This window comes from Apodemus sylvaticus, chromosome 22 (genome assembly GCF_947179515.1).
Source record: "Apodemus sylvaticus chromosome 22, mApoSyl1.1, whole genome shotgun sequence".
NCBI classification, from domain to species: Eukaryota; Metazoa; Chordata; class Mammalia; order Rodentia; family Muridae; genus Apodemus; species Apodemus sylvaticus.
In genome coordinates this window covers 58681133-58820831 of record NC_067493.1, presented here as the reverse complement: position 1 = coordinate 58820831, position 139699 = coordinate 58681133, and the positions used below count along the sequence as shown (strand labels likewise).

The following is a 139699-nucleotide window of genomic DNA, read 5'->3' as shown; positions in this document are numbered from 1 at the left end:
CCTTGCAAACTGAAATTGTTTCCTGATTAGGTATCTCCTGCGCCCAGATTATTTGAAGCAAATACCAAACATCTTTTTCCCCCCTTTGGTTTTTTCCTAGACAGGGTTTCTCTGTTTAGCCCTGGCTGTCCTGGAACTCAGTCTGTAGACCAGACTGGCCTCGAACTCACAAATCCGCCTGCCTCTGCCTCCCAGAGTACTGGGATCACGGTGTGCACCACCACCGCCCAGCTACCAAACATCTTAATATATCTCAGATGATTTTAAACTGTCTCTTATAGAAATAAGATGGATTTAGCGTATGAACAATCCAATGAGTGTTGTGCATGCTGTACATGGTGGAGTTCTTTTCACTGGACAACACAAAACATGTTCTCCCACCATAAAATAAACCCCTATCCCTGAAGCCACTATTCCTGTACCCCTCCTTATCTCAAAGTAGTCTTCATGTCTCAAAGGGTTTCTCTTTGAAATACGATATCTACGTCTGGCTTAATCATGTTTTCAAGATCCACCCACATGTGGTGATCTCTGCTAATATTTCAAAGTAAGGTCAGAGTAAGTCCATCCTTGCTAAACCCGGACATCTCTTCACTGTTGCTAATAGTACAGATAAATTGCATATTTGAACTGTTTTATTAAATCTGACCGGTGCCTAGGGAGCAAACGCAATCTAATTTAGAACAACCAAATGCATAATTTTAGGGAATATTTCCTCACAAAGGGCTGGGTCTTAGCCCATCTCAGACGCCAATTGCCCAGATCCTGTCCAGACAGGAACTTCCCACCCGAAATCACCAAGCTGATTACATCCTTCCTGTTTTCTACCAAGAACCTCCATAGATCTTGGTGCCATTATTTGTGAGTCCTCCTTTCTTAGAAAAATCCTGGTTTAATTTGCCTGAGACTAAGCATGCTTTATACAAAACCAGTAATCCCACCACTTGGGAGGTGGAGACAGGAGGATTGTAAGTAGCCAATCCTAGTCAATCATAAAGAGTTAACAAGGAGTGCTGGAGCCATGCCTCAGGGTAGCTCGGTGGTGGAGCACTTGCCTAGTACTTGTGAACCCCTGGTCAAGTCTCCACGCCCCAACCCAAAGCAAAATCTCAAGCGAACGAACAGCCCACACACCGCGGAACAGACAGAAGGGTTGATAAATGAGAACAAACTGAGACTATTCTGAGGAGGTGGATTCAGCACCAGACATGAGCACCTGTCGGTGGAGACCTGGGAGTGGAGAAGGACTCTAGGTGCCTAAGGAGTTGTGATCCTGCAGAGGGGTGGCCCACAAGGAGCTGCATTGCTGGGCAGGGGTATGTTTGGCTATTAGTAGCTAGTCCTGATTTGGAACAGAAGCAAAAAGCATGGAAAGTGTGGTGGGAGGCCATGCCCATGCATCTTTATATTCTGTGCATAGGGCGGGACAGGAAGTGGAGTGGAGTAGAGTTACTGCTCAGAGACTAGAGGCCAAATTTCTTGGCTAACCTGTAACCCTCTACTTCAAGGCTGACGTCTTCTTGGAAACTGCAGCTTGACTGCTCTCACTGCACAGAGGAGCAAGTGGACCTGAGGCAAGGAGGTAGGGCCACTGGGTTCTCAGCAGCAGTACCAAAAACTACCCTTTTACTCCCAGAAATGTCAGATTAGTCTGTCCTGGGTGGGTGGGTGGTACCTGACAGGAAACAGTAGAGAGATAGTATACTCTGGGTCTACCCAGCAGTTATAATCATCCTTTTTTCCTCAAAACAGAATGAAAAGTTAATTGTAAAACAGCTTCTTCTGAGACGGTGCACAGCCTGGAAAATCCCTGCTTTGTACAATATGAAATAACTTAGAGTAGGGTGTAGCCTGATCTCAACAGTCACCTCAAAGCCCTCCATGCCCAACAGAGCACATCTTCCCATTAAAAGGTGCCTTTCTAGGCCCCGACACCACTCTTCCATCTGTCTCCGTGGACCTGACGACTCCAGGCCCTTACGTAAGTGGAATCCAACAGTATTTGACCGTTTAAGACTAGCTGATTCATTTAAAATGGTGTGCTCAGAGCTTTCCTGTGCAGTAGTCCTTTATGAACAGTGGCGAGGCCACTTTTATACTGGGCTTCTCATGGGCAATAGCAGAGTGTACTTGGGCTGTGTGAGGTGTATCCTGCCCAACTTAGAAACTGGGACTGTCTGTGACCTTGTCAAGGACTTAAAGGAACAGTTGAGGCTCAAAAACAAAAATCTCTTCCTGGTTTCAAGCACAAAAAGAACATGGCAAGCTTGAAATTCAAAAGTGTTCAGGTTGTAGCTCAATTTATGACATATGAAGCCTATTAAGCTATATGGAAAGAACACTTGCTGGGTTTGTATAATAACTGTGGATCTGTTCCCTTGACTGGGACAGTGCTGTGTGCCCTCAAGTTTCTGGTGACAAGGGGCATCTGGGACCCTTGACTTGCTAAGAGTAGATTCTTTTCACCCTTATCAGTTGGTTCCATTCCTGTGGCTGGCACAGTCATCCACAGGCAGTGACTGGGAAGAGGAGGCCAGTGGTCAGCATGGGGGTGGGGCAGGGGTGTCTCACTAACAAGAAGTACAATTGGTCTTGAATTGGAAGAGTAAATAAAAGCCATGAGAGCTGAGGCAGTAGACTTGGCTTAGCAGATAGGAGCACTTGTTGCTTTTCTTTTTTGTTGTTGTTGTTGGCTTTTTTTTGGTTTTGGTTTTTTTTGTTTTGTTGGATTTGTTTTTTTTCGAGACAGGGTTTCTCTGTGTAGCCCTGGCTGTCCTGGAACTCACTCTGTAGACCAGGCTGGCCTCAAACTCAGAAATCTGCCTGCCTCTGCCTCCCAAGTGCTGGGATTACAGGCGTGCACCACCACCGCCCGGCTCCACTTATTGCTTTTCTAGAGAACCCAGTTTAGTTCCCAGCATGCACATGGTGGCTCACAGCCATTTATAACTCCAGTTCTAGGAATGTAGGTGGTACACACACACACATAATTATGTGCAGGCAAAACAAACATATCTATAAAAATAAAAATAAATAAAAATTTAAAAACAAAGACGTGGAGGCAGAGATCTGGTGGAAGATCTGCCTTCTGGAGCAGACAGTGGAAAGCTGTGGTTGGCACCCCCAGGGTACCTCAGACTGGGGCTCTATGTTTTGTGTTCATTGCTTATTTGTATGTATGTGTATTCTCATGTGCATGCATGGCTGTGGGAGACAGAGGACAACCTTGTCTCTATGTTCTGCTAGCTTCCATCAGTTAGGCCTGACTGGCTGGCCACAAGGATCCTCGCCAGTGCTGGTATACCTACCATTATACCTGGATTTATTTTTATTTATATTTTTTATTTTAAATATATACAAACATTTATGTGTGTGGGTGTTTTAAATTGCATGTATGTATGTGTAAGGTGTGTATGACTATTGCCTGCAGAGGCCAGAGTGAACACAGAGTCCCCTGGAACTGCAATTACAGATGGTTGTGAGCCATCATGTGGGTGCTGGGAACTGAATTCATGTCTTCTGAAAGAGCAGCAAGTGCTCTTAACTGCTGAGCCATATCTCCAGCTTCCCCTTTTTATATATTTATTTTGTGTGCATAAATATGAAGGAGAAGCTTATATGAAGATCTGAGGACAACCTGTGGGAAATGGTTCTCTCCTCCCACCACATGGGTCCTGGGGATCAAACTCAGGCCATCAGGCTCATAGGCAAGAGCCTTTACCTGCTGAGCTCTCTCACCATCCTCACATCTGGCCTTTTTTTGCTGACAGAGCTATCTTCCCAGACTCACAATACTGCTGTTTTTTCAAAATGTTTTATTTTTGATTGTGTATGTGTGACTGTACCTGTGGATATGTTTATATGTGTAAAGACATCCAAGAGGCCCAGAAGAATTGCCTAATGTGGGTGCTAGGAACTTGGGTCCTCTGCAAAAGAAGCAAGCACTCTTTACTGCTGAACTATCTCTCCAGCCCCACAAGTCTGATTTTACAGAATAGGCTGGGTATGTATATTTTGTTTTTCGGATGAAGATGGTTTCTGGCAGAGACATGAAACATTGTGGAAACATTGTAGACAGTGGTTACTCTGCGAACCCTAACAAGATAAAGATGACAGCCCGGCATGGTGGCATGCGATTGTAATCCCAGCACTTGGGAGGCTAAGACAGGTGGATTTCTGAGTTTGAGGCCAGCCTGGTCTACAGAGTGAGTTCCAGAACAGCCAGGGCTACACAGAGAAACCCTGTCTCGAAAAACCAAAAAAAAAAAAAAAAAAAAAAGATAAAGATGACAGGTTATGAAGAAAGGGATCTCCTTCACACTGCCTGTTGGCAGCCAACTCCAAAGCCTCTGCTAGGACCATCAGCTTGCCTAGAGTATCCTACAAACTCATACACACAGTGCTGAAACATGGAGGAAGGTTGTTAATCATGTAGTCAAAGATGTAGTTCCAGAGCTGGGAATAGTGGTGCAAATCATTAATCCGCAGGAGGCAGAGACAGTATCTCTGTGAGTTCAAGGCTAGCTGCATAGTAAATTCTAGGCCAGCCAGGGCTGCACAGTGAGAGCCCGTCACAAATAAATGAATAAACAAACAAGTAAATAGTTGTTTCAAGAAGGGAGAGTAAGAAAATCATTGTTTCAACATGTTGGATATAATACTCAGTTTTGTCTTTAAAAACTTCTTCACATTGCTGGAAAAATGGCTCAATAGGTAAAGCATTTTGAGGGCACTTGGGAGCACAAATCTGAGTTGATCCCTGTGACCCAGATGGTGGAAGAAGAGAGCTGACTTCACAAAAACTATCTTTTGACCTCCACATACACACTAAATTAAAAAATAAATGAAATAAATTTTCATGCCCTTGAACCTCCAGGAGCATACCCGTAGTTTACTAGAACACATATATTCTTAATGCAGTACTGTCCACTCCAAACACATGTCAATGTTTTTTGGAGGTTTTTGTTTGTTTGTTTGTTTGTTTGTTTGTTTTTGAGATGGAGTAGCACTGTGCAGCCATGGCTGTTCTGGAACTCCCTATGTAGACTATGTAGACCAGGCTAGCCTGGAAGAGATCTGCCTCTGCCTCTTTTTGTTTGTTTGTTTGTTTGTTTGAGACAGGGTTTCTCTGTATAGCCCTGGCTGTCCTGGAACTCTGTAGACCAGGCTAGCCTCGAACTCAGAAATCTGTCTGCCTCTGCCTCCCAGAGTGCTGGGATTACAGGCGTACGCCACCACTGCCCGGCCTGCCTCTGCCTCTTGAGGGCTAGGATTAAAGGTGTCTCCTTGTCCAGACCAGTACTTCTGATGGCATCTATAATAAAAATGATAAAACCACAGGATGTAAGAGCCACAGCTGTAAGACTCAACAATAGAAGCCATTCTCCTCCAGAGTTTCTGGAAGAAACCAGCCCCTGTCGATGTCTTGATTGCTTGTGGGCTTTTGGCTCCAGACAACAAATTCCTATTGTTCTAAGCCAAAAAAAAAAAAAAGTGTTTCTTGGAGTTCAATGTAAACATCCTTGGCCACCTCATATCAAAAGAGAAACTTGAAGCTTGCCAGGGTGATACATGCCTTTCATCCCAGCACTCAGGAGGCAGAGACTGAACTTGAGGCCAGCCTGGTCTACATACAGAGTTCCATGACAGCCAGGACTACATAGAGTGACTCTGTCTCAATGGCCACCCTGCAAAGAGAGAACCCTGAAATAAATAAACATGGTAGAGTGACTTGGGGTTGGGTAGCACGCAGAACCATGAAGGCTGCTGGTTCACAAACAATGCAAGGCTCACAGATAACAAAAACAGGGCACTTAACCTGCTGGGCTTTGAGTGGAGCATTTCAAATTTCTGTTGCACACAAAACAAAGTAATGTGCTCTTTTAGACGTAGATTTTAGAAGAGGATGTTCATGTAATAAGCTTCCCGCCCCCCACTGGCTCTTTATTCTTTTTCTTCCTCCTTCATCTCCTCCCCTTTTTTCTCTTCCTCTTTCTTTCTTTCTTTCTTTCTTTCTTTCTTTCTTTCTTTCTTTCTTTCTTCTTTTTTTTTTAAGTGCAGATCAAAATAGGACTAGGCTTTCAGGTTGAAATGCTCTCTTCCAAAACCAATGAACTGGACTCTCGAATGAGATGTCCCAGTGCAGTGAGCTGTGTCTTATTACATACCTATAACTCTGACGTTATGGGACCCAAAACTCAAAGAAATCATGTGTTGAGGAAACTCTTTTCTGAGATTCGCCGACTGGTTGGTTGACTTCATTCTCAGGGAAGCACTTGGTGGGCAGAGATATCTTAGGATATCATTTGGGCAACAAGTCACACAGCAGGTGCTCAGTAAAAATGCCAAGCTTGGTGGGGGCATGGAACAGAGCTCTGGAGGAAAACAGAATCCCTATGCCTCCCCAGTCCTCTTTTCCTGCTCCTGCCTCCCAGTGTCTCCAGTCTTTCTTCCTGTTCTCAGTTTAGGAATCAAAGAGGGAGGACAGAATGCCCCTGATGCCCCTGGGCCAGTCTAACAGGTGCTGGGGAAATTCCCTTCTCTGTCTTGAGCTTTGGGGTATAGGTTCCCTCCTCCTGATGCTCCTGTGTCTGTTCCTAGGCTTGGGTCTGCCATCCTGTAGTCCCAACACCCATCAGGGCCAATCCAGAACTAAAAGCAAGATGGGGGATGCTAGCTAGAGACCATATCTGAGCTGCCTAGCTTAAACTTCTCTTCTAGCAGGATTTCTGGCTTGTGCTGCCAAGAAGTCTGGGAAGTAACACACACACATACACCCAAAGACATTCTCTCTCTCTCTCTCTCTCTCTCTCTCTCTCTCTCTCTCTCTTACACACACACACACACACACACACATTCTCTTTCCCTCTCTCTCTCTCCCTCCCTCTTCCTGCCCCACTCCACTCTACTTTGCAACACAGATTTCCCAGGAAAAACAGATGAAACCAAACAAGACGTCACTGGAAATCCTCTGAAAACCAGAGGCTCAGGTGGAGCACGAAACAGGAACTTGTATTCTAGTTTTGCCCTTGGCTACTGTGACAAAATACCAACCGAAAGCAACCTGGAAAGAAAAGGTTTATTTGGCTTACACTTTTCGCATTACAGTCCATCACGGAGGAAAGCTAGGGTAGGATCTCAAGCAGGACCCTGGAGGCAAGAACTGAAGCAGAGATAGCAAAAGATGGATTGGCTTGCTCTTCTTCTTCTTTTTTAAAGGTTTATTTATTTATTTTATGTATGTGAGTACACTGTAGCTGTCTTCAGACACACCAGAAAAGGGCATCAGATCCCATTACAGATGGTTGTGAGCCACCATGTGGTTGCTGGGAATTGAGCTCAGGACCTCTGGAAGAGCAGTCAGTGCTCTTAACTACTGAGCCATCTCTCCAGCCCTTGGCTTGCTCTTCTTTCCCCCAACTCATATTCAATCCAGGACCACCAGGCATGGCACTGCCCACAGTGGGCTTCTCCTTCCCACAGCAATTGTCAATCAAGACAATAGCCCATAGACATGCCCGAATGTCAATCTTTTTTTTGTTTTTGTTTTTTTTTTTTGGATTTGGTTTTTTTGAGACAGGGTTTCTGTCCTTTCCTGGCTGTCCTGGAACTCACTCTGTAGATCAGGCTGGCCTCGAACTCAGAAATCCGCCTGCCTCTGTCTCCCAAGTGCTGGGATTACAGGTGTGTGCCACCACCGCCCTGCTCTGAATGCCAATCTAAGGAAGGCAATTCCTCAGTTGGGGGGGGGGGGTTCCTTCTTGCCAGGTGTCTCTAGTTTGTATCAAATTGACAAAACCTAACCAGTATACCTGACTTTACAGGAAAAATGGCCAAATCCACAAAAGACTCTTTGATTTCCTCAGTGTCCCTGGAAGTTAAGACTGTAGATTGAAGCCCAGTGTTGTGTCCTATCCTGGGTCCCAAGGTTGGCTAAGTGTAGTCACCTTAGCTCCAAAGGTTGGCATTCCTTGAGAGAATGAAATACACACTGATGTCCATAAGATTTTAGAATGTGTGTAAATTAGGGGCGGGGGTGGGGGGTGGGCACCCAAGTGAGATGGGGATTGGGCTGGAGGTCAGTTTAGGGGTGACAGCATGAAGAACAATTTTAAGAACTCACCTGATCGATTTCTGTGCTTGGTCACATCAGGGCTTTGGGGGTTTTGTAGTGTTTGGAGAGCCTAGTTTGTGTTGGAGTGAGAGGCCCAAGGACCTTTCCAACACGCCTCTGAGCCATAGAAGCCCCTTCCATAGCAGTTTCTTGAGCAGCAAACACTCAAGAGGGCGGGGACTGACAGCACCTTGGCATGGCACACGGGAGCAGAACCTGGCTGCCTCTGGCCTGAGCAGAAGGCGAGACCCTGAGGGAAGCTCTTCCTGAAAGTTCACAGTGTGACATTAAAAGCAGTCATGTTGGGTGTATTAGCATATTTTCTGTTAGATTGTAACGAGGGGAGAATTATTCCATTCTGCTCACATCTTTGGGAAGATAGGAAAGATGTTTTCTGGCTTTTCCCGCAAGCACAACACACTTTGCAAACTCACAATAGGCTGTGGCACAGGAACAACCAACTCTCACAGATGCCAGTGATAACTCAGCTTGGAATACTTTTAAAGTGACTCTGAAGATTCAGAGGTGAAGAGGACATAGCTACTCATAGACACGGGGGGGGGGGGGGGGGGCCCGGAGGGCACTATGTTTTGTTGCATGGGGGCAGAGCTGCTGCCACATGTTACAGCAGCTGCATGTGAGAGAGGCAGGGAAAGGGAAGAGACATATCCCAACGTCCCAGCGTCCTGCGCTCAGACTCTGCCAGATTGTCTGGTGACCTTTCCCCTTAGCACTTCACTGCCAGACACACTGAGTCAGACTTGGACCAGGCCACACCCATTAACCACTTCTTGAGATGAAGAGACACTGTTCTTAGAAACAAAGGAAATCTAGGCCACCCACGGCATGCCATTCAGTGTTTAGGGCACGCCAAAATAAAATCACAAAGAAACGGGGACTGTGACCCAGGACAAGAACAGGCTGAGCAGAAACAGCTGAGGAGAGAGTCCTGTAACAGCTGCTGCATGCAAGGAAGATACTGTGACCCTCTTGGCACCTGTGTAAAGGCAAAAACTGAGAGACAATGGTACTCTTCTGATGTTACACTCCTTAGTGTTTGGCCTCTTTCCTGGCTTTGCCCTTCACAGAGTCTAATCCATTTGGAATTAGCTTCAATGGGAGGAAGGGATGTTGAAAGTCCAGGGTCAAGCCAGAGATACAGCCTAGTCAGTAAAGTGTTTGCTGTAGAAGCCTGAAGTCTGCGTTCCAGCCCTAGAACCCACATAATGTGGGCCTGGAGGTAGTGGCACATGCCTTTAATCCCAGCACTGGGGAGGCAGAGGCAGGTAGATCTCTGAGTCCGAGGCCAGGCTGGGCTACAGAGTGAGTTCCAGGACAGCCAGGGCTACACAGAGAAACCCTCCTGTCTCAAAAAAAAAAAAAAAAAGAATAGAAAAACAAAAAATATTACAGAAAATAATTGTTTTTAAAAGTTATTTTATAAGAGAAAGTGTTGCGGAGGGAAGGGAATACGGGGATATTTTGCTGTATGCCAAGGGCAGGGCTTACTCCATAAAACCCTGACAGGCTCAACGTGAGATGTCTGTCACGGTGTGGATGCTGCTGCTGTTGATGCTGCTGCTCTGGGCTGTACCCACGTTCCAGGATAAGAACACGAAGTTGGTTTCAGCCTACAAGGTGAGCTCAGGCCGTGCCTTCCCCTGCAAGTCTATTATCTAGAAGGCTGGAGGCAGGATGGGGAATCCAGGACCTCGATGGAGAAGAGGTGACAGGGGCCTGGAGCATCTGGGCAGACCCAGTGGGGAAGAACATGAGAACAAAGATGGTGAGTGGTACAATCATAAAGGTACCTGAGGGTCTATACCCCACTGCTGCACCCAACCTTCATGCAACCCATCTCAGTGAAGTCCTAAAGACACAGCAGATTGGAAGGGTACAGGGACTCTCCTAGGGTCTTCCCTGACTCCTTCTGTGCAATGTGTATCCCTGGTTGTCTTTGCACACACCTCAAATAACCCAATGCTGTGTCCTGTTGGTCTGAGATTCCCTTCTCCTCTGCTTTCTCTCCTGTGTGCTTTGTGTGCCCTGCTGTGCAGGATTTGTCTGCAGTTCTTCTTGCCCATGTGACAGACTCTTTCCTCCTGAGTGTTGGGATTAAAAGGGTGCACTGCCGTGATCAGGCTCACATGCTTCCCCTCTCCCCACTCCTGTCTTCTCCTTTTCCCAGGTCAGACAACTTGAGTTGAAGGGAGGTTAATACAAGGAAGTCGGAGTGGGCGGAGCCAGTGTCTAAACAGAGAAGTCCCCTGGGAACTGGGTCTGCTGCCTTGAAGCAGGTGAACAAAACCTGGATGTTTCAGGGAATCGGAGAGATGTGTCGATACAATTCTGAGTGTCAGAGCGACTGCTGTGTCACCAACAGCGCGAATCCACAGAAATTCTGCACCCCTCAGACTGTGTTTTTGGAATGTGTGCCCTGGAGGAAGGTGACTGGGGCAACCCACGGGGGACACCTTCCCCCCACTTTCAGTTGAGCTAGAGGAAATGGGCCCCTGTGAAGGAAGAGAGAAGGGAGTTCCCAGGGTGGTAGAGGGAAAGGGAGTCCCTGGCAGCAGAGAATGCTGGTCCCCTGCTCCCTCACAGCCAAATGGGTACCTCTGTGAAGAAAACACACAATGCCACAGCAACTGTTGCATCAGGACTAGCAGCAGCCCAGACACGTTCTGCTCAGCAAAGACCATCTTCATGCAGTGTATATCTTGGCGCAAGGTGAGCATGGGGCAAAGGAACCATGGACCCATGGGGCAGGGTCCCTGGTGAGAGGAGGGGAAGAAGGGCTTCACTGGAGCTAGATGACCGACCATCTCTCTCCAGCCTGAAGGAGACATATGCCAAAACCACCTTGAATGCTGGAGCCTGTGCTGCCTCCCACTGAGCGAGAACAGCCCTTCCTACTGTACAAAGCGCACCGGGCTCCTGGCCCTCTGCCTGCCAGTGGTGAGTAACCCACCCCAACCCCTACCTACCTAAGCTGCCATAGGGGTGGGGTGAGGGTTGTGTGTGAAACCAAATCCCACCAACAGAGAGAGCAGTGGCTCCCTGTAATTAGTGCCCATTTGTCTCTGTGGAGCAGACTTGGGGGAGGGGGGTTTCTGGGTATGAAAGTATAGGACAGCCGGGTAGTGGTGGCACACGCATTTAATCCCAGCACTTGGGAGGCAGAGGCAGGCAGATTTCTGAGTTCGAGGCCAGCCTGGTCTACAGAGTGAGTTCCAGGACAACCAGGGCTACACAGAGAAACCCTATATCAAAACAAAAAGTATGAGACACATTGGTAAAGGCCTGTTGATCTCACCTGGAGGAACCAGAAACTTGCAAGTCAGGAAGCTGGTGTTGAAACTACCAGGAGCTGGAGCAGAACTAGTCTTCAGGCTTCTAAGAGTGTGTGTCAATATGTGTACATGTATATTATATGTACACGTCTGTTCTGTCTTTCTCAGTCTCTGCTTCTCTCTCATAGCTCTGTCTCTGTTTCTCTGACTCTGTGTGTGGTGTCTACCAAGTAAAGGTACCATTACAACTACCAGGCAGAAAGGGTCTCCTAGCCTCTCCCCCCACCTCCTTTACTGCCTGCTGGCCTTAGTGGATCCAGAGAACCAAAGCTCACAGAACAAGGGCTATGGAGAACAGGGGCTTGTGGGAGTGAGCAGCCTAATTGTGTGCACCGGCTACCTATGCCATGGGGCTGTGTGCGATTAAGTACATAGTCTGTTGTTAGGCTTCGTAAGAGCATCTGACGCACAGGGGTCTATAGCTCCTAAGGTTAAGAATACAGCCCTTGTCAAGAGAGCCCAACCTATTGGTTGTGCTTTAGCTGATTGCCACTTCAGACATCCTAACACATGCCTATCTCAGGGAACCGTTTGGAAGAGGGAAGTAGTCCCATCCATCCACAGTGTCTGGGCCTGGACAACGGTGCTGTGGTTAGTGCTTAGAATGAAGCTCATGTGATTTTTCCCCCTCTCCTGATCTTTGCTGTCTTGTAGTGAATGAACACGGTCTTGTGCGATGCAGAACTGAAACTGGACTTCAGAGAGCAGAGAGTGCTTTGCTCACATCCAGACTGTTCCCTTATTTGGGGTTCTGAAAACCTGTAGGAATTAGAAATGTCTGTTGCTTGTTGCTAATGTGAATTCCTTGAGTCCCACATATGAAACATCTGGGGGGGAAAATCACAGGATTGCTGCTCAGTTACTACACATAAATAAAAACTACTGATCAACAAGGACTTACCCAGTCCATGTTTTTCAATAACAAAAGTATGGAAATCTTTGGAAACCCTGAAGACACATTTGAATCTGCTCAGCTCCACTGGGCTAACCCAAGGGTTTGAGATGTTGGTGTCCCTCTTTAAGAAAAAGATTCAAGGACGGCATGCGGCCCAGCCTGGCCTGCACAGGGCCATAAGGTCAAACTTCAGTATCACAGAAGACAACTTTTGGTTAGTGTCTTAGAGTTTCTATTCCTGCACAAACATCACGACCAAGAAGCAAGTTGGGGAGGAAAGGGTTTATTGAGCTTACACTTCCACGTTGCAGTTCATCACTAAAGGAAGTCAGGACTGGAACTCAAGCAGGTCAGGAAGCAGGAGCTGATGCAGAGGCCAAGGAGGGATGTTTCTTACTGGCTTGCTTCCCCTGGCTTGCTCAGCCTGCTGTCTTATAGAACCCAAGAGCACCAGCCCAAAGGTGGAACCACCCACAAGGGGCCCTCCCCACTTGACCACTAATTGAGAAAATGCCCCACAGCTGGATCTCATGGAGGCACTTCCCCAACTGAAGCTCCTTTCTCTGTGATAACACCAGCCTGTGTCAAGTTGACACACAAAACCAGCCAGTACAGTTAGCTAGCTTAATATTAAAGTATTTATTACATCAACTCTATACAACTTATAAATGTATAAGTTCAAAATGATAACATGCAACTTTTAGTAATTTCTAACATTCCTAGGACATTTTATTTCCAAATATTTGGCTTCGTCATTATCTTTAACTATACTTACAAATTACCATTTTGGGGCCAACAAAGATGGCTCGGTGAGTAAAGGCGTTTTCTGCCAAGGCTGATAACCTGAATTCTGTCCCTAGGATCCGGAGGTTGTGTAGTGGGTTGGCCTGATGCTGTTTGTGTTCTGACGTTAATATGTTCCTCAAGAAGGGTTGCCCCTGAAGAGCAGTACAATAGGGACTCAGGTGATGCCATGTGAACCTCCTCTCCATTTTAACTGGTCAATAAAGCCTGTGATTGGGCAGTGGAGGGGAAAGGTGGGACTGGAGGCTCCAGAGGGGGTGGCAAGTAGAGAGGGAAAGAGAAAGGACTGAGGAGGAGGAGGAGAAGAAGGAGGAGGAGAAGGAGGAGGAAGAAGTTGAAATGGACAGAACCACATGGCCAGGAGAAGCTGCAAGCAGCAAGGGGTCTTGTAGCTGGGGAACAAGTTAGTACTGGTACTAGACTGTCCAATCTAGGCATACGGCTTATAATTAAAATATCTGGATTGCATGTCTTTTTTTTTTTAGAAACAATTTTTTTAAAGATTTATTTATTTATTAATATGTAAGTACACTGTAGCTGTCTTCAGACACTCCAGAAGAGGAGGTCAGATCTTGTTACGGATGGTTGTGAGCCACCATGTGGTTGCTGGGATTTGAATTCAGGACCATTCGGAAGAGTAGTTGGTGCTCTTAACCTCTGAGCCATGCCTCCAGCCCAATTGTGTGTCTTTCATAAGGGCTTATTAGAGTTGGAAATTCCAGCAACAAGGTTGCTAGCTCATCCATCTGTCCTATACCTGCATATCCAAAGGTACACATACATACACCTGCAAACATACATACACAAACACACACATATATATTAACAAAAACACATATACAAACACATACCACATGCACATATACACACTCACACACTTGTTCACACACACATACACATGCATATACAAACACATATAACACACACACACACACACACAGATGAGATGGAACAGCATACCTTCCTCCCAACTGAATAAATGCAAAACTAACTAAATAAAATAGCATTCTGTGATGTTTTCTAACAAGAGAAAAGAAAAGCAGTTGAATTCCCACTGAAGACACTGCCCGATTGCTTGTACAACCACGAGGACTTGTGATGGCTATTCTTGACTACATGAGAAATCCATTAAAACTCAAATGACTGTGCATGACTGTGAGATATTTGCTTGCTTGCTTTGGTTTTTCAAGACAGGGTTTCTCTGTGTAGCAGCCCTGGCTCTGGCTGTCCTGGAACAAACTCTGTAGACCAGGCTGTCCTTGAACTCATAGAAAGTTGCCTGTCTCTGCCTCTCACCATTCCCAGATGAGAGATTTTTTTTCATATTAAATCATTTGACGTGGGAAGGCCTATTTCTGACCCCAATTGTTTCAGGTCCTTATGGATTTTCGTATGAGGATCAGTCAGAGCTAATATGTAGAAGAATCTGTCAGCAGGGGAGGGTTCTGGTGCTGACTGAGGGTGGTAATGATCCTCTTAAGGGAAGGATAGCCAAACTGTGGTCAGTTTTATGGTTAGTGCCTGGTTTGGGAAATTCGTCTTAATTTTTAAAGATCACAGGGATGCACAATGAAAACCGTGAGCCGAGACTGAAAAAGACCCGTGTTTTCTTTAGTTTTACCTCTAGTGAATGGGAGGCAGCTCAAGACCCCCATGCTGTTCCAAAGATGGCCACCAGATGGTGGTATGGCCTTGGCATGGAAGAGCCTGGGCAGGAGTTGGTACCTGATTCAGAGAAAATAAAACAGGCAAAGGTGGAGTAGACGCCTCTTTGTGTCCAGACTTCTCTGTGAAGATCTGCTCTGTAACATTTGTTTTTCTTGATGAATAGTGGGTTACAAAAAGAAACACGAGGGCGAAAGGGATCACTGCTCTGCAGAACTCCAGACTGGAAGCCTCTGAAAACACAGTCTGGAACTTTTAAAGTCTGAGATCAGGATGAAGGTTGGCTTGGGAAGTGATTCCCGGGACTGTTGAGGCATAAGCTTGGTCTATAGAAAGTAAAAAGCAGTGGAATTTTTTCTTTAAAAAAAGATTTATTTATTTATTTATTTATTATTTATTATTTACTGTAGCTGTCTTCAGACACCCAAGAAGGGGAGTGTCAGATCTCATTATAGATGGTTGTGAGCCACCATGTGGTTGCTGGGATTTGAACTCAGGACCTTTGGAAGAGCAGTCAGTGCTCTTAACTGCCAAACCATCTCACCAGCCCAAGTGGAATGTTTCAAGATGCAACAGACTGGGTAATGATGTTCTTTGGAGAGCCTGTCCAGGGCAGTTATACCTCGGATTGTGCTTTACGGCTTTAATAACATGGTGGTGTGGAACATGGGGGTGGCTGCCGCTCTGTGAATGCTTCCTTCATGTCAGCAAAGAGTGAAGTGTCGACAATTAGCATCAGAGACCGCAGCTTAGCAGGGCTACTGGCTTGTCCTGCAGGGTTACCATAGGAGCCCAAGCTGCCAGGCAGGTCACAAGAAGGCAAGGCTGGTGATGAGGCTGCTGCACAGGGATGGCTCGGTCTTGGAGGCAACCAGGGGTTCCTCTTGCTAGAAGTCTAGAGCATCACAATGTGACGGTGGAAGGGAGAGCTGAGGATGAGAATCTACTTATTAACTCGTGAATGAGGACAGACCCTGGGTAGCAATGAATTACAGAGACAGTGAAGAAGAATGTGTGAGTTTATCAGGTACAATGAGGTAAGAGCTGCTGAAAGGCAGACCTCCTCAGAATTGCTCTCCTCTTATGTGTGTGTGGAGCCTAGTAGGTAGCTGCAGTCCACTTGAGAGGCACAATAGGGACACAGATAGGGTTTTCCAAACTTGACTCACATCATCTAGGAGTGAAGATGAGTGCTGTTTGGGGGCAGGGGTGGGGTGGGGTGGGGTAGGGTGGGGGACAACCAGCATGCAGTGGCAGCAGCTGGAGGTGTATTGACAAAGCTCATGTCTGAACCTCTCAGAGAGTAGGCTTTCTGCTGCAGCAGCTGCTGCTTCATACAGACTGCAGTTTCTTGCAGAGCTCTCTTAGCTCTTCTACTACCTACAGGAGTCAAGATAAGGTCGGTCCCCTCCCAGTGACATCTTGAGTCCTTTGTCTTCCCAGAAGCTGATACCTAGTAGCTGGCTGTAGGTTGGAGGCCAGTGCAGGGGGCAAGCAGGTCAGTGAGAGCTGAGACACATATGGCATGGGCAGCTATGGAATCTGACAGGCCAGTTGTTTCCATGTTTCTCCTGACACACCTTTTGCCCTGACGTACCTTTTACCCTGGGTCTTCCCAGTCTGTGCTGTGTCCTTATTCAAAGACCCTCACTGGATCCAGATTCTCACAGAGATGCCCAAATAGCAAGAAGTATCACAGATCCTGCACATCCAAGACCATCATCCTCAAAGGTAACATTCCACTCCAGAAAGGAATATCCGGTCCGAAGGCCAGAACCGCACTGATGAGGTGCCAGCACCAGGAAAGCACCCTTTTGCACAAGCTTGGAGCCACTCCCTCCCTTGCTCAGGGCTTGAGGTCTTGTGTTCTTTAGCTGTCAATTCAGTACTCATGTCCATGAACCCCCTTAGATACACGTGCGATCTTAGCCAGAGGACACCCTTGACCTGCTGTCCACCCCTCACGGTGAGTTCTGTGGCCCTGGCAGTCCTATGGCATTTGAACAGAGCCCTGTGAGAGCCTCCAATTCCACCCCAGTCAGGGCTCTGGCAGGAGATGTAAAAGCAAAGTCAAATAAAACAAAACAAAACAGCAAACAAGTCAGGTATAGCCCTCGCTGGCCTTGAACATGCTATGCTCTCATAGAAATCCACCTTCTTCTGCCTTTGCTGGTGTTAAAGGTGTATGTGATTACACCTGGGCAACAAAGTATATTCTTTAAAAAATAAAAAGAGATTTACTTATTATTACATACACTGTACACTGTAGCTGTCTTCAGACTTACCAGAAGAGGGTATCAGATCTCTTTACAGATGGTTGTGAAACACCATGTGGTTGCTGGGATTTGAACTCAGGACTTCTGGAAGAGCAGTCAGTGCTCTTAACCGCTGAGTCATCTCTCCAGCCCAACAAAGTATATTCTTGATGCCTCGGTTTTGGATGATTCTGATGATGCAGATGAGGAAGGCAGATACATTTCTGTGAGTCTGAAACCAGCCCGGTCTATATATCAGGTTCCAGGACAGCCTGGTCACATAGAGAGGCCCAGTCTAGTCCTGGCTACCCTGGGAGGAGCCAGGTGTCGGAAAGACCAATCTGCCGCATGACTTCCTGAGATGCAGGGGAACGTTCCCCTCTGCTACCCACTCACTCCAAAGCATCATTATGCTCACAATACTCTTCATTCTGAGGCGTGGGTAGCCACTTGGCGGAAGTGCACTGACAGTCATCAACAGAGCTGCTGTGACTATTTTCAAAAGACCTCCAATATCTGGTATGTTGTCTAAGGACATTTCCTCACAGGAGGGGGCAGAGAGGGTTCACTTTTTTTTTATGTGGCTTCTCTTGCACCTCCTAGTCAGTTGTATGTAATTCTGCCCTAGCTGAACACAGCCTTGTGTTAGGAAGGCTCGAGGTACCAGAGCTGGGGAGAGACAAGGAAAGCTTATCTATGTGGCTCTAAGTTGTCTTTTGGGTTTTCATTCGAGTTGGCTTGAGATTTCTTCGTGATGCAGCTGCCTTTAAGGCTACCCATGTTCTGTAAGTTAGCCCAACAGACTCATTGTTTTCCCCACGTTGGACTCCTGTGGACTACTGCTGTGGTTTGTCACTGGTGTCCTGTCACCCAGGCCTGTCACTCAGCAAGGTGACCTGATGAAGACTCCACTTCAAAACTCAAACAAGACTCAGTGACCAATCAGTTGATGTACAGCTGGGTCCTGAGCTTCATCCGTATGAGCAAAGGTGGAAGGAGATCACAGGTCACCTCCTACCTCAGGTGTTCTAAGTTTTCATTTACTGGACAATGGTTTAACCTGATTTTGTGCATTGCTAAAGACAGTGTGTGTGGGGGTCAAATCCAACCCCATGTGGTAACATGTTCCTATGAGCCACAAGCCCCATGCATAAAAAGTGGATACTCAAAGGGTGGGTTCCATGCAGAAAACTTGACCTATTCTGGTAATGTGGGCTGCTGCATTCACAATGGTTAGGGTCATGTGACGGGGTGGTGGTGGAGGGGGATTTCGTGGAAGGGGTGAGTGGGAGGGTGGTGTTTGGGGTGTTGTAGCAGAAGTGCCACAAAAGCACAGCTTCTAGGGAGGCAAAGGAAACCTGAGCAGCAAGGTCCGATGCCAGCCACACATGGTCTCAGGATGTCCCTGAGTTACTCTGAAAGTCCAGAGCTCCACACCCCGGGGAGAGATGCAGGCAGTGAGGTGCTTGCCTTGGAGCCAAACAAACCCTGGACCACATTTCATCCAAACCAAGGCTGTATTTATCTCTCTGTGTCGACTGACATGAAGACAGGCTGTTTAAAATAACCAGAGTCCACTGCACAGAAACCAGACGGGAAGGAACTGAACGGAGTAGCAGACAGGGTGCCGAGTGTTGATTCAGCATAAATGTGCTGGTCAAGAACCAAAAAGGACAAGCTGACAACACACACAACACATGGGAATGCTGGAGAGGGAAGGGATGGGAGGTTTAGTGATGGGAAGGGCGATTCCCAGATGCTGGGCGTGGAGAGGGGAAAAAAACCTCATCTTCTAGTAACCAACCTTTAGACTCTTCAATGGCTAAGAATCTGCCTGGCCTACACAAATGCAGAGAACGCTGCAGTAAGACTAGCACATGGGTGCAGGTTGGCCCTTGTGACTAGAGCCAGCCAGTCCTGAAGTCCACAGACACCCAGAAGGGCCTCTCTAAGAGTCCAGCCACCTTGGAAGGAAGCTCAGAAACCATCTCCCCCTCAACACCCCGCTCTGCCTCCCAGGCTTGCATAGTTGAAGGATAGTTATTGCAGTTAAACTGTGAGTGTGCTCACAGCTGACAGCCGAGTGGGTTTTGTGACCACGTTACACAAATAACCAGAGGGGTTTCTAGAAACTTGTTATAGACTGTCCAGGTTAAGAATTTAATAAGTTTTATAATTATATCAACAGAGTATTTACATTTTTCCTAAAAAAACAAACCAAGGAAATCCTCTTACACCTATGCATAATAGAATAAGGCAGAAAACTCAAAGTTTTGTACATTATTATTAATTACTATTTTAATATATATCTGTAACATCGGTTCCAAGTACCAAGGGAAGGCCAGAGCCGGGCCTGAGTTCGGAGCCTCACAGTGCGTTGGACAGAAAGACCGTTTCTTTTCATAAATAAGACAAACCCTAGGGCTCAAATGGGATCTCAGAAGTTAAACTGTAAATCCCAACTAAAAATTCTTTTTTTTTCTTTTTTTGGTTCTTTAAAATGTTGTTAGAGCACAAAATTAAGAAAAATACAAAACCATTAAAAATGCTTGTCACTTGTGAGGGAGGAAAGATACAAAGCTAAATTTTTCCCAGTGACCTATTCGCAAGCTTGGAAAATGAAGTCACCCCCAGAAAAGCGAAAAGTCCTCGACTATGTAGGCTGCAGCATGGAGCGGGTGGCGCTGCTCCGGACTCAGGGAACTGTGTTCAGGTCCCAAGAATTTAAGTGAGCTAGCTCGATAGGCTAGGCCAGGACTACCGCGCCTCCACCTCGGGCGGGTTGCACACGGGCGAGTAGTCCCGAGCCTCGCCAGGCCCTAACGCCAGAGGCGTCGTCCTGGGACGCGTGGGCGGTGTGGGGACCCCGCCCGCAGTCACCAGTGGAGGAGGCGCGCCGAGAGCAGCGGTGGCCGGCGGGGTGCGGGCTAGGAGCGCACCGTGCAGCGCGCCAGGAGCCAGGCGTGGGTAGTGCATTGCCGGCAGCAGTGCGGCGTCTGAGTCGGGCGCTCGGGCGCGCTCTAGCTCCTCCCGGCGCACTTCCCGCAAGCGCTCCGGGCTGTAGTCTTGAGGCTCGCGGTCCCGGTAGGCGCGCTCAGAGAGCTCGAAGGGAGAGGGTCCCGCAGTGTGCGGCGGGGCTGGGAAGGAGCGGCGCGGCAGTTCCAGGCCCCGGTAGGTGTCGCGCGGCGGATCCCACACGAAGCCTGATGTGCCCAGGCCCAGATGTGTAGCTGTTGAGTGCACGCTGACGCCTGGGATGTCTGGTGTCTCGTCTTCCCTGCGCTCCTCCTTGACCTTCACGTCGCCTTGGGGCCGATCAGGCGTCTGCTTCCCGGACTCCCGACCCAGTAAGCCTGCCAGGCGTAGACAGTCGCCTAGGGCTGCCTTGCAGTAGGGCGATGGAGGTCGCGCAGCTAGTTTGGCGCCATCCTCTTTGCTGGGCGAGTGGCTCTCCTTAACCCGAGTCTCAGCCTCACGCTCTGTGAGGACCCCAGGGCGGCTCAGCTCACCAGAGCCCCGCGGTAGGAGGCTGCTGATGGGGTGGCCCACTGGTGCTACAGGTGAGCTGTGGCTCAGCAGGTGTGTCTTCTCTAGGAGGTCCCTAGGGACAACAGGATAGAGATGTTACCTACAGCAGCTATAGCTGCCAGACAAGTTTCTAAGACCTCAAGTTTCCTGCTGTGTGGAGCCTCTTTGTATCCTGGGCTTGTCTAGTGTTAGAAGTACCCCAGCTGAGAGCACACAGTAGACAACAGGAAGCTCTTATCCTTCCTAAGTTATTGGTTCTGCTCTTCTTTTTCCTTCCCCTTTGTGGCTGCAGTAGGGCAAACTTAGAGGAGCTCTCCCACATGGTGTGTGGGTGGGGGAAAAGCAAGGCAGCATTATTGCCCTAACCTGGAATTCTCTGCTCAAAACGTAAGCATTCTCAGGTAATAAGTGTGTGCAGCTGCTTTGTGTTCATTTAACCACAGAGGGATAGATATCTGCTTTAAATTCCCTTGGCAGCCGGCGGTGGTGATGCACACCTGTAATCCCAGCACTCTGGGAGGCAGAGGCAGGCAGATTTCTGAGTTCAAGGCCAGCCTGGTCTACAGAGTGAGTTCCAGGACAGCCAGGGCTACACAGAGAAACCCTGTCTTGAAAAAAACAAATCCACCTCCCCCCCCCCCCCAAATTATTCCCTTAGCAATAGCCTAAAATTGCAGGCCTGCAATCCAGCCTATGAGAGGCTGAGACAGGATTCAGGTTCAAGATCCACTATAAAGTTAAAGGTTAGCCTGGGCAACTTGCCCTAGGGCCCTTGAGGGTCCTGTGGTGGTGATCTACTGACACCCCTGGGCCAGGAGAGACAAGAGTCCTTCACACCCACCCTTTTTTTGGTAGGGCCTCCAGCTGTGCTCACATCAGCTCACAGCACGAGGAAGTCTGTCACAGCGTTGGGGTGGGCAACTCTACTCCTTAGGTGGGGTGGGGGTGGGGGAGCCAGGACAAGGCCCTCAGAGACTGACCAGGGATGTCAGAGAGCACCCTGGGGAGGGTTGTGCCTGCTGCAGGAACTGCATGGAGCAGACTAGCTTTTGTCTCCTGTGGACCTTCTACCACACTTTCGGTATGTCCTCAGTGCTTACAGGGCTGTAGCACATGTGTTGACCTGAGGCTACCCTAACTGGATACTGGTGACCTCCCCTCATACACTGACCACACATCAGCTTTAGACCCAGCAAGCTCCTTCCGGTATCTGCTATTGGGAGAAGCAGTCTATGGGGTGGCCTTACCCAAGTAGGGCTCCCAGATCAGACCAGTCACCTCGCGAGACAGGCACTCTGAAGAGTCCACCTGCCACTGGGTGTGGTGGCAAATACCTTTAGTCCCAGCAGTATGGCAGCTGAGGCAGAAGGATCTCTGTGAGTCCAAGGCTCACCTGGGCTCTATGTTGAGTTCCAGGATAGCCAGGGCTATAGTCTCCCTCTCTCAGAAAGAACTCACTGTCATTCCCATAAACAAGCCCATCCTCAGTTCAGGAGAGGAGATTTGTGACACCTACAGGGGGGCACTGCCTAGGGTTTACTGGACTTGAGGGCATCGCCATCTAGGGCAACTCCTAGGAATGTCAACCAAGCAGGCTGGTTGCTGGACTGCCTGCTAAAAACACATATTGATTTTAGTAGCCTACACCTTGCTCAAATATGACTGAAGTGTACACCCAAGTCTTGTATTTGGGACATCTGTGGAGAAAGAAGGAACCCTCATGCTCTATGTCTATGTCTACCCTTCCACCTGGAACCCCCACACCTCACCCCTGTCTACTAATATTTAGTCCAGGGAACTCTTTACGTTTGTGGTCCTAGGAACTGATCCAGAGCCAAGCAAGTACATTCACTGGGCTACACCCCCAATCCAAGGAGGATTTGGGGTTCTGCACCGTCTTCTTCTCACCACTTACCCATCTCCCTACCTTTTCTGACACCTATCACCCAGAGTGTGGCTGCTCACCTAGCTTACTACCTGAAACCTCCAGGTCTAAGCAGGCTTTGTCCTCAGCAAAGCAAACCCCATTCTGAGGTTTTATTAGTGTGCCTCATGAACTCTGTTAGAAGTCTTCCTGGTGTACCCTCCATCCCCCCCTCACTAACTACAGAATTCTAGAGTAGAGGCCTTTGCCATTTCCCACACCAATGTATCCAACATACACAAACACAAACACACACACACACACACACACACACACACACACACACACACTAAGGTAAGATCCAGGTTCAGTTTACAAGCATCCTCAACTGACGATTCAGAGGTCCTCCAGTTCCCTGCCTTTGGCTTTGCCTGCCAGATCACTGTAACTAGGGATCCCCGTTCCAGCCCCCTACACCACTTTCTGAATGTAGCTGACCATTCTGGTAATGTAGCTCATGACCAGAAATGAGCTTCATACTTACCTTGCCTAAAATGGATGCAAGACTTCCATTCCTATACACTTTTGGCTTGCCTTAAAACAAATCTGCAGATATTAGTAAGCCTGTTGACTGACTGGACCCAACACAAATTGGATAATACTTTTGGCTTTCAGAGTCTCACAGACTCAGAAAAGTTTGGAAGACAGAAGGGAAACAGTTCCATACGTCTCTTTATGCCTACTCCTGCCCTGACCTTTGTTTCTCCATTTCAGAGTATTAGGTGTTACCATTACCAGCTCAACCCCCTCCACTCCCATCCTCCCCCCCAATACACACCCTGAAATGGTTTCTCTCCATGCAGCCCTGGCTGTTCTGAAATTCACTATAGACCAGACTGCCCTCCCTCAAACTCAGAGATCCATCTGCCTCTGCTCCTGAGTGCTGAGATTAAGGGTTTTTTTGTTCTTATTGCTTTGTTTTGAGACAAGTTTTCTCTGTGTTTAGCCCTGGATGTTCTGGAACAGGCTTTGAAGACCAGGCTAGCCTAGGACTCAAAGACATCTGTATCTCCAAATCTGGGATTAAAGGTGTGTTCCACCACGCCTAGCCCATCAGATTCCCTAGACCCTCTCAGATGCTAATCTGACTGACCTAAGTCTCAGGGATGAACTGAAACAGATCTCCTTTTTGAGTTTCCTTTGACACAAAAGATCCAATTAAGATCTCTTCCCTTCAGAGGGGCCCCATAAATCCTGGCCAGGACAAAAATACAGTTTTGCTCCATAGGGTTGTTGGTTTCTGGTGTGCCACAATAGCATTTTATCTGCTTTGGTGGTAAACAGGAACTGCTGGTTCCCTTCTCCCAACCAGAAACTGGGTTGGTAACATTCCTTCTGGTGACTAAGGTCACTCTCCACCAGGAGAAAAATATTGGCTTTTTTTAAAGTACCTTTACTCTCTTTCCTTTTCTTGTCTATTCTGCAACCCAGCAGAGAGAACTCATGCTATGATCCTATCTATAGACCCTGCTTCCTCAAGCTGGCCCTGTGACACTCTTACCTCTGATTGCTATTTCTGCCTGTGTAGGCCAAAGGTTCCATCCCTTACTGTATCCATCCATACTAACTAAAGTATCTTTCTAAGGTAAAGGGTGTAATGAGCCCTGCTTGAACCTGGGAGATGGTGGATCCCACAGGGTTTTGTGCCCCGGCTAGGGTTTGGATTGAGCTCACCTTGCACAGAAATGTGGTTTGTTGCCATCTTAGCTGGTGAGCTCATTAAAATGGAAGCAACCATGTGACCTTGCCACCATCTTTGTGAATGTAACCACGCGGTACCAACAAAAAAACAGCAGCATCCATAAAACTCCTTGGTACAGCCTAGTCCTCTGGAGATCACTAAACTCCTTTTATGATAAACTAACTACAGAGGTGAGCCAACCTGCCTCCATCTTAGGCTTGAAAGCCATCTTATAATAAAGACAAACTAGATTTACTACTGTTTATGATTAAATTTCTGTTTCTCAAAGAGTGGCCTATGTCCCACCTGTAACCTTAACTACAAACAGTTCTGTACAGCCATTCCAAGAAACAGAAACAGAGCTGAGCCTTGGTAAAGCACAGGGAAAGTTGCTCCTAGTGAGGAGCTGCTCCAGGGAAGGCACTGCTGGTCTCAACGCCTACTATTCTGCAGCTATCTCCAGGCCTGGTTTCTTCTGTGATAAAATGTTCATTCTCCCCTCTAATACTCTTTTGTTCTACATGTATCTGCTTTTGTTTCTGTTTGACCTAAAAATATGTTTTCTAAAGATCTTTATGTTAAGTTTCCCCTTCACAAAGTGGATTACAGAAAACAATCCCAACAAACAGATTTGAAATTTGGATTCATTACAATATATCTTGCTTGGGGCTGGAAAGATGGCTCAGTAGTTAAGTGCACTGACTGCTCTACCAGGGGGATCAGGTTCCGTTCCCAGCACCCACACGGCAGCTCACAGCACCCACACGGCAGCTCACAGCACCCACACGGCAGCTCACGACTATCTATGTGTAACTCCTGTTCTAGGGAATCTGACACCTCACACAGATATACATGCAGTCAAAACACCAACGTACATAAAATAAAAATAAATGAAAAAATATATCCTCTGTGTGAGCATGAATACATACTCTGTCTACACAGCTATGGCTTTTTTTTTTTTTAAAATATCATGTACTTAGTACCAAACTGATGGATACTTACTGATGTAAGTAGTGCTCATGTAAACTAAAGTTGTTAAATCTGACCCAACTTCATTTTGTTCATAGTAAAACCAAAATTTTAAGAAATAAAATGATAAAAGACAAAAATACATTTAATCAATGTGACCACATAGATAAAACAAACAGATATGGCTACTGGCACTGAACCTTTCTTTAGAAGAATAACATGAGTTTCTAAATCTAAAATCTCCTTTTAAGGAACACACATAGTCAAGATATCATCTCCTTAATCCTTGTCTCAATTCTGGTTCTATGGCATGGTCACATTGCTTAAAGATATAATTTTTAAGAGGTAATTAAGCCTTGCCGGAGAGGTAGCTCAGTGATCATATTATTTAAGAAGTCTAGAGTTCATTTCCCAGCACCCACATCTTACGGCTTATGACCACACGTAACTCCAGCTACAGGGGGATCTGACACCTCTCACCTCTAAGGGTATCTACACTCACATGCGTATGTCTGCACACACACCCCCATATACATAATTGAAAATAATTTAAAAATTAGAAATTCCTACTATGATTATTCCTACTCCAGGGTATATCCTCCTACCGGACAACTGCCCTCCCTTTGGATAAGAGAAACCGTGTCTATGCTTTTCAAATATTCTGTATGGGCTGGAGAGATGGCTCAGCAGTTAAGAGCACTGACTGCTCTTTGGAAGGTCCTGAGTTCAAATCCCAGCAACCACATGGTGGCTCAAATGTTCTGTATATGATGATGTATATAAAACACAAACATTTAAAGGTTATTTTGACCACTACTACTTCTTTAAAAACATATGGCCATGTATGGTGGCACAAGCTTTTACTCCCTATGCTCAGGAGGCAGGTAAATAGCTGAGTTTGAGGCCAGCCTGGTCTCAATGTCTACATTGAGAGTTCCAGGACAGCCAGAACAAGGAGAAACTCTGTTTTGAAAAACAAATAACACCTAGTATCACTTATAATACAGGGTTTCTGTCCTATTTCTAAGTTAAACCATGGGCATCTTCATGCTTTTAACTGTGCCGGCCTAAAACAATCACAGTGTGACTTGTTAAATGTCAATACTTTTCACAGAAAGAGAGGACAGACAGGCCATCTGTGGCCCCCACAGACTCATATTTGATTGTTTGGTCTCCACTTGGTGGAACTATTTGAGGATTAAGGTGTGGTCTTATTGGAGGAGGTGTGTCACTGGAGGTGGGCTTTGGGGTTTCAAAGCCCACACAAGCCCCAGTCTTGGGCTCTCTCTGTCTGCTATAAGCAAATCAGATATAGCTCTCAGCCACTGCTTCAGCACCACGCCTACCTGCTGCCGTGCTCCCTGCCATGATGAAAATGGACTAACCCTCTGAAACTGTAAGCAAGCCCTGAACTAAAAGGTCTCTTTTGTACATTGTCTTGGTCACCCGGTCTCATCACAGCACAAGAACAGTATCTAAGGCACCAGTCCGACCAAGTTCATGAAAACAAAGGGGGAAGGATTCATCTGTGTGTCTGTTAAAAAGGCCTCATACATACTAACTGAGTAAAGACTTCTCAGGGTGACTTGCTTCTGGGTCACGCACACCCCCATTGGCAAGCCTTACCAATTCAATTCTCTCAAGTCCAACAAACTAATTGGTTTCCCCAGGTGAACTCTGATGAATCTGAACTTTAATTTGTCATTAGGAACTTATAAGGAGGGTACAGACATTGCTTAGTTTCCCTCCCTCCCCCAGGGGAAAAATTCTCTTAGTAGATAGGAAATTTATTTGTTAATATTATTATGTTTCATGGTAAGATGAAATTGTTTTATTGTTATGTAGAAAGGCCAAGATGGTTGGATGCTTCCAGAATGAAAAACTGGAAGGCTTTTGCAGGTTATGAAGGTCTGAGAAGGTACACAGAGGATGAAATTTACATATAAAATATGTTTCCAAAGTTAAAGATCAACAATTACTAATTAAATAACTAATTAAGATGTATGTCTAATATTGAAAATGTTTGACTTTTCTTTTTTTTTTTTTTTTTTTTTTTTGGTTTTTTGGATTTGGTTTTTTGGAGACAGAGTTTCTCTGTATAGCCCTGGCAATCCTGGAACTCACTCTGTAGACCAGGCTGGCCTCGAACTCAGATATCGGCCTGCCTCTGCCTCCCAGAGTGCTGGGATTACAGGCATGTGCCATCACCGCCCTGCTGAAAATGTCTGACTTCTATCTGGTATATTCTAACCAGTATCCAGTCTGCAGAGAAGATTCAACAAGAGGGAAAATTTCCCCACACTTCAAAGTTAAACAGTGGTAGTCAGGCCTTTGATGTCTCATGTCCATGGAAGCGGACTGACCGGTAAAAGACAGAGCAGAGGAGCCAGAGGCTCCTCCCACACCCAATGACCCCTGAGGACTGGACCCTTAATTGGCCCTGACAATACATAAACAAAAATTAATTTTGGCTCCCTATGTGGTCTTAGACACTCAGCAGGAAAGCATATCCAGAATTAAAGCGATCAGTATGTTTCTTCAGTTTAATCCTCAGATTACACTTAACCACATGAAATGTTACTTGGATAACTATATCTCACTAGCGACTCTTTTCCTGATATAGATACTACCCAGATATAGGATGTGACCTTTGGATTACTTCAGTACAACAGTGTCTCCCAACAGCTGAGAAAAGTGAGCCTATATTAAGTACTGAAGTCAAATCTAAAATTTGTATTTGCCAACTATGCAACATTATCTCATCTCACAGTGTGATATGTCCTTCTGCTTCCTCACCACCTTGAGGTGCTGCCAGATGCTCTGTCATCAGACTTATGGGTCTGGGAAATTATTCAGGATATCCAGTAGTATCCTTGGAACACTGCTAGACAATCCTATGATAGGGACCCAATGCATTGTCAATTAGATAGACTTTAACGTTTCTTACAACTTTTCCAAGTGCTTGTTCCTACGTGGCTCTGGTACATGGTTTAAACAGTTGTACAATTACTCTCTACCTTACTAAACAAAACTTATGTTAAAAAAATTTCCTCATTAGCAGCTGGGCGGTGGTGGCGCACACCTTTAATCCCAGCACTTGGGAGGCAGAGACAGGCGGATTTCTGAGTTTGAGGCCAGCCTGGTCTACAGAGTGAGTTCCAGGACAGCCAGGGCTACACAGAGAAACCCTGTCTCGAAAAACCAAAAAAAAAAAAAAAAAAATTCCTCATCAACTTTAGTCTTTTTTTTTTTGATTTTGGTTTTTGAGACAGGGAGCTCACTCAGTAGACCAGGCTGGCCTCAAACTCATAAATCTGCCTGCCTCTGCCTCCTAGAGTGCTGGGATTACAGGTGTGCGCCACCACCGCCTACCTAACTTTAGTCTCTTAATGTTCTCCACAAGGTTGTATTAAAGAAGCTCTGATGGCTAATTCTGAACTTTTGCTGGTCAGTGACAAATGTTTGAAGCTCTTCCATAAAACCAGTGGCCTCACATCTCACAACAAACTACAATGACAAAAGCCCCCAGTCTTGGTGATACCTTTGACAAAGCCACCAAGAGTTCTTCTGAACATGGCTGGCTGGCCTGTTCTCTTCCTCTAGTAATAGCAAAACTCGACCCACAGAGGTACTCTAACAGCTGCCCTTTTACGCCCTCGTAGTCAGTTATGAGACAGTTAGGTGGTCTGTGTCCCCAAACCCCTAGCAGCAGTCAGATGACTAAAAGGGGGGAATGGGCATGCAACTCATTCTCACTACTCTAGGCATTTTTTCTTTTGGAACTGAAAGCTAAAACAGTTGGATTAAAGGCTTCTTTATGTGAGCTAACCTCTCTGGTCAGCTTTCATAAAACCTTAAAGAAATTTCAGATCAGCTTAGTATCCTCCAGGACCAATTAGATTTATTTGGCTGCAAAGATTAAAGAGGATATGCTATCTATCCCCCAAACTCCCTGTATACGTTCTTAGGGTCTGGAAGCAAGGGCTAATGACCTACAAGGCTCAGGTAAGCTGACATACTGAAGTTAAGACATACTGAGAACATCTGCAGGCATTTAGAAGCCAGGAAGCTCCTGACGAGGTTAACATACCAACCTTTGCAGGTGTTTCCTACAACTGTGAGACTGAGAGGGAGCAGAGCAGCAGATTGAATCTTCCACCCTAAAAGTTCCCTTTTCTGCCTCATGAGACCTCCAAGCACCAGCCTCCACTCCCATGGACACTTAAGGAGTCTTCTCTTTTCTTTCTTTTCTTTCTTTCTTTCTTTCTTTTTTTTTTTTTTTGGTTTTTTTTGGATTTGGTTTTTTCGAGACAGGGTTTCTCTGTGTAGCCTTGGCTGTCCCGGAACTCACTCTGTAGACCAGGCTGGCCTTGAACTCAAGAAATTCGCCTGCCTCTGCCTCCCAGAGTGCTGGGATTACAGGTGTGTGCCACCGCTGCCCTGCCCTCTTTTATTTTCATGTTATTGCTTTGATTAGTCCTGATCTAACAGACTTGCCCGGTGAGAAACCAAACTAAGTAGGGAGGTCTCAGGGCCAGATGAACTCACCTCTCATGTTCTTCCTGGCCCTTGTCAGGCTCTCGGTCGTGGTTGGTCAGGGCTGAGAGGCGCTCCGTGTCCATTGGCTTGGGCCATGGGGGCGGGGTAGGAAAGGAAGGTGGCACCCGGTGCAGCCGGTTCCACGCATCATGGGGGCTGGACAGGCCGAGCAAAGCTGTGCCCTCCTTGGGGGCAAAGATGCTGCTCCCTGGGGCTAAAGTGGGAGATGAAGACGGGGCCAGGTGTGTGAGCTGGGCAGGCTGCCTCACTCAGCACTGTGCAGGGTGAAGGGCTATGGGGCGGATGTGACCTTCACTTACTCAGTGCATGGCTGCCCAGACCTCCAAATGCGTGGTTGCTCAGGCTGCCCAGGCTTCCAAAAGTGCTGGATCTGCTGAAAGGGTCTGCAGGGGATGAGGAGAGGGTAAGCGGGGGTCAGAAATCTCCCACCCTGCCCCCAAACTCAGAGTGGCCCAGAAGCTTCTAGTCTGTGTGGGTGCCACCGACACTGGCCTTTAAAGATCGTGGACCCCTCATACCCCTCTAGCCCATGGGAGATGCCACCCGGGCTTCCACGTCACCTACCTGTCAGATGACCAGTGGGCAGGAAGCTGCCGTGATGAGCTGAGGGTCCAAATGGGTTGGTGGTTGGATGGGTGGCACCTGGGTGGATAGTAACCAGGTTGATAGAGCCACCAGACATCCTCCCTCTAAAGGTGAGTCACAGGTGGGATACCCCAGTTTACTTTGGAAGCCTCTGTCTCCCATTCTTTCACATCTACATCACTGTGCAGGTATATAGTTAGATCGTGAGGTTGGAATTCAGACCTGGAGGCCCCTGGGGGCCCCAGAGTGGGCAGGGGCAATGGTCCTGACTGTAGCAGAGCTCACACAGAGGAAGAAGCCAAGATGTGGGCAATAATAGAGGAGGCCCAAGTAAGTGAACCATAATGGTACGGATGCCCAAGGTGGGTTTAAAACTGGAGCTAAAAATGATCCTGATGACACAGGGAGGCAGGTGGTCTTGGGTCCATGGCCTTCTGTGGAGTCCCTGAACACAGGACTCTGTCTGCAAGGGGGTCATCTTGGTACCTGACTTGGCATCTCCAACAACCAAACCCTGGGTCTCTCAGAACCAAGTGTGAAGAGCAGTGTAGGGACTGCTGAAGGGGATGACTAGGGAGATCAGCACTGGAACCTGTCAAGAGCCCATTCTGCATGGGGCAGCAGGTGGGAGAGCAGCAGATGGGTGGGCGGCAGGTGGTGAGGGCAGCGGGTGGGGGAAGGAGGTGGGGGAAGCAAGTGGGAGAGCAGCAGGTGGGGGGAGCAGGTAGGAAAACAGCAGGTGGGGGCAGTAGGTGGTGAGGGCAGCAGGTGGGAGAGCAGCAGGGGGTGCAGCAGGTGGGAGAGCAGCAGGTGTGGGGAGCAGGTTGGGGTGGCAGGTGGGGCACATATTTATTCTAAGAGGACAGATGTGGGTGAACTTCCCACTCCAGTCATCAGAGCTTTTGGTCTGCACTGAGGATCTAACAAACCCATCTTCTCAACTGGGCACAGAAATCAGTCCTCTCAAAGCAATGCAAATCCACAGGTACAGTTTGGGAGAGGAGCAGAACTGTACACATTGGGAGAAAGGCTGAACTCTAAGCTCCCAACTTAGAAAAAGGACAGCAAAGAAATAAAGGTCGAGGAAATACAGATGCCAGGAAGTCTCATTTTAACATTCTGATGAAGCTGGAAGATTAGCAAAGGGAGAGAGATGCAGGACTAGGCAATTTGAGCTACCTTAGTCTCTGAAAGGAGCCGGGGCTAAGCAGGCTAACCATTAGCCATCCCTTAAAGAGAGGGTTTCTACACTGTTTCTCAGGGCATCAGGGACTAAGTGCTTAGCAAGAGTATGGGCTTCAAACCAGATAGCATATACTTCTTCAGAGTCTATACACTCTATACACTCTTTTTTTTTCCCTTTTTTCCTTTTTTAAGCTAAATGTAATTTTTTGTTTGTTTTTTTGATTTTTGGGTTTTTTTGAGGCAGGGTTTCTCTGTATAGCCCTGGCTGTTCTAGAACTCACTCTGTAGACCAGGCTGGCCTGGAACTCAGAAATCCACCTGCCTCTGCCTCCCAGGTGCTGGGCTTACAGGCGTGTGCCACCACCACCCGGCTAAATGTAATTTTTAAATGAGTAATGAGTGAGACATAGAACTTGCAGGAATGTGTCTATATTCCTACACAAAAGGGCTGCACCTTGCTGATGGATTAGTAAATGACACTGGAAAGGAATGGATTTTCTTTTCCGTATAGTTTCAACTCAATCCCAGTAAAAATACCAAATGTCTGGTGGACACTAGGCAGGTTTAAGAATTAGGAAGACAGAGAACTTTGGGAAGTGGGGAGAAGGCAGTGGTCATCCAAGACAGGGACTGAGTGATAGAGGAGGGGTCAGCAGCAAGACCATGCAGAGCACTAAGAGTTATGTCCTGGGGGTTGAGCCGGGCTGTAAGCCATCAGGAACACCTCTGCTTTGATAGTCTAGATCTGAGGGCCAGTCCAGGGGAAAAGCCACTGTGAGGCCAGCTCTGGGCGGCTAGCCAGCTCTGCCATCCTAACTTGTTAGCAAAGGTGAAAATATACTTGCTCTCTCTCCTCCACCACACATGGGCATTGAGGGAAGAGGATGGAAAGGATGAGGATATCTGGGGCTCTGAGGTAACAGACCTGAGACCTCATGGAAGAGGGATCCTACAGAGGGAAGACAGCCTTCACATGTGCTGTGGACACGTGTGCATGCACACAGGCTGGAAGAACATTCTCACAGAGGCCCTCAACTTGTCTCTACCAATATCTGGGTTCAGGTTTTGAGTTTAAAGAAGTTCCTACCATGCTCATAACTGATCTGCAGCACATACTGTGTCTAGACTTCACTCATGTAGCCTCAAGCTGAGTCTCTTTTGTTCCTCCTGGAGACGTAGGATTTGGATACAAGTCAGACAGGTGTCCCCAATAAACCCTGGGCATCAAGTCTTGTGGCAAAGGGCTTCCAAGGCTAAGAGCAAATAACTCTGCATGTACTTAGGTGAGGCTGGGACACAGGTTGTTGGAAACAGTTTGCTACATGTGGTGACAACACAGATATTGTCCTGGGGGTGTTGAGCTTAAAGAAGATAGAGCTCCAGTGATGAGGGATGCTAGGATGAGGAGGGAACAGGTCACCAAGCATCAAGTAAGGTGGGACAGAGGCCCAGGTGACACAGTGGTCAGGGTCTTGAGTAAGTAGCACTAGGGTCTCAGTGTACATGGGCTGGCTTTAGGAAACAGAGGGCCTTTGGGCTGGAACTGGCAGTAGATATAAAGAACACTGTGCAAGGGCCCTGGGGAGTCTCTCATCCCCACACCGGACAAGACAGATATTCTGGCCCCACTCAGACCCCTGATCCCAGCTACCTGTGGTCTCACCTGTGCTGGAGAAGAGGGGCCGGGCCAGGTCCTGTGGGTAGTGGAACCCAGAGAACATGCTTGGGGCAGGGGGCCGGCTGAACAGGTCCAGCTTTGTGCCAACCTCTAGCTTGTGGGGGTCCAGCTGCATCTGCAGGGGGACAGAGTGTGTGCCAGGGCTGTGTGCAGAGGCTTGGCCATTGCCCCAGGCAGAACCTGAACTGGTGGCCTGGACTATACAGGGACCTCACTGGAGGTGCCTCCTTAGGAACTGCCCATGGTATGGGGAAGAAAAGTCAGTTTTAGTGGGTTTCCTCTGGGACAGGTGAACCAAAACCCTACTGCAGTGTGCGATGCATGGAGTCACAATGGCACACGCCACCTTTGTATCATGGTTCTCAATCAGTGTATTCTTTATAAAATAGCATATCTGTGTATTTCATTTCGCAGAAAATATCTTCATTTAGATTTCACAAAATTCAGCTGAAACAGCATATCCACAGGCCTAAGTTGTTCCAAATTTGCTTGTTTTCCAATCATGAAATTCATGTTTAAAAACATGAATCTACAGCAGTGAAACGGCTCAGCAGGTAAAGGCTGTGCCGCTGAGCCTGAGGACCTGCGTTCAAGTCTTAGGACCCATATGGTAAAGAGAGAAATCCAACTCCTTCAAGTTGTCTCTGACCTCAAATGCATGCCATGGCACACATGTATTGCATATACAGGTGCACACACATGTAAGCACACACACAGTCAAATGAAACCCTTAAACTACTTTATTAAACTTGTGCTTGCCCTTTGTGCTGGCCATCCCTGGAGGGCTCTGTGGCCAGAGGCTCCACTGAGTGTGGCTCTGAGGACAAGGAAAGGGTACTGCCCTGCCCTTCCACTTCCACCCTTGTCTGTGTGACCTGCCCTGCCACACCTTGCTATAGCCAGCATTTGGGAGCTCATGTTCCTCTTAGTTCCCAAAGTATGTCTCTCATTCTCATTCTCTCTCTCTCTCTCTCTCTCTCTCTCTCTCTCTCTCTCTCTCTCTCTCTCTCTCTGAGTTGGGGGGTTATACATCACCTTGTAGGAGTGTTCCATGTTGGGTGGGGGCAAGTGGGAGGCAGGTAAACCTTGTATGTCTACATATGTTGTTAACAGCTGAGTGAGAACCAAACCCTTCTTTCCTAAAATATCACCAAGGATCACTCAGGAATCACTGTGGTCACCCCGAGTTTTACCACTCCAGTCCTGGAAACTGCAAGCACCTTTGTTCTTCCAGCAAGGCATGTGTGCTCTCTCACGAGTCCCTCTCTGCTGACTTGACTAAGGTCTTTTGGGAGACTTTTACAACTATACACAAAGGTGCAGTGCATCATGGAGAGCGTCTGTACTGCAGACTGTCCTGACTTCCAGTGAAGACACTGTCCCTCTCCCAGTTCCTGCCAATCAAGACACTTGTGCACATGCACTGTGTTCCCAACCCAGGCTCTTCCCGGGCAGTTCCGTGAATGTTCCTCACTGCAGCCTTGGAGCTGGCCAGAGCCTCTCATCACACACCCTAGAGTCCTCCCAAATGGCCCCACCAGGGAGGCCCTGGCGGTGCACCCGCCTGGCCCGGCCTCACCTTCATCTTCTGCTGCTGGTGGTAGATCTGCCAGGCGATCTGCACGTGTACCGCACACCACTTCCCTGGTTTCTGTGGCAGGACCGGGATGTGCTCAGAGAGCCCAGCGCCTCTTCCCAGGCCTCATCTTCCCCAGATTCCTACCATCGGGACCACCCCAAGGCCACCCAGGAGAGAACCGGAGTCCTTCCCAGCCACAGCCCCGGGTGTGCTTCCAACTCCTTCCCAGCATGCACTCACTCACCCTGACTGCTGTCCGGTACGGATCAGACACCTGTGGTAAACAGGAGGGAGAAGGGTCAGGTCCTGGCTCTATGGGAGCGGAAGCCCAGGGCTGGGAGAGACAGCACCTGAGCATATGCTGCCCACTTACATGGGAGACTGCTGACACCTACCCCAGGGGCTTTCTGCAGGAAAGTGTGAACCACACTGGGTCGGCCTGTTATCTCGATGGAGTTTGAAGTCTGAAGGTTCAGGGAGAGAGGGAGAGAGCACGTGAGGGAGCTATACACTGAGGAGGGAGGAAGCAAGCAGGAGGCCTCTGGGAGCCCCAAATTCTGGGATGGACTATGCTTTGGCATGCGGTGGGACCCTGCACAGTTAGCTCAGTCCCATCATAAGACCACCTCCCCTTCAGTCAAGAGGACTTGCCAAGGCAGGAAGACTGGCTTATGACAGCTCTGGGGAAAACAGATTGCCTCACTTTGAGGGGAACCTACATACAAAGGGTAAGACAGTACTTCGGGAAAGGAACAAGCACAGCCTCTAGCCCTGGAGACTTAGAGAGCTGCTGCGTGAGCAAAGGGGGCTGAAGTGAAATGGAGCCTCCATTCTGTTTGGAGGGAGAGGCCATGGAACCTCTCCTACTCAGCTCCTGGCTCTTCCTGCTCCTTCCCTCCTGGGCAAGGTGATGGGTTTCACTGCCACATCAGTTGGCCAACTTCTACACAGCCCAGTAGCAGGCTTTCCAACTGCAAACAGGTTCTCAGCCAGCAGGGGTCGCACAGAGTAAGGCCAGTTGGCAACTAGAATTGGAGGTAGTCAGTAGCCCCGCCCCATGCCCTAAGTCCACCCACCTGCCAGCCTCCCCCCTGCCAGAAGCAGCTAGCTCTACCTTGGGCAGAAAAGCGCCCTGAAGGGACCCAAAGGGACCAGGGTGCAAAAGCAGGGTGGGCTACCCAGGGCCTGTGGGAGGGAAGAGCAGGAAGAGCTGCAGAGAGACAGAGTTATGGGCTGTGGACCCCACATGGTGGAGGGCCTTGAGCTCTGCTTCACCGCCCCCCCACCCCCAGCATCCAGAAGGAAGTAGGACAAGTTTGTAGCTTCCTCGAACCCCGAGCAGGCTGCAATCTGGGCCCGAGTACAGGGACTCACGTTGGAATGTCGGAAGTAGGGGCTGTCCAGCTTGGGTGAGAACTTGTCAAACTGCAAGGGAAGAATGCAAAGGTAAGACTTCCTGTACAGGCCTAATGCCCTCTATAGGCCCAGAACCCACCCACGGCTGGGCTGGACAGTGACCAGGATGGCTACTGCTTTCTGAAGCAGATGGCCTGGTGTGATCACCTGGCTCCTGGTTCGAACAGGTAGGTGTTTACTCAGCTGAGGCTCTAGACAGGGGCACAGGCATAAAGCCCTGGCTGGAGACAAGATAGGAGAGCCATGACCCCCCCAGGCTGTGACAGAGAGGAAATAGCTGCACGCAACAAGGTAGAAATGGACCAAAGGCACACGAGGACACTGCAGTGGCCTGGTTTTGTCCAGGCTCTGAGACCTGATGTCAGGCCTAAGACAGAGCACTGTTGCAGTCAGCCCAGGCTCAGGCCCTGGCAGGGGAGACCAGAGGGTGGGCTGGGGTTCAGGCCCACAGTCCAGCATCCAGTATGACAGCCAAGTGGGGTCTACACACATCGGCAGAAGATACCAGGACCATCAGCTCGTGGCCTATGTGCATGAGAGTGTGCATCTGTGTGTGCAGCTGCCTGCCCCACCCAGCCCGCCCCGCCAGCAGCCAGCACTCGGGCCTACGCACCGGCGAGGGTGCGGTGGGCGGCATAAGCGGCGTCGGGGGCAGCCCCGCAAAGGGGGCAAATGTGTGTTGGTGCTGGTGTGTGTGCTGGTGTGTGTGCTGGTGCGTGTGCTGATGCGTGTGCTGGTGGAACTCGGCCCGCAGCAGAGCCCCCGGGCCCAGGGAGGCGCCAGGCCGCTCCGCGTTCTGCACCAGAAACCGCGTGTTCAGCTCTTGCCTGAGCAGTTCGTGATCTACAAGAGAAAAAGAGAGAGAGACAGAGAGGCACGTCGGCCGCGGGCTCCCAGCGGGGCGAGGCGGATAGTCACCTGGCACTCCCGGGGTCGGCAGGCCAAGCCGTGGTGGCCACTCGCTACTTGCGGGCCCAGGGGTGGAGGTAAGAGAGGAGCCTGTGACCAAGTACCAATCAGAATCCCCGAATGAGGCTGGCAATACATGATTGGCTGGTTGAATGAGATCAACAGACTGGCATCTAGAGGCAAGGAGAGAAGTCTATGAGCCCTGTCCAGCCTGTGCGGCCCGGGGCCTCAGGCTGGGATACTGGCCCTGCAGGATGAACAGCTGACTCCACTCAGAAATCCTTCAGAGATTAAAAATTGGTGAAGGTTCCAGCCAAAAGTAAAAGGAAGGACTTGGGCCCCACTCGGAATCTTCTGGAAGTTGGGAGCAGCAAAGGTGGAAGAGTCCAATGCAAAGTAGGGACTGCCTGACTGAGTAGGGGTGTTATGCACATGGCCCTGAGTCCTCTAAGATCCCCTCCACCACTACCCTCGAAGGGCTAGCTCACAAACCTCCCAGGATCTTCGCCTCTTCCATCCTGGCCCAGGGCCCCAATGAGGTTGAGCATGCACCCCTGGGTGTAATACCTACCGGCGGGGTGTCCTGGGATGACCAGGCTGCTGGCGGGCAACGCTGGGGGCGGGGGCAATGTTGAGGGGGCAGCGAACATTGCCGCGGCGTGGTGCTGGTGCTGCGCCTGGGACCTGAGTGCCAGGTGTGAGGTAGACAGGTGGGGGCTGGGGCCGTGTGGAGACAGTGTCACGTGCTTTGCCAGGCCCAGAGGGGTGCCGCTGACCGTGCTGCTGCTCCTGCTGCAAGACACAGGGCTCAGCGTGGCATCCTTGCCCTCAGAACCTGGATATCCCATAGCCACAGTCCCTTTCCAAGGCCAGCGGCACCGCCCTCAGCTCTGGGACGGGCAGGAAGCCACAGCCCTTCCCCAAGCCACGTCCTCACCCATTCCCCACCTGAGGCTGTGCAGGTGCAGGCTACTGGATGCCACCTGGCCAGGGCCAGGGCCCACCAAGGCGCCCAAGGACAGAGGCACGTGTGTTGGGAGTGAGCCCCGATGCTGCGGGGTAAGCTGTGGCTGTGGAACGTGGTGAGGTACAATGGACGCTTCTCTCTTCACCAGGGGGCTGGCCAGAGCTCCTGGTGGAGGTCCTGAGGGCGCAGGTGCTGTGGCAGGCAGGAAAGACTCGGTGCTGAGCTCACTGCTGCGCTCCAGGCCTGACACCTTGGGCACTGTCCCTGCCTTGGCCTCTGACTTCTCACCTCTCCCAGAACCTGCAGAGAAAGAGCAGGTGTGTTGTTGGACCTGGCCCTAAGTACCTGAGCACCACTTGCCAGTAACCAGATGTGACATTGCTCTTGGCAGAATGCTAAGGGTCCTGTGATGATCCCTACATCCAATGGGGAAACATGAACAGAAATAAGTCCTGTTCATTACCCGAGGTCGCACAGATAAGCTCAGGTATGCCAGCCTCCTCCCTGGTACCCAGCCCCAGGTCCTTTTCTTAACTCCAGAATTCTAGGTCCCAAAGTAAGGTTAGGGTATAAGGCGGTTATAAGCCCAATTTTTAAAGTTTTATTTTTAAAGTTTCTGTGAGGGTCTCCCCAGCCCCCACATTTATTTTTTTGTGTGTGAGTGTTTTGGCTGCACATATCCTGTGCACCTCCAGCTTGCTTGGTGCCTGTGGAGACCACAAGAGGGCATCCGATCACCTGGAACTAGTGTGGCAGGATGGCAGAGAACCACCATGTAGGTATTAAGAATCTAACCCTGGTACTCTGGAAGAGCTGATAATCAGTGCTCTTAACCATCTCTCCAGCCCCCCTTTCCCGTTTTCTTTTCCTTTTCCTTCCTTCCTTCCTTTTGGTTTTTTGGGGCAAGGTTTCCCTGTGTAGCTTGGCTGTCCCAGAACTCACTCTGAGAGAGTGGCCTTGAACTCAGAAATCCGCCTGTCTCTGCCTCCCAAGTGCTGGGATTACAGGCGTGCGCCACCACACCCTCTGCCCCTTTTTTCTCTTAAACATTTATTTTAGTCTTATTTGGGTTTTTTTTTTGTGTGTGTGTGTGTGTGTGTTTTTCAAGACAGGGTTTCTCTGTGTAGTCCAGGCTGTCCTGGAACTCACTATGTAGACCAGGCTGGCCTCGAACTCAGAAATCCACCTGCCTCTGCCTCCCAAGTGCTGGGATTAAAGGCATGCGCCACCAGTGCCCAGTTTATTTTAGTTTTAAAATTATGTGTTTTCAAGGTGTGTGTCTCTATGAGTACAAGTACGAGCTGCCTGATATGGGTGTTGGAATCCAAATTCTAGTGGTCCTCTTATAGAGCAGTATGGTTTCTGAATCACTTAGCCGTTTCTCCAGCCACCCCTCCTTCCTCTTAACAGGGTCTCTCTATGTAGTCCTGGCTGTCCTGGAGTTTGCTCTGTAGATCAGGCTGGCCTCAACAATCAAGAGATCCTCCTGCATCTGCCTCCCAAGTGCTGAGGTCAAAGGCTGGTGATACTGTGTCCTTATTTCTCTTTATTTTTTTTCTTTACACTGTGTGCATGAGCTTGTGTGTGTACATGCCCTGGTACACGTGCGGAGCTTGGAGAACTGGTAGGAATCAGCTCTCTCCCCACAAGATGTGGGCTCTGGGTACTGAATTCAAGTTCACTGAAGATGGCCTTGGCTGGCAGTGTGCCCACGTGGTACTGCCTTAACCACTGAGCCACCTCAGTGTAGGGAGATGAGTCTTGAACATGCCAGTCAAGTGCTCTGCTACTGAGCTATCTCTCTAGCCTTCTTTGACTGTTTTATTTTCAGACAGGGTTGCTTTAAGCTGTCCAGGATAGTCACAAACTCACTCCATAGCCCACAATGGCCTCTAATTTTAATCCTCCTACCTCAGCCTTCAAAATAGCTGGGAAGAGAGGCCTGGGCCACTAGGTCCAGCTCCCATGACCTCATTTTGTAGAGAAGATCAGGGTTCTACAAGAACTTGCCCCATGGCTGACACTTGTCCAACCTCTACTTATTCTCTTGGCTGTAGCATATATTACCATATATTCACACAGCCACACATGCATAAGCTGATGCCCGTCTCTTTCTGATGCCTGCAGTGATCAGCAGAAGTGGCTTCCCACACTAGGACTGCTTCCCTTTGCTCTACTGTTTCTAGACCACCATCCCTGCCCAATGAGATAAACAGACCCTCCCAAGGCTCCTACTGCCCCTGAGTCTCTATGACCTGAGACCCAAGATCTGGGCTGGGGATACACTCACCTTTGTCAGGTGCCGGGGCAAAGAGCTTCTCAGAGCCCACAGATGCCTGAGGAGAGAGAAGAGGCTAACAGGCTGGAGCTGAGAGTGACTATTATCCACCACCCCAGCAAAACCCAATGCCTAGTATAATATACACTTCTGAGGGAAGACACGCTTAGTCCTGGACTTGGTATTGTGCACACATATTTACAATGCTCATAAAGCTTCGATGGACTTGCTCAAAATGGGCCAAGTATGACGGCCTTGTGGAAGAATAGCCTGAGAATGCCAGCAGCATGGCAGGTGGCCCGTCTCTGTGCTCAGGGTTCCTCTGGGTCTCAGCTATAGGGCTGAAGACAGAGGAGGGAGGACAGTCCTTACTGTGGTTGCCTCATGCCCAGCCCGGGGCACAGACAGAGTCAGTGCCTGGAGAGTTAGAGAGAGAAGAACCACCTATTCAGGGATGTGCAACATCAGACGCTGTGGCTTGACATTGACATCACAACTGTGCCAAGCTCTATTCAAAGATACCTTGGGATACATTCAGCTATGAGCCACAGGAGTGGTCCTAGTAGGTACCAGGTGGGGGACGTGTCTTATGCTGTGGTATAGCACCATTCTCAACTCCTAGGACTGGCCAAGTCAGGGCTGGTGTAGTCCAAGTACAGGAAACTCTGAGGGGACCTGCTGCTCTCTTTTCCATTTCTCCCAGAGAAGCATACTTGTGTAGTTTGGACTGAGCAGGCACTTGTAGCTGTGTAAGTAATTAGGATGAGAATGTAGCCATGGGAGAAGAATGGAGGGCCCATACTATGAAGGACTTGACACTTTGAAAACACTTGGTAAACATGATCCTAGATAGATCTTTCTGTCCTCTTAGATCACTTCTTCAATAGGAAGTGAGTATGTGCTCACACAAATCACACTGAAACGAACTCTCAATGTGATAGCACGCCCGCAAGCTGATCTTCGGTCAATGAAGGAATGTGTGGGATCAGTGTGCCCTTGGATAAAGGCCCTGGAGGACTCCCAGACATCCCATCATGACAGGACACTGAGAGGCCCTCTGTGAACCAGGAAGCATCCCACACAGGTACTAGATTCCCCTGTGCCCTCCTGACCTTAAACTTCCATCCAACAGTGAGCTGCGGCCTTCTGCTGTCTATAACTCTCTGTGCTACATCACATGCACGGGTGAGTGGGTCTGTGGAGAACCTCCTCCACAACCCAGTGCAGAAGCATTCCATCGACAAAAATGGGGCCTTGAGTCTCTAGGTTTTACCTGAAGTCCCAAGACTGTCTCTGCCTCTCCCTGTTCTGCATCTGCACACAAATGCTTCAATGAAGTTTGGGGTTTGTGAAGACCGCCATAGCCACTTAATGCCTTAAAGATGCTGCTCCGAAAAGGGGGCAACGATGAGACATGTAGACCACAGACGTGCACACAAGGTGCCTACATATGTGCACTGCACAGGTACATGCACACACCTACACATCTGTTCTTGCTTTTGGGTGCCTGTACTGTATAGGCATAAGGCTGATCGTGTGTAAGGAGGTATGGACAGCTACACCAGTGCACAAGTTTACATACACTGTCATGTACAATGAGTGTGAATGTATGTGATTATGTCAGTAAGGCCTTAGAAGGTAGGTGTGCACTGGAGATTGGTGGGGTTTGGAGGGTCTTGGGCCATGGGCTCACACTATTTTATGATTTTACAAAAAAGAAATTCAGTAATCATTGAATATAATGAAATAGCCTCTGCAGGGAGGGGGAATAGGCTTGGTCCAAGGGAATTCATGGGAAAAACAGTAGAAGAGTAGACTTGAGGTCAAAAGAACAACCTCATCCAAGAAGGCCACAATCAGATGACACTTCAACATAATGTAGCTTCTACTAACTACAAGTTCCCCAGCACAATCTAACAGGACAATGCCAGGATGTGTGAGCTAATGAGCCCTTACTGTCCACAGAGCTTTTATATGGCCCACCTGAGGCCTGGGATGGGGCTATGTAGAGCTGGGTTTTTAGGATGCCAGGCCCAGGCCAGGCCCAGCTGTCATGGGGTGAGGACACCCCACTGTCTATCAACAGGCAAAAGGGACATAATATCTAGTCCAGACTACCTCGGCCTAAAGAACTGTGGACACGGAATAGGATTCTGATTGGTGAGATTAAAGAAAATCCCAGAACACTGGAGCTGGGGAGAGATGGTTCAGTGTTTAAGACCACTAGCTGTTTTTCCAGAAGCCCAAAGTTCAGTTCCCAGCACCCACACGATGGGTCTGTAACTTCAGTCCCAGGGGATCTTCGGGTCTCCTTTGCACATGTTGTACATATTAATTAATTAAATTTGTTTGTTTAAGACAACATCTCATTTTGTAGTTCTGGCTGGCCTAGAGCTTACTGTGTATACCAGGCGGCCTGCCTCTGCCTCCTGGGTGCTGAGATTTAAGGTGTACACCACCACATCCAGCTCTTCTCCCCCTTTTCTTTTCTAGTTAAGAAAGAATACCCCAGAATGGTAAGGGGCAGAACCCATGGCTGGACAGAGAGGTAGTGACTGGGGAGGCAGGCCCTACCCACGGGCCACTCTGACTACACAACTGCGTGTTCTCCTGATGACAGGCTACATCTTGGGTGAGGTGACTATAGTGCTTCAGAGCACAAAGCATGCCACCTCACCTCACATACCAGATTTTTCAGGGTCCTCATCTTGGACTTCCACTCAGTCTCTGTGAACTTCTGTAGTCTATAACCCTCTGTGCTACATCACACACATGGTATGGAACCAGCAGTACTCCCAATTCCCTGGAGCTTGAGGGATCCTGCCAAGGGTGGGTAGGAGGTGAGGCTACAACCAAACCTGTAGCTCCAAGTGTGGCGTGAGCTGGATTCCAGGCCCTGGAGATGTAGCAGAGTTGCTCAGACACAAGTCAACACAGCTTAGGCCTGATCAGAGGTCTTTACAAGTAAAGCCAGCGAGGCTCAGGATCCCACCTAAATGTACCTCTGCCCAGCTCAGTCCTTTTGCGCCGTGCCACGCCTTCTGACCCCTCTGCTGCTTCTATAGTCACCACTTCAAGCTAGTTTGGTAGAAGAGAAGGCAGAACAAGTCAAGGTTTCTCAAGGTCAGGGCCGTTTTTCTTCCTAACCCTACTCCTGGTTTGCTAGGAGGAGTGACCATTGTAGGGTCTATCCTAAAAGCACTCAGAATCACAAGGACTAGGGAGTCAGTCAGTGGATAGGAAAAGCCAGGGGCCTGCTGGGCAGGCAGAGAGAGCCTGCTGGGGCCAGAATCAACTGTTTACTTATCACTTCTGTCTGCAGACAGGTACACCAGGGTCCTGACCAAGCTCTGCCCCTTTTGCCTTGCCCTCACTTCTAGGACACCGGAGCTCCAGGAGATTCTGTCATTAGCCTATCAGAGCTAAGGCAGGCCACTTGGTTATCTGTTCCTGTACAAAGACCATTTGGGCTACCTTAGCTTTCACAAATTTCTTTACAACAAACCAAATCAGAACAATGGCACCCAGCTGAGAAAATTTAGGGCTTACCCCAGAGCAGAGCAGAACACAAACTTCTCTGACTGTTGTACAACTGTGTAGAATCTCTGGATCCCGCCTATCCCATTCTTCTGCACATAGAGCTACCAGGGTTCCCATTAATCTCTCTTGGCATGTCATGTGGCTCCTCTGGAGTACAGTCTGACTGTATCTATCCGTCCTGCTGATTATCTATAGCCTCCTATGTGGCTCTGGGAACCCCAACTCTTGTCCTTTCCATAACCAGCCCCAAAGGCACCAGGGGATGCCAACAGCTGGCCTCCCTCTGAGGAGGCTACCCTAGGTTCATCACTATCAGCCTCACTGATAGGTCCTCTGGGAGCCACCCAGCCCTTACTACAAAGTCTGCAAGCCCATCTTGGGCTCTGCTCCACATGCAGCAAGTAAACCCGGGGCCCTGCAAGTCAGAAAGGAAGAACCTCAACCTCCAATTAGAGAATGAAACAAGCCATCAACATCAGGACCTGCAATTCCACATCCAAGCCAAAAGGCAACTTCCAAACCTTAGGGTGTTTAAGACCTTACACAAGCCGGGCGGTGGTGGCGCATGCCTGTAATCTCAGCACTCTAGGAGGCAGAGGCAGGCAGATTTCTGAGTTTGAGGCCAGCATGGTCTACAGAGTGAGTTCCAGGACAGCCAGGGCTATACAGAGAAACCTTGTCTCGAAAAAACAAAACAAAACAAAACAAACAAACAAAAAAGACCTTACACAAGTAAGCAGTAAGTAAAACAACTCAAATTTGGGCAGGGAGGGCGACCCCTACTCTGCCTGCCTCTAATTGAGATCTAATGACTTCTTAAGGTACTTCTTAGCAATGAATGTTCTTTCCCAGGGAAGCCCTAAACTCCTTGGTCTTATAATCATCATCATCATCATCATCATCATCTGCTGCTGCTGCTGCTGCTGCTGCTGCTGCGGGTGGGGTCCCAGCAGGGAACTGCTCTCCCCAAGGGTGGATGTGAAACCTAAACTTTCTATGGATTCAGATCCATGATTCAGACTCCAGGAGAGGCAAGGGGGTGGGGAGCAGAGTGAGGAAAAGCACAGAACAGTGCCTGGCATAGCCAGTCATTTCCCTCCATACACAGGCAAATTGCTCAGAAAGACCATGGGTGCAGACAGGAATCCTAGTGCTTTGCAGGATTTTCTGACATGTGGTCAGGCTGGTTACTCCCGTTCTGTAATGGGAAAGCTCTGACCCAGAAGACATCAATTTCCAGGACCTCCGGGGGAACCAGAGGTGGAATGGATATAAGTCCTTCCTAGGCAGACTCTGCCCCTTCTGCCAAACTTCAGAGCTGGCTAGCTAGGCCAAGACGGGTGTATCACAGGGGACGCCAGACCTGCGTTAATAACTTTCTGGACATTATCTACAGGGATGAGACTCAGGTACACAGTTCTCCTCCAATCTTGGTGTGAAGCCAGAATACAGAAGAAAAGAATACGGTCTCCAAAATGCATGTGGTAAATCCCCAGGTTACAGGTTTGTGGGTCCGCGCAGAAGGCATATCTGGCAAGAAGACACCACTAATTCTCCGAGGGGCGTCAATATGGCTCGGGGATAGGGTCACCGCGTGCTTTGTTTGAGACTATTGGACCCTAGGGACAGCCCTCGGATCAGAAACGAAGCACAGCCTCGGCCGCACCCCGCCCCAGACAAAGAACTCAACTCCAGGCAGGTAAGCAAGGCACCACGCACCGGGTGGCGGACTGAGCACGGGGGTACAGACAAAGACGCGCGCCCCCACCTTGCTCTGCCTGCCTACGCCGCGCGCCCGACAGACCCGGGACCCTCGCCAGACAACACCCCACCGCTTGCTACCACATGCGCCCCAGGTGCAGCCGCGGGAACACGGGGGCTCTGAGGGACCTGCTCCAGCGGAGGATGCGTGAGCGGGATTCCCAGAGTCGTACTCTTGCCAGTTCCCCCAAGGGGTCGGTGCTTCCCCACCCGCGACTCTCTAAGTCCCGCTTAGCTCTTCGCGCACTGACCTCTCGGGCACCCAGATACTGAGTTCTTCTCTACGTTCATCGACGGTCTCAGCCCTACGTGCTGCACGGACGCGGGTAGCAGAGAAATTCCCGCGGGCCTGCCATCTAGGGAGTCTCTTTCTGCCTGCCCAGCTCAGGAGGAACCTGGGCCGGGGGTGCGCGAGGCGCGCAAGTCCCCGCGCCTTCTCTGAGCGCTGCGGGCGCTCTGGGCAGCAGCCAGGAGCCGTCGGGCGGGCGGGGTAGCGGTGGCGCGGGCAGGCGGGGCGCTGTGTGGGCGGGGCACGGGCAGGCCCAACTAATCCAGCCCCGAGGCGCAGATCTGCCCGCTCTGGGTGGGTGGCTGTCTGTCTGATCTGTCTGGTGGCACCCCAGGCTCAGCGCGCAATGGCCACAAGAAACGCCCGTGGCCTCTACTCCACGATCATCACAAAAACAAGTTATAGACAACAGGTACTCCGCTTACATTAAGGGAAACAGAGCCAGAAAGAAGCGAGAGCACTGGCAAGTCCAGGAGCTGGGATATAAAGGGCTGAGAGACTCCCTGGGCCAACAGCAAATGTGCCAACCAATCCGGTTTTTGCTTTGAATCCAGTTCCGACTCTAAGCCATTTCACGCTGAAAAGGGCTGTGGTGCCAGGGCTACTCCGTGAGCCCTAGTTACTTCACAGAAGGCTGGAGACACCAAGTATCTAGTTTTGCTTGTTTGTGAGGCCAGGGGAGCTGACCTGAGCCCACAAGGAAGCTGAGTATGCCTGCCTGCCACTCAATCCGTAGCACAATGAGCCGTTCAAGTCCAGTACCCACACAGGTGAAACACAGAACTCAGTAATTCCAGCAATTCCACGTGGGCCCTTGACCCACACAGAGCTTGATGTGGAAGGCCTTCCAGGATGGGCATCCACTTTGTGGGAATTCAGCCATTCCTAGTCCTGTGGGAGCCAGCTCCATGGTGTACATTAGAGGTAGGACAACAGGCTGAGCCAACATTTCTCTTTACAAATGAATCTTTCTTTACAATACAATGATAACTGGAGACCTGTCTGAAGTACCAGCCTCAACTGTAACTTCAGCTCTTGCATTATGTCTGATTTACTTATTAAATAAAGGTCTTCTCTGTACAAAGGAAAAAAAAATAACAGAAGCAAAATCACCACCAAATCCTGTTATTTCCTCCCACAAAACAAAACAACAACAAAACCTACTGTGCTAGATGCCTAACATGCACAGTCTCACAAGCACCAGTCACCAATAAGGAAACTGAGGCAGGGAAGAAATGGACATGGTCAAGGGTCTGGCTCCAGGGCTCCCAGGATGGGAATGGACCCGACTGCAGGTAGTCAGAGCTGAGGAGTGGTGACAGAACATGGTCACCTGGAGTGACCCCTATACACACACCACGGTGAGGGCTACAAAAAGGTTAGCAAGGGATGTGTGGGAGAGGGGTACATGTGTCTCAAGCTGTTTTTGTCTCTTCCTGGATGCCTGGCCCAGGGCAGGACCCTCCAGCTAGGGCCTGCTTCTGGGACTACACTCTGTACTGACTGTCTGACTTTGCTAGCTGGCCCTTTGGACTCTGGGCCCACAGCTGGCCCTCCAGTGCCCAGGGGAGGCAATTGCTAGACTGTCTCACCCATCTAACCCCTGGTGTAGTTTCTTCCAAGCACCACTGCCATGAGAGAGTTGCTGTGTTTTGGTTTTATTTATTTATTTATTTATTTATTTATTTTTGGTTTTTCAAGACAGGGTTTCTCTGTGTAGTCCTGGCTGTCCTAGAACTCACTCTGTAAACCAGGCTGGCCTCAAACTCAGAAATCTGCCTGCCTCTGCCTCCCAGAGTGCTGGGATTACAGGCGTGCGCTACCACCATCCCGGCTTGTGTTTTGATTTTCAATTGAGTTTGTAGTAGGGTGGTACACACTTAGCCTGGAAAGGTTTACTGTTCTTGGCATCTCTACAGAAGAGAGCCACAGACAGAAAGGCCCAGAAGTATGACAATGACAATCTCATACCTTAGGAGGATGCCAGGGCGGAAAATACCACTCTTGGCAGTATTTTAGGGTTCAGGAACCAATAGAATGGAAGACTACAGGCCAGGAAATACACAGGTGCTGTTGAAGGAACTTGGGGGTGGGGGGCTATGAGAGGGTGAGACCCTGACCTGAGCTTCTATTCTATGGTGCCTTGTCTGTCCACACATCCAATCTACAGAGAAGATGTTATCATATAACAATCAGGATTGTCATTTCTTGTCACTCTTGAGGCTAACTTTGGCAGAAGAGCCCTTGAAGAGAGATTAATCCAACCAATGGGCTTAAAACTCACAACCAGGAGACAATACCTGAGCCCTGCCCACAAGCCTCCCACCCTGGAATGGAAGTAAAATTAGACTTTCAGAACCTGGGGGCAGGCCTGTCTAATTTTGTTTAGGGAGGAAAATAACTGTGATATGAGAGATTTAATGAAGTTAGAAATTGAGAAGGAAGTGGAGGGAGAATAGATTATCATGGGAAATAAAGGCAGCCGCTGGAGATAACACTATTATCAAATATCAGGCTTCCAAACCAAATATCTATAATCCACTGGGGCTTAATGGTGGTATTGGGGCACATTTATTATCCAAAGCCCATGTGAGTTCAACAACTCACATTATAACTTACTCCGTCATCGTTCTCTGTCTCTAGGGGAAGATGTGGGCACTAAGGGGCTCCACCTGGAACTGAGGGGGGCTGGGACTATCTGGGGCCCTTTGGGTTATGCTAGTCTGACACCTCTGGGAACCCCGACTTCCACTTTACTACAGTGGTACCTGAGTACTATCTGAGGAACTAGCCCTGTGGTAGGATCACACACCATGGAAGAGCTTCTCCCTTTTGGCTGTTACTCTGTGGAGACAAACCCTCAGAAGCTGAGTCTGAGGTCGCAGGGCAAAGAACTGTGAGATGTGGCTATGGAACAGTAACATCCCCCAGCAGAGGTGCAAGTTGGGATCTGGGGAGCTGTTGGTTCTGTCCTGTAGATCTGACATGAATGTCTGGGCCAGTTGAACAGGGCACTGGGGTGACGGTGGCTTCCAGGGCCAAGGGCAGGTGAGTTAAGTTCACTAGTGTGGCAAGTGCCTAAAACTGCTGCCTGAAAGTGTCCATTAATGAGTAGCCTTGGCAACACTCAGCATCTGTGGTCTGCAGACCATGCTTTGACAATTACCATAACAGAGACACGATAGAGACTTGTAATGTCATCCTCATGAGAGGATGGACAGAGACATAGGGGAGGTGGCCACATCTCAGAGATATCCTGAAGCTGCTGGGACCTAGGCACGAGAGGGTAAACTCAGGACTGCAGATGGACAGGCTCTGCAGTACCTTGACTTTGGGCTGTTGGGTTCTAATACGGGAACTTCAGTGCTCAACATGGGTCAGTGTTTAGACCAGCTATACAGTCCTATATTGCTTTGTTAGAAAAAAAAAATGTGACCCTCTTACCAAAATCCAGTTCCTTCTTTGAGAGAGCTGAGTACAGCTGTATGTTTATTAGTGGTTGCCAGGGCTGGAGAGATGACTCAGTGGTTAAGAGCACTGACTGCTCTTCCAAAGGTCTTGAGTTCAAATCCCAGCAACCACATGGTGGCTCACAACCATCTGTAATGAGATCTGATGCCCTCTTCTGGTGTGTCTGAAGATAGCTACAGTGTACTTACATATAATAAATAAATAAATCTTCATTAGTGGTTGCAAAATATTAGCCATCAGAAAGCTGCCCCTCATAGCCAGGCTGTTCAAAGCCACGGTCAACACAGCTTTCTTGCCTCATGGCTGTGTCAAGGGAGGAGCTTTTATTCTTTCCATTTTTCAGGCTAGGAAACAGGTTTGGAGAGTCCCCGGCATCCTGAGATCCCTGTGGCTTGTGGTCTGGGTCCTAGTGGAGGGGAGGCATGGGTACAGGAAAGAAAACTATTGCAGAATGTTTAGCTTCTGGTTCTGGCTGCAGCTGTGAGGGGAGCTGAGGACTCAGAACCCCTCCCCACCCCCAGTTAAGCTGCGTTCCCATGACTACGCATAAGCTACATGGACATCTCTCACCTGTTCTGTGTGGGCTTTTCTTTGTTTTTTTTTTTTTTTTCATTCTTTTTTTTTTCCTAGCCCAAGCTGGCCTGCAGTTCTGCCTCTGTCACAAAAATGTTGAGATGACAGGTATATGCCACCATACCTGGCTTCACCCTGCTGATTTCTGATACCTGTTCCTGTCAGCACCACTCACCTGTCTGAGGTGGAACCCAGCCAGTCCCGTGACATGTCTAAAGACTTGCCAGAATATGTGCTCACTGCAGCTCCTGAGTGGAATCAAGAAGCCTTCTTGTATCAGAATGTGAGAGTGAATAAGCATATGACTGTGTGTATGTGTGGGAGAACCCCCCACCCAAGATCCTCATCTCTCTCACTGATACTCCCCACCACCACACACACCCCCAACATGTGTGGGAGAACCCCCCCACCCAAGACCCTCACCTCTCTCACTGATACTCCCCACCACCACACACCCCAACAAAATAGCCAGGGCACCATCATGGAGTTTCCGTGAATCTGATAATATTCCGGGAGCCCCATATATAAGGCCGTAGCCTTCACAGCAACACTGCCTGGATCCAATGACCAGCTCTATCTACTCAACCCAGGCAGGGCTGAGGCTTGATGTCTCTTTATTGGTTCTGGAGCTTCTGCACAACTGCTTTCTACCCTCTATCCTAGAGATCCTACTTGAGGCTAGCTGGACTCACTCCTCTCTTGCCCTGAAATAGGGATCATCCCCACAGGCCTATCTAGCTGTTCCCACCTAGAGAAACTCTAAAGTCAGCAGGTAGAGGGTCTGTGGTGTTTATGGCCAGTGGTGGTTCTCCATGCAGAGATGGGAAGTAGATTCTGCCTAGGCCACCACCAGATAATAGGCACCCACCTGGGGAGGTAAGGGTGGCTCCAGGATCTACTCAGACTAACAACCAACATCTGCACAGCAAGCTCTGAAAGGGAAGGACACACTGCTGCCACTCATCAGGGGCATCCATCAGGTACAGCCCTTTCTTCTCTGGCCTGTCCGAGCTGAGGCCCTCAACAGACCCATCTAGGAACTAAATAAGCCAACTCTACACAAGGATGTGCATACAGTAGGATTCTGCAATATCCTTGGGGTCCAGGAACTGTGCCCGGGCCCTGCTCAGGACACCCTCACTCCATACTGGCTCTGTTGCTGAGCTCTGAGGTGGGACCAGGTACCCAGGACAGGTATGCCCATATTTCCTTTCTGTGCACTTCCTGCTGTCTAGCTGTGCTGTCATCTGCTCCTAAAACCAGGCCCTGGATCTCTGCTAATCATATCCCTTTACTCACAACAGAGTGTCCTTGCCTGTCCCTCAGAGGCCTTGCCAACTAACAACATTGGTGAGTAAGATATGGTGGGGTTGTCTGGGTCCCAGAAAGTACCAGTTATAAGCGGTAGATGCCTCTGAAGCCTTGAACCCCATGTTCCTGCCCAGTGAGTCTCATGCATACCAAGTCCAATAGGTGGCCATGCAGAAGAGAATAGGGTGCCAACCAGCCAACCAGGCCTGAGACTCAGAGATGTCCAACTCAGAGACAAATCACCAAAGCCCTTGGACACCAAAGCCCAAGGTACACTGTGCTGGTGGCTTTCTGTTTGTTTGTTTGTCAACTTGATACAAGCCAGGGTTGTCTGGGAAGTGGGAACCTTAATTGAGAAAATGCCTCCATCAGATTGGCCTGTAAAACATTTTTTTTTTTTTTTGATTAGTGATTGACGTAGGAGGGCCCTGTGTTGGTGATGCCATCCCTGGCTAAGCAGTAGTGAGTTGCACTGGAAAGCAGGCTGAGCAAGTCATGGGGTGCAACAGCACCCCTCATGGCCTCTGCTCCAGTTTCTGCCTCTACATTCCTACCCTGAGATCCTCCCTTGGCTTCCTATGACCATGGATGGATTGCAATCTCTAAGCTCAATAAACCCTTTTCTCCCCAAATTGCTTTGGTGATGGTGTTTTAACACAGCAACAGAAACCTAAGACATACACAGTGTAGCAGAAGTAGTAGAGGTTGGCAGGCTTCAGTATTACCCTTGAAGTCACTTCAGAAGGAGTATCACTCTTGAGGGAAGCAGTATCCCTACTGTGCCTAGCCTGTGCTTTCCAATGTGCTGACCTATATGGGGTCTACTTACCCTTGGAAGGGCCCCTTTTTTGTTTGTTTGTTTTGTTTTGTTTTGTTTTGTTTTTCGAGACAGGGTATCTCTGTGTAGCCCCGTCTGTCCTGGAACTCACTCTGTAGACCAGGCTGGCCTCGAACTCAGAAATCCACCTGCCTCTGCCTCCCAAGTGCTAGAATTAGAGGCATGCACCACCACTGCCCAGCTTGGAAGGGCCTTCTTGATGGCTAGAGTGTAAGGTGCATCTCCTAGCAGACATCCACAGAGAGCTGCAGACCAGTCCTGGGGGCTGGCTAGCCTAGCCACAGGGCTGAGGCCACACACAGCAGGGAGGAGTCCTGACCACATGGCTAGCTGCTAGGGCCACATGGGCAGAACTGGCAACTAGCCAGGACCTAATGGGCTGCCTAATGAGCCCCTACACAATTTTTTACCCATATTTTTCCAATAAAAAAAGCAGTTAGACAACCAACCACAGCCCTGAAGAGAAGCCATCTGCCTGCCCACTCCTGAGCCTACAGGTAGCTCTCCCTGTACTGCCAGCTACCATACTAGAGTAGAGCCCTGGTGGGTGGAGGTACATAGCTGCCTGTGAAGGGCTAGGAGAACTTGTGGCTGCTGAGCTGCAGGTTGACAAGAGAGACTTGAGAGACTTGCCCAGAGTGTCTGAATCCTGATTTGCATCAGAGCCCCAGGCTAGTCCCTGGAGGAGAGACACAGAGTACTAGAGAACTAAGCTCAGATTCTGCAAGCTTTGGAAGAAAGGGCAACCCTACCTACATGAATTGTCCAGCTCCACCAAGGGTGTCCAGTTCCCCTTTACTGCTACTGCAGGGCTCAGCCTCTCTGAGTCCATGCTGAGGCTCCTAAACCATGAACTCATTGGGGATTCCCCCTTTCCCCTCTGACAGGAACTCTCTACAGCTCTGGCTAGCCTGGAACTCACTATGTAGACCAGGATGGGCTCACACTCAGAGATCTGCCTGCCTCTGCCTTACTGAGGGTCTAGGTACCACTCCAGTGACCCTGCTCACTGCTTCCAGGCCACATGGAGTGTGAGACAGTGTCTGTGAAGGTTAAAGGGTCCCTGGTAAATACAGGCTGTTGAAAGGCCTCGCTCCTTCCAGAAAAGGCAGGGACATTGTCACCTCAGAAATAGGGCAGGGATTTAGTTCTAACTTAGTCCTCAGTAGAGAACCTGGCCTTGACAAACTATGTACGAAAGACAGGATCTAGTCACCTGGGTCCCAGCATCATGAAGAGGGAAGCATGGGGTCTGGACTCTCAGACTCACAACCCCTAAACTCAGGATGCCAGCATGGAGGAAGCAGCATCTTTGTTGTGGCAGGAGCTGAGATGTTTGGGCCATGATCTGTATCTGTGGTGTTGGGGTACTTTGGAGGATACAGCTCCTACACAAAGCCCTTTGCTATACATTGAACCATTAAGAATGGTAGCCTCAAGACTGTCAAAAAGTAGCAATCATAATTGCTACAGGATAACAACTCTCTCTGTAGAAGATACCAGGACAGGAAACCTGTGTAGTCATCACACAGAGATCCCAGATGCTTGTGGAAAGGGAAATCTGAGCTAACAGGGCAGGCATGTGATCTGTCCCAAAGATCCACTGCCCTACAAAAATAAATAAGTAAATAAGTAAATAAATAAATATCCCCAGACAACAGGTCACTCTGCTGACTGCTTTGTCCCTTGTCTATACCAGTTCAGACTCCACTAAGACCACCACCACAGTGACAAAACAGACACTGTGAAATGGGATAGGTGCTCCTTGGCTACCATTAAAACCTTGGCTCATTCCTCTTGTTAGGGGGATGTGAGTGAGGGTGATGGAAGCTGTGTTCTTCCACTCTCCCTGGTAGCTACCTCCCCATAGGGCTCCACTCAGCACCCCCAGTGTAGACCTCTCTGAAGACCCGACCATACGTGTCTTTCTGGGACTCTACTCAGCAAGCCTAGGAACAGTCTTGAGACACAACAGTGGACAGGAGAGCAGGTACCTTGGAGGCTCAGGGTCAACTCTGGCTGCTGTGAAGTTAGGGAAATGATGGGGACCAGTGGGCCAACTGGCAACCTGCCCTTAGGTGGGGGATGGGTTTGCTTCCTCTAGAAGACATGAGGGAAGAATAGGAGCTTGAGACCTCGTCCCATGTCCCTTCCAGTCCATATGCTCTGAGCAGCTCTGGGCTACAGAGAGAACGTCTTCTAAGGTTAGGGCTACATCAGAGGTGGCACCATGGGACCTGCAGGCTCAGCACTTTTCCGGTGCTTGTTTAAATGTCCTATGTGTATAAGGTGTCTGCAGGAAGGGAGGCAGCAGCTCCAGGCAGTGAGGGGCACAACTCCAACTTTCCCACAGGTTCCAACCCTGAGCCCCAGTGGCTCTGACTGGACATACCAACCTCCAGGACTTTTTTCCTTGATATTCAAGGGACCTATAAGAAGAGCCTGCACTGCAGAGGGACCATGAAGGCACCACAGAGGCTTGAAACCAGATGGTACAGGCAGGTGGCCAACAGAGCCAGAAGGGTCTGGACCTGGGGCCAGCTGAGCTAAACCTGCCAAGAGACCAGACATGACTCCACAGAGCCCTGTACTGCAGATTCTGCCTAAATAAAATATGCATAACCAGACACCAAACACCCTTAGTGTACCCTGAAGACTTACATATACAAAGCCCTTTTTGCAAAAACTTGCCTCAAACCAATGTCTAAGGCTAACTTCTAACCCCCTCCTGTGCCCTTAATATGGGAAACATCTTCTATGGCCTCTCCTCTACATTAGGGATTGCCATATCCAATCCAGGCTACTAGCACCCAGTCCTATTGGCTAGAACGTTATTTGCTCAGAGGCCAAGACCAGTAAACACAAACAGAATCCTGCACCTGGCTGCCCCAACCCACTTGATAAGTGTGACCTCTGCTAAGTCCCCTCCCTCCTGCTAAGTCCCCTCCTTCCCTTCCTAATTCCTCAACCATCAGTGATGGAGGGTTCAAGAACCCTGGAGGGTCCTGAGAAGTTGTAGTGGTGGCAAGTGACTCCAACCCTAAGCACCGAGCAGCACAAACCCTGGATTAATGGGGACATTTTGTTTTGGACAGCAGAAGGCAACAATGACCAACAGCTCCTACCCCGCCTCCTGAAGGTGGCCACGGCTGTTCAGCAAAGCTCTGCTATCCTCCTTAAGGCCAGCCAGGGCCTGGGCTGATCTCCATCAGGCTCTCCGCAATGGCTGCCTATCTGATGTCTACCATTGGGATGCCTAAACTGATATCATGGCAGGCACACAGCCAGAAAGTGCCCTATAGTATTAGCCTCTCTAATAAGGAGAACTCCCAGATACTGGTTCTCCCTAGCTTCATGGGGTGGTTAGACAGATTATCCCAGGTCAGTCCAGAAGGAAGGGGTTGGGGGGAAGGCAAGCTCACCTTGTCATCCACGCCACTCTCACTGTCGCACTGTGGGTCAGAGAGAGAGAGAGAGAGAGAGAGAGAGAGAGAGAGAGAGAGAGAAGTGAGTCAGTGCCTTTCATACTGCCAGGGGTACCGGGCTACAGGGTACAGGTGGGCATTTCTAGACACATCTCAGCCAGGAGGGACAATATGAAGGAATAGGAACAGATGGAGGGTATAATATGGCTAACTTCCCTCAGGATAGGTCGACTCCAGTCCCCTAGGACCAGGCCAGATCCTGTAGCTTCAGAATGACCTGTGATGTTGGGAAATATGCAGGGAGCTTTACCCAGTCCAGATGATCTCAACTATCCCAGGAACCTCCATGGGGCCCACCCTATCTTTTTTTTTTTTTTTTGGTTTTTTTTCAAGACAGGGTTTCCCTGTAGCTCTGGCTGTCCTGGAACTCACTCTGTAGACCAGGCTGGCCTCGAACTCAGAAATCCGCCTGCCTCTGCCTCCCAAGTGCTGGGATTAAAGGTGTGCGCCACCACCACCTGGCTGGGCCCACTCCATCTTGTGAGGAGCACCCAGGTTGAAGGAGGCCCCCACCACACTCTCACTGATAGGAAGCAGACCCAGTAGCTATTCTTCTACACCCAGATGGGACAGGGTACAGAGGAGATGGGGTACCACAAGGGCTAGTGAACCAGCACACAGTGGTACCATTACCCAGCTGAGAGCTCATGTTCCTTCTCCTGGTCTGAAACCAGGAATTTAACTGGAAATACCAGCATCCCATCCAGCTGCTCTGGCCTCTGGAGCAGGTCACACGTACCCAGTGTAGCCTTGACAAGTCCCTTGCCCTCTCAGTGCCTCAATCCATGCTTCTGAAAAGCAGGGACAGCAGCTTCTCTTGTGGGAACGTAGCTAAAGACACTGGCCTTCAGCGTGGACCTGCCTGGGATGCTCAGGGTGGAACTCGATGGATGGAGTCAGATGACCCATTTCAGAAAGACCCATCGAGTTAACCATCCAGCTGGTTAACTCAAGAAACAAATTGTTGTTTCCCATTTTCAGAAAACATATTTGAAAAGGACGCACTGCTAGAGAACAATGCAGTTTCCTCTAAAATAAAAAGGGGGAAAACTTGCTAGTAACTGCAATTATGATACGTTCGTATCAAATAAATTATATTGTTGAAAATAAATCTCCCCAAGACACATGAGATGGAGAGGAGGCTGCAGTGAGATATGTACTCAACATGATTAATACACATCATCAAATTATATTACCTTCCACTGCCCCAACTGAAGGCCATGATGTCTTCAATGACAAAGTTCAGAGTTGGATAAAAATGTGTTCAGCAGCCGCTCATTGCACCTGAAGCTTTATTCTAGCTCAAGGACAATATGCCAGGCGGCTGGGAAGGACATGCGGGGGCTTTTCTGAGGCTGGTGGGCGTCACACCTGCAGCTCACAGACCTCTATGAGTCTTGTGGTGGGGGTCATGACCTGGGCGGGTGGGTGCCAAGACTCTGGAGGCTAAGCCCATGGGGAGACATCATTTCCTAGAAGAGTGGCTCTCAACCTTCCTCATGCTTCCACCCTGTGATATAGTTCCTCATGTTGTGGTGACCTCCAATCATAAAATTATTTTATTGTTACTTCATAACTATAATTTTGCTACTGTTATGAATCATAATGTAAATATCTGATATGTGACCCCCAAAGGGGTAGTGACACACAGGTTGAGAACCACTGTCACAGAGGAAGGAAGACATATGTGGCTCTTCAGGTGTGCATACAGCCAAGCTCCTTTCGTGATCCCCTACTGAGAAGCACAGTTTCGATGGCTGGTCTCACCAGGGCTCTTAGCACGGGGCTCAGCAAGGACTAGGCCTGGGCTCCTCAATGCCTTAACATCCCCTCCCACTGTGAGGAAGGCAAGACTTGATGAGATAGCATGCAGCAGGGCCTCTGTGTTATGATAGTTTGCAAATGAGGACATGATTGTGGGGAGAGGAGGTATAACCACACAGAGCTTATTGGACCTTCAAGGAAAGTGGGAGATGAGGCCATGGAGGTGAGTGGAACCTGAATACACCGGAACATTCTAGTGCCACTGCAATAGGACAGTGACGGCTCACTGAGGCAGATGTGCAGGAAGAGTGGAGGTGGCGGCTTGAGGGTTAGGGGTACATGGGAAACTTGCAGCCTCGGCTGCCAGGACCCATGATCTCTTACCATCAAACCTCATTAAACTGTCAGTACAGCAGAATCAACCCGTTTGGCATGTTTGTCACTGGGGCAGCCTGAGGACAGCTGGATCACTTGCCAATCCTATCATCTACTCATTCTTCAGCCCCAGAGCCACCTGCACCTTATCCAGCCAGGTGCAATTCACAGACATAGACTGCTCACAGACTGTCCGGATGCTTTTGGGTCTGAGGCCAGGTGTGCAGGGCTAAACAGTGGGACACGAGGATGAGGAAGGGCAGCTGTGGTGTCTAGCACCAGCTGAGAAGCCACCAACAGGTATAGGAGGCCCCTCAGACAGTGCTATGCCATCAGCAATATGTAGACAAATGGATTCATGTGATTAAGATTTAAAATTTAACTGCAATGGAGTTAGAACTGAGTGAGGCAATTAATCAGAACAAGGTGGGGAAGAGATACACCCATCTTTTAAAAGTGGCCTGACTAACATTCAGGGGCTGGACAGGGTTCAGGGGCCCTGGAGAGCCTGGCCTTGGTGTTGGCACGGACAGGCCTTTAGTGTAAGAGGATATATATATAGAGAGAGAGCCAAAACATGGGATATAAAGATATCTGCTCTAATGTTATGTTACCAGCTACACTGTTCCCCAATTTACTTGTCTGTGCCTCAGTTTATGCTTCTGGTGAAACAGGGATGATGGCTCATTTACAGGAATGTACTGTGACTTACATGAATACATACGTGCACGCGTAACACGGGGATGGTGCTGGATACCCGGCACAAGGCATATGTGACAGTGATAACAGCATCACCATCCTTATTACCTGTCCCATCCCGTCATCCCTCTGATGGCTAATCTAGTGAACTTGACAGAACAGGGTTTGGAATCGGCTAGAAGACATACCTCTAAGCATGTCTCTGAGGTATGTCTAAACAGGTCTCACCAAGGTGGTTAAGACCCACCCTCAGTATGGGTGGCACCATCCCACTGTCTGGGATCTTAGACTAAGAGAGAAGGAAAACCTGAGCTAAGCACTAGCATTCCTCTCTGCTTCTTGAGTTCATCTGTAAACAGTTTCCTCCCACTCCTGCGGCCACACTGTCTCTGATGGACTGTATCCTCTAACTGCGAGCTCGAATAAACTCTTCTGTAATTTGCTTTTGTCAAGTATATTGGCACAGCATCATCATCATCATCAACAACAACATCAACAATGAAAACAAAAAAATAACCAATAAAACTGGAACTGAGAAGTAGTATCTTTACTGCGATATATCACCCCATGGCTCATAAGCCTTTGGAACTGGTTTGTGGGAAGAATGTAGAAGAATCTGGAGCTGTAGGCTAGAGAAGCCACAGAGTGGTGTAAGCAGAACTTAGGGGAGCATGCTAGTAGTAGTCTGGAAGACTAGAATGCCAAAAGAAATATAAACAGTGGGATCTGGGAGATTAGATTTCAGGGAAGAACAGGGTTTTACTGGGAACTGGGCTAAGCAATCATCTGTGACATGATGGCAAAGACTCTGGTTTCATTCTGCCCATGTCCTGAGAACTTCAAGGAAATTTCAAGCTGTCGCACAGCTGCTGCTCACTGCCCTTACTCAGGTCTATAGTAACAGACAGCAGCAAGTGGAGTAGAAAGACAGGGAAAGCACTTGAACCCATTTAAAGTTGCAGACAAAGAAGGCCTAGAGAAAGACGCTAAGATTCTTTAAGGACACTTGATGAGGAGATGGTGAAGCCAATAAATGATCTGCCACCCAAACATAAAGACTTACGTTTGAGCTTCAGGCCAGCCATGGTGGCATGTGCTTGCTATGGAGAAGCCAGCCCTAGTCAATGAACCTTGGGACTAACGAGAGGCCAGGTACCAAAGAACAAGGTAGCCAGTAATGGGGTGCACACCTTTAAGCCCAGCACTCAGGAAGAGTCAGGACAATCTCTGTTCCAGGCTAGCTTGGTCTACATAGCAAGTTCTAGGTCAGCCAGGACTACATAGAAAGAATCTATCTCAAAAAACAAAACAAAAAAATTAAAGGTAAATAACTCCTGAGATATGATAGCCAAAGTTGAACTCTGGCCTCTACACACATGGGCACATATAATATACATACAAGACTGCACGCACAGACAGATGGACATGCCTTTAATCCCAGCACTCTGGAGGTGGAAGGAGGCAGATCTCTTTGAGTTCAAGGCCAGCCTGGTCTATATATCAAGTGACCTTGAATCAGAGAGGGAAAAAAAGAGAGAAAATTCCCACTATGTTCTGGGACAATAGGAAAGATGCTGAGTACAAGCCTACCTTTCCAAAGCTCTAACTTGTGATAATGCAAATTTATCTAAAAGGGGAACCCCGAATTAAGAATGTTCCTTAAGAGTTTTCCTTATTAAGAAATAAACTATCTACTAGGGAAAGGTTTTCTCAGGAGCCATTACAGTTGAGGTAGAAAAAAGAATGTGACAGAACTGTCCATATTGGTGCTGGTTTTACAAACATGCAAATATAAGAAATATGGGGTCATGGAGGCATCAGTTTAGGGCCCAGAATCAGGTTCTAGGTACTATCTAGTAGAAACATATATAAAGCTGGTAACAGTTGAGGGTAAAGCCAGGCAATGCAATTCAAGTGTTGCTATCCAGTTCTTACATGCTAAAAGCCCAGGTGATGGCCATCAGAAACCAGAAGGTGCCAGGCAGTACATCCCTGCCCAAGTATGACATCCCTGTCCTTCAGACTGCAGACATTGTCTCTTATGCCTCTGTACAGTGACTGCAACAGAAGGCCTTGTAGTGCATACAACAGACCCAACTTCAGCAGGAAGATCTGAGTCAGAGGAGACTGAGCATTTAATATGGAAGGAACAGAGACAGAGAAGAGGAAAACTCTGGGGAAGTTACAGACAAGAGACGGCTAGAAAGGGAGAGGGTGAGGTGATTGACACTGAGGACTAGTGATAATACTGGGTATGATGGAGCCACAGGTAACTGAGCTGAGGCTCAGGGTGGCTCTGCTGGACCCAAGCTGCTGTGGTATGCTCTGAGGTGGACCAATAGGACTTGATAGACTACATGTGGACATGTGAGGGGCATGGATACAGTGGGGCCCAGCTGCTGGGGATGAACTGAGGGCTATATACAAGTCTATGTCTATACACAGTCAACTTCTGAGATAGGACTGGCTGGGACAGGACTTGATAGGCAGGGTCATAGGATTTCTGCCCAGGTTAGAACCTACATCCTACCCACTCCCATCTCCCCCTCCTTCCCTAACTGGGTCTCTGGCAGGCACTGGTACAGCCAGATGGGAGCCACATGCCTCATTCAGGTCCCATCACATACCTGGTAATTAATGGAGAGACAGACCCAGATGGGTAGGGTCAATCCCCAGGCACAACTAGGGGTGACAGATTTAGGTTGGACCCTCTTCCTGAGGCCGTGAAAACCATACCTGATTAATTACATAGTATTTGGAAGGCCTGAAAACTCCACTTCTATCCACTCAGCTAATTTACTTTTTGAGTGTTCAGGCTTAAAACCAAATAAAGCACTAATTACACAATCAACAGTTAATTTAAGTTACATCAGCTTAACAAACCATATGAGATAAACCACTGTGGGGCAGCTATGGTCTCTAAATGTGCATTCTGACCTCTGGCTGGTCTCCTCTGTAACCTGAGCCTTCAGGACAGGAGGGCTTGGGGACAATGGCTACCCACACTGGGATCCTGCCTCTTGCCAAACCCTAAGAGGAGCCTTGACTATCAGCTGGCCTATCAGTGGAACACAGAACAGTATTTTTGAGGGATCCAGAGCAAGTGGTCCCTTCTCTAACCAGGCTCAACAGTGTGAACTCACTCCTCAGCTGTGAGGTTGAGGCCCCAGCTCACTTAGCAAATACTCATGACGCTGCTGGCTCAGCAATGATGTCATCAGCCTCTCATGGAGGCAATTCTAACTTGAGGTCAGTCTAACAAGGTAAATAAACCAGAATATATTGCCCTGAGCCACAGACACTTCTGCAGGGTAACTGTCCTGGAGGGTGCTCTTCTTAGCTCTGTGTAAGAACTGGGGGTTGGAGGAAGGAGGCCTAGAAAGGTCACTTACCCAGCACCTTTTATCATTCTGGAATGTTCCAACAATTTTCCCACAGCTAAAAACCTGCTAAGCCCAATTTATGTTTGGGCTTAATTCTATTGTGAAAAGTGTTACTAGTTTTCTCAGATTGTATTTACATAACAGCAAGGAAATTCTAAACAAGTGTTTCATATCTCTCTGTCGGGTCATCATCCAGTAAGGCACAGAACCCTGTACCTAGACCTGCATCACAGACATGCCTCATCTGTTTTGCTCCACAGGGTCATATGTCTGGGGCACATGCTGGTTCTGTCTTTCAGAACCCCACTCCACATGTACCTGGACATCCCTTCATGCCCCAGCTGTCTACCCTATTCTGCTTGGAGCTAACCAAGCAGATAACCTCCCTGGTTTCTACAGGCCTCTGTGACTCTGATTACAGTCACAGCTAATTACAATCATACAGAGGAACAGTCACAGGCACACACTTGAAAGAGCACAGAAAGCTCCTGGAATATCCCCTCCCCAATGCTCTAAGGAAGTTACTCTGGGGACCCCTACAACCAGAGGCAACTTGGGCATAAAGCCCTCCACCTGCACACTGTGTGTCCTTGTCTAACAGTACAGGACCTCTACCTGCACACTGTGGGACATTCTCTAACAGCACCGGCCTCCACCTGTACACTGTGTCATTCTCTAACAACACAGGGCCTCCACCTGCACACTGTGTGGCCTTGCCTAACAGCACAGAGGATTCCACCTGCACACTGTGTGGCCTTGCCTAACAGCACAGACGATTCTACCTGCACATTGTGTGTCCTCGTCTAACACCACAGGGCCTCCACCTGCACACTGTGTGGCCTTGCCTAACACCACAGGGCCTCCACACTGCACATTGTGGCATTCTCTAACACAGTCCCTGTTCCACTTCCCTTGCCCATAACATCCCCTTTAGATACCCCACATAGCTGGGCCTGTGAGGAGGTTTCTATGACCCTTTAGCCTTGACCACAGTCCCAGGAACTACCGATGGTAGCTATGCCCAAGCCTGGTACTATCACCCTTGCTCTCTGGTCCCACCCATCCCCAACACCACCCTAGTGAAGCCTTGGTTCAAACAGAGCTGCTCTGGTTGCTTCCCAGATCGTCTCCATTTCTTCTACACAAACTGGTGTGTTCCCCACTACTCTTCTTAGCTCCCCTCCCAGCAGCCCAGGCTAGGCTGGGATAATTAACAAGCCTGTGTCAGGAGATAAAAAAGATGGCCAGGCCCAGCATGCAGTTGACCTTTCTCAGAGTCCACTATATTAGTATAATCTCATGTTGTCAGACTGAGAGTGCTAACGATCTCATGAATTATTTATCAACAAACTCTTAAACAGAGCCCCCCTTAACACTCATCCCTAACCTTGGTGTCACAGCAGCTCTGGCTTGTTCTCAATAACTGAATTCTAGCTTTGACAGACACTATGCTCTGGTCTGGCAAGGTCACCCTCTGGAGAACCAAGGACCATCACCCAATGGCAATGGTACCCGTTTTCCTCCTGGCAGCTCACTGTGGCTTCTGAGACACAGGGACCTTCTCCAGTTTTCAACCATGGCTAGTCATGGAACCTTAACAAATCTTGTTGCACAGTTGCTGGGAGGTGCTCATGGTGTGGAAAGGTGGGGCAAGAATTCAGAAGCCAGTGGGCTGGAAAGACGGCTCAGAGACTGACTGCTCTTCCAGAGGTCCTAAGTTCAATTCCCAGCAACCACATGGTGGCTCACGACCGCCCATCCACAATGAGAGCCAACGCCGTCTTCTGGCATGTCTGATGTTGTCATAAAATAAATATTAAAAAAAAATTCAGGTACCAGGCTGCCCTGAAAGGCCTATTATGGGTCAGGACCTACAGTTAGGAGTAGGCCTGGACACATGGAACCGGCTCCCTGTGACGAAAGCACTGGTAACCCCAAAAAGGACAACGGAGGAGTGGGGTGTGGGAAAGAGTGTGGCATGAGGTGTAGGGCATCAGACTACAGCACTTCTGAGTCAGAACTGCTGAGGGTAGGGGTGCTCCATCTCCTTATTGATCTATCTGTGGGGACCTAAGGCCATGGAGGGGGATGCAGCTGTACTCTGTCAGCATTCACCTGGGCCTAGTGACTCCAGCCTGAAAGGCAGGACCTGATAGGCTTCTGGGTTAGGAAGAGTGTGGTAGCCCCACCCCAGACCCTCCTGGCGTTTGGCCATGGTACACAGTGTTGTCTGAAGGTCTCATACCTGATGTGCCATGCCACTGTAACTCCATGTCCAACCCTGGGGAGGCTGGGCAGAGACGTGAAGCCTCTAACTCATGAGCTGTTTCATTCCTCACAGCAAAGCCCAGTGGTCAAGGCATGGAAGTCAGGGGAATTCATCTCAGAGATGAAAGACAAGAAAGGAATCAACCCCTGGGAAGGCAGCGTAGGGCACAGGGAGAGCTAGGGAAGCCCCTGGGAAAATGGTACCCTTGTGGAATTAGGTCTATCCCAAGCCTGGAGATACCCTACTTCCCCCTTGGCAGACCCTACCCAGGACCGGGTGCAAACATGGTCTAGATGGCCTCCAGTCCAGCCCAGCCACCAGCTTATGTCCCCACCCTGAGGGTACAATCACTTGATGGCTGAGCTACATAAATCATGAGTCAGAAACAGTGACAGGACTTCTCAAACCAGGTGCCAGTGTGAGTAGAGGCTTGGGGTAGTCTCTGCAGTCATGTCCTGTCTCTAGGGGTAAAATGGGACACGGAAGGGCCACGCCCACTGTCCCTATCTAAACATGGCCCTCCAGGGGACCACTACTTCCCTATGCAATGTTCATACCGGGGATTTGATGTGTTCCTGTTTCTGAATCTGTGAGTTGGTCTATGCCTCTTTCAAAAGTCAATTGCCACGCTGAAATAAGATAACATGGAGGAATTTTAGAGGTGATGGGAATACTGTGGGAGAAGAGAAGTCCTCAGAAGTGCTGTGGCTCGTGTTGCACCTACATCACCTTCACACAGAACCACATACCCACATGCCATATGTAATGCCCAGCCCCAGCATCACAGCCTACGGCTGGACCATAGGATCTCCCAGATCCTACAAGACTTGCCTACACACTGGCTGATGATAACTCCAAGCCCATCAGGGAGCCATCTCTAGAGGTGACCCAACTGCAGTTGTCTAAGCCACTGAAACAGTCCTCACCTGGCGCCAAGGCCTCAGTCTTGGGAGTCTCATCTTCTTTGCCATCTACTGCAAAGCATGCAGATAAGGACAGGTATACTCCTCACAGTCCCTCACCTCCACACTCCACTTCTCTGTGCTCACTCACCTTCTTCTGGTTACCTGAATACACCAAAATACCACTGTGTAGAGCCCTCACCAACTGCTTGCCATTTCTCCCCTGAGCCCCACCCCTTGCCTCTAGGGTGGTCTCTCTGCAATAACCCAGTGCTATCCATCCCTGACCCCTAGGGTAGCTATATATCTCTTCAGAATAACCTGGTGCCATTTTTCTTCCTTCCAAGTAGTTACTCTGAAGTCACTTACCTATCTTTTTTTTGTGTGTGTGTGTGGGGGGAGAATGGGGTGGGGTTGTTTGTTTCGAGACAGGGTTTCTCTGCCTGTCATGGATAGAGAGCTTGTAGACTAGGCTGGCCTGGAACTCAGAGATTCGCTTGCCTCTGGTTCCACAGGGTTGGGATTAAAGGCATGAGCCACCACTACCAGCTTCATTTCCCTGTCTTTTGTGTGCAGTATCCCTACCCATGTAGGGCTTCCTCTGAACTGGTAGCCACATCTCTAGTCCCTCCTGGGGAGGGATCAGCAGAGCACAACTGGCTGTGCCCAAGCTGTTGCCCTCAGACTTGGTCGTTCTATGAGGCTGATGAACGGGAGGCATGGGTTCAGCTGCTACTCCAGCTTTAAAGACTCCTGTGCTGAGGTCAGGAGGAGAGGAGTAGGTGCTCCTCAGTCCCCCTGCCAGCTCCAGAGAAAAACTGGCAGGTTTATTGCTTTTGTTCAAATTATGATCACTTGGAAGTGGCCCTAGGAACAGCATAATGGATGTCATAAACCTGCCTCATGAATACAGAGCCTACACTACAGGGCTACAAGGCTGGGCAGACATGTGACTCTGACCAGAACAGAGGCACTGGCACAGGAGAGAGGATGGGGGCGGGCTCACTTTTGTCATTGGAAGGCCCAAGATAGAACAGGCATATCAGAATGGCTGTGTTCCCCTCAGGACTTGAGGAAGGGGTGACAGCTCCGTCTGTGTGTACTGTTAGCCTGGGCTCTGTGGCACATGCCTACCTCAGGCCACCACCGTGCTGTTCCCTTTTTGATGCTTCAGTCACCTGACTGAATACCACCCCTGGCCTTAAGCACAACTAAGCCTTGCTTCTGGGGAAGTGGTTGTGTGACCCAATGCCCACAGAGATTCAAGTCTATCCTCCTTCCAAGGCAGAACAGCCCTGACAGCTCAGATCCCACTGTCTGGCTCTGGAGCATATCCTAGGGACTCAGAGACACTCACAGGTATTCCAGAGGCAGGCAAGTCCCTGCTTTGGGGGAGGAGGACATTTCACAGATGAGCAAGTCAAGTTAATCAGTCCCAGTTCAGCCAAATCAAAGCACAGCCCCCAGACCCATTCCCAGACCCAGAAGGAAAACGGCAGGGTCGGGTGTGGAGCCCAGCAGCTCACAGCACTAAAAGAGGCCTAACCCCTGGTCCAGGACAAAGAAGAGTATCTGCGTGATAAAGAATACCTTCCATGGGACTCTTGGCCCACAGACAGCCTCAACAGGACACTGTTGCCCACTCAGGACCCTCAGGCTAGAACCTCATGTACTCTGAGGCGGGGCTAACGTTTGCAGGCTCTGAGGAACCACACTGGCTCTTCTCTGCAGGCACAGAGCAGGTTCGCAGGGTCTGGAATTCTACCCCTAAGGACCCAGGATAAGATTGGTGCCACAGTGGCAATGGAGAGTTTCCTCAGCGAAGAACAGACATGGGGGTGGTGACGAAAAGGATGCTCACAGTATGGAGTGAGAGTACGGCAGAGTGCCTAGAGCTCTGGATGGACAAACCAGGTGGCCCATGTGTGATGACTTCACTCGGTGAGGGTCCCCATGCCAGCCACACAGGATGGGTACCGGGGCAGGTAGTAGCCTACCTGGGGTCTAGAGGAGACCTGGTACCCTTTCCATAGACTGTAGTCCTTCCTTTGAGTCTTCCTGTACTCAGGCAGGGTTCCTACGACTTTGAAGTCTGTAGAGACTGGCATCTTGGCTGAAGGTTGAGGTGACACCTCAAGAAGAGGCCAGTGCCTAGGGAGCATGTGGTCTCAAAATCTTCAGGACAGACACTCTTTCCAAAGTGAACAGGGTTCCTGTTCACACTCACTCTCTGGGGATCCTTCAAGCTGGGAAAGGGAATCCCAGGCTCATAGGAGCTTAACTCCTGGGATAAAACCTTAGTCTCCTGCAGGCTATGAGCCCTGAACACTGCAGACAGTCAATTGTAGGTCCAGACCTAGTGTGGCCTCTGTGAAAGAAGAGAGGTAGGGTCCCTGTAATCAAAATATCAGCCACACAGATCATACGAGGTAACCCTAAGGGTCCATTCACAGAATCACCAAGCACCAGCCTCAGTTTGAAAATACATAGATGAAGTTGGCTGGCCTGGCAGATGCTAGAGGGCCCAGATGCTGGGGAATGGCTATAGGCGTCCTTCAGCATCCTGTGTGAACTCCTGATATGTGGACTAAATTTCTCACAAGCTTCACAACATCACTCTCAGGGCTATTTGTTAGGCAGTCATGCTACTGATGTGATGAGAGGCTTCTGATGCAGGAGTGGCACCCTGTTGTTATAGCAGAGTACTGCCCTGGCATTTAAATCACATCAGGTGTCACAGCCCTGCCAGCATTCTCCTGCACATTTCTGCATTTGAAACAGAGAGGCACTGAGAAGCGCACCCAGGTCCAGCAGCACTCAGCGACTCTTTAGTGTAAGGGTGTTTAGTGGGATGTGTCGGGAAGGAAGTAGCTCACACAGGTATCAGTAGTTTACACTCTAACAACTGAAAGTTAATTTCTGAGGCTCAGCAGTTAAGAGCAGCACTTCCTGCTCTTGCAGGGGATCTGGGTTTAGTTTACAGCACCTACTTTGGGTGGCTCATAGCCACCTGTGACTCCAATCCTATGGGATCTAAAGCCCTCTTCTGGCCTCCAAAGGCACACAGAAGCACACAGTACACATAAATCATATATGCACACACACAAAAAAAATAAAAATAATTTAAAAGAAGAATAATAAAGAAAAGAAGAATAAAAATAAAAACCTTTTGAAATTGCTCAAAGGCAATATAATTATAATAATCAGCTAATTATACCCCGTGCAACGTGCCAAGGGGACTTTTCTGGCAGATACTGCTTGCCGATGGGACCCTGATCCCTTCTGTACCTGGCCTTGAGGTTTGCTCTCACACAAAAGCATCCTCACCTACTCTAACCATCAAGACTGGGAAGAAGACAGTGCAACTTTCTCACCACATCCTAGTCTCCTGCAGGCCTTCAATGACTCTCTTGCTGCACCACGGCCAGAGCTTCCCGGGCCCCACTGCCCAGGAACCTCACCTCTAAGGCTTCTTCATCAAGCATACTTAGGCTTCTAGGGCAGGGCCTTCCTATGGCTGCTCTTAGGCACAGCTTATACAGGTCTGCCCCTGCCACAGGATGTAAGCAAGGCTACCCCTACCTGGCCCTCTGCTTCTCCCCTCACTCCCCATCCATACCAGGCTCCCCACACTCGGTGCTCGATACTTTCAGGGTGCTCTGGAAGTATCCATGCCTAGCAGATGCGGAGGTTGCCTAAGACCAGAAGCACGGATGCAGCTGACTTGATGGGACCAGTGTGGTGGAGGCTGGAGACTTCTAACCTGCGAGGCGAGAGTTGCTCAGGCAGTCGTGCATTTGTTGTCACCACTGTCAGACTCTGAGCTGTGTACTACTGTGGCTGACACACAGGAGATGCTCACTGAACATTTACTGAAGGAAAAGGGTAAAGTAATGGCAATTCCTTTCTCATATCGTAACTAGGCCCCTACAATGGAAAAGACCAGAGGACAACAGGGAGACCACAGGGAAGGCTGTCTGGGGGCTACCAGGGCTCCTGATGGTGCTCCAGGCACCAAGGTGGAGGAGGGTCTAGTCAGGACACTCAGATAACAGCTCATTTCTAACAGTGACAAGGTACTTAGGGAACTTTGGGCCAAACTGCCATGTGGAGCACCAATGGGTTACGTGTGTTTGGGTAATGGGGGGAGATGTAGACCTTGGACCCAGCAAACTACCCCTGAAGCCAGCGCCTGGAAGATATGTTCTATAGCCTCTTCAATCCCTGAGACCTCATCTGAAGAGCAAAAGTAATATCAAAAATGTAATTCCACATTACAGGCTAGCTAGGTAGCCAAGTCTGCATCATATCAGCACTGGTCAGTTCAGCGCCACTATGGCTGCCGCCACCTCCTCTGCTGCTGATCCTAGACGGTGTCTTGCTGGGCATGGGCAGTTCTAGAACAGTCTTAGTATTGAGTGTAGGGAGACCAACTGGCAATCTTTTTTTTTTGTTTTGGTTTTTTTGTTTGTTTGTTTTTTGGTTTTTGGTTTTTTGGAGACAGGGTTTCTCTGTATAGCCCTGGCTGTCCTAGAACTCACTCTGTAGACCAGGCTGGCCTCGAACTCAGAAATCCGCCTGCCTCTGCCTCCCAGAGTGCTGGGATTATAGGCGTGTGCCACCACGGCCCTGCTGGCAATCTTTACATATAGAAATTATTCTCATTTCTTTTCCCGAAGGAAGCCCCTGAGGCCTACTTTTCAGGAGGGCTCATCACACCCTTGGCTGTGAGCAACCAAATTAAGGAAAGCACCTTCTGACTAATTTATGGTACTAACAAACATTTGACAGCAGACTGGGGAGGCAGTGCTTACCTTCCAGAATGAAACCTATTAAGGATGAGCAATAACTGGGGATGTTTCTGAGGATTAATCTCAGCAAAATTAACACACTTTAAAACACAGTTTGGAGCGGGGCGTGGTGGCGCACGCCTTTAATCCCAGGACTTGGGAGGCAGAGGCAGGTGGATTTCTGAGTTCAAGGCCTGCCTGGTCTACAAAGTGAGTTCCAGGACAGCCAGGGCTACATAGAGAAACCCTGTCTCCAAAAAACAACAAAAAAAAAATTACAACAAAAAAAACCAACAACACAGTTTGTAGGTTGGGGATGTAGTTCAGTGGAGGAATGCTTGTCTAGTATGTACAAGGCCATGAGTTCAAATCCTAGTAGTACAAAATTAATTCATTAATTTAAAAGAATGGAGTCTGAAGCTGGGCATGTGGGGCGGGGTGTGCCTTTAGTCCTGGCACTGTGAAGACAGGTGAATTTCTGTGAAGTCAAGGCTAGTCTTGACAGTGACAGCTACACAGAGAAGACCTTATCCCAACAGAAGAGCCTACAGAGCTACGTTAGAGATACACAGCGATGCCGTATATAGTGATACTCTAGGGCAAGGAGAGGAAGTACTCAGGTGGGGACTGGCGGGGGAGCATACACCCACACCCACACCAGTGCGGCAAAGCCAGAGTTGCACACAAACGTGGTGAGAAATTGGGATTCCCTGAGAAGCCACAGGGGCACATGAGTAATGTCTACAGATATGCAGGAATGCATAAACTACAGATGATAAAAACAGATACAAAGGCCAAGGAAAAATAACAGATACTACATACAAAAGCCAGAGAGCCACATGATCTAGATCACACGTATAGTCCCATTTACATGCAACACACATTCAAACATATAGACCTGCTCATAAGACTGGGCATTGTCTCTTGCTGTCTGTCTGGAGCTTGGTGCCCATCTGAGCCCATAGGACAAATGGACATGAGGTCCCAGGTTGAGATAGTTTGCACACATCGGGGCTCACAATGGCACGCTGGAGCAGGAAATTCTGCACAGGAAGACCCTAGAGATCTCTTGATTCAAGCCAGGTCGAATATGCTAGGGCCTAGGCTGTGCAAGTTCCAAGGCCCTGCTGGGTCTGTTGCTCAGATGGGAACCCTACAGTCACACTGCAGACCAGTTGCTTCCCTTCCTGCCTCCATGTGTCACTTGTATGCACCTGACACAGGGGGCTAAGCTACAAGCATCTAGCAAGTTAATTGTAGGCTTTTTAAGAGAATAGAAATGCGCCTGGCAGTGGTGGTGCATGCCTGTAATCCCAGCACTCTGGGAGGCAGAGGCAGGCAGATTTCTGAGTTCGAGGCCAGCCTGATCTACAGAGTGAGTTCCAGGACAGCCAGGGCTATACAGAAAAACCCTGTCTCAAAAAAACCAAATCCAAAAAACCAAAAACCAAAAACCAAAAAAGAAGTCTTGTGTGATGATTGTGGACTTGGAAGCACAAAAATGGCCAGGTAGCTCAGAGCAGTGATGCCCCAGATACTGCAGGGAATCGGGTCACAGGCAGGCCAGAGATCACTTGTTTTCAACTTGGATTAGCGTCACACAGGGCCACAGCATCAGCTATATGTTCCAAAACGTAGCATTCTTCCTACCCATAGGATGCTTCAGACCCCTGGAAATGTAGATGATAGATACAGGGCCTAGATTTAAACCTGTGCCCAGGTGCTAGCCCAGATATGCATGGCTTGACTCCAATGCCAGCTGTTTCAACTCTCATGGTTCCGAGTACTGCCAGAAGGTTCTGGTACTGGAGCCCTCTATAAAAATGGTGTACTTCCCAGTGTCTGACAAAGTCCTGGCCACAGAGCCATTCTCAGGAGCATCAGGACATTACACAGGGGAGGGTGACAGAGAAGGCCTGTCTATCAAACTAGGGGCATCACAATCACTCTCAAGAGCCACTGTTCTCAGTGCTCAGGTGTGAACAGGCTGCTCAAAGTCCCACCATGAAAGGTCCCTTTCGATGGCCACCTATAGGAGTCACCTCTCCAAGGTGTCCATAGCCTCTGTGATCAAAAGCCCAAACCCATGCTGAAAGTGGAGCAAAGTCCGATGAGCCTTGATTTTCTACACCCTGTGTGGACAATAGAAGAGATGAGGTTAGGAGGGTGGGAAGTGCAGATGGAGAGAGAAGAGACCAGGCTCCTCCTCTAGCCAAGGCAGGTAGCCCCACCCTTGCTCTGACTTTTGAAAGGCCTACTGGGCCTGAGCTGCTAGCCCAATTCTCCCTTTCTTTCTCTCTAGTGTCCAGGAATCCCAGGGTTGAGAGAGCTGCTCCAATGAGCCCCACTGGGGAACTAATGGGTTAATTACATGCCCCCATAAAAAGCCACTGTGATTTAGAGAGTGAACTAGGCAGGCCCTAACGAGCAGTAAATCAGGGCTGCAGGGATGAGGCAGGCAGAGTCCCAGCCCCAGCTCTCCCAATGAGCCAAAACGCCTATAAATCTGCAGAAATGGCTGTTATGAAGCTCTGGGTTTTATGATGTCATTAATGTTTCTCTTAATACTTAAGTGAAAATGAAGTAAGCCATGAGGAGGTGCGGGAGCTGCTCTGGCCGGTGCTGGGGCCACTCCACAAACTTAGGTAAACGAGGGATTGCCAACACCTGAGGTCAAGCCCCCAGTGGGCCTCACTGAGCATGTGACAAGCCCCTCCTGTAGACCTAGGTGTGCCTACCTACACAGGGGTGTTTGCAGCATCAGCTTGCTGAGTGCCACCCCACCCCAATAGGGCTCTCCACAGGCTGCAAGCCCACCCTCTGGGCACACATTTGTCTCCCCACAGTCTCTGCACACCGGAGCTTTGGACCTCTCAGTTTCTAACCTAAGCCCAAGCCCCTTCAGCAGGTAGATGGGGCTAAGAGCTGGAAGATGGCTGCTCGCACACCACAGGCATCTTTGATATCAAAGAGCCCTAGTCCATAACCAGACCTGCTCACCTTATTAGCAGCTCTGGGCCCCCCCACTTCCTGGCACCCTGCTCACCTGCACAGGGACCCACTGCAGGTTCCTGGCCAAAGTCCTGGAGACTCTGTCTTACGTGTGTGTCCCAAGCTCAGTGCCTGCCAGGAAGCTGCTGCGGTCAGAACCAACCAGGATTCTAAAGGGGAGATTTCAGGGTGGTGGGGTTCTCTGGGCCCTAGAGCTATGAGGCAGCTTTGGCTGATGAATGGCTCTAAGGCAAGGACAAGGACAGCAAAGGAGGAGGGTCTGGAGACTTACTGAGTAGCCTCTCCCAGAAACCGCCTGTGCTGAGCTCTGTGGGAAAAGGAAAAAGACAGTCAGTGGCAGGCTAGGCCACAGCCCGTGGCCCCAGTAGACAGGCAACAGACCCTAGGGCCAGGAAGGCCTCACTGGGGACTGGGGAACAGGGATGAGCATAGTTTATCCTGCACCAGAGAGCTTCTGGGGCCACCTTTGAAGTAGTCATCTCCCTTCTGATTTCACCAGGCCAGCGGTTACTGCAAGAGCTCTGGATGGCCCTCCAGGGATGCCCTTAGCCTATCCACAGCTCCTTTGGGACTAGGATGCTAACTAAAGCTGTCCCCGAAAGTGCAGCAGGAAGACCCTGGCTGATCTTTCACCACTTTTGCTGGAGCCCATAGGGAGGCCCTTCTGGAGGAGGGTGATAGCCTGGGCCCTAAAGGCCAAGTGGCTTGAAGGTAAGCCAACAATCATAATGGAGGCTGGCATGAGGACCCAGGAGCAACTCAAGCTGCCAGGGATTCCATAGCTCCAAAGACAGGCCACACAGAGCAGGTTCAATCATGTGTGTGTGCAGCAGAAACTGTGGAAACTGTGGAAAGTCGGGCTGAAAGCAGAGGCTGAGCTCCTGCAAAGTGATAGTGGGGGTTGGGTGGCAGGGGGACTTCATGATCACTCGTGAGACAATAAAATGGGGAAACAGAGTCAGCAAGGGGAAATGGAAGCAAGGAGGCCAAGCTACAATGCTCCCTTCCTTCAAAACAAGCAATCCCTGATATCCTTTCCTACAGATACTGACAGGACTGGGCCTAGGGTCACTGCTTAAAAGACAGAGCCCACCCAAACCAACCCCTGTTTGGGTCCCACCTGCCAGCCACAGGCAGCTGATAGGGTGGGGGTGGGGCATAATTGGTGAGTTCTCAGCCTCGTGTCGAACTGTGTTCAGAATGCAGCTTCATTCATCCTGGGCCGCAATTAGAGTGCTAACTAGGGCAGCCCTGCGGCCCCAGACAATTACCAGCCTATTTTCCCATCTTGCGGCAACAAGATCAGGAGCCTGGCAATTATGCCTCCCTCAGCGGCAGCAGGCTGCACCCCCCAATCCCCTATTTAAATGATAATGAGACAGACTCATTCAATTTAGTCCTTCAAAAAAAAAAAAAGTACCACCCCGAGGCTACTTCAGGAGCTGGGCAGGGTTGGTGTCCCCGCGGGTGGCCCTTCTGTTTCTACCCCAGTTCTTGAGTCCCTATGCTTCATTCTAGCCTGGTTGCCCCACGCCCCACTAGGCTAGCCCTGTGTCAAGCTCCAGTGCCCTTCCACCCGGCTTTGTGGCTGACTATCCCAGAGACCTAGTACCCAGGGTCCTCTCTCAGGGGCAATGCTATATATAACCCCAAATCAGATCACTACATATGCACCCCTACCTAGTACCTCCAGCCTCAGGACCCATGCCAAGGTGTGCAGCTGTCTACTCTGCTTTGGGCAAGGTAGCACCTGGTGTTTAAGACACGGCACACCATCTATGGATTCAGACATATTTGTGCAATCATGTCTACCCAGATATCACTGCAGAATGTTGGTGTAGCATCTGCCCTAGAGCACAAGGATGCCCACCTTAGGGTTACAGGACTAGTTCTCAGGCTGCTACAATGTGCACTATGAGATAGATACTTAATATTCCAGATGGGCTCCTGCCAGCTCCTAACGCTGCCCTTCATTTACATGTTCCTACTGGTGAGGTCATAATTTGCATTGGAGAAGGCAGACAAACTGCTAATTGCTCATGAGCAGCCTCGGCATAAACTGACAAGCATGGTCAAAGCCATGGGGTACCTGCAGGGTGACACCAGGCTGTCAGTCAGGGATACTCACATCACTTAGCTGGTCCCTCGAGCTGCTACGCTGAGAGCTGGAAGCTTCAAGGACACTGTCATCATCACTGTTCCGATCACCCCCTCTGGCCATTGTGACCTTTATCTGGGGACAGGGAGAAAAAGTCTCAGACAAACATGCACTGACCAATAAGACTTCCTGGCCAGGGTTATCTCCTGCCCACAACTGGAGCTAGGTTCCTCCCAGGACTGGAAGTGGCTCATAGGCAGGAGGACATCCCCCTTAACTAGAGGACATGGGTCTGTTGGTCGAGTCATCAGAAAGAACAGAGACGAGGTGCCAGGAAACCCACCTGGCTGAACGCTCGCAAATTCAGCACCAGACAGGCCAGAAACGATATGCCCCAAGGAGCCACAACATCACTGGCACTGTCCTCCATTCTTCCAGTCACTGACTTTGAAGCTACCCCGGGGGGGGGGGGGGGGGTGGTGTACCAATCACTGAGAGACTACAAACCAGATCTGCTCTCCCTGCCTACAGTCTGGCCTCTCTTCCTGCTGAGGCCCTGTCAGGCTGGGCTGCCCTTCCTACCACATTAAGACATTATATCCATGCACCCACGGTGCCTCCTTCAGCAGTCACAGCAACTCCTCAGGTGTGTGATCTTGAGCTACTTCTTGGCCTCAGTTTGCCATCTGCAGGATGAGCTATACGCTGCTGTAGGCACATGCAGACATGCCAGGGGCTGGCTGACACTGGGTACACTTCATGTTGTATACATTCTGAGACTGCTGACTGTTTGGAACAGCCCTTAGGACAACCTATTTCCCTCTCAGAAAAAGAAAACGGGCCCAGAAAAGGCTGGAAACAGATCTAGAACAAAGTGATAGATATCACTGTCCTTGGCATTAGATACCAGCACCAGCAGGAACACCCCCCTGCATAGCTCACAGCATTCTGGGACTATTTGCGGAGGCCACCTTCCAGCCCTGAACATGAACAGAAATGTTCAGCATGATGGCCTCATACTTCAACCCAGTGCAAGTCTCTGGGAACACTCCTGGGCGCAGTGTTTGGCTAGCACTGGATAATAAGGGGCTATGTGGATGCGCACGAACCTTCATCTTGCTTCCACCTCTTACACCTCTCCTGATTTTACGTGCCAGAGCCAAAGGTATGGATTTGGTCAAAGTCCTCAGAATCCAGCCAGTCATTTCACTATACGCATGTGTCAACCCTAGAACCAGTTTAGGGACTGGAACTGCCAACTTCACCCCAACCCCAGACTGGCAGGAATCCACACCCCTTTCCTATTGGAGCTAACAGAGTACCAAGTCCAAGACACTGACTGGATGTTAGTGCACAGACAGATGGCTAACTGGGGCAAAAGGCTAAGGTCTTGGTGGAGTGAATGCTGGTAGACTGTAGAGGAACTAACCCAGCCTGAGGAGGTGAAGGTGATCACAGTCACTGACTGAACTAACTCTATAGGGTCTGTTCGTTACTAGGCTGACTGAGTCTACTAGTACCTCTGTCATCAGGCAGACTGCCGTGGGGGTATTCTCTTCTGACCCATAGTGGACAAAGACTCACTGGCAACTCGTGAGGGCTGAAACACACACCTGTGCACTTGAACTGTGAGGACACTGAGCATGCTTTCTGCTTGACGCATACATGTTTTCTCTAAGTCAGGCACTGGAGTGAGTGCTATACCCTATGACTCTATTATGATGGAACCCTGTAGGTGATGTGGGCTACTGTTATCCTTTCTTAAATAGTTGTCCTCATATGGAAAACCCCACTTCCTGCAGTTTTATAGAGCTGAGTCCTGTACTCTGGAAACCACTACAATCACAGACACATGGGACAGTTGTGGATCCAAAACAGTACCACCTGTTTGCCCTTTGGTCTTTCTTGCTTTTCACTCACTCTGAGGAAGTTTCCTATTAGCTATGACAGACATGGGAAGATGCCATGCTTCCATCTCCAGCACTTATGGAAGGATGAGTTCAGTATACCTGGACCTCTGTGTCTGCCTAGAGCCAGAGGTGGCCTGATTGCCCCAGGGGGGCAGATGAGAATGTCTATACTTATACCTACTTCTGCGCCTTGTAGACCAGCCACCAGTCCATCCACTCATCCACCCAAATAACCAGCTATCCATCAGCCCATCATCCACCCATCCATCCATCCATCCATCCATCCATCCATCCATCCATCCATCCATCTATCCATCCATCTATCTATCCATCCATCGATCCATCCATCCATCCACCCAATCAGCCAACCAACCAACTAAACAGTCAACCAAACAAGCCAAAATTCCCTGAGTTCTTGTACACTGGGCTCTTTTGGACAATGGACATACAGACACAAACCTCTCCATGCATAGAGCCTTCACAATCACATGGCTCACAGTTAATATAAGGAAAAAACAAAACAGCCTAAAAGACAGTAGCAAGTGCTGAGGAGGCAAACTGCAGAGAAAGGTGGGAGGCGACCATCAGAAAGGGCTGCTCTGTGCCACAAGGCAGGCAGGCTTACTGCATATGTTGGGCAAGGATTCATCTGTTCTGTGATGTAACCACTTAGACAGAGGTGGGCTAGTGTGTACATTCCAGTTTAGGAGGCTCCAGACATAAAACTGCGGTCAAGGCTGCTCAAATCATTTAAAGTTTGCTCCTGCGACGTGTCTGGGTGATGACTATGGCCTACAGTTTCCTGTGCAACCTCAGCAGCCCAGGAGATTTACAGGGAATGGCAGGAAACCAAGCCTCAGGGAGGAACCATAGGTACTGTGCCTATACACACTGTGTCTATACACACTGTGCCTACACACACTGTGCCTACACACACACACACACACATACGCCTACACACACTGTGCCTACATACATGTGCCTACACACACGTGCCTACACACACGTGCCTACACACACTGTGCCTACACACACGGCTTCCTTACAAAGCCATGGGCAGGTAGTTCTGAGCAGTTCTCTTGGGCTTGGACATAGAGCAGGATGTGCACCAACATGGAGTCCATGCAACTGCACATGCACCCCAGGGGGGCACAGTCACATTCAGTCTCTATCTCTCCCCTTGTAGTCCTTTCTGGGTTTCTGCGGTCACCTCTGAGACCAGTTATTTTACTAGTCTGGTAGGCTGGTCATATTGATGGAGCCTCATGTCTGGTCTTTCATCCAGCCTCCCTCATGTAGGAGCTTAATTTATACATTATGTTGTGTATATATGTGTGTGAGCATGCATGTCACAGTGCGTATGTGGAACTTAGAGGACAACTTGTGGAAATTGCTTCTTTCCTTTCACCACATGGATTCCAGGAATTTGAACACAGGTTGCCAGGTTTATTTAGCAGCAAGTACCTTTACCCACTGAGCCATCTCTCTGGTTTATAATTATTTTTTTAATATTTGTTTATTTTTATTTTGTGTAGAGGTGTTTTGCATGCATTGCCCAGAGACCCAAAAGGTCATCAGATCTTCTGGAACTGGACATTACAGATGCCTGTGAACAGCTATCTAGGTGCTGGGAATTGAATCCAAGTTCTCTCGAAGAACATCCAGTGCTTTTAACATTGAGTCACCTCTCTTGCCACAGGCTTCAGTTGTTCTTGACCATGTACTTGCCAGACAGTAGCATAAGCCCAAGGCATCTTTGGACAGCACCTGAGGGCTCACAAGCCTAAGGTCTCTGGCAGCACCAAGAAGCAGGATTAGAAGCCAAACCAGCAGCCTTGGGACTAGAACTTTCATGGACCATCAGTTTTGGTGGGAGTCAGCCCTTGGCTCTAGGCTGTGCAGATCTATGAGGAAGTTGCAAGGAGAAAGAAGGCTGTCAGACAAGGGGGCGGGAGGGTTTCAGGAAGTGACATGGAGGGAGGTGGAGCAATGATTAGGGGTCCAGACAGAGAGAGCTCACAAGACCTCAGAGAAAGGCCATTATTGTCCTGCTGGGTTCCCAAGCTAGCTTACAATGTACTGATCTCGCAGCCCAGCAAGTCCCAAGGTCTGTATGTTCGATTGGAGTAGGCTGGTGAGCCAAGCTGCTTCCCACCATCCAGCAGCCTCCGCCAGCATGTATTAGTGAAACACTCCCTACTTCCTGGTGTGAGACTGGGTAGGACATGGGACACAGAAACTACAATAAGCTGACAGAAACTTGCACCTGGACCTGTTCAGTGTTATTCATGTGCACGTTACTGACTGGTCAGGCAGAGAAACTCGAGGTACGTAGAGCACGGTGCATGGACTTCTGCAGGTACCACATGTAAGTGGGAGCTTGGGGGGGGGGATATATTCCTTGGCACCAGTGACTGCCAAAGGCTGGAGTACACACAGGGCTTCAGCTGACAGTCCTCAGGCAGACAGGAGGGCAGGGAAGAAAGAGTCCTGACTCACTCCAATTAGCAGGACCAAAGCAAAGCAGTGTTGTGTGGTAAATTGGCTTTATGGGAAAAGGAGGAGAATGCCTGTCAATATCCACAGAGTTCCTCTAAACAGGGCAACCAGACTAGCAGGCTGGGAAAGTGCTCCAGTAGCCATGAATGGTGGCTCCAGCAATGAGGTGCCTCCTTCTTCCTACTCAACTACAGGCTGCACATGGAAGTGATTGCTTCCAGGGCTGGTGGCCAAGTGAACTGCTGTCCCAGGCAGGAAACATGTGGTTTACTCGAGTACTCAGAGACACTGAGGTTTTGGGTACAGAGTTAGCCTGTCCAAGGGTTGGGCCCTGAGCCATCTGTTGATGAGCAGATGATGAAGGGCCCAGAAGTATCCCTTTTTTCACTTGCAGAAATTAGAAAGTCCACCAGAACCCAGACCCAGAGCACCCAAGGACATACACGTGATCATGTACATGTCTGAGGTTTTCCATGTACTATCTAGTGTACACACCTTACCTGCGCCCCAGATACCTTCACGCTCTAGAGCACTTCAAGGGCATGAAGGTCCACTGGACCCCAGAATCCCATTATTCAGGCTGAGAACACACACAGGACACTAAGACAGCAACCCCGAGTAAGTACAAGCATATCTGGATGGTATGCAGGAGTCTGATGAGTCACATACATGCTGGAATATTTACAGGGAGACAGTCACACCACCTCACACTGTTTCATACCCAGACAAATGCTTTACTTGTGGCTTCCTACAGTCTACCTAACTTCTGCATTTGAGAGATGGGGACAAGGGCAGGGCAGTTCGCTTCCGGGATCGAGGATGAGGAGTATGGTTGCTTGACTGCTTTCTGCTGTAAACCCTGGGAAATCCCTGCAAGGGGCAGCAGCTCCCTCAGGCATCAGAGCCAGGAGAGGCCAGAAGGTGGAAGCGTGGTTAGGGTCCCCATTGCTCAGTGTGAAGAGACAGTGGAAGATACACTTGCAGCACTGACAACCTATATATTGCAGTGTATCCTCATGCACAGCATGCCAAATGTACACATCAGGCCCAGCATGTATGGTACTCCTGTATGCCATAAGTACATCTTGAATACATGGCATTCTATATGCATCATACATCCTATGTGTACAGTACATCCCATATGCACAATATACCATATGTACGTGGTGTGTCCTGTACACAGAGAGCATTCCCTACAGATGTGCCCATGCTCTGGCCCTCCAGCGGCCACTCTATGCCTATTCTTTTTAGGAGATTGACCCCTGCTCCTACATCTTCAGGTACTGACCCGTGATCATCAGAAGGACCCTAGAGGCTACCTAGGGCTAGCCCATCTTGGGTCTAAGCTTGAGATGCCCGCCAGCAGTGACCCTAACTCACTGGATCTCACAGTAGTGCTACAACCAGACTTCAGCAGAGCAAGACCATGCTGAACGAGGCTGAGCTGAGACTATCTCTGATGCTCTCTGTTTCCCTAACCATAGCCTTACTTACTGTCAGGTCTGAGTCCTGACTTCCCGTGTCTTCTGAGACCCTAGAACAGGTGCTGGCACAGAAGACGTCAGACACACAGCAGGGAAACTCACCTTCTGTTTTACTGTCTCCAAGCAAGATGGCCCCCTAACCCTGGCCAGTAGCACTCACTGAGCATTGCTGACTACTCCCCATACGTTCCCTCTACAGGTATCCTGCTGTGGCTCCAGACCCGTATGTATACTCCATACAGACCTCTCCCTTCAGAACTGAGCTCTCAAGTAACCACCCCAGGTCTACCTGGCAAAGACACTCCATTTGCTTCTTTCCCCATTAGCGCCAAGATGTCATTGTTGTTTACTACTGTCCCCAGTGGTTGGTAGGAAGATGGTTCAGTGGTTAAGGGCATATATTTCTCTTCCAGAGGATCCCAGTTCAATTTCCAAGTGGCTCGCTATTGGTCCCCACTTTGCTCCAGTTACTGGCACAGTTCCACGTACTATGTTTTTGCTGAGTGATCATTTGCTCACAACTTGAGCCCAGATAGGCAAAGAAAGCACCATCCGTCTCTGTCTCAAAACATATTTGCATCTGCAAGACAGGGATGATGGACAGCCCAGAGAAGGGTCACAGGTGCCAAGGAAAGTGAATATTCATGTAAATGTGTTAGGCATGCAAGGCAGATCATGCCTTCTGGTGACAGCACTAGGAGATGCCTAGCTTTCTCACCACACCAACCAACAAGACTGGGTATAACACTAGGGTGGAGAAAGATGGACCTGGTAGCAAGCTGGAGTTCACGCTAATCATATGGGTGCCCACTATAGGGTCTGGCACTGAAGTTCTGTTATGTCAGGCACAGCCCAGAGAGGAGAAGCATTAGGACTCTAACTGGGAAGTTCCCTTTCAGTGAGCTCCTTATGTCAGCAAAGTTTCATGTTCATCTCCTCTGGGCTCAGTTGGGTTAACATCAGCCCTGCCCGCTGTTTCTAGAAGGATACCATTTCTCTGTGTTGGCGGGCAGTTTAAAACTCATTATGCTGTTACAGCTCCCTGCCAACTGATCCCTGTGGACGTAAAATGGGGCCACGCTGGGGTTTAGATCTGGAGCACCCCTCAAGGCCAATGTGCTAAAGGACATGTGTCAGCCTCTGAACCTGCTGGGACACAGTGGAAACCCTAGGAATCACAGGTGAGAGAGAATCACAGGCTCTGAAACCACCGGCCCAAATCTTCCTTTCTCACAAGCTGTTTACCTCAAGTATTCTGCCATTTGTAAAGTTTATTGTTAACAGACTGATGTCTCTCCCTAATTCACAGCGGGAGAGCTTGGTAACAGGAGTCTTTACCTCTCTGCCTGGCACAGTAGGCCCACTGAAGGGAGGCTCAGGCAGTGCTTGGGTGCTTGTGCTCCCACGCTCAGCAGTGCTGGAGAACTGAGTGCTGGCCATCTTCGGGCTTCTCTGCGTCCTTCTAGGATCCAGGTAGGTAAGTTCCGAGGGGAGGCAGCACATCCCAGCAAAGGCTTGAGGAGTTAATAAGAGACAGAGACTGGCGGGGTTCCAGAGAGCTACCATGCCCTTCACGAACATTCGTCCAATGATCTAACTTCCTCGTACTAAGCCCCACTTTCTAGGGTTTCGACTGTGTCCCAGCAGTGCCACAGGCTGAGCCTTAGAACACGGGCCTTGGGCTGGAGAGATGGCTCAGCGGTTAAGAGCACTGACTGCTCTTCCGGAGGTCCTGAGTTCAAATCCCAGCAACCACATGGTGGCTCACAACCATCTGTAATGAGATCTGATGCCCTCTTCTGGTGTGGCTGAAGACAGTGACAGTGTACTTACAAATAATAAACAAACAAACAAACAAATACATAAATGAATCTCTAAAAAAAAACAAACAAACCACGGGCCTTGAGGGATGTCGGATCTAGACCACAGCCTGGTCCCATTTCACTCTCACCAGTGTCTGCACGGAGCTGTAGGAGCCCAGTGGGGCTTCAGCAGCCTCCCCGCAGCCTGCATTCTGGGTCCTGAATGCACCTCTTTACCCCAACCCCAAGGTGCTTCTCCACAAAGCTATCACACTCCAAACAGTCTGGCTTGGGCCACAGCGTGCTAAAGAAGGGAACTGGGCCAGCAGATGAGGATAAGATGAGCCACCAGGGTCTGGGCCTCAAACCAGCCAAGTGGTGAGAGAGGAAGAAACCACCAAAATCAAAGTAAAAATAGTAACCATCGTACATTCAGTCTAAGTCTACTAGCACCTTTTATATGTTTTTTTGAAGGCAGGGTCTCAAGCAGTAAGGGTGGCCTTGAACTTACTATGTAAGTGAGGATGAATTACAGGGTATAGTCAACATACCCTGCTGACTTACTCTCTACCTCTCATTTCCATAGCCTGAAGACATATGTGATATTATGAACATCCTCACGTTATAGGGATAGAGACAGAGGCCTAGAAAGGGGATGCTGACAAGCTAGGAAAGGCAGTGCAGGGAATATATGCAAGCAATTGTCAAAAATAAAAAAATGTTAGCCGGGTGTGGTGGCGCAGGCCTGTAATACCAGCACTTGGGAGGCAGAGGCAGGCGGGTTTCTGAGTTCGAGGCCAACCTGATCTACAGAGTGAGTTCCAGGACAGCCAGAGCTACACAGAGAAACCCTGTCTCAAAAAAACAACAAAAAAATAAAAATAAAAATATTTTAAAAATTAAGTTCCTCCTACTATAATACACATGTGTACACACACACACACACACACATGAGACAGTACTGGAGTATACATTTATCATTCAATCCTCAGGAGGGCAGCCATTTCCAGCTCACTGAGCAGTGGGGGAGCTACGGGTCTTGGGCCCTGCTGAGAAAGTAGCCTGGCAAGGGTGAACAGGCATGCAGCGTTTGCAGAGCTGGCTTTCAGGAACAGGGACTTTCCAGTGCCTGAGGTGGCAGAAACTTCCAATCACAATCACGAGCAGATACACTGCCGGATACCAGCTAAAGAAAGAAAGCAAGTCAAACTCACAGGTCCTTCTGATAACCTTGAAGGTGGGCTGTCAGGAGCTAGTTTCACAGACTAGGAAAGGAACTGAACTGGTTTTCTGTGAGATAATATGTCCTTCTACCTTGTCCCAAATGCCCAGAAAAGCTAAGCAAACCATGGCAGGCAACTGTAGCGAGGCAAGCACAGAAGAGTTTCTGGTCAATAAAGACATATAGGCCTGGTTGGGGAAAGGTAGGCAAGGGGTCACCACACAAGGACAGCTTAAAAAAAAAAACAGAAAACAAAAAGCCCACCAAGGTGAGTTAGCCCAAGTTAAGTCAGGTCCTGAGAGATTGCATACAACATACGGGAAGCTGGGCTTCAAGCTGGGCTAGAGGGAACATTCTAAAGAGCCTCTCAGAGACCATTCTTACAGGGAAACCCCACTGCCTACCTACCTACAGGCTAGCCAAAGAATCTGTGGAAATGGACTGTGTTGGAATCCTGGTTTGATTATTTGGTATGTTGATATTGGGGAGATTAGGCTGTCTGGATTATAAAGAGGCGAAACAAGGTGTCAACAACACAGCATGCCTAAACATACCAACAGACTGTTGTGTAATGGGGAAGAGGGAGCTTACTAAGGAACCGGCTCTGGAGATGGCAGCCGCACATACTCAAATTCAGGCTAGCAGCCACAGGGTAGTTCAGACTGCCCCTGTCATCCAGTCAGCAGTAGATACAGGGTACCAAAATGAACAACAATTTGCAATACTCCTGCCTCAGTCCCACAAATGTTGAGATCATAGCTATTTGTCATCATGCCCAGCTTTATATCAGTTTCATGACTACATTTTTTGAGTTTATCTGTACCAGTTGTTGACTTGGTTGGAATAAACCCATTCCTGATAATCTATTTCATGTCTATGGCACCTAAGAAATGGCAGCTTGTGTTGTTTTTCTTGGTTAATTTAGCAAGGGATTTCTCGGCTTATTACTTGTCCAAGTTACTTTCTATTGTCAATTTGGCACAACCTAGAATCACTTGAGGAAGAGCTCTCAACTGAAAAGAAGGCCTTGATGAGATCTGACTGGGTGGCCATTCCCAGTCAGCTGTGGGTCCATCGCCCACAGATAGGTGGTCTTGGGCTGAGCATGAGCAAGCCCACAGTCTTCTCCACGGCTCCTACCTCCAGGCTCTCGCCTTCAACTCCTCTCCTGACACCCTTCACGGATGGACGGGCTATCTCTTGGAAGAGTAGGCCTCATAGATTTACAAGCAAGTCTTTTCCCCACAGCTGCTATCATTGAGTTATCTGAGACCCTATAAGTGTCTGACTCTGCTAGCTCCCACACCCAAAATATGTCTCCTGTTTCCTCAGGCCTTGTGCTAGCTTTCTAACACTTTGTGTGAAAGCACAGATCTACACAAACACACATACATTTCAGTGATATTTTTAAAGACGAGGTCTAAGTATTAAGGCTGATCTCAAACTCGTAATCCTTCCTCAGTCTCCCAAGTGCTAGGATCACAGGTGCGTACCACTAGTCCATTACTGAGTACTTTCACAATTACATCTTAAAATGATAACACTTTAAGCAAGCAAATTTAAATCTTTTTTTCCATTTATTTATTTTATGCATATAAGTACACCATTGCTCTCTTCAGACACACCAGAAGAGGGCATCAGACCCCATTGCAGATGGTTGTGAGCTACCATGTGGTTGCTGGGAATTGAACTCAGAACCTCTTTGGAAGAACAGTTACTGCTCTTAACCACTGAACTGTCTCTCCAGCCTAAGTAAGCAAACTTAAATGCTATCTATTGTAAATCCTAGCACTTGGGAGGCAGAGGATGGCAGAACTCTGGGAGTTTAAGGCCAGCCTGGTCTATAGAAAAGTTTCAGGACAGCCAGTGTTACAAGGAAAAAACTGCCTTGAAAAACATAAAACCTCATTCTGATGGTTTGGTTTTGGTGTGGCTTGTAAGACATTTCTAATCTATGTGGCTCACGTGTTACTTCCACAAAGAGTGCTGAGTCCAGGCCCTACCCACACCTATCTATACCTGTTTCTCTAGGAACTGCCCAGGAGATGCTGTAGTGGGGCTGAAAAACCAGCTCCGGTGAACTGTCCCCTCATCTCTGCCAACTGTGTATTGGGGAAGGAGGGGATCCACTTGTCACTTCTGCTTCAAGCCAAGGGCCATTCTGCCACTTGTGTCCTGGGAATCGGAGCCCATCCAGACAAGCAGAGATCCCACCCAGGACAAGCCATGCCACCTGCCATACATACACAGGGGCAGGGGCAGACATCTTTCACCAAGATAAGCTGCTCCAAGGCCCTGAGACTTTGTTCTTCTGTTTCTGGTCTGGCCTCACTTCCTTGCCAAGGTTTGTTTGTTCCCACCGCCATATGCTCTGATTCCTAGTTTGTAGCCCCAATTTGTTGGGACCAGTTTCGGGATGAAACCTTGTGAGCAGGTCGGGAAGACTGGTAACTTCATTTCATGGGTTGTGTTTCTAACATAAAGGGCAGGATGGACTAGCATCTGCCTCGCTAGACAAACCTTTGCAGCCTTGCAAGGCAAGGCGAGTCAAGTCAAATACAGGCACAGGCTCATACAAATGCCTTGGGGAGGTGATGTTCAAGGTAGCCTGTGCTTGCATTCTTCCCTCCTAGGCTGCCTCAATTCACATTCTGACTCAGCCATGGTAAAACCCAAGGATCATTCTCCTTCCAGGCCCTACAAAAGGGCTACTTAGCCTCCCAGGAAATTACTCACAGGGCTCACTCATCTTCCTGTTACTCTCAGTGGGGACTCCAATGGCTTCTTCAGGCTCCCTTCTCCTCCTTGGCTATGCTACCTCAATTACAGCTAAGAAGAGCTACACTGAACCTGGTGCAGAGGCCCTAGCAACAGTTAAGTAGATGCTAATGGCCAATCAGATGATGGCACTGCTCCCAAGGTTCATTTCCAAAGGGTCTTCTAGACCCCACTCATGTCACCCCAACTAGGATGAGCCTGCTGCCCCCTACAGCTGTCAGGACCCAAGTTTCCTTCCAGAGCAGCTCCAGGAAACCTCACCTCAGGGTCCACACCCCCGGCAGCATATCCTGGCAGGGTCACATAGCCTGTGGTCAGGCAGCTAAGTTAGCAACACTAGAATCTGACAAATCCTGGAGCGCCAGCTGTTCAGAATTACATACCACAACAGCAGCTCCCCAAGACAGGTTCCAGAATAGGGGCCAGGTATGAGACCCAGCCATCAGGATCCTGGCGATACTGCCCTCCTCATGTTGGGTGTAGTCTTTGTATTAATGTATATATTTGAGTGTAAACATACATGTCAGTGTCTGCTACAGCTGAGGTCTGAGAACAGCTCTCAAGAGCCTGTTCTCTCCTGCCACCTTGTGGCATCCGGGGATGGGGCCTGTGCACAAGCACCTCTCTACCTGCTAAGCTATCCTCTGGCCCACTAAGTACGAGTAGTCACAATGCCAAGTCCTAGATCCCAATTGCAGAAACCCAGCTGGCCACGCAACCTCAACCTTCTACGCTAACAACTAACTGGTCTTTTGTCCCTAACTAGGCTAAGCAGGGCAGTAGAGGATGATAAGAGGACTTTCTGGCCCCAGGCAGGACAGAAGAATCTATGTGGGTGTAGCGCCCAAGCAAGAATAACATTTCCCTAACCCTTGTAGGTCCAGGGCAATTTAACTTGGGCCCTAGGATCCTTGGACAACCCCATGCAACCAAGCCTCCTCAAAACTGGCATGGGTAGGCCTGGTTCAAAGGGACATAAATCCTGCCCTTAAGAGCTCCACCTAATTCAACATCCCCTACAAATCTCTACTGCTTAGTCCTGGGTCATGGTCATTCCCTTCCCAGATCTATAGGACCCTCTATCTAGCATTTAGTAAATGGAAAGCCAAATCTAGATACATAAAACTACTCAATGAAATAAATCACGGGACACAGATTATCTATTTAAATTAAAAAAACACTAGTAATGTTATAAAAATGGCATGGCACTTTTTATTTATAATCAGAAAAATAAGTCCCAAATTCTCAGTTCAGAGGCTGTAGTTGAACAACAGAAAGAGGGTAGAGTCAGGGTAAACAGGTACCAGATAAGACTGGGGGCCCTGGCCCACTCAGCCCAAAGAACCGCAGGTAGCCAGCACAGAAGTTCCAAGTCTAGTACTGTCCTCTGTTCTGGTCACTTCCCCTTCAGGGCTCAGTTTAGCCACTTGGGCTCCAGTGTGGAGCTGCCCTGAGATGGGCCTGGAGTGGGGGGTAAACAACCTCTGATCACAGGTAGTGTGGGGCTGTGGGACAGGTGCAGGCCCAAAGGTGTCTCTGTAGCAATAGGTGTCAAAATCAGGGCTGAACACTGTAGTAACGGTAATAATAAAGAGTCCAGATAGGGGCTTCCAGTTGCCCTACTGTGCCTCTGGGGTGGAGGAAGAGCCCTGAGAGGTGGGGAAGCAGCCACTCCTCACCACCCCTCACATCTCTCAGGTAGCTGCAGGATCTTCAAGTAGACACTAGCTAGCATCATCCCACAGCAAAGAAAACTGTGGCCTGAAACATGGCCAACCAATTCCACAGTGTGGCCCTGAGTCACTTCGCCATTGTGCTCAGGAGAGGACAATGTTCACCATCACACATGTCCACCACATACAGGCATACATACATGTACACACCATTCACACCTGCACACATGCATGAGACAGACTCAGATACAAAGACAGCGTTGGCAATAGAGGCACCAAAAGATGCTGAGGAATCCCAACAGCTCCAAATCCTCAGAGTGGCGGCTGTGTAACCTCTCCCAGGAGTTGTCCATCACAAAGGAACACATGTGAGGAGCACAGTAACGCAAGAGGCCTGATACCCGTGGAGGGGACAGTGGGATGACTTGGAGTTCATCTCTCCTTCTGATGCGATGGGCCCAATCTGCCAAAGTAGTCTGGAAACAGCCTTGGGGCAGTCTGGGAAACCATTTTAGGCTTAAAGAGAGCTGCCGGTTCTCACTAGTGCAGTCCAATTGTAGCAGATTCACCCAGGAGGTTATCTATACAAGCCTCAGGCTCCAGGACTCACAGATGGGGCTTGGCGGGCTACCCCTGGGGCAGAGTGTCGAGTCCACCGTGACCTCAGGGGCCTGAAGGGATGGCCCAATATCGAAGACTGGGGATGACGAGCTGGCACCAGTCCCAGCAGGGACTGCCGTCTCAGCCGACAAAGGGGCCTCAAAAGAGGCTGGGGGGCCAGGCCTGGCTGCCCCAGAAGTGAAGGGCGATCAGGAAGAAGTAATGGTTGGGGTTTTCGAGGCTGGTCTGGGCCCAGAAGTGACCTCAGGGGCTTCTTTGGCCCCATGAGGGGCTGTTTAGGTATGTGGGATTGCTCTGGGCAAAGACGTGGGCACTTCTGTTGTGACTGTCTAGGGCTCAGCAGTGCAGGTTTGGGAGAACTAGTTTGTTCTAGGCCTTCAACTAATTGCTGAGGCTGCTTGGGGCCCACTGATGTCTGTTGTGAGCAGCTAGGCTGGCCCAGGAGGGATCTATGGGGCTGGCTCTGCTGATGTGAGGACAAGAGTGCCCGCTGGGGGCAGCAGCACTGGCCTGAAAGGCAGCTGGTAGGACGACGGCGTGGTTGCAGGGTGAAAGTCCGAGGGCACTGCTGACACTGGACTAGCAGAGACTGTGGGGGCTGGCAGTGCTGTCCTGTGGTAGCCCTACAAGGCCGGTCACAGGGACACAGTGTGGTCCATGACCGCAAACGCAAAGGTTGGCAATGGTGCCATACGGTCAGTAGAGACCGGCAGAGGTGACACGAAGTCAACAAGGACTGAACTGGGCGGTAGCGATGCCATGGAGTCTGGATGGACCGCAGGCGCTGCCTGGAGCCTGGAAGCGCCAAGTGTGGCATGCGGGGCTGAGCCAGGCGTGAGCGCTGGGTCTGGCTGAGCTGATCTGGGGCCGGAAGCAGAAGCTGGGGACGATGGTGCTGACCAGGGCCCAGAAGTGGGCGCCGGGGCTGGCAGGGCTGTCTCAAGCCTAGTAGTGATCGATGGGGCCAAGCACGCTGACCCTGGGGTGGCCGCTGGGGCTGGCAGGCCTGCCCTGGGGCTGGGAGGGGCCCTTGGGGCTGGCTGGACTGGCTGGGCTGTTGCTGTTGCTGCTGCTGGGCCGGGCCGTTCTGGTGCCAGGGGCTGGCTGGGAGCGGCCCCCCTTCTGGGGAGCACACCTGCATGGAAGAAAGAGTATGTGTCCACCTGGGCAGGTGCACCAGCGGACCCCCCCCCATCCTGCCCAGGCCCAAGACATGCTATTCCCTCTCCAGAGCCCAATTCCCAAAGGAGCTCAAAGCAGAGGCTTAACTGCTGAGAAAACCCCTTTCTGTGACGAGGGCACAGAAGTAAGGATCCCCAGGAAGAATGCAGCTGCAGCACTGAGCCATGACCCAGGACAGACCCGTGCTCAGCAGCCCAGCCCAGCTTCCACCTGCTCTGACAGACCTCATCTGGGCAGGAACGCTCCTCCAGGGGGCCATCCTTTTCCTTGGTTTCTCCTCTCACTCCTGGGCCACCAACCTGAAGCCTTAGGCTGAACAGTCCCCTCTCTTAGCAGGAGCATGGTCCCCACATCCATTTACAAAGACACTCTAGATGTCTCCAGACACCTAGTCGGCGGAACCTGACAGACGCAGTGGGAAACGGGGCCGGCCTATCAGCTTGGCACTGTCACCCATCCTGGCCAGCACACGCCCCTGTACTCCTGGGGAGAAGCAATAGCACTGGCCAGGCAGGCCTTTACAGCTGAGCAGACAGACAGGTCCCCGAACCTCTGTGACCAGCCTGGCTCCTGTCTACCCCATACCCCAAGCCCAGCAACGAAGGAGTGCATTGCCAGGCAGGCCAAATGCCGAAGGGTGGGGTCCAGGTTCATGTTTGGTCTTGGTGCAGGTCCCACAACTGCAGAGGTCTTAGGAAGGGCACGGAATGCTCACCTGTTTGGAGGGCTGCAATGGGACCTTCCTAGTCTCTTCATCACAAGAGGGCTCCACATCCTGCTCTGGGCTGCCCACCTCCAGGGGCTGCCTGTTCTCACTCAGCTCCGAGGATGGGCAGTTTTCTGACTCTCGGGGCTTCTTCACAAGGCGTTGATCCCATTTCTCCTTCCGCTCATGTGGTTTCAGAGCCATATCCTTCTGCAAAGGAAAAAGGAAATGCCCATCAACATGTGGAACATCCTAGGAAGACAGAGCAGGCTCTGGGGCTATAGTGACTCCTGAGCGTAAGTAAGGAGTCTCTACTTGGGAAGGCCATGTTTAAAGGAGAATGGAGAGGTAATGGGGTGGATGATGTATGAGGAGGCTCTAAGTTCCCAGGGGCCAGTATACAGCACTGCAGGATCCTCACTTTTGGCATACCTGGGAACTCGGAGGTGACATGTTGGCCTGGGGCTCATCAGGTAACTGCCCCCCAGGAAGTGCCCACTGGCAATATGCTAAATAGAAAATAGGAAATGTGGTGCTGGAGAGATGGTTCACTGGTTAAGAGCACTGACTGCTCTTCCAGGTCCTGAGTTCAATTCCTAGCAACCACATGGTGGCTCACAACCATCTATAATGGAATCTAATGCCCTCTTCTGGTGTGTCTGAAGACAGCAACAGTGTACTCACATTAAATATAAATAAAGCCGGGCAGTGGTGGCACACGCCTTTAATCCCAGCACTTGGGAGGCAAAGGCAGGGGATTTCTGAATTGGAGGCAAGCCTAGTCTACAGAGTGAGTTCCAGGACAGCCAGGGATATACAGAGAAACCCTGTCTCCAAAAACCCAAATCCAAAAAACAAAAAATAAATAAACAAATAAAAAAAAAATCTTCTGCAGTATACACAAGAGTTTGCAGGTCCTGACTTCATTGTCTCCTCATTGTAGACTATCTAGTCACCTTCTCACAAGAGCCCTGGGCTATCAGACTGTCCTGATGCTAAGGGTTAAGATGTATAAAAGCAAAGATTTTCAGGTTCTATAAGCCTGCACTGTGCATTCAGGGTGTATTAGACCCAAAGTTTAAACAAACAGGTCAACTTAATGGATACTAAGCAATAACAGTCAGACTAGGACCCCACCCAGTCAGGAGGCAAGCCCTGATTTCCCAAAAAACAGGAAGGGAAGAAGAAAATAGTCAGAGATACTGACAGCCACGTGGGCTGCAGAACCAGGCCCCTGCCTCAGGTTTAAATTGACTATCCTCCCTCTGCATCTATTTATTGCCACTTTAATTTTTTTTAAAAAAGATTTATTTATCTATTGTAAGTAGACTGTAGCTGTCTTCACATGCACCAGAAGAGAGCATCGGATCCCATTACAGATGGTTGCCAGCCACCATGTGGTTGCTGGGATTTGAACTCAGGACCTCCGGAAGAGCAGTTGGTGCTCTTAACTGCTGAACCAACTCTCCAGGCTTTTTGCTTTTTAAAAAGACGAAAGACTCAACTGGCCCCTCCAATTCAGCTGGTAAACTCTATGGACTCATCTCACACATGGGATTGTTTTATGAGCCATCTATTCCCCCTTAGCCTAAGGAAGGACTAGTGAGGGACATCAGCTAGTCCCTGCACTAAGAAAAGAGACCTTCTAAATTTCCTTCATCAATGTGTTTGTACACTAGCCTGAGGAAACAAAGATACTCAAGGAGTACTAGCAGGGCTGTCAAACCTCAATTCTGAAACTTTCGATTTAAACTCACTTTGGCCTAACATATTAGGAGAGCAAAGAAAGTGTAAGAGGGGGCTGGAGAGATGGCTCAGCTGGTAAGAGCACCGACTGCTCTTCCAAAGGTCATGAGTTCAAATCCCAGCATCCACATGGTGGCTCACAACCATCCATAAAGAGACCTGGCATCTGAAGACAGCTACAGCGTACTTACATATAATAAATAAATAAATAAACATTAAAAAAAAAAAGAAAAAAAAATAAAGTGTAAGAGGTTGGGCCTGGCAATACACACCTTTAATCCCAACACTAGGAGGGGGAGGCAGGTGGATTTTTGTGAGTTCACGGCCAGCCTAGTCTACAGAGTTCTAGGAAACCTCATCTCAGAAAAACAAAAAACAAAGAGCATCATATCTGGTCTATCTTGGGACTAGTGGGTCATTCTGTCTGTCTGATCACAACACTGCCCAACAGAGCCCAGTAGAACCTGTCTCTAAAAGCCCCCCCACACACACACACACACTTTGGAGCTCACTGGTTTGACATAGCTATATACTCAGATCATCAAAGGGAAATAACATACAATACAGGGCTGTCTTTAGCTGTTCTACAATGTACCTCCCCCTACTGGATAAACACTGAAGCTCAGAGGTTGTGCAGTCACAAACCAGAGCCTCAGGAATTCTGTGAGATACTCATTGCCATCTATATAAAACCAGTACTGAGTTCCTTAAAAGTCAATGTAGACACTAAAAGCTCAAAAATGCCAACCAAAAAGACAGCCTGGTCTTTAGTGCCCTATAGCCTTGTGTCAGGAAACCCTCCTCCAGTACTCTGGGGGAATGCAGCTCCTCCCTATGCTTCTGGCAGAAGCCAAAAACTGGGAGCTCACAGCAGATTTGACTATCATATGCATCTATGTTAGACACCAACCCTCAATCCCAAACACAAGGCCCCAATTGTGGGAACAGCCTCACAGTCATGCCACCCTTCAAACCTGTGTTTCCCTTCTCAGAAGAATACCAGAGCTGAGTGCTTATTAAAGGAAACTGCCCATTCAGCTTTCTCTTTTTCCTGTCTGGTTTTGAGACAGGGTTTCTCTGAGTAACTCTGGTTGTCCTGGACCTCACTATGTAGACCAAGCTAAGCTGGCTTCAAACTCAGAGATCTGCCTGCTTCTATCCCAAGTGCTGGACTCACTATTGCAGACTCACCTCTGCCATTCAATTTTCCAATTCTGACTTAACATGACTATTCCTACCAAATGTTCAATGCAATACCAACAAAATTCTAATTGCACTACAGTAAACCAACCACAGTGAGACTTGCTTCTCTTTGGGGGTCCAAGCTGCTTACCCCCATCATGGCCCTCCTTAGGCTCAGCCTCACTCCTTTTAGGAAGGTACATGCTCACTCCTACACCTGTGACCAACAAACAGAAGGCAAAGCACAGAGGCGTAGTTCAGAACAGTCTGAAACCTTGCATCCCAATTCACGAGACAATACTGACCATAGAAGGCTCTCTGGAGCCCAAGAACCTTACACGCATTCAAGGGCACCTTCTGACCAAACCAACTACTTAAAAATCCCAGCAGCCCTAGCCAGGTAGTAGTGGTAGCACACACCTTTAACCCCTGCACGCAGAGGCAGTCAGATCTGAGGCCAGCCTTATCTAAAAAGTTCCAGGGCAGCCAGGACTACAAGGAGAAATCCTATCTTTGATAAAGGCTCCCCCACCCTACCCCCCACCGCCCCGCGGCGGAGGCAGACCCCCCCCCAAGGGGCTGGAGAGATAACTGAGTGGTTAAAAGCAATGGTTGTTCTTCCAATGAGCATGAAATAAAAATAAGTTTAAAGAAAAATCCCAGCAGCCCTCACACTTCACTCGTGCTAAACCTACCTGCTTACTTGTTCTCTGAGCAGCAGGCCCATGAACCACTAGATCCCTGCAGCCCGCTGACTCCTGTAGGTAATGCCAACTACTGGAGCATCTAATTGCCTCTCCAGCTGCAAATAGAGCTCTCCCACTCAGATCTTCCTCTCTTCAGCTCACACCTCTCCCTAATGGCTTCATTCACAGAACCTGTGTCACATGTTCCCTAGAGGAATATCCATCTCTATAGGCCTTCATAACCTCTTACCAGCTCCAGAAGACTCTAGACCCCATCTCTGAAATCTCCAAGTTCATGGATATCACCTTCATACCCACTTCTCAGCTGCCAGCAGGTTTTAGTTTATAGACCAAGTAAGTAGTGTGGGGTGCCACATGATACAGGGAGGTAAAGAGACCATGCTACTCCAGAGCTGCTGCTATAGTGCTGGGGTTCAAGAAAAGCTGGGGAGGCCAGAGCACCAAGGGGTCCATGGAGCAACTGCTGAACAAAGCATCTTGAGCATTCCACCCACCAAGGTTCTGGGAAAGAACCATCTCTTCAGATCCCAGTCCAGTGGCTCCATTATGCACAGCGCTGTCTGGGCAGAGGGTCACCTGGAGATAAATCAGACCTTGTTCCAGCTAAACAAGGTGAAGAGGTCTGAAGCACTGACATTAGCAGTACTATTCAGAGAGGAGCTACAACTAGACAGGGAAGCATGCAGGCCACTTGAAAAAAAATTAAGCTTATCCTCGACTAGCTTGCAAATAAATGAGATTCACACCGCAGTTATTATATTGGGCTTTGTCAATTACTGGAGCAGAGGCGCGCACGTGTGTGTGTGTGTGTGTGTAATAATTCCTAATCTACTCTTCCAACTGCTGGCCTGGCTACCTCCCTGGCAATATACCCCAGATACTTGCCGTTCTCCTGGCCATGTGCTCATGCTCTCTCCTAGAGATGGCTTCCATACTCCTCACGTTCTCTATCTCCAGCCAGGTTACTCCAAACCTACCTATCTCCAATCCCTCCAGTAGTTGGCTGTACCTAATTTTACTTAACCAATAGGTTTTTTTTCCCCTTTGTTTTATTTGCATTCCAGTCATTGCCCCCCCCCCCCCCACAGTTCCACAGCACATTCCTCCTACCTAGCCTCCCGGAGGTTGCTCCACCCCACACATTTAATCAATAGTTTTAAATAAAGGAACAAGGTTTGCATAAGAAAAGCAGAGAAGTCCCACCTAGGCCCAGACCTTCCGTTAGAATTTAGCATTAAAATACGTAGCAATTGACCAAACCTAGAGAGTCACGTGCAGGGGGCCCACTTCTAGCTATTACCTACAGGGTGTGACCTCTACGGACTCCTACCAAGCTCTAGTCCATGTTGCTGGCCTGGGCAATAGTTCTGAAATCAGTCTCCACAATCAGTGCATAACATTTTCTTCCTTCCAGCTCCAATTTGTTGAAAGGCCATGGTCCTTTCAGAAAGACTATAGCCTTGTCCTCTGATCCCATTTCTTTTTGGGGCATTTTTTCCCTCTGAGCTGCTGTGAAGACTGAGCCCTAGGGGCAAGGTCAACAAGGGCAATGCCCTAAAGGTAGCAAGCAGTTTGCTAGAAAGAGGAAAGTGTAGGAAGACCTATGGGCTCTCAGGTCTAACTCCACAGCCCACTTGGGGCCACTCTGAGAGGATGTAGGTTGTGTATTTCAGACACAGACTTTGCCACAGTCCTAAAAACAAGAAATTAGATCATGTAGATTTGAGTGAGGACAGTTAAAAGGAGTGGAAACCCAGATGAACAAAGTGGTTCCAGAGCCAACTGGTGTGCAAAGGCAGGAAAGAAGGTGAGAAGGTTTGGAGCTCTAGGGCAAAAGGCCCCTTTGCACACTGCTGAAGGCTGCTCCAGGATATCCTGGGAGCTGTGGCTTTCAAGTTCCCCTACCCTAGTCAAGATAGACTGGATCCTCAGTGCGCTCCCACTGGAATACTCCTGAGGGACAGTCTACCCTAAGCCATGTTTCCTGGCCTATCCTCTTTAGCCAGAGACAAGGCAGGTCAACAACCCATCTGTCACAAAAGCACTTTCTCCAAGTACTAGGAAGACACACCTCATGTCTAACTTCTGCCACACTCCAGGCCCCCTCAAGCTTCAGCACAGCTGCTGCTCAGCTGTCATCCAGGGCGTCTCCCCAAAGCCTCTTCAGCAGTACAGGGGTAGCTGAAGCCAGTCTGGATGTTTCTGATGCCACAAGCCTGGGACATTAAAATGGATGGGGGAAGGTAAGGGGCCAGTTCTCCTCTCTGCACTGGAGGTTCACAGCAAGTGGCCCAGTTGTGGTCTAGCAGTGTCTATCTGGTGCAGATTGAGTCTAACAGGTAGACTCAGGTACCTAAACATGTTCAGAGGACTCTCATCCTAGTGTCCAGTGGCTGGCAGGAGAATAAGCACATGCTGCCTCACCACCCTTCCTGCAGACAAGGAACTAAGACCCAGAGCAAGAAGAAGGTTTTCCCAGGCAGTTTACAGACCTCCCTGATCCACCTGGCTGGCAAGGCTGAGGGCAAAGGGCCTCTTCCTAGAAGCTAGGAGACAGTGGTTGTACTGCTGGAGGATATGTAAATGCCCTGAGACAGGCTCATGGTGCTCCTGGGACCCTAGAAGAAAATGTAGATTTTATTCCTGGATGACAGAAAACCCCTGGAACTGGAGCCTTGAAAAATAAGTATATTCCCAACTCTGTTTGACCAATCCCTATTTCAGATGAAGGGGGAAGCTAGGGATAGTGAAAAAAAAATCACCATCTCACCTCAATTAGAAGAAGCCACTTGCTCTTCCTGGGCAGTCACTGTGTTCCTTCCCTGCCTGGATCTGGGCCATTCAGTCCCAGTTTTAAGTGTATTGGCAACATGGAATGAGGGAAGGGCGGTTCATACAAAACAGAATCTGGTCAAGGACAACCAAAGCCCTACAGTAGGAGCAGTACCCCCAGAACCAGGGTTTGAGGGGATAGTGTCAGGGCAGATGAGAAGGAGCCCTATGAGATCTCTGGCTTTTAAAGGCACAGAATGGTGGGTTTCAGGTCCCCCTGAAGTGAACTCTTTGGGTCCTCAAAGTACCCAAGAGTATCCAAGGTAGCTTCTTTTTTTGTTTTTTAAGATTTCTTTCTTTATTATATGTAAGTACACTGTAGCTGTCTTCAGAAGCTTTTTCTTCTTGCTCTGGCTCCACTCACTCTAGCTGTTTTCAGACACCTCAGAAGAGGGCATCAGATCTCATGGATGGTTGTGAGCTATCATGAGGTTGCTGGGATTTGAACTCACGACCTTCAGAAGAGCAGTTGGCGCTCTTAACTGCTGAGCCATCTCTCCAGCTTCCAACACAGCTTTCTTAAACCACTATGAGATGAGTGTTGTGGGGACTCAGGTAGTGCTCTAGTGCCATGTTCTATCTGAGATGCTAAAAAAGGTATGAGTGTTCCTCAGCGCAACATGAGCTGTTCTGTGTGGTGTCTATTGAAAGTTGGACAGAGAGCTGCTGAGTTTGTGGCCTCATGTGCAGAGCTTTCTAGCCCAGACAGGTGCCAGTTGCAGCATGTGTAGTATATACAGTTGTGCATTGGGCTGGGTCCTGGTAGAAACCTGGCCATGGCCTGGCTTGACAGCCCGACTCTGATTCTCACGTGAAGCAGCTGCCCCTGGACTTAGGATGCCTCAGTGGTGCCTGCATATGCTGTACCAGCCAGTCCCTCTGGCTGTAAGGAATAGAGGAGCGTGTCAAAGTTCCTGTGGTGTCCCTCAAAGCAAACCCTAGCTGTTACCCACCACTGCCTAGTTGCTTCGTGGCAGAACCAGGTCAGTGCTGCACTGTCTTCAAGATACAGGTGGTTGGAGGATTTTGTCGGGGTGGTTTTCCTTGTGGTAGCCCCCAAAGAGGCTGCAGTGATATTCTCATCCTCATGCAGAAACAGGCACAGAGTATAGTAAGGCAGGAGTGTAGACTGCTGGTGAGTCTCTGGTGAAATCTGGGCATAGATTCCCAGAGAGTGGCCAGCTCCTTTTCTCGCTTTGTCCCATGTTGGTAATAACCCTTGCTTGGCATCTGATTGACCAGCTGACTCCTGACTTCCATGTCCAGCTCTTTGCATTTTGGCTGTGGTCCTTACCCCTCTCTGCAGTGTCTTGTCCATCCTGACAATTTTCCTCATCTTTGAAGGTCGTGAGTTCAAATCCCAGCAACCTCATGATGGCTCACAACCATCCATGAGATCTGATGCCCTCTTCTGAGGTGTCTGAAAACAGCTAGAGTGAGTGGAGCCAGAGCAAGAAGAAAAAGCTTCTGAAGACAGCTACAGTGTACTTACATATAATAAAGAAAGAAATCTTAAAAAACAAAAAAAGAAGCTACCTTGGATACTCTTGGGTACTTTGAGGACCCAAAGAGTTCACTTCAGGGGGACCTGAAACCCACCATTCTGTGCCTCTTTCTCCACAGCCCTCAAACTCTAACAACACCCCTCAATGCCCTCCTGACACTAACTGGTGACAGACCTTACAGGTAACCTTAGGGGCATAGGTAGGGAGGAATGGATAGGATAGAGGCTCACCTCAATGGTCCAGTCAGCCTGGTCACCCCAATATCCAGGCCAGACCTGCTTACTCATGTGCTATGAGACATACCTATAGCCAGAGATCTGATGAAGTCTGATGAGATGACAAAATCTCATTGGTTATAAACTTAGGGACCTTCAGTTCTGCAAACTGAAACAAAAGGATCCTTTCTAATCTTCAGTTCAGAGAACAGGCTCCTGGCAAAGAGCGGGCCTAGGTGGCATCACACTCCCTCAAGCCCTCTAGAGCCTTACCAATCTGCTAGTGTCAGAATCATCATGCTCTCCTTGCTGGGTGAAGCAGATACTCCACAAACCCTTAGGCTTAGCCTCTACAATCAAGGGCTGCCTGCCTTCTGTTTTGCTTACAGAGAAAGTAGTTCACGACACAGGTGACACTGCACACATAGTCCACATGCAAAGCAGAGAGAGCCCTGGGGCCTGCAGGCTGAGAGCCAGCCAGGTACTTCCTGTTCCACCATAATGTTCTGACTAGTTTCGAACTCTACTCTATACACAGTCTCCATCACATTCCTCCCACCCCCATACCATCAACCAGAGATGGAAGCCAAAACCACACCCAAGCACATGTGGGAGCAGATGTTCTAACCCACCTAGCAGCAGCTGACCCAGTGGGTGGAAGAGCTGTAGGCTAACACTGGGCCTGGATTTAAGCCTGGATCATCTCGGGAATGGGTAGCTCATGGAAGGAAATAAGGAAGCTGTCCAATTGACTGTGGAGTCTGGATGGAGGGGTGCTGAGGTAAGCAGCTTGGGTCACTGGGGCTTGAGTGGACTAGGCCCCTCCCAGACTTCTGAACACTACAAGCTGGGTGAGGTGCCCAGGCCTTAGCAGATGGGCACTGCTATGCACCGTGTACATACCAGGTCTTAGCTTCTGCTCATAGGCTGCCTCCTGATAAGACTTCCTGACTTGAAAGCCAGGCCTCACCACCAACCACCCTGACCAAACTGGTCACCAGTTAAGAAGGCTTCAGGAACCTGAGAATTTTGTCTAGTAAAAGAAGTAGCTATTCTAGAATGCAGGAAAAAAGAGAAATCTAGTAGAGCTAGCAGAACCAGTCTTAGACCAACCCCTCCAGGAATACAGCAACAAAGCTCATAGCCAAAACCTGAGATGGACTCCACCCATATACCCTCTCTGGGGTTCCAGAGACACCTGAACAGCTAACAACTGAAATGTTCCTGGATCCCAAGAACAAAACCCAGGCTCAGTCAGCAAGCCAGGAAGGTGCTTCAACAGTGTCCCCATAAGATGCTGCACATCAGAACCAAAGTTGGAGGGCCCTCACAGGGGAAGGAAAGATGCTAGAGAAACACCATCAACCCGTGGCTCTAGCAGTGCTAAGAGATGCAAACTGAAGGCAGAGTAAATTTACAGTTATAAACAAAAGCAAGATGACCAGAGTCAAGTGCTGGAAGTCTGAATGAGAACAAGAGTACTACAGCTGCCAGGCAGTGGTGGCGCACACCTTTAATCCCAGCCCTTGGGAGGCAGAGGCAAGCGGATTTCTGAGTTTGAGGCTAGCCTGGTCTACAGGAGCAAATGGGAAAATACCTTTCTCACTGAAGCAGAATAAGAATTGAGGGGAAAAGTGCAACAAACAGGGCTGGATGGCTCAGCAGTTAAAAGCACTGACTGCTTTTCCGAAAGGTCCTGAGTTCAATTCCCAGCAACCACATGGCTCACAACCATCTGTAATGAGATCTGATGCCCTCTTCTGGTGTGTCTGAAAGCAGCTACAGTGTACTTACATATAATAAATAAATCTTAAAAAAAGCGCAACAAACAAAACAAAACTATACTCATTCAAGAACAACCAAGGGGCTTAGAAATGTGTGGAGCACTGGCCTAGCATGGTCAGGATGACTGTGCCACATGTTTATTATTCCAGCACTTGGAAGACAGAGGCAAGTTAACAACTACACAGCAAATTCAAGGCCAGGATGACCAAGAAACAAACTACCCTCAAAGCCCAGCTCTGACAACCACTGGTAGCTCAGTCTCCTCAAGTGCCACACTAGGCCTGTTCCTAGAGCACTGTCCATGCACATCTGAATCTGGTAGGGGTGGGGGCGGGGTGGGGGTCAGTGGTGAAGAGAGAAGGAACAGAACACAGATCCCTGATGTCTCCTTAGGGGCAGACAATCAGACAGAAAGGGGCAGCCTGCTAGAGGAGCAGAAAGAGTCCCACTGGGACGTGAGGTACTGTGCCCTGTTGTAGCTTTCCTAAGCAAGCAGACAGCCGGGGAAAGAGCGTTCCAAGCAGAGAGCAGTTCCAAGCCAAGGTCCAGGGTTGAAGTGGGCATATGGGGACTCAGGGGAGGCAGATGTGGCTATAAGGATCCAGATGGATAGAGAAGCTCAACCCAGGAGGTATCTGGCCCAATAAGCTAAAAAGAAAAGCTTTCTATGACCACAGGTAAGGGGTTTCCAAGAGATAAATGAGACTCTTCAAAAATCTATACAGTTGGAGAAAAGGGGTGCCTGCATCAGAGTGCTAGCCAAGAAGCTGTCTGCTCCAGACAAGGCCTTGGCATTGGACAGGCTACCCAAGATACTCTGTGCATTCATATGGGCCAAAGGGCCTGAGATGGCCTTGCTTTCACATGATGTGTCCATTCATCTCAGAGAAACTGGTCTTTCCCTCCCTGCGCCACCGCCACCCCCACCCCCTCCAGCTGTAGGACCAACACCAGCTGTGAATGCCCAGCACAGTCTAAGATTAGGTTAGGTTACTGGCTTCAGGCTGAACCTCACACCAGGAAACAGCCACACGGAGGTACCAGGCTCCTAAACAAAAAATGTCTCCTGCCATAGCTCTCTTCTCTCCTCACCTAGATGTCTGTCTGGTCTCAGTTCCCACAGCTATGTACAAACAGACAGGGCAGGGTATACAGATCCTGAACCATATGGGGCACTCCCTACCCAGCCCACCAGCAGCTCACAGAAGGACCACCCACCCCAGAACACAGACAGGGTGAACACAGCCTTCCCAAGCCGTGTCCCAAGAACCTAAGAATCTGTACTTGAAAACTTGAGACTCATGATAAACCCACAGGTCTAGTTTGCTGCTCAAGCCATTCTGAGAGGTCAGAGCAGACTGGTAGCCCTGGCTGTCCTGGAACTCAAGAGATCCACCTACCTCTGCCTCTGGAGTTCTGGATTAAAGAGGTGTGCACCTGCCGGGCAGTGGCCTGTAATCCCAGCACTTGGGAGGCAGAGGCAGGCGGATTTCTGAGTTCGAGGCCAGCCTGGTCTACAGAGTGAGTTCCAGGACAGCCAGGACTACACAGTGAAACCCTGACTCAAAAAACCAAAAAAAAAAAAAAAAAAGAGGTGTGCACCATCATACCCTGTCTCAACAGTTTAAACACAGCATTGTACACAGTGTGGTTGTTTCATAGACATATTTTATGAATTATCAGTCACATTGGGCTCAGCGGGTAAGAGCACTGACTGCTCTTCTGAAGGTCCTGAGTTCAAACCCCAGCAATCACAAGGTGGCTCACAACCATCAATGAGATCTGACACCCTCTTCCGGAGGGTCTAAAGACAGCTACGGTGTACTTATATATAATAATAAATAAATCTTTGGGCCAGAGTGAGGCGGGCCTGGGGTGAGGAGAAGTCCTGAGTTCAATTCCCAGAAACCACATGATGGCTTACAACCATCTGCACAGCTACAGTGTACTCATATACATAAAATAAACAAATCTTTCAAAAAGACCGGGCAGTGGTAGCACATGCCTTAAATCCTTCTAGGGAGGCAGAGGCAGGCGGATTTCTAAGTTCGAGGACAGCCTGGTCTACTGAGTAAGTTTCAGGACAGCCAGGGCTACACAGAGAAACCCTGTCTCAAACAAACAAACAAACAAACAAACAGAAAAAGTAACTCATGAGCACCATAGCACACAGCATTTGGGGGAATTTTTCTTTTCATCTTTGTCCCCAGTATAGTTCACAATGCACAGGGGTAAGAAGCTATAATTTTCCTTCCCTAGACAATATAGCTCTACTCCATTGTAAGGCACATCCCTCAACTTCACTTAGGTGATAATGGCTATCCAGCTGTGCCTCCTTTGGGAATTATCCTCCTCCCATTGTAGATGGCATCTCATCCATATATCCAACTGCATCTCCACTGTGAGGAACCTTCCACCCACTCACCATAAATGACACATATGTGCCCAGTTGCCTTCTTGTGCTCCTCCTTCCCTGTGTAGATAGCATAGCTCTCTATGGCCACTCTAAGGAATCCTTTATGTACAAGTGACATAGTTGTTGCTATGACTCCACTGTGAGTAAATAGCACCTCCCGTCACGTGTAGGGGGATACCTATCCCTGATAACTTCCCTAGACGGAGGCTCTAAAATACAGCAGACACCCATGGAATGTGGCACTGGAACTGAAGCAACAGGATACCAATTCTTTTTATCTAGTTTTGTTTTTCAAGACAGGGTTTCTCTGTGTAGCCCTGGCTGACCTGGAACCAGCTATGTAGTAGACCAAGCTGGCCTTGAACAGAGATCCTCTGCCTCTGCCTCCAGAGCACTGGGAGTGCCTGCACCACCTCCACCACCACCACCACCACCACCACCACCACCACCACCACCACCACCACCACACATTTATCTTAAGGAGCTTGACATTCTGATCACCCTCAATCAACCTGCACAAACAAATCAACAAAATCACATGACATGAAAGCACAGGTGGTTTCTGCTTGTAGATGGTATTAAAAACCGTTCTCTTGACACTGGCCACCTTAAAGCTACATTGGGCCTGAGCCCTGCTCCCCATATTCTTAGCCCTAAGGGATAGAAAGTGTTTGTCTGCCTGGGGCAGAATACAGGGCTCAGCCTGCCTCCTAAAAATACAGGTACAAGCACAACTTGTTCAGCGACCTAAGCACATGTACTGAGTGGAGAGGATGCTTCTGCCCCTAAACCAGTTCCTCACCCTTTCACTGCCGGGTGATGGAGCAGTCTCCTCTCACCTTTGTCAGTACACCAGTAGAATTGTTACAAGGAAGAAAATCTACTTTTCCTAAATGCCGGAGGGTGGAACCATAGTTCTATGGATCCCTGTCCTTTACTCCCCAACCTGTTAAGATCACACCAGCAGGCATGCCCTCAGTTCCAGGATGAGGAGGCTCTTAGTCTAAATCTGTGGCTAGGTGCCAGGCTGCATGCACCCTTTAACCAACAATCACTACCATGACATTTGGGAAAGTGGCTACCCACACAGACTCAAAAGTGTCAAAGATTGCATCCCCTACAAGGACAAAGGGAGATGAACAGAGATATCTGAGGCTACCCTGGCACAGGGAGCCTGCACAGACATTCTCAAATAAGATAATGGGACATTCTTCCATACATCTCACAAGCCATTCACATATACTGAACGCCTTTGGGGGGATTATGCAGACTTTGCTGACACTCAAATAGTGTCATGGCATGTGGGGCTCCTAAAGTCACTGTTGAGAAGAGCTCTTCCTCTGGGCTGGAGTCCTGCCAATCCTGAGAATGTGGCAGCCCCTCTCCCCCAACAAGTGAGGCTGCAAGGGAACCAGCAGCAGGACAGTCCAGACTGTAAACTACAGTCTGCTTGTGTCTCAGATCTCTCATCTAGTTGCAGTGTCCAAACCTGCTTATAAGGTCATTTGAAGGGATAAATGAATTTGTATCTGTAAAGACAACCAGAAGAATGAACTAGTCAACACTATGATAGGATGGGATTATAAATTACTTGATCTCAGAGAGAAAGTCCACTACAGTTTACCAGTAAATGAGACCCAGCAAAACTCTTCTAGACACAATCTATATCTGTTCAGAAACCAAGTACTTTTCAAGGCCAAACTCAGAAGTGAGGCTGGTTTTTGTACAGGTGTAAGGAGAGGCAGGACAATCTCTTAGAACCTGGATAAGCAAGTGAGATTCTATAAGTCAAGCCTTTAGATGTGGACTAGAAGAGGTGGGGAAAAGGGGAATACAATTGGAGCCAACACAAGCAGTCCATTTAGATTCAAATGGGCTGGTCTAATAATGACAGCCTTAAGGCAGTAACTCTGGGCTTCCTAAAGGGCCATTCCTCTCTAAGTTGTGTCTTGGTTGTTTCCTTCTGGGTACAGGGAACCTGTAGGCAAAACCCTCCCATTGACAAGTTTGAAGGGCAGAATCCCAGGCATACCAATCAGTCAAGTCTCCACAGTGTGGAAGAAGGTGAGACCAAATGGTGTGTAATGGCACCAAACAGTATGGTGAGGCTGTAAAGCCTGAGATCCAGAAGAGGCCCAAATTAGAAATGTGGAAAAGGCTAAACGGATGTGCAGGCTCTTTTCAGTTCTTTATGGGCCTAGCAGACACAGGTGTGGCAAGGTAGGAAATGAGATTGCAGACCTGTAGTATGTGGTACCATGGCTGCAAAGTAGGGGCCTGCAGTGTCTGGCTGTGTCATTACCATCACTAAGGCAGAAACCCCAAAGCCTTTGTGTCTTAGCACATCAAGACCAGACACAATACAGCACAACCCACAAAAATCATGTTTGTTTGGGATCTTTGGCTTGGACCCAGAACTCATCTCAAGTTCCCCAGAAGACACAGTTGAACACAGGTGAGCCTCGGCCCTACCTGCGAATCAAACAAACCCATCTCAGAGCTATTCACAGTGGCTGGCCATCACCATCTGATCCTCTACAGACCCAGCAGACCTCAGAGTTAGAATATGAACTTGGAGGGAGACTCCATTTAGACATCCAATGAGCCCCCCCCTTCTCAAGCTTGGCCTGAAACTGGGGAATCGCAGGTATCATCCAGGGCAAGAGTGAAATGGGTTGCAGTGTTCCCTGAGATCACAGCCCAGCAAATAAGATGTGGCTCCCAAAGGGCTCACTCAGAAGATTTCTGAATTCCCAGGGGTTTGAAGGTTTTGTTAAGTGTCCTGAAGTCCTGACCAGCATTTCCAACCACTTGAGTTCCAAAGACACACTGGCTACTCACTCACTCATTGACCACCTCTCTCACTTCCTTCTCTACTAACCTGAGTTCAGGTAGGAACGACACTTTGCTCAGCAAATATTGTGCATGACAACTCAAACACGTAGTATTTTTAGTAAACCTATTGCCTATATACCCATGCAATAAATAATCATCAAGAAGGTTTGCCAGTTGACTCCCAGTTCCCTCCAAACAACCCTTAAGAGATCACCGAACTGGAAGAATCCCAAGTATCCATTTTATCGTCGCTGCCTCCCGAGGCCCAACAATGTCCAATTCCCCAGCTGGTCCCGGACGCAACGATAACTTGGCAACAAGTAACAACCGCTGCAAAGCCCGCTTGGGTAGCGTGGTTTAAATCCTCCCACACACCCCTCAAGGTGCAGCGCGGGCTCAGGAGGCGTGCGTATGGGTTTCCTTGGTCCCGGGTCTGGCCTTCCAGCCCACCTACCTCCAGGGCCTCCAGGGTGCTGAAGCTGGCTATAGCGAAGCCGTCAATAACCTCCTCCTCCTGCGAGCTGGACTCGCGGCGACGGCGCCGCGGGGGGCGCGCTGCGCGCAGAGGCGTAGGGCGCTGAGGTGGCGCGCTGTGGAGTCCCGCGTTCTCCTTGCCAGGACTGGGCTCTGGCTCCTCACCCGACGACGGGCTCTGCGCGCGGGCGTCCCGGGCGGCTTCCCGACGCCGGCCGCGATCTCGCTGCGCGCGCGAGCGCCGGCTTGGCCGGACCTTGGCCTCCATGGCGGCGCCGCGGCGGTGACCTTGGCGCCCCGCGCCGCCTGCTACGCCGTGCCGCCGGGCTGCGAGGGCGCCGTGCGGGCTCGGGGCCGGGGCGGGCTCGGGACCGGGGCGGGCATGCCGGGCGCGGGCTCTCAGCACCGGACGCCGCGCGGGCTAGGACCCCGGGTCCGGCGCATCGGAGTGCGGCCGGCTCTCAGCGGCCCTAGACCAGGCCCCCAGGGACACAGCCCCTGGCGACCGGCGGGCAGCGGAAGAAGGCGGCTGGTGGCGGAGCTTCTGAGCACCGGGACCGTGAGGCAGACTCAGTAGTGGCAGCGGCCAGAGCGGATAACAACTGACGCACTTCCGCCGGGCCGGACTGCCAGAGGAAGCGGGCGCAGCCGGGGGAGGCTGACCCGTCGACTCCGCCCCGCCCTGGCCCCGCCCTGACCCCGCCCTTCCGGACTAGATGGCTCTGCGCTGAGCTGCCCCTCGCCCTTTCACATTAAGCCCCGCCCTCGAGAAGGAGGGTTTGGCGGCCTTCCCTTTGCTCCGCCCCTGCAACAGGCCACACCCGTTTGCGCACTTCTCTTTAGAATTCCGCCCTCCCCTCTTCAGACCACGCCCCACTCCTCCCGGCTCCACCTCTCTTCTCTAAGCTTTCTGTTCCTTAAGCCCCGCCCTTACCTTTCGGTCCTGTTCAGGGCGCTGAGCCTAGCCGTGGTCAGATCCTTCCTACTTCTTGCCCCACTTTATTGACCACGCCTACTAAGCAATTAGTGCTCACATACAAGTACTGCCCAGCCACCTGCGGCGAGTTTGGTCAGCGCCGCCCCTTCCGCCCTTCACGTAGGAGGTATTGGGTCTATGCACCTACAGTAGCTTCCGGCAAACTGAGTGGAAGCACGTGAGAGAGTAGGCAGGTTGGTTCTGGTTCCCACTGTGTATGTCATCCTCCACCTGCAAGCCCTCAAACCCAGTCACACCCTGGTCCCCAAGCAAAATTAGATAGCTCTCTGAAAACCAAACCCACCAGTCTTAGAGATCTGCCTACACTAAGTCCAAGGACCTGGGGACTGCTGCTAGGAAATTCAAAGCTAGACAAAGCCGTGGGTTTCCTCAGCAACTTACCCAGTTGGAATGTCCTGGAGCTGGCCACTAATTCACATAATAATTACTCAAAAACCTCCGAGGTACTTTGATGACTTTCAGAAGTGGGAACATTTGACATGAAGAAAGAGGAGGTGTCACAGCTCGTTGAGCACTGAGTGAAAAGTGTCACTGAGCTATGCCTACACCTAAGCACAGAGGCCCATAAAGGAAGCAGACACAGCTGGAGAAAGCTCCTGGACAAGACCTCAAGTGCACATTATCTGGCTCCTGAGAAGGCCGAAGGTTCTCTGCCATAGTGTCCCTCGGGGCATCTGGGAACAAGGCCTACCATCCTCAAGTGCTCTTTCACTTGACAACACAGGGACTAACACACCTGACAGCCTAGCTGGGGGAGGGGGAGGTCTTCCTTCCCTTCCCATTCCAGATTTTATTTAAAAACTACTCAGAGCTAGCATCCAACTAGCTAAGAATCCTGTTGGAAAGACGCAGAACCAAAGCAGCTTCTAGTTCCTGCTGACTCTTTTAGACAACTCCTCCTGAGACCACCCATCCCAGCTTGTGGGGAGTTCCCCTCCAGGCCAAGCCTTTTCCACTCCAGGAACTACGGGCTGAGACCTTTTTGACGTTTTCAACAGAAATAAAAAGTATCCTTGTGCCGGGCGGTGGTGGTACACACTTTTAATTCTAGCACTTGGGAGGCAGAGGCAGACAGATTTCTGAGTTCGAGGTTAGTCTACAGAGTGAGTTCCTGGACAGCCAGGGCTATACAGAGAAACCCTGTCTCGAAAAAAAAAAAAAAAAACAACAAAAAAGTATCCCTGCTTGCTTACCAGTAGGGTCTCCTACGTTCTCAAATGCATTGCCCCAGTAAAAGGCAGGGGCTCCAGAGACCAGGCTAGGGACTTTTTTTTTTTTTTTTTTTTTTTTTTTTTTTTTTGGTGTTTTTCGAGACAGGGTTTCTCTGTGTATGGGACATTTCTTTTTCGGTTTCTTCCCGTCCAATGTCCATAGCTCTCCTGGGATTAAAAACTCCATTAATTCATTTCCTATTTAGAGACCAGCCATGGCCTCCCTGGAGGAATGGGACTCTAACTCAGTTGTTCCCTAGAGGAGGAAAGACATCTGAACTGATTTTTTTTCCCCACAAGACACAGGGAGAGAAGCAGGCCTAAGAGAGGCTAGAACATGCTTCATTTGCCTGGACTGTGAACCTGGCTCATTTGCTTCCACTTGCAGGACCATTTTGATGACCTGTGTTCACCCAGGTTGGCAAACACTTGCTAAAGTTTGTGATGCAATTTATACTAGTTTCTTAGTGGAAATGATAATCCTAGCTACCTGTAGGTGGAAACCCCACCAACATAGGGACACTCAAAAAAAAAAAAAAAAACCAACCCGTACGCTTCCCAAGCACTGGTCTACATCCCAGGCTTTTGCCTGATTCCCCACAGTTCTGATTCTCGCCCATGCCTCCTGCGGTTGAGGCTATCACGGGTTCCCCTTGTTATAAGGGATTACAGGTCATTTCTGTGAGTTCTTAGTTTTGTAGATAAAGGTATTTACCAATGCAAAGGAAAAAACTTGAGGAAGTTTTATTAGAGTTTGAGAGAAAAAAACAAAATAGGGTGTGCAAGCTGTATCTCCCAACAGCAGCTGGGAGAAGGAACTTGGGTGAGATGAAAGTCATGCTTTCAATTGAGTCAGAAGTCAGGTTCAGCATTGGGAGTAGACAAACAGCTGCACTGGGTAGGGGTCTTCAGTTGGAGTGAGAATACCAGAATGCCAGAGTATCGGGGTAAGTAGGCTTAGAATTCTGACCACTAAGGAGAGAAGAGGTGGGTGGGTAAAGAAACAGTCTTTTTAAAGTAAAAATACAGAAAAGAGGACAAGCTTAGCATAAAGATCTGTAAACAATTGGATCCAGGGAGAGACTTCTGGCATCTATAAACTGATGTCTCCAGTTCAGGTCTTCTCAGGCCCATTTGGATTCTCTCTCTCTCTCTCTCTCTCTCTCTCTCTCTCTGTCTCTCTCTCTCTCTCTCTCTCTCTCTCTCTCTCTTTCTCTTTCAAAATGTACTTACTTTTATTTTGTGTGCATTGGTGTTTTGCCTGCATGTATGTCTATAGTAGGTTATCTGGTTCCTGAATTAGATTTACAGACAGTGGTGAGCTGCCACGTGGGTGCTGGGAATTGAACCCAGGTCCTTTGGAAGAGTAACCAAGTATTCTTAACCTTAGCCTTCTCTCTGGCCCCGGGATTAACTCTTAAAAGATTTGATTGTTGCCAGGCAGTGGTGGCACGTGCCTTTAATCCCAGCACTTGGGAGGCAGAAACAGGCAGATTTCTGAGTTCAAGGCCAGCCTGGTCTACAGAATGAGTTCCAGGACAGCCAGGGCTACACAGAAAAACCCTGTCTTGACAAAACAAAACAAAAAAAGAAAAGAAAAGAAAAAAAAAAAAGATTTGATCATTGAGGGACTGAAGAGCTGGCTCAGTGATTAAGAGCACTGGCTGCTTTTCCAGACAACCCAGATGGCAGCTCAGTTGTCTGTAGCTCCAGTTCTAGCATATCCAACAGCCTCATACAGATATTCATACAGGCAAGACACCAATAAACATAAAAGATAAAAACAAAACATTTTTTTAAAAAACTTTTTAAAAATTGATATTCTCTTAAATGTTCTCCCCCTTCCAGGTCTTCCCTTCAGAAGCCCCCCCCCTCACTATAAGGGTGCCCCCCCCCACCTACCTACTCCTGTCTTCACACCCTGGCATTCCCTACACTGAGGCATCAAAATCCCTCAGACCCAAGGGCCGCTCCTCCCACTGATGTCCAACAAGGCCATCCTCTGCCACATATGCAGCCAGAGCCATAGGTCCCTCCATTGTGATAGTTTACATTTCTATTTCACCTTTTATTGAAAATAGTTTTTCTTTCTCACATAATATATGGTGATTAGTTTTTCCTCCCACTACCCCACTCCCCACCTCCCCTCTCATCGGGATCCATCACTTTCTTTCTCTCAGTAAATAAGCAGGCTTCTAAGGGATGATAAAATATAACAAAATATAATATGATAAAAAAAAAAGCTGGGTAGTGGTGTCACACTCCTGTAATCCCAGCACTTGGGAGGCAGAGGCAGGCGGATTTCTGAGTTCAAGGACAGCCTAGTCTCCAGAGTGAGTTCCAGGACAGCCAGGGCTACACAGAGAAACCCTGTCTCGAAAAACCAAAACCAAACCAAACCAAACCAAAACAAACAAAACAAAACAAAACAAAACAAACTATTGCCAGGCAGTGATAGCAAAACCTTTAATCCCAACACTTGGGAGGCAGAGGCAGGCAGATTTCTGAGTTTGAGGCCTGTCTCCAGAGTGAGGTTCCAGGTCAGCCAGAGCTATACAGAGAAACTCTGTCTCAAAAACAAAAACAAACAAACAAACAAACAAACGAACAAAAACACAACTATCACATCATACTAGACGAACAGAAGGAAAAGAGCCTAAGAAGAGGCATTTGTTAGAACACTCAAGAATCCCATAAAAGCACTAATCTGAAAGCCACAATATGTATGCAGAGGACTTGGTGCAGACCCATGCAGGCCCTGTGCATGCTGCCTTAGTCTCTGTGAGTTCATATAAGCTTTGATCGTGTTGATTTAGAGGGCCTTCCTTGTTTGGTTAGTTGTGTGTGTGTGTGTGTGTGTGTGTGTGTGTGTGTGTGTGTCCTCTCTCCTCTCTGGCTAGGAACACTCCTTTCACCTCCTCTTCCTAGGAATACCCTGAGCCCTAGGAAGGATTTGATATAGACAAGCCATTCAGAGCTGAGTGTTCCCAGGTATCTAGCTCTCTGCATAATGTTTAGCTGTGGTCTCTGTATTTGTTCCCATCTGCTGCAGGAGGAAGCGTCTCTGATGATGGCTGAGCAGGGCCCTGAGTCCAGCAGAATCTCATTAGAAGTCACTTCATCGATACTATTTTTGTTTGTTTGTGTGTTTGTTTTGGTTTTTCGAGATAGAGTTTCTCCGTGTAGCCCTGGCTGTCCTGGAACTCACTCTGTAGACCAGGCTGGCCTTGAACTCAGAAATCAACCTGCCTCTGGTTCCCAAGTGCTGAGATTACAGGCGTGCGCCACCACTGCCCAGCTGTTTGATTGTTTTTAAAAGAACGGTAGTATTTGGTTTTATCCTAGGTCCCTGGGCTACCTAGTCTTTGGTTCTTGATCAGGTTTGGGTTCCATCTTGTGGAGTGGATCTTAAGTCAAATCAGATATCGGTTGATTACTCCCACAAGCTCTGTGTCACCATTGCTCCATCTGATTTTACAGGCGGGACACCATTGTAAGCAAGGGATTTGTGGCTGACTGGTTTACATTTCTCTTTTGGTAGCATACAGAGTACCTTCCTATAACAACTTGGGCTTACCCATTAGCTACCTCCACTAAGGTAAAGCTGGATTCTTAACCTTGCTGCAGAAAGTAATTTTTTCTTATCATTTTTATTAGATATATTATTTATTTACATTTCAAATGGTTTTCCCTTTCCTGGTCCCCGCCCCCAAATTCCATAAGCCATCTCCCCTCCCCCCTTCACTAATCAACCCTCTCCCGTTTCCCCTACACTTCAGCATCTAGCTTTTCCAGGACCAAGGGCCTCTCCTTGCTTTGATGTCCAACAAGGCCATCCTCTGCTGCTTACACTTCTGGAGCCAAGGGTAACACCGTGTGTACTATCTGGTTGATGGTTTTGTCCCTGGGCGCTCTGGGAGTACTTGGTGGTTCCTCCTATGGCACTGCAAACCTCTTAAGCTCCTTGGGTCCTTTCTCTAGCTACCCCGTTGGGGACCCTCTGCTCAGTTCAATGCTGGCTGAAAGTGTCCCCCTCTGTATTTGTCATGTACTACCAGAGCCTCTCAAGTGACAGCTATATCCGGCTCTGGTCAGCAAGAACTTGTGGGCATGGATTATAGTGTAATAATAGCTGGGTGTGGTGGTACACGCCTGTGATCCCAGTACTTGGGAGGCAGAGGCAGGCAGATTTCTGAGTTCAAGGCCAGCCTGGTCTACAGAATGATTTCCCGGACAGCCAGGACTCCACAGAGAAACCCTGTCTCGGAAAAAAAAATAGTGTAATAATAATAGTTTTGTAACTGCATATGGGATGGATCCCTGGGTGGGGTAGTCTCTGGATAGTCTTTCCCTCAGACTCTGCTCCATATCTCCTTCTGGGACTATTTTGTTCCCCCTTCTAAGAAGGGCCACAGTATCCATACTTGGTTCTTCCTTCTTTTGGGCATCATTTGATATGTGAATTGTGTCTTGGGTATTCCAAGCTTCTGGGCTAATATCCACTTATCAGTGAGTGCATACCATGTGTGTTCTTTTGTGATTGGGTTTCCTCACTTAGGATATTTTCCAGTTCCACCCATTTGCCTAAGAATTTCATGAATTCATTGTAGAAAGTAATTTTGAGACCATCTAATATGAAACAGAGTGAGCTCCAGGACAGCCAGGGCCACACAGAGAAACCCTATGTTTAAAAACAAAAGAACAAACAAACAAAAAAAATGTAATGAAACAGAGAAACAAAGTGGGAGATTATTAAAAGTTTATTATTGCCTACATGTGCCTGGTGCCAGAAGAAGTTGGATCCCCTGAAATTGGAGTTATAGATGGTTTTGAGTCACTGTGTAGGTGCTGAAAACCTATCTTAGGTCCTTGTAAAAGCAGTAAGCCCTCTTAACTGCTGAGCCATCTCTCCAGCTCCAAGTTGTATGTAGATTTAAACATGGTGCTTGATGCTCAGGGAAAGACTAAAGCATAGCCAACGTTGGCTTCTCTCTCTCTCTCTCTCTCTCTCTCTCTCTCTCTCTCTCTCTCTCTCCCTCCCTCCCTAGTAGGGCCCGTTGCCATCTCTTTGGAACTGGACTAAGCTATCTCAAGAAATTATATTTTTAAAATGAACCATGAGATTTTATTCCTTACAGTCTAATCAGCACCGATGACTTGGTCTTGGTTAGCAATGAAAATGTAGAATGGGGTGGGGGTCTTGTGTGAGAACACTTAAAGCAGCAGCCCTCAGTGAAGGGTCAGGACATCCTACCAGTGCCTTGGCCTCTCTCTCTCTCTCTCTGTTTTGTTTTGTGCTTTGTTTTTGTTTTTTGTTTTTCAAGACAGGGTTTCTCTGTATAGCCCTGACTGTCCTGGAACTCACTCTGTGGTCCAGGCTGGCCTCGAACTCAGAAATCTGCCTGCCTCTGCCTCCCAGAGTGCTGGGAATTGAACTCAAGACCTCTGGAAGAGCAATCAGTGCTCTTAACCGCTGAGCCATCTCTCAAGTCCCCAAGAGGTTTTGTTGTTGTTGTTGTTGTTGTTGGGTTTATTTTTTATTTTTTATTTTATTTTATTTATTTATTTATTTATTTATTTTTGAGACAGGGTTTCTCTGTGTAGTCCTGGCTGTCCTGGAACTCTCTCTGTAGACCAGGCTGGCCTCGAACTCAGAAATCCACCGGCCTCTGCCTCCCGAGTGCTGGGATTACAGGAGTGCGCCACCACTCCCGGCTCTTATTTGGGTTTTTTGAGACAGGGTTTTTCTGTATAGCCCTGGCTGTCCTGGAACTCACTCTGTAGACCAGGCTGGCCTCGAACTCAGAAATCTGCCTGCCTCTGCCTCCCAAGTGCTGGGATTACAGGTATGCGCCACCACTGCCCTGCGGGTTTCTCTTTGTAGAAACCAGCCATCCTGGAACAAGCTCCGTAAACCAGGCTTGCCTCAAAATCAGAGATATGCCTGCCTCTGCCTCCCAAGTGTGGGATTAAAGGTGTATGCCACCACCACCTGGCTGTGCTAGAATTCATTCTTTTTTGTTTTTGTTTTGGATTTGGTTTTTTTGAGACAGGGTTTCTCTGTATAGCCCTGGCTTTCCTGGAACTCACTCTGTAGACCAGGCTGGCCTCAAACTCAGAAATCCACCTGCCTCTGCCTCCCAAGTGCTGGGATTGTAGGCGTGTGCCACCACCACCTGGCTGTGCTAGAATTCTTGATTCTCAGCTGGCAACAGGCTTCAGACTCTAGAGTTAAGGGCCTTATTCACCCACAATAGCTCAGGGCCTCACCTATTCCCATTCCCAGCCCAGGACTGTACTTGACCACTGCCGCAGCCCAGGCCTGTACCTGGCCATTGCCACCTACAGTAGAGTGTCTTCCCTGTGGACCTCTGAAAGGCAGTGTGGGTATCAGTTGCTTCCAGCTGATCCATCAGCTGTGTTCATCAGTCATCTGTAGAATTTGCTTTCGAGTCCCAGCCCTCTTGTGCTGGACTATGTGCAAAGCCAATCCATAGGACATCTGTGAGTTTAGGCCTTAAGTATCAGTTCATCTGCTTCTCAGCTGCATGTGTTTGGGACGCTCAGTGTTACTACGGACATTCAACAGTATGGCCAACTCAGAAGTTCCACGCTCCCTAACCGGGAAATGTGCTCAGTTATCCCTGATGCTGCCTAATACTCAGCCTGGACGCTTAGGGTTAAAACTCCAGCTGTTGGTTGTTACTTTGTTTGGGATAGGGTGGCTTAGAACTCACTATACTGTATAATCCCGGAGAGCCACCACATGCAACTTCAGCTGTAGGCTTTCTGTTTATTGGTTTGTTTGTTTGTTTTTTAAGACAGGGCCTTGAAACAGCTAGGCTGATCTTAAAACTCTTGGCAATCCTCCTGTCTCAGCCTCTTAAGTGCTGGAATTAAAGGTATGTTGTTACCACACCCAACTATCAACTGTTGTTTTCTTGCTCACTGGACTGTAGGCTGCCTGGAGGGGCAGAGAAAACCTATTTCACAGTTTTGTGAGTGTGTGCATGAGTGAGTGAGTGAGTGACTGTGTGTGTCTGTGTGTTTGTGCCTGTGTGTCTGTGTGTATGTTTGTGTTTGTCTGTATATGTGCTTGTATACGTGTGTTTGTGTGCTGTGTGTGTCTCTGGGTGTATATATGTGTGTTTATGTGTGTGTCTTTGTGTGTGTCTATATGTCTGTGTGTGGGGGCCTGTGTGTCTCTGTGTGCCTCTCTGTCCATGTGTGTCTGTGTTTGTGTATGTGTCTTTTTTTTTTTTTTTTTTTTTTTTGGTTTTTTTCGAGACAGGGTTTCTCTGTATACCCCTGGCTGTCCTGGAACTCACTCAGTAGACCAGGCTGGCCTCAAACTCAGAAATCTGCCTGCCTCTGCCTCTGCCTCCCAGAGTGCTGAGATTACAGGTATGTGCCACCACTGCCCTGCTGCAGTTTGGATTTTCTTTTTTGTTTTGTTTTGTTTTGTGTGTGTGTGTGTATGTGTCTTTGTGTATGTGCACGTACATGTGTGTGTCTGTGTGTGTGCTCATGTATCTGTGTGTGTATCTGTGTATGTATATGTGTATGTCTGTCTGTCTGTGTATGCCCATGTGTCTATGTGTGTACCTGTGTGTGTCTGTCTGTCTGTGTGTCTCTATGTGTATGTCTGTCCGTGTGTGTATGCCCATGTGTCTGTGTGTGTGTGTATGTCTGTCCATGTGTCTATATATGTGTGTGTCTCTGTTTGTCTGTGTATGTGCCTGTGTCTGTGTGCCTGTGTGTCTGTGTCTCTGTGTATGTGTGCCTGTGTGTCTGTGTGTTTGTGTGTGTGCCTGTGTATGCGTGTTTGTGTGCTTGTGTGTGTCTATGTGTATGTGTCTGTGTTTGTATGTGTGTCTGTGAGTATGTGTGGGGCCTGTGTGTCTGTGTATGTCTGTCCATGTGTGTGTGCCCATATGTTTGTATGTATATATCTGTGCTTGTCTGTGTGTTTGTCTGTGTGTGTGTGTGTGTATAGACCACAATAGTTCGCTTGGCTGACCCTGTGCTTTCTACCTTGCATGGGGCAGCACTCTTGGTGGTGGTGGTGGCAGCTAGGCACTGCAAAGTTGCAGTGCTGCAAAGAAGTACAGCACTGGGCATTATCTCAGTGTGTCAGTTTCAGAGATCTAAACTAGTAATCATTTGTCCTGTCTTTGGAACTAACCTCCTGGAGAACTCTGTTTAGTCATCCTTAGTGGTCCCTATTGCTGGCTCCTGTTCAGAGAATCTGCTGTTCCACCTGTTTCTTATGGGCCTAGGCATGTCCCTCCAAGTTCAAGCCTGTGGCTCCTTGGCATGAAGCCCTCCCTCTTCTTCTAGTCCCACAAAAACATCATCGTTGCTTGGAGGCTGACTACTGGCCTGTCTAAACAGGAAAGACATTCCTGATGGTCAGGGTCAGGCACCTGAACAATTTGTATATACTCAGCAAAGCTGAAGAAGGAGCGGAACAAGCAGTTTTATAACCCAGAGAGACCCGTGTGGCTCTATCTGATGACAGTCACATTGAGGACCTGATTTCTACATGTGACTTCTGGGACAGGAGCATTTAGGCCTCCTTTTGTCATAGATAGAGGTAAGGACAGTGACTTGTGTATCTTGAGCCACTAGCTGTTGCCTATGGATACCAATACAGGTAACAGCTTGTAGGAACAGCCCAGCACCTATCCATCCTGGTGCTCAAGTAGTTCCTGCCTCTGTCCTCTCAGGGGCTAACAGGTACCACTTCCCAGACCATCCACGTGGTCCTTCTCCCACCAGCACGGCCTCCCATCCTCTCCAGACCCAACCTCACTAAGAACAGAACCAGACCTTCATTAATGTCTATCACACCTCTTGGTTCTGTGAAAGAGTCCAGTTCTAGATGCTGGGGTGGAAGATATCAGACTGACCATGAAAAGTGACAAGCAAAGAAGCTTATCTGCAAGCAGTCGCTTCTCAAGCCTGAGCGTGGCCTGTGTACAGCCTAGGGAAAATGGTCTGAATTATGTCAGAAATGACAGAAAACCAAAAATGACTGGCTTATATCAAACTGTGACAGTTTGACATCCGCCTGGGTTTCAAACAGGGCTGGATTCAGACACTGGATGGCTTTGGGGTTTCCATCTCTTCTAGGTTTTCTTACCTCAAGTTTTCTTTTAGTTGCATATGTTATTTTTCTTTTTGTTTTTGTTTGCTTGTGTGTGGTTTTTTAAAGATTATTTATTTATATGGGTGTTTTGTCTGCATATATATTTATATACCAGAAGACAGCATTGGATTTCATGAGACTGCTTCTACAAGATATCTACATTCAAGTGTACATATGCATATCCACACAGAAACATACATACACACATAAGTAAGAATAATAAAATAAATCCTAACCAAAAAAAAAAAAAAAAGCAAGCCGGGAGGTGGTAGAGCATGCCTTTAATCCAGCACTTGGGTGGCAGAGGCAATGGAATCTCTATGAGTTCCAGGACAGCTTGGTCTATAAAGTAAGTTCCAGTAAGTTCCAGTGCAGTGGTGGCACATGCCTTTAATCCCAGCATTTGAGACAGAGAAACCCTGTCTCAAAAAAACAAGGCAAGTGGATTTCTGAGTTCAAGGCCAGCCTAGTCTACAGAGTGAGTTCTAGGACAGCTAGGGCTATACAGAGAAACCCTGTCTCGAAAAACAAAAGCAACAACAACAACAACAACAACAACAAGTGAGTTCCAGGACAGCTAAGGCTACAGAGAGAGAGAGACCCTGTCTCGAAAGAAAAAAAAAGTTTGTAGTTCTTAAGTTCTTAGAGGCCCCACCTACTAATTAGAAGGAACTGAGTAGAGATAAAGGGGTGTGTGTGTGTGGGGGGGGGTGTGGGTGTGTGTGCTCGGCGTGTGCAGGATAAGGAATTAGCTTATTACTTGTTGCTGTGTCAAGAAGAGACCATTGAAGCTTCTGAGACCAACCTTGGGCCTTCAAGATCAAAGACAGAGTTCAGAATCTATGGTCAGCTGTACAAACCACCAGGGTGTCCCTGTCTCTCCATTCTAGTAGCTCCTTAAGCAAATGGAAGCTGAGTGTTAGTGGCACATGCCTTTAATGCTAGCATTCAGGAGGAAGAGGCAGGTAGATCTCTGTGAGTTCCAGGACAGTTAAGTTTACACAGAGAAACCCTGTCTCAAAAAAACAAAACCAAAACAGAAGAAGCAGTGAATGAGACTCCAGAGACAGAATCTGAGGCTCTTGTGATGGGGACCTTTTTGGCTTGCTCAAGGGTCAATGTCATTGTATCTTGAGGAATTCAGTGCTCTTTTGGCTTCCTCAGACTACACAGTATACAGATATGCATGTAGGCAAGACACATATACACATGAAGTATTGAAAAACAAATCAGGCTATCAGGAGAGTTGGAAACAAAAAAGTGTGAAAACATAGGTCTTGTAGCTTCAAAGAAGGGGCTACAACAAATACATGCCTTTTAAGTTTCTGGTTCTGCATGGTAATAGATAAGAGTATGCGTAGGCCTACTGGGCCCCAGTCCAGGCTGACCTTGAACTCTGGGCTATTGGGTACATTGCCTCATGGCGGTGCTACCTGGGATGTCACATGAGTCCAGGAACAGGGTCTGTCTTTATCTTAAGCAATGCTCAGGAGCATAAGTGAGGCTCCCATACCTGCTCGTGTGGCTTGAGCCAGCCCTTTGGGATTCAGGGCTTTGGGAGATCCTTGCTCTGTTCCAGGCATAAACTGGGAAGTACATGTATTCGAGGACATAGATCATCATATCTTCTAGATCTGTACCAGTTTCAGCATCAACCCTGCCAGAATGCCCCCTTGTTGGTGAGTGGGTGGATGAGGTACAGGTTTACCTGTCATCAGTTGGCAGAGTAACATGTTTCATTGCCCTTGAGTACCTCAAGGGTTATTTTAGGAATACTTTGATGGCTTTTCATATCTCATTCCCTGAAAGATCCTTGCTGCCCCTGGTGTGTAATGGGCCCTTGGTCCATGAGAACAAGTGGTACCAGGTATAATGAAGATATCAGACATCAGAAACTCAGGGATAAATGGCTCATGGATGAAAGACCTGCTTGTAAGCAGGAAGGCCTCTGAGGACATGATAGATGTAAACACACTTCTCATAAAGCACCCAGAGCAGTGTGGAGTCAGCACAAACCAACTCTTACAGTGCCAAGCCAGACGTCTGAAGTATGACTAGGGTCTGCCCTCTGTGGCTTCAAGAGGTAAACATTCCTCTTGTACGCATCTTCAGGGCTAGTATGGCCCAGGGTCTTTCTACTCTCATGCTTCTGTCTCCCAGACCCACATGGAAGGATGACCCATACATACTGCTAGTCTCTTTTGCTATGGAGGTTTCCATCAAGGTTCCCAGGGTGAGGTAGGGATGTTCTCTGGAGGCCATAATTCAGATGATCATCAACAAAGACCTTGGTAGCAGAAGTTTTGTGAGAGATCTGGGAAGAGTATCCAGGAAGCATCAGAGCTATTCAAGTCTCTAAGAAGCCTGTGCATTTGGACTTGAGGTGATGAGCTGGGGCTATCCCAGGTGCCACACACACACGACACATCTCTGTCCTTGTAACCTTGGGAGATGCTAGCACCTTCCCCATGAGAGCTGAATTCCAGCTTTCTCTGTGATGGGAGCAGGTGCAGGGCTGGTGATGGCAACACTTCTCCTCAGGTAGGAGGAAGCCAGTGGTCAGGCCACTGACCACAGAGTTGCCTGATTAGGAATAAGTTATTTAAAGAGGTGGCAAGATAAGCAAGGTCCCTAGAGTGATTCTAATTCTGTGAGGCTGGTGACTTTATAGGAAGAGAATAAAACACAGGTACTCACAAGGGGATGGATGGTCATGTGAAGATATGGGGAGATGACATCTGCAAGGAAAGAGAGTGACCTAGACCCAGGGACTAAGCCTAGATACTTGGATCTTGAACTTGGGCCCCTGGAACTGAGAAATGAGCACTCTGTTTATGACCTGTTTTGTGTGTGTGTGTGTGTGTGTGTGTGTGTGTGTGTGTTTCATTGTTTTGGGTGACTCTACTGCAGCTGTGGATGAAGAAGGGAGTATGGGCTACCATCTGGGCCAGACAGTGAATGGTCACCCTAGACTCAGGAGCGTTAACTAGCACACACTTTTAATCCTAGCTCTTGGGAGACTGAGGGTCAGGGATGGATTTGAGGCCACCCTCTTCTGCATTGGAAAATATCTTTGAAAAGCAGGGTCTGAGCTGGGCGGTGGTGGCGCACGCCTTTAATCCCAGCACTTGGGAGGCAGAGGCAGGCAGATTTCTGAGTTCGAGGCTAGCCTCGTCCACAGAGTGAGTTCCAGGACAGCCAAGGGCTAGGGTCTGGGAGTATAACCCTGGGCATAGAGCACTTGCCTGGCATGGACAAAGCACTTAGTTTGATTTTCAGAACCAAATTTTTAAAGAATTAAATAAAATTAAGCCGGTGGTTCAGGGAGACCTACTTTTCACCTCAGACCGTGGCCAAGTTCATCTATAACTTGAGATGAAGGCACCGTCGAGATGGTGATCGCTGCCGTGACTTATTCAAAGCCTCGATTGGCCACATTTGGCACTATACCAAGGTTGAGCTGGTTCCCCCAACTCCTGGTGAAATCCCTAGAGCTATTCAGAGTGTGAAAAAAATAACTCAAAGTGCTAAAACTGGTATTTTCAAACACCTTACAGTTGAGGAAGCTGTGCTGAATGATTTGGTGGCTACTAAGGTGTGGATGTGGTTTTATATCAGAGAGATCATAGGCAAACGTGGCATTGTTGGCTATGATGTTTGAAGACCAATCTTTTACTTCTGATTTGCATTCTTATTTAAATGTTCTTGGACTATGTGTAACAGGACTGCTATGGGGGGAAAAAAGAATTAAATAAAAATAAAAAGGAAGCCAGGCGGTGGTGGCACACACCTGTAATCCCAGCACTCTGGGAGGCCGAGATACAGGGTGGATTTCCGAGTTCAAGGCCAGTGTGGTCTACAGAGTGAGTTCTAGGACAGCCAGTGGTGACACATTTTGTTTGTCTTGTTTTATTGAGGCAGGGTTTCTCTATGTAGACATGGCTGTCCTGGAACTTGCTACTACATAGACTGAGCCAGCCTCAATTCGCAGAGATGTCCCTGCTTTTACTGCCCATGCTGGGATTAAAGACATGCATCGTTATGCCCAACACACAACTTTAATCTCAGCACCTGTTGGCAGTCTGATCTCTGGGAGTTCAAGCAAAAATAACAGGGGCAGAGGTGTTGGAGACAGAGAAAAAACAAACAAACAACAACAACAACAACAACAAAAAAAACAACTGTGTAGTATTGGAGATGAGAAACTAGTATTTACAAATGTTCCAGGAAGCTGCCAGCCCTTAAAGGCTAAGAGTGCCTAGACTCTAGGCCCAAGAGTTGTATCATTAGCTAGTAAATTTAGGAACTGAAATTCCTGATTTCCAAACTTATTCAGGACCTGAAATTATAGCAGACACTGCCTGTTGCTGATGTTCATAATCGCTGCTCCTGGAAACTGAAGATTACAATAGCTACCAGCTGCTGGCAGGCAGGTAGAAACCCAGAGCAGTAAACCATTGAGATCCTCAAGTTTCTTCTGACTCTGAACACCTAAACCAATAAGATTCTAGCTCTTTCTCCAGTGCACAGCTATAATAGAAACTGTGGCTGAGGCTTCGTGACAAGCTGCTCTGATCCCTCTGTTTCTGTTTCTCTGTTGCTGTGTGTGGGAGACTGTTCACTAACACTGGCTGTCCCTCCCTGGGGCAATAGATCTGGCTAAGAACTATTTGTGGGTGGTGAAAAAAGAGTTGATGGTATCTAAGACACCAACCAGGCCCCAGGGCTGAAACTCCTCAGCATGTCCTTGTTTCCCTCTGACAAGAGACTGGCAGTGGCTAGGTTCCAGGGACAAAGACAATGTGGCTCAGAGCCCTGGTGACCATAGAAGACATGGAGGGTGAGGATTCACATTTGCTGCAAGTGGCTAGCTAGACAGAGGCCGCTTGATAGAGAAGATAGCAAAGCTTTCTTGACTAGCATTGTTTGTCTGCACAGGCTGATCCCACACTCCTCAGGGATGGTCCTGGGTCAGAGCTTCTGCCTCCCTGTGTTGTCAGTTGCTGTAAATTAAGAGGAAAGGAGCTAGAGAAATCACTCGGTGAGATTTTTGCTCTTCCAGAAGACAGGAGTTCAGTTCTCAGCACCCAAAGTCACAGCTGCCTGTGACTTCAGTTCCAGGGGCTCTCTCTCTTGGACCCTGAAAACATTCATGTGGTATATACACCACATATGAATAAATATAAGTAAGCTTGTTTTAAAGATTAAGGGAAGCATCAGAGAAAGGTTCTCCTCTCTCAGGACTTTCTGCTGCAATTTATCTTGGACAGGGACCAGGAGAACTGTAAGCAGCTGCCTGTCCTTGCTGTCTCCACTCCCTGAATTTGTAACAAGCTCATATCAGACATCTTCCAATTCATCCGGGAACAGACTTGGGTGAGAATCTCTAAACGAGGCTCTGCCCTGAGCTCCTCTCTCAGGGAGGGGCTGCGCCCCACCCTGCCTTGGCCCATTTTCTCATTTTGCCTCACACACAGAGTGGTCACACTCATTCAGCCTTCCCTTCGTTGAGATGCCCAGCAGCTCCTCATCTGCCTACAGGCCTCTATCACAAAGAGCATTCTGCATAGTTGGTATCTGATCATGTTTTTTCATTCCTAAGGACACCAGTGCTGACCAGTATCTGCAGGTAGCAGCAAGCACTGGAGCCCATAGGGACCGGCAAATGGACCTTAAGAGATCTCCAAGCTGTTGGTTCACTGCTAAGGTTCACATAGCAGCCTCCTGTGCCTCCTGTTTAGCACCTTTGTGACAGAACTTTCCTCAGTTCAGCTGATGGGATAAATGGTTCTGCCTGCCCTTGTCATCTGGGCTGCTGGATCCTCTCACCTTTTGGAATCATCTTCCACCGCAGATTTTACATCATCTTCAGGTTCATCCCCAAACCCCTGGCCCAGGGCCATAGTTCTTGGGTCTCTCTGGCTCCTGCCTTACCTAGGTGGCTTGCTCTACATACAGCAGCAGCCTATGTGACCTCCATGCATCTCAAAAGGCAGGATGGCATACAGGACTACCAGGCCACCCCACCCCACATACAAGTCCCCTTGATCTTCATTATTTTTGCTAGCTTCTCTGTCTTTCTTTTGCTTGCTACTTTTGCTGTTTGTTTGTTTTCAGATAGTACATCAGCATGAAACTTGCTACACAGACCGGCTATACTCCTTCCTCAGACTCCCTAGTGCTGGGATTATAAGCATGTGCCATCATACCTAGCATCTTTTGTATATTTTCTTTTGGGAAATGTTGATTTAAATGCATTGCTCAGTGTTCAATTAGGGTATTTGTTTTCCTGCTATTCAGTTGTTTGAGTTCCTTTTTATTTTGGACATTAGCTCTCCCTCCGTTGTTTGTAACTATTTCCTCTCCTTTCATGTGTTGCCTCTACGGGTTGTTTCCCTTTGCTGCACAAATTATTTTTAGTTCTAGATTTGCTTTTGTTGTCTTGTCTTATGGGGATGTATGAAAAAACAATGTTTAGCCCAGTGTCACAAGCTTTTTCTTCATGTTTTCTTCTGATGATCTGATAGTTTCAGATCTTACGATTGGGTCTACAATTCATACTAAGTTGATTTTCACACATAATGATTGATAAGGATTCAGGTAAATTCTTCTGCATGTAAACATACAGCTTTCCTACTAGCACTCATTAGAGACTCATCTTTCTCTTCTGTAGTTCTCAGCTTTTTTTTTTTTTTAGTGGCTATAAAGAATATGCTTGAACCTTAACCTCCTGAATTCTTTTTCTTTTAAAGATGTATTTATTTTTTATATAAAAGTACACTGTAGCAGACACACCAGAAGAGGGTGTCAGATCTCATTACGGATGGTTGTGAGCCACCATGTGGTTGCTGGGATTTGAACTCAGGACCTTTGGGAGAGCAGTCACTGCTCTTAACCATCTCTCTAACCCCACCTCCTGAATTCTTATTCCCAGCAAAACCTATTCTCTTTATTCCAATTGACTTAACAATATGTGTCCTTCCCAGACTTGTTACATGTTTTAAACTTTTTCTTATTTATTCTCCCCAAATGGGCTATAAGCAGTCAAGGGCAGAGGTTTCTGTCTTAGTCTTGGTATTCATGTTACTACGATCACCATCACCACCACCACCACTACCACCATCACTACTACCATCTTTTAAAAAATAATTTGTTTGCCTGACAGTAGTGGTACATGCCTTTGATCTTAGCACTGGGGAGGCAAAGGCAGGTGAATCTCTGAGTTCGAGGCTAGCTTGGTCTATAGACTGAGTTCCAGGACAGTCGAAGCTATATAGGGAAGCCCTGTCTCAAAACAGCAATGGAAAGATTTGGTTTTATTCTTTGTGTATGAGGGCTTTGTATGTGTACCTCCTTTGTCCCTATGCCCTCAGAGACCAGAAGATGATGTCAGACCCTCTATGGAGCCAGAGTTACAGACAGTTATAAGCTGTCATATGGATCCTGAAAACTGAACCAGGGTCCTCTGCAAGAACAAATGTTCTTAACCACTGCATCATCTCTCCAGGGACCACCGTCATCTTAACCATCATCACTGCAGCCACCTTCAGCACCATCACTACCATCATCCTCTTCATCGATGCCACCACATCTTAGCATCTTCATCGCCATTCTCACCATCCATCCTGCCACTATCACAATAGTTGACATTGGTTGACAGGACTGAGAAACGCCTAAAGCATTTCTGAAAATAATTGACATGAGGGTAAACAACCACTTCAGAGAAACCTACCCTGACTATGGGCAGTCCCATCTACTGGGCTCAGACTGAATAAAAGTAGAAGAGAAAGCCAGTCAGGGTATGCAAGCCTCATTTTTCCAGGATGAGTGCATCTATTGCTGCTGCCGTAGCCTATGAACATCAAACTCCAATTTCATCTTTTCAACATAGTTGCAGACCAGTGGCTCTCCAGGGAGCTTCTAGGCCTGCAGCTTCAGACCAAGGCCACACCATTAGTCTCCTTGTTTTGAGGTTCTTGGCCTCTTGGACTGAGCAGTGACTGAGTCCTCCAAATCTCTAGTGTGCAGATGGTCATTGTTGAGCTACTCACTCTCCAACTGTGTAAATCAACATGGTAAACCTCCCTGATAATAACATTCATCCTATTGATCCTGTTCCTCTAGAGAACCAGCGTCTTTTCCAGGGCTCTCACAGTTCCATACATTACCCAGGTGATCTGTGGGGCTCCTGACCAGGAAGTGATCCCAGATGTTAGTGCTTGCTTTCCATTCCAACAAAAACCCAATATCCTGGGGTTAACACTATGTGAAGAGGGTCTTTTCCTAGCACCTGCTCTGGGCTCCACCCTAGCATAGCAGGAGCAAGCTCTATCATCTACCCAGTGGCCCCCTGGTAGCAGGCAGAGCTTGTCATCATGTTCTGGGAAGGCTGAGGTACAGTGATGGGAGGTTTTTCAGTGAACCTCATTGTCCCTCAAGAAGACCTGCTTGTCCTTTAAAGGGATATACTGTCCTAGATGAAGTCTGTGGGTACTCTCTGGCCGGAGTTCAAATGTTTGTCTCAGTTTTCCTGCTGCCTTGGGTCCTTTCTCTGGACTTAGAAGTTCCTCTGTGCTGCCCAGTCCTTGGTCAAGATAAGCTGTAGGAAGCCTAGGCCTGACTCCCTCGGGAACCAGGGCCCTATTCCTCAGGATTGACTTTGAGAGGACAGTAGTCTCCTAGAGAGGAACCCAGAGAGCCCAGGGTGTGCACAGAGCCAGGTGATGGCTGGGGGAGGGGTGGGAGCAAAAAAAGGAGCCTGCTAGGGTCTCCAAGAGACTGGACATCCCCTCCAGTGTAGCTCCTTAGAATAGAGGCTATTAAAGCTGACCCAGAGTATCCTTAGGATAGAGGTTATTAGCGCTGAGCCAGGGTTATAGCTTTGTGTCTTATTTATTTATTTAATGTATATGATTACACTGTAGCTGTCTTCAGACACAGAAGAGGGTATCAGATCCCTTTACAGATGGTGTTAGTATTCTGCCTAAGCTCCACCCCACACTTACCTGGCAACAGCCAGGTATGCCCCGCCCCATAGACCTGGCCCACTATAAAAGGGGCTACTTGCCCCTCCTCTCTCTCTCATCGCTCTTGCCTCTCAGTACTCTCACCTCTCTGCCCCTCTAGGGCTCTCCTTCCCTTCCCCCTCTTTCTCCATGTGGTCATGGCTGGCCTCTCTTCTCTCTCTCTCTCTCTCTCTCTCTCTCTCTGCCTCTCTAACTCCCATCCTCTGCCCTGAATAAACTCTATTCTATACCATGTCTGTGTGCGTGTGGTCCCTCAGGGGGAAGAGGTGCCTGGGCATGGGCCTGCCTAGGCACCCCCTTCCCCTACACCACCGTGCCACATTCCCTAAACCCCTCTCTCTCTTTTTATGCCCCCTTCATTGTTGCCGAAACCCAGGAACAAACCCATCAGATGGTTGTGAGCCACCATGCAGTTGCTGGGATTTGAACTCAGAACCTCTGGAAGAGCAATTAGTGCTCTTAACCACTGAGCCATCTCTCCACCCCATAGGTTTGTATCTTGTTCTGTAGCCTCATACTCACAACCACAGCTACCCTTAGCAGGGCATTAATAGCATTGGTGGTATCCACAAGAATTCACTTTGTTCCCTGTGATGGCTCTTCAGCTAAAGTCGAAATGTCTCTAGCTGCCCATAGGAAGAGGATCCACACTCTGCTTCTCACAACTCTGGGCTTAAAGACAACATTGACCCCTCTTCATGGAGATATTGCTGTATCTTCCATAGCTCCTGGGTCATATGAAGCTTCCTCCAACCTTAGTTCCCTCTTGGGCACTTTACCAACAAAGTGGACCTATTTAATGTGGCCATGGGCTTTGTGCATTTTCTGACTCTGGGATCATGCCCAGACTGGTGAACTCTGCTGTCTTCCTGGAAGTAGCTCTGAGTGCACAGTGGATGCTTGTAGCACACAAATTTTACCATCCTGGAACTGTTCCTGGCTCCCATTGATTCTGCATGTTCTGGAGTTACAGCAAGTGCATTGTTTAATCTTCCTTCTCCCTGTTCCTGCTGCCTGTGTTACAGAGTCACCTCCAGCCCCACAGGCTAACCAGACTTCAGAGCACAGCAGTGTGTCCTCTGCCCACTGCAGTACAGTGCCTGCCCAGAGCCCTAGAGAAAACTCCTGTGTGAATGAATGTCTTGGGTGCTTGTGACCTTTGCCTTGAAGAAGGCTGGTTAAAACCTCTGGGGCAAGTCTGTCATTGCCCTGAGGGCCAGAGGCCAGACCCAAGTTGTCCACAAGCACTTCTTTGTTTTGTTTTGTTTTGTTTTTGAGACAGGGTTTCTCTGTGTAGCCCTGGCTGTCCTTGAACCCACTCTGTAGACCAGGCTGGCCTTGAACTCAGAAATCTGCCTGCCTCTGCCTCCCAAGTGCTGGGATTAAAGGCGGCCACTGCTGCTGCTGCCACCACTGCTGCCGCCACCACTGCTGCCACCACCATCAGGCTCAAGCACTTCTTATTGCCCCAATTTGGGATCTTCCTGCTAGGAACCCTGTCTCAGAGCTTTTCACCTAGCCTGTTTCTTGTCTTCAGTTGAGTTTCCTGGTGTTTCTGGGCCTCTACTCTCCCTCTAAGGGCACCTCCCCTTGTTCACATCTTAATTACATTTGAGAAGAAGGATCACATTTCAAGAGACAGAGGCTAAAGATTCCAGCAAGAGTTAAAGATTTGTTTGTTGTTCTCTGGCCTCTATCTCTTAAGTAATGGGAATACAGTAGGTGCTACCATACCTAGTTTATGTGGTGAAGGAGATGAAAACCAAGCGTTTCTACATGCTAAGCAAATACTCTACCAACTGTACATGTTTTTGGTAAAACATAGTTTATTCCATATGAGTAAAGGGTGCCAGCCTGGGTCATCTTAGCAGGGGATGGGACCAAGTGAAGAACTAGCTATGTGGGGTGTGGCAGTGATGAGCATCCAGGTCAGCATGGTGGGTGGGCAGCTCCTACCAGCAAGGGCAGGGAGGAACCCAAGATATGAGAAAGGAGAAAGGTCAGACATATTTTCCCTCTGTCCCCAGGTTCCCGCTGTGACAAATGACTCTGCAGGAAGTTCTGGTGCTGAGCTAATAGATCACCTGCAGTCTCTGCTACCTAGGATGGCACAGCCATAGGTGAGGTAGTGTGAGGGATGCCTGTTCCTGGGAGTTCCCCATGTGGAGACAAGTCATGTGACTCCCTCCCATTGGTCTCTACATCCATTTCCATGAGTGGAAACCTGTAACTTAAACACAAATGTACTTAAAGAAGACTCACATCTGTTACCTTTCAGATTTGGTGGGCCAGCATTAAGGTGTAAGTCCAGTGGTCACAGTCACCCTATCAGCAGGTTGGAAGCCTTGGCTGGGATCAAAGGTCACTGTTTGTCAACTCGGTGCAGGCTGAGGCCTTGATTCTGCCAAGTGCTCCATTTGGGACTACAGAACCCTCCCCACACAGCATTCCCTTCCCCAGTGATACACAAGAGACTTTGCAGAGGTTATAACAACTCTGGCTTTGCTGGGAGGTCATGCAGCACCCCTCTGGCAATATCTAGGCATACAGAATCTGAGCCAGTCACAAGCCTTGTAGGAAGCAGCTGGTCATCTCAGTGTTGATAATTTTAAGAGTCTAATGAAGGCCTGTTTGCACAGGGAGGGGAGTGTGGGGAAAGCAATGGAGCCTGTCAGCATGCCTTGGGGATCAGGCAGAGGCACCATATGGGGAGGGAACCCTGCATTCTGGCTGGAAATGACAACTGAAGGTCATCTGCAAGGCTCTTTCCCCTGGGTGCGGGCCTTACCCCGGATGGGCACGTCTTTGGTTTCTGGATCTCTGTCTTTTTACCAGGGCACAGGCACAGAGTAGGAACTTTCTCCTCCCAATACTGATCACATATTTACATATTCATGGATGAAGAAGTACGAGTTCCACTGAGCCAAACAGCCCAAGGTCAAGGATGCCAGATGACCTACCTCTGTGGCTCCGGCTAGGCCCCTCGCCCTAATCCTATGGAAAGAACTTCACAGACTGCATTGGGGCCTGCTTTTTCAGTGCCCGGGCTAGCAGGGCTTGAACAGCTGGCAGCAGTGTCCCCTCTCTGAGAAATGTACCAGGCTGCCTTAGCTAAACCCAGCTCAATGCCTGTTACTTGCACTTTTCCCTCCCCATGGGTGTTGGAAAGAAGGGTAGCTGAGCCACTAGGAACTCTAATACCACATCCAGCTATACAGTCTCCTGAGATGTCCTTGAGCTGTGAACACATATATAGTATGAGACTTACACATGCACCCACATGCCAACACATGTGCACACCCTGCATACACATGTGAACAGTACATACGTGTACATGGACTTCCCACATGTATCCACAGACAGGCATACATGGATATTTGCTTTCAATCACACTCATACACACACATGGACACACAACTGTACATACAGCACAATGTTTACCATGCCTATGCACATACATGCACACACAGAGCACCAGGTATGTGAAACCAGCCCTGAGCCACTGTACTCACAGAGCACTTCTGTCTTTCCAGAGCATGGGGGTCACTGCAGACTGCCCAGGGAATAACACCTGAAGGCCTGTGGGGCATGAAAAGGCTCAGTGCCAGGCAAGGGTGTTTCTTACCACCTCCATCTTTACTGAGTCATGACTCAGCATCCCTCTGGGGGTAGAATGAAGCTGATCACCCTGAGAGTCCCGTAAGGCACAAAAATGGGTGAGTAGAGAGGTCCTCGTGGGTACTGGGGATCACATATCTGGAGGGGGTGATCTGCTCAGTGCCGGAACGGCTTGGGTGGAACCAGGACACAGCACAAGGACATGAGGGGGACTCACACGCGGAAGAGACAAGCAGCCCGTTTAGTACAAATGGAGAAGTGTATGTGTGGGGATGTCAGATATAGTCTGCTCAGGGGCTGAAAAGGTTTGAGCCTGTTGTCTTATTGCCAGCTTCCTGAGGGTCCCCACCCCAACCCCCATCGCCCCAGGAGACTGACTAAAGGTTTTGCTTTGAGGAGGTTAGGAGGTTTCTCAGGTGGCTGAGGCACAATTAGTGTGAGAAGACAAGGAGTTTCACCCTGGGAGTACAAAAGCCTCCAAAGGCCTCTCTGGCCCCGCACAGCCATAATATAGGTCCATTACTGCCTGTACCCTCTGCTAGTGGGCTTCTTGCTGTTCTTACTGAGGGTGCTTGTAGCAGGTGCCCTGTCACAAGGATATGCGTGCCAGGCAAAGTTCACACACTCTGGTGTTTCCATGGCAATAACTGGGTCATTTCCAGCAATCAGTAAACATTTAGTGGACCTCCAAAAAGACTGGAGGTGGTGATGCTAGCTGTGTATCCTGATGAGCATTCAGTAGGATTCAGGCCAGATTCCCCACAGCACCCATGTGCCCAGAAGGCTGGAGGAGGCTCTAGAGGATCCCAGGGCCTGGGACCAGCTTCCACTCCTTTCTCAGCTGTGCCAGATGCCCACCAGAGGACCAGCCCATTGGTCCCCTTCGGTACATAGGTCCTGGCCTGGAAAGACATGCCCGCCATGTTTTAGTCCCAGCCCTCAAACATAATAACCGTCCTGCTGAGAAAGTCGTGCCTATTCAGAGATGGTGGGGGCTTAGGAGATACTGTCCAGCTGGAGGGAGGAGGCCACAAGGAGCACAGCTTTAAAGGTTGAACCTGGCCTTTGGCTGTATCCTCACTCTGTCTCTTGCCTGCCATGAATGGAGCAGGCTTCTCCTTCATGAGCTGTTCTGACAAAGTACATGGATCTCAGTAACCATGGACCTTGGCCTCTGAAACGGTGAGTCTTTCATGTAAGGTTTCCTTTCTTCTTGTTGTTAGGTTTCTCTGTGTAGCCCAGGCTGTCCCTGAACTCACTCTGTAGACTAGGCTGGCCCCAAACTCAGAGATCCACCTACCTCTGCCTCCCAAGTGCTGGGATCAAAGTTGTGTGCCACCACCACCAGGCTGTCTTGTAAGGTTTTTAACATGGGAGTAGTGTGCACACCTTCTGGAAAGTAGCAGTCTTTTGTGGCTCTGAAGGGCCACTTGTCCACAGTCAGTGCTAACCCATTTCTCGAGCCCCCTAATTTTTGGTTTGTTTGTTTGTTTGTTTGTTTTGGAATTTGTTTTGCAGACCAGGTTGACCTTAATCTCCAAGAAATCCACCCACTTTCTGCCTTCAGAATACTGAGACCAAAGGCATGTATTACAATGCCTGGCTTGTTTTTGTTATTTGAATAGAATTTCTAGTATCTCAGGCTGACCTTCAGCTTTCTCCCGGGGCTGTAGCTGACCTTGAACCCTGGAGCTTGCTTACTCTACTACCTCTCACGTTAATACTTGAATTACAAATGTGTACCATTTAGTCCTGGTCTCTAAGTGTAAGCAAAGACTCTTTGGTACAGATCCCCAAAATACAGGAGACAATAGGTCCTTCTGTTAGAGCTGAGCAAAGAGGATAACCCTCCTCAGTCTTTGTGCTGGGAATGGAATCAGGCATGTGGTTTGTGGCTGGGTGGATTGAAGTTGAAAAGCATCTTGTGGAACCCCACGGGGTAGAACTATGACTATTGCTAGAGACACAATTGGTTGTGTTTTATAAAAATATAAGGAGAAGGAATATATTTGGTGGGTGTGCAGTCAAGTGTGGGGGAAGGGGGTGCCTCTGTGGGCCCATGCTGAGGCATCCCTTCCCCTTGAGGGACCAGCCACACAGACAGTATAGTATGGAATAGAGTTTATTCAGGACATGGGGGCTTGGGAGGGAGTTGAGGGACAGACAGAGCGATCGGAGTAGAGAAGTAGAGGCCGGCCATGAGCACATGGAGAGAGAGGAGGAAAGGGGATGGGGAAAGAGGGGCAACAGGAGCAAGGGACAAAGGAGGAGCAAGAGAGGAGGGGGCAAACAGCCCCCCCTTTTGGGGGAAGGGGCTTCAAGACAGGGTTTCTCTGTGTAGCCCTGGCTGTCCTGGAACTCGCTCTGTAGACCTGGCTGGCCTTGAACTCAGAAACCCACCAGCTTCTGCCTCCCAAGTGCTGGGATTAAAGTGCGCTCCACCTCTGCCTGGCAAGCAGCCCCTTTTATAGTGAGTCAGGCACACCTGGCTGTTGTCAGGGAAGCGTGGAGTGGATCCTAGACAAAATGCTAATCCTGGTGCCCTTTAACAGCTAGTCAATACTTTAGCAAGTAGGAGTAGGTTCATAAAGTAAAGTGGGAGTAATGATTCATCCCTCCACTCCCTGAACATTTTATCATAAAGGACTTCAATGTCTGCGGTGTCCTTAGGCCATCCTCTCTTCTCTAGGTTCCCAGAGGCTCTACAGCTTGTGGCCTGGTCACCTTTATCTCTTCTGTTCCTCAAGGTCTTCTTGGTAAGCCTTCTCCCACTTCCTTTGATAAAAGCCCGGGACCTTGGTTCCCAGCCTGTCCTAACCCTGGCTGACCTATGGAGACTTTTGGCTTGGTTGTTTTGAGACAGGGTCTCTCTATGTAGTCCTGGCTGTCCTTGAATTTACTATGTAGATCCTTTGTCTCTGGAATGTCCTCCCCTGACACACCTTAATTCCTAGCCCTGGGGAGGGAGAGGCAGGTGGATCTCTGTGTCTGCCAAGTGATTTCCCGGCTAGCCAAGGCTATACAGGGAAACCCTGTTTTGAAAAACCAATGGAGAACTTGCATAATGGTACCAGAGATTTTCCCCAGTGAGGCCACATTTTGAGGGTTTTAATAGATAAGATTTAAGGGCTCCTGGCCATGCCCCCTTGACTTTTTTGAGACGAATTTCAAAGAAAATTGCTGAACTTGGTGTGGTGATACATCCCTGTAATCCTAACAATGAGAAAGAAAGAAAGAAAGAAACAAGGAAAAGGAAGGAAGGAAGGAAGGGAGAAAGAGAGAGAGAGAGAGAGAGAGAGAGAGAGAGAGAGAGAGAGAGAGAGAGAGAGAGAGAGAGAGAAAGAGGAAAGGACGTGACTGTTCTTTAGGATGTGTTGTGTTTTTGGATATGGTGGTGAAAATTTGTTGTAGATAGAAGGGAGAACAGAGGCAGACACATCCGGGAGAGTCCAGATGTGAGCCTGGTAAGAAGAGGAAGGGAGAGGGGAAAGAAAGGAGGATTAGCCAAAATGGCTGAAGTATATAGGGAAAGGCAGCTGGGGAGGGAGAAGGGCAGCCCAGATCCTGGGCTGGATAAAGTTTAGAGTAGGGGGCAGGGTATACAAGCCTGGAGGATCCAGTAATTGGTTGATGCTGGGAGAACCTGGTGGCAGGTCACCTTTGATATGTTAAATATCATACCATTTGTCCCAGGGTTTGAGACTCTAACCCTGTGGCTGAGGCAAGAATATTGCTGAGAGGGCTGGAGAGATGGCTCGGCGGTTTAGAGCACTGACCTCTCTTCCAGAGGCCCTGAGTTCAATTCCCAGCAACCACATGGTGGCTCACAACCACCTGTAATGGGATCTGATGCCCTCTTCTGGTGTGTCTGAAGACAGTTACAATGTACATATAATAAATAAATAAATCTTTAGACCCGCGGAGCCAGAGAGAGAAGAAAAAATAGTGTCTGAAGACACAGCTACAGTGTGCTCACATATAATAAATAAATACATCTTTAAAAAACTTTTAAAACCAAGTGTTGGGGGATATATCTGTAATCCCAGCCCCTGGAAAATAGAGGCAATGAGATCAGGAGTTCAAGATCATCCTTAGCTACAACAAGTATTGTACTTGTCATGTATATTAAATAAATAAATAAATAAATAAATAAATAAATAAATAAATAAATCTTTTAAAAAGAGAAATAAATAATTAAGAAAAAAAAAGAATATTGCTGAGAGTTGGTGACTAGCCAGGTCTATACAGTGACAACTTTTCTTCTTATCCCCCTTTTCCTTCCTTCTTTGTTGTGTCTTTCTTGTGACGATCTTTCTTTAAAAAAAAGCAAGCAAACAAACAAACAGCTAGGCTCGGCCAGCATGAACTACATAGAGTTTTCCAGGCCAGTCTTCCCAGTTCCCTTCCAACTTGCCCATTTCAGACTCTACCTCAGAGGATCTGGAAGGGCAGATTCCTGTTCTCAGGAGGCAGGGACAGATACAGCTAGACTTTGTCTGCACTCTTGCCCAGAAACCCAGGGAAACTTTCTAAGGATCTTTAGGTCAGTGGGGCAGCCCCACAGCAATCTTATGACCCAATTAAGTATTAACAAGTGGATGTTGCTTTGGTAACTACTGCTAGGCTTGCCTCTGCTTCTGCTTCACCCACTGGCAAGAGTCACTCTGCTCAGCTTTTGGAGAACAATCAGGAGGTGATCAGTTTCCATGACTCCCTTCCCACTCTCGTTGCCACTGGTTTTGTTTTTGTTTTTGTTTTGTTTTTGTTTTTTTGAGACAGGGTTTCTCTGTGTAGCCCTGGGTGTCCTAGAACTCACTTTATAGACCAGGCTGGCCTCGAACTCAAAAATCCGCCTGCCTCTGCCTCCCAAGTGAGTGACTCCCTGTCCATCTGGCTCCTGCCTCCCCTGGGATTAAAGACGTGCGCCACCACTGCCCGGCTTGGCCACTATTTTATTAGTCGTGTTCAGAAGGGGGTTACCCCGGAAAGAAATACCACGCCTGGACACTCACCTCACCGTAAGTGCTAACTGAATGCTTAGGGATAGGAGAGGCACAGCTGGTCCAGTGCCGGCCCCAGTATCTCACAGCTGTGGCCAGAGAGGTTAATTGGAGCAAAGCCCTGAGCAGCCAGCTGCCAGGCCACCTGCCAAGTGCCCTAGCTTCAATAAATCCCCATTTGATAGCAACAAGGCCCCAAAGGTGCCTGTCTGCTCAGCTCAGCCCCACAAACTGCAAGAATAAATTTCCCAGTTCCTCCTGGGGATGCTGGAATTCAATTCCGGCCACGGGGCCTGGAATCAGGACTCTAACTTTGGGGCCTGTTGGGATCCTCCCTCCCTTGGTTTAACGTTTGGGAACCTGGGTGACCACACAGAACAAAGCTTTGATGGGGTTAAGCCCCGGCCCATGGGAATCAGTCTGCGTAGGATACATAAATGAGGAACTTGGAACCTGGCAATGACATACGTGTGTTACACAGGGTCAGCTGTTAGGGAACCGTGGGACTCCCAGAGGGGCTCACAATGTTTGATGGGTATTAGGAAGGTGTCCCCAAGAGTGATATCAGAAGGGGATAAAGGAATGAGTGTTAAAATGGGGCAGAGGTGGGGGGAGGCATGAGGTATAGGGAACATTAGGGAATGTCCCCCCAGGACTCTGAAGGGAGTTAGTGTTAAGTACAGAATCATGGAGTAAGGGAATGGGAGACAAGAGGCTAGGGCAAGAGAGGGCCAGGGGTCAGAAGAGACAGGGGAGGCAGGAGCCAGATGACAGGGGTCAGAGGGGCCAGGCACCGGATGGGGACAGATAGCAGGGTGACAGGAGAGGCAGGAGAAGAGCTCCGGGACACAGATGCCATCTTGTTCTCTCTTCATCTACCTCTTTGTTTTTCTGAGACAGGGTCTAATGTTGTCCCTGTCAGGGCTTCAACTCACTGTTTAGCTGAGGATGACCTTGAACCCCCTGGGACTCTTGCTTCCAATTCAAGATGGTATTTTGAGGATTTTGACTTCTCTCCGTGGGTGCTGAGTCAGAGACAACCTGGATGCTCCGAAGGCCGCTCCTACCCTCAACCCCCTGCATCTCCATTCCCACTTCCCACCCTCTCACTCCTCAGCAGCCCAGTGTCTTCAGGTATCCCACATAGGACCTGGTTCCTTTTTCCCATTGGCCTCTGGGTTTTCTCAGGCTGTCTTATTGGAAACTCGATCATTTGAAGGGTGTCACTTAGGCATTTTGCAGGATGCTTTCTGTTGTTTGATTTTGGATTTTTTTTTCCAGTATGTTCTTCTGACTATGCTGAGGTCATACCACAAACTGTCTACATCTAGCCCTGAACTCTGACTCGATGAGTGAATGGGGTAAATGGATGAGAGAGGAGAAGACAGAGGGAGGGAAGGAAAGAGAACAGGGCACTAGCCAGTGGGAAAGCTGGAGAGGGCCAGTTGAGAAGTAGCCCAGCCGCTAGCTGCTGATACACAGACCATCTCAGGTGTGGGAGCATCAAGCTGGACCAGCAGTCCTGTTTTATGCTGTGTGGTAGGCTGGGTTCTGTGGTATTTGTGGAAGCTGCTTGGGATCCTCACTGGTAGGTGGACTTCTTGGGAGGATCACGTTATGGACACCATGTCCTGAGCAGCCTGTCCTGCTGGGCCTTAAGGAGAGGATATAGCCCCACCAGCAACTGGGACTGGGAAGGGGCTGAGGAGGGCTGGGTGCCAGAGTCTAAGAGCAAGCTCAGGGCTGTAGCTCCCGTGGGACACTAGGTCACCTGACTCTGTGCCTCCTATATCCTGCCTCCTCCTCCTTCTCCTCTTTCTCCTCTTCTTCTTCCTTGTTATCTGTGGGGGACTGTCCCCAGCTTGTGTTCTACAAGGCCACTCACAGGAGGTGGGAACTCCATGCAACCTTCTGTGAGAATCTGGAACATCCCTAGGCTGGAATAAGCACCCTTTGTTAGAATGAACTTTTATTATCTTCTTGATAATAGATTTGACTGCTGCAAGAAGCTCCCTGCATCTGTTCTGCTGTTCCCAAGTCCCCTCTGCTGACAGAGAGAGATTAGCCCACGAGTGAAGGACATACTCCTGAGGAACAGCTGATTTCTTCCCGAGGAAAGCCACCAACTCTCTGTTGTTCCCAAGCTTCCCACACAGCCTGGCTGCCATTGGGGGCCATCTTGCCTTGTATCAGTGTGAGTGAGTTTGGTCAGGGCTATCTCCTGGCTTTGGCGGTTTCAGGTGGACATTGGAAGACCAGTTCCTCAGGAACAGGGAGCAGTGATGCCTTACTTACCCCTGGGATGGATTTTCCTTCCCTAACCCTTCCCAGCTCTACTCCACTCTCTTCCTCTCCTGCCCCGCTCAGGCTCCCCGATTTCCAGTCTACATTGTACTTAGCTGTCATATCAGGGCCATGTGGCTCTCCGTGATGGTTGCTTTGAAAGGGAACATTTGACCCAATTCTGGCTCAGAAACTAGGAGGGAAGAGTGGTCGCTGTGGTCTACAGAATTCCAATGACATCTTCTATCTCCTTCAGAGTTTTATACAGATTTCAGTCTTTGGGAGCTCAAGGCATGTGGTTTGTGGGAGCATATGAACCCTAAGAGAGCAAACCAAACTCCTGGAACCCAAAACTTCCCAGAGTAATTCCCAGGCTTGAGAAGCTGTGAATTGAACTGCCAGGACCACAGTGTTCTCATGGTCCCACCCATCATGGTCAGATCGAACCTATGTAAGGGTCTGTTTGCTCGCTTTACCTGTCTGGAGGTTCACGCTTCCATTTGATTTATTTAATTTGTTTTATGTGAGTACACTGTTGCTGTCCTCAGACATACCAGAAGAGGGCATCAGATCCCATTACAGATGTTTAGCTGTACACACACACACACACACACACACACACACACATACACACACACTGTGTTGGTTTGGATGAGAATGATTCTCATAAGCTCAATAAGCTCATGTATATGAAAGCTTGCTTCCCAGTTAGTGAACTGTTTGGGAAAGATTAGGGAATATGTGGCCTTTTTGGAGGAGGTATATCAATTTGGGCCTTGGGGGTTCGAAACCCACCCCAGGCCTGTTCTGTCTCTGTCTCTGCTTCTCTCTCTTCTGCCTGTTACATGAAGATCAGAATTTAGAACTCTCAGCTACTATTATTATTAAACAATAACATTACACAACCCTCAGGTTGGACTGGCAGGATCCCTAGGCTGGACCTTTAGGGATCGCTAGCAGAACCCTCAAGGACCCTTAGGTTGAACTCTCAAAGATTCTTTCATTAGAATGGTGAGGATTCCCAGTTTGCCACAGCAGGTATGACTATAGGCTAGTTGAGGAACTCAGCCTTCTGTCCCTTGCTGGGGTTCCTGTTTGATTGTTTTGTGTTTTTGAGATAGGGTTTTTCTTTGTGTAGCTTTTGCTGTCCTGGAACTTGCTCTTTGGACCAGGCTGGTCTCGAACTCACAGAGTTCCGCCTGCCTCCTGAGTGCTGGGATCGAAGGTGTGTGCCACCACCGCCTGGCCTAGGGTCTCTGTTTTATAGATTCTCTCAAGATAATAGATCATTTCTGCCCCAGAAAAAATGTCCTAGAAGAGAGTTAAGGATGGAATCCTATTAGGAGCTGGTGGACCTTCTGGAAGAGGATTTTATTTTATTTTTCAAGGGCTGCCTTAAGTTCCAGATTATTACTATTGTGCGTATATGTGCGTGTATGGTGCATGTGGTGTATATATATGACTGTGGGCATGTATATGTTATGGTGCACATGTGGAGATCAGAAGAAAGCTTTGTGGAATTGGGCAACTTTATGGCGTTCTCTCCTCCCACCTTATCATGGGTTCCAGGGATCAGACTCAGGTCTCCATCCTTACACAGTGGGTATGTTCCCAGCTGACCAAGCTTGCAACCCCCAAATTGGGATTGATTTGATTTGATTTAAAGATTTATTTCTTATATGTGAGTATGCTGTAGCTGTCTTAGGACACACCAGAAGAGGGCGTCAGATCTCATTACGGATGGTTGTGAGCCACCATGTGGTTGCTGGGGTTTGAACTCAGGACCTTCGAAAGAGCAGTCAGTGCTCTTAACCACCGAGCCATCTCACCAGCCCTGGGGGATTTTATTTTTTATTTCTTCTAGAATCCAGAGAGACCAGATTCTTCAAGAGACAGTATAGGCCACAGCAACTGCTTATACAGGCATGGAAGAGG

At 48.9% G+C, this 139699-nt stretch overlaps 2 protein-coding genes across 16 annotated transcripts; one reads left to right on the top strand and one right to left on the bottom strand.

The window, feature by feature from the left end:
• The first annotated feature begins 9652 nt into the window (after positions 1–9652).
• Lrcol1 (leucine rich colipase like 1) lies at positions 9653–12173 on the top strand. Its single transcript, XM_052168773.1, has 5 exons — positions 9653–9751; positions 10435–10560; positions 10718–10843; positions 10949–11071; positions 12121–12173. The coding sequence occupies exons 1-5, from the start codon at positions 9653–9655 to the stop codon at positions 12121–12123; spliced, it is 477 nt and encodes a 158-aa protein (XP_052024733.1). The 3' UTR covers positions 12124–12173.
• A 7177-nt stretch (positions 12174–19350) lies between these two features.
• On the bottom strand, positions 19351–107165 carry Fbrsl1 (fibrosin like 1). 15 transcript variants are annotated; one of them, XM_052168400.1, is made up of 20 exons: positions 106459–107159; positions 90791–90991; positions 74935–75039; positions 73078–73113; positions 71837–71926; positions 55550–55579; positions 40357–40402; positions 38048–38366; positions 37671–37888; positions 37204–37272; positions 36804–37033; positions 36149–36199; positions 35170–35238; positions 35019–35048; positions 34775–34846; positions 33181–33310; positions 30312–30389; positions 30047–30130; positions 29736–29940; positions 19351–20686 (listed from the first exon to the last, which is right to left on the bottom strand). In XM_052168400.1, exons 1-20 carry the CDS (start codon positions 106744–106746, stop codon positions 19843–19845), a joined length of 3195 nt encoding a protein of 1064 aa, XP_052024360.1. In that variant the 5' UTR covers positions 106747–107159; the 3' UTR covers positions 19351–19842. The 15 variants fall into 15 exon arrangements, with proteins under 15 accessions (XP_052024360.1, XP_052024358.1, XP_052024363.1 ...); XM_052168398.1 differs by having other exon boundaries at positions 37671–37891; positions 106459–107158; XM_052168403.1 differs by lacking the exon at positions 34775–34846 and having other exon boundaries at positions 37671–37891; positions 106459–107158.
• Positions 107166–139699: the final 32534 nt, after the last annotated feature.

Bases quoted from the DNA above. Each gene is read 5' to 3' on its own strand.
- Fbrsl1 (XM_052168398.1), bottom strand. From the start codon at position 106,746: ATGGAGGCCAAGGTCCGGCCAAGCCGGCGCTCGCGCGCGCAGCGAGAT. The intron at 90,992-106,458 runs GTAGGTGGGCTG...TTTCCTTTGCAG, and splicing joins GCACCCTGGAGGCCCTGGAG to AAGGATATGGCTCTGAAACC. The intron at 30,390-33,180 runs GTGAGACCACAG...CTATCCACCCAG, and splicing joins GCCCCTCTTCTCCAGCACAG to GTGCCACCCATCCAACCACC.
- Lrcol1 (XM_052168773.1), top strand. From the start codon at position 9,653: ATGTCTGTCACGGTGTGGATGCTGCTGCTGTTGATGCTGCTGCTCTGG. The intron at 9,752-10,434 runs GTGAGCTCAGGC...TGGATGTTTCAG, and splicing joins AGTTGGTTTCAGCCTACAAG to GGAATCGGAGAGATGTGTCG. The intron at 10,844-10,948 runs GTGAGCATGGGG...ATCTCTCTCCAG, and splicing joins AGTGTATATCTTGGCGCAAG to CCTGAAGGAGACATATGCCA.